Genomic DNA, 144,179 nt, shown 5'->3' on the forward strand with positions numbered 1-144,179 from the left:
TTTGTTTTAGCAAAAAATATGAAACAATTGTTTTTTTGTATATTGATTCAAGCAGACAAATAGGATTATTCGCCTACTGCATTTATACTGTAATTATACATGGTGTTTAAAGGACTTTCAAGACTAATCCTCTAACGATATCGACCGAGATTGAACTTTGAAAAGAAAGGTTGAATGTATTTTAAAGCTCTATGCCAGTGTAAGTAAACTGATCATAGATACCAGGATTAAAATTTTGTACGCCAGACGCGCGTTTCTTCTACAAAAGACTCATTAGTGACGATCGAATCAAAAAAGTTAAAAAGGCCAATTACAGTACGAAGTTGAAGAATATAGTCCAAAAGGTTTTTTAAAATAAAGCAAACTTAATCTATTTCTGGGTAGAAAATCCGTTGTATTTCGAAAAAAAATCAGGGAAAAAGAGAGGCGAAAGATACAAAAGGAATAAACAAACTCATCATTCGATAACAAACTGTCAATGACATGGCAAAAACGATAAACGACGAAAAGACAAACAACAGCACACAAAACACAACATAGAAAACTAAAGACTGTAAACATGTTCATATCCCCTGCACATTTGCTTTTATATGAAGGAACTACGTTTGAGAAAGACACGAACTTAATAACTCAGGTAAAAATTAAACTTAAAAAGGTCATAGCGCGGTAAACAGCAATAGAAAACAGTCCAATTAATAAAGGTAAATGAAGTTTGTGTGTAAAGGGTTATTTATATAAGAGTGTGGATACTCAACGGTTTGACTGCGGTAGATCGCCTTCTAGTCATTCAGGCATGAAAAGGGATTATTTCCCTTACAACATGCTTGTAATCAGACAACAACTAGATAATATAAGCTGTTTTATTTGCAATAAATAAATATCCTAAATGATAACACTATTTACAATGATTATACTATAATTATAATTTATGCAAAACACACTCCAAACCATTCTGTACATCTTAATACTGTTCCCGGTAAAAGCATGGTGAATCTGCAACTCTGCAGATTCGATCCATACTCAATTTGATTGGTCACACACACTCAAAATGATGTATTAATACCACTCATGTGCATGCATAACCTAAACTATTGTGAATTATTTACAACGCTTTAAATTAAATACAACAATTAATAAATAATAAAATTCTTGAAAAAGAACAAAATAACTACAAATACAATTAAGATAAGACTAGACAAAAAGTGTAAATAGAAACTTAACAGTACAAGTTTTAGAAAGCCATCTTGGATGGTCTAATGATTGCACCAATGAAAACTAATGAAAGAAATAACATACAAAAGCTTCAACAATTATTCATCATACAGGCAGCAAAATTATACAATTCTATTTTATTTATTTTTTGTTCTTACCATTTCAGTATCATCGTTTACAGATGTGCATGATGAAATACTATTCATCCTTTTGAAATTTAAAAGGCTTGTGTTGCTCTAAAAAAAACATTTTGCATTCAGCTTTTTGAATCAATACTCTACATCAAATTTGTATATAGTAGTAATTTCTGTAGCTCACTTCTCGAAAAACGAAATTATGAAATGCTGAACTTCGGCGACTGGTCCGAAGTAGATTTTGAATCATTTATTTTCATTACAAATCTTCTTTTTAGAAGACAAATCAACATAGGTATTTGATATGTGTCTTTTTATAACTTTGCAAAACGAGAATAAAACAAAAAGTATCTGCGTCACACTGACACTCTCCATACATACTGTTCAATAAACTAGAAGAAAATGGACGGATTATTTGAAAGACTTTTGTGGTTAAACACCATATTGGTACTTCTTAGTATATACATAATTTATAAACACGCATTGAGCATTTTTTGCCTTCTCATACATGGCAGTTTGGTACATGATTGTTGATATTTTAAATAAGACCTAATTTGCATAGTTTTATGCAGTTACCAGTAGCAATTTTAATATCACTATTATTGTTTTGTACTTCTGAAAAATTCTAAAATATCTGATACGTTAATTTAAAAAAATATCTTTACTTTTCAACAAATTTAGTGTTTCCCGGAAGGACAATATGCCTACACTTTGGAAAATGCCCTTAAAGTAAATGATAATTTGATAAGTTTTGGTACTTAGCTCTACAAAAATGCAGTTTTACAACAATATTTAATTAGGCATGATAACTAAGAGTCGTATAAAAACAGTGGTTTTTGATTTTGCAATAAATTATTGATTAACGTTCTAAATTTCATGCGGAGTTCCATAACGTAGTCCATTTCTTGAGTTTCCATTCTTTTTTGCAGCAAAAAGCTTTCGTTTCCCCGATCGCTCAGAAACCCAATCAGGGTGTATTATAAAGTGGCCTGTACATGATGGCTGTGTAGTCTAAAATAAGTTATGTATTTAATATTAGTAAAACATGAGTAATAATTCAGACTATACATCATATAACAAACCTTAAGTTCAGTTATCATATAACAAACCTAAACATCAGTTGTATGAAAGTTATAAAAATGTTTCCTAATTCGATAGTTTTGATTGGATCATGATTAATGGTATTTTTCCCAATCATTTTGGTATATTTTTTACATATATATAAACTCATCAAAGATACCAGGCATATAACTTTTTACGCCAGACGCACATTTCGTCTACACAAGACTCATCAGTGACGCTCGAATAAAAACAAAGTTTAAATGTCAAATCGAGTACGAAGATGAAGAGCATTGAGGGTCTAAAACTTCCGGAGGGTTTTGCCAAATACAGCTAATGTAATCTATTCCTAGTGGTAGAAAATTCTTATTTTTTCGAACAATTCAAAGTTTTGTAAATTGTTTTTTTTTTATAAATATGACCATAAGTATAAACAATGTGATTTGGATATTTTATGACGGTTGTATTATTCTGTTTTCTTAAGAACAAGTAAGTGATACCTTTGTTTTCATTTATACAAGACTATGTTATATGCATATATAAATAAAAAGACGTACTGTGAGCTTACTAATTATACCTCCACAGTTGTTGAGACTATTTTGTAGTAAATAAGGGATAAGGACAGGTGGACGTACGGATGGACAGGGGTAAACTAGTATACCTTTCTTTTCAAGAGTATAATTACTAAATAATTGTCATAGAATAGTTTATTTCTTACCATAAACATGCTTCTTTCGTGAACATAATCCTCCCCACTTGGATAACGTATTGTTCTACGTTGTCTTGGTTGAAGGTCAGTTTTACTTCTCTGTAATCCTGGTATCTGAGGGAACTGTGGAACACTAAAAGACAATTATAGAAACCATTATTATCTTTGTAAATTCGTCTTTGCTGTATGAGCGAGATACGCAAAACCATAATTAAACTGAATGGTTCCCTGTTCAGATTTATTTGAACACTACTAAAATTCTCAATATGAGTGAAAGGATGTGTTGGAGGAAACTTAAATAACACAACACCCAATGATACCAACAAATACGACATCTAGAGGTCAGTGGCCAATAATGATCGAAAGACACAAATATTATATTTTTTTTTATTTTTTTTTTATGGTATACGAAATGTAATTTTGTAATTATCAAAACAAACACTTTCTTGAATGATCAGCCAAACAATTTAGTGTATAACAAGATCGCTGTATGGAACCTACAACGGTATACGCAAGTTTTGATCGTCTCAACATGTAGGGCCAAGGTAAAGACGGTTAAACATCACACAAGTTCACTGTATGCAACGACTTACATGTTTGGATTGATTCAACATGTCTGCGCCAAGGTCAAGACAGTTCACAATCACTGATATTAACATTTCTCATAGGGCGTAGATATGGCGGATAGATCGAAACATACGTATACCGGTGTGGATTCCATACAGTAACAATGGATATATATTTTTTTCTGGTATTATGGATACTATTGTTGGTTTGGTTGTGTTGTTATACCTCTTTCTGATAGCAGATTGGCCGATATGTGGAATTCCCTGTATTCGTACCTTGCTGGCAAAAGGAAATTATTCCTCCAAAAAGAATTTCGTATAAAAATCGTTGGAAAATGTTTGTACTTAAAGTATCTTTACTTACATTTCATGTCTGCTTGGTGGTCCTCTTCTGTCTTCATATACAGGTCGCCAACTTTGAGAATAATGTATCAAAGGATCTGGCATAGAATTGTACATGGCGTTATTTGATCTTCGTCCGCCATATGAAAATGTCATCTGTCTCTTTGGTCGGAGAGCTTCGGCTGGCAGTGGTGGGGCGAGACTAGAATACATAGTATTCATTATATTCTGAGCGATGTCTTTATCTGTAATTAAAACAAATGAATAACTCACTACACAAGTCTTTGTATGGAATACACAATTAAAGATCAATTTGTTTTGCGATTTACATTTAAAACTGTTACATGTTACTAATCCGATTCGATCAAAGATTAGTATTACTCCATAGCAATTGTACTTAACTACTACTAAGTATAATAAAGGGATTGCTTAAATAGGAAAACAAAAACTTTCATTTGCTTGCAATGCATTTTTTAAATTTCAATTTAAAAAGATAATTATAAACGTCCGAATTTTAACAATTTGTGAAATGATTTGCAGCCAATTGAAATTTAGAAAGTTGTTTCTACAAAACTAATGTTAACAGTGTGGCGTAAATAATAGAAAGATATGTGTGTTCTCTATCGTTACGTCCTTGATCCATGTTACCGATTAAAGGACGTATGAATTGATACAAAATGAAACTAGAGTCTCCATACAGCTAGTGTTGCTCACCTGCATCTTCAACAATGGCCACATTTGAGTAAAAATCAGCATTAAAAGGGAACAATTCTATTAAGAGTTTTAAACTGACAAATTCAGTAATGTTGATATATTTGTAGATCTTATCCTGCTGATATATTCCTTTTTAAAGTTTCTAATTATCTATTATAGTTTTCAAGATAATAGGCAAAAACTGCAAAAAAAGTGTTAAAAATTATCATTAAAGGGCAATAAGTCCAAAACGAGTCAACTGAAGATTTTGGCCATTTTTAGATCTTGTCTTGTTGACCATTTGTGCTATTTAAAGTTTCTATCTATCTATCACAGTTTTCAAGATAAAAGGCATTAATAGGAAAAATCATCATTAAAGGACAGCTTGTATTGTTTTTACCTATCTATTAAAGTTAAGTTATTATGCAAAAACGCAAAAATAAATGGTAAAAAACGTCATTAAAGGACAATAAGTCTAATAAAGAGTCGTCTTACGATTTTGATCCTGTTAAATTTATTTATAGATCTTGTCTTGCTGATCATTTTTGCTTTTTTAAAGTTTCTCTCTATCTATCAAAGTTTTCAAAATAAAAGGCGAAAATTTTTTAAAATAGTAAAATTCGTCATTTAAGGGCAATAACTCCTATAAGAAGTCGTCTGACAGTTTTGACTTTAATAGACAAAAGGTAGAGCTCAACATTCTGAAGATTTTTGCCCTGTCAGATTTTCTCTATATATAGCGGTTTTCAAAATAATAGGCAAAACTTGCATTTTATCCCTGTGTTCTACTTTTAGCCACGTCGGCCATCTTGGTTGGCAAGCAGGGTCATCGAACACATATTTAAAACTAAATACCCTATTGATGAGTGTGGCCAAGTTTGGTTAGATTTGGCCCAGTAGTTTCAGGAGAATATATTAGTAAATGTTAACAGACGACGACGGACGACGACGACGGACGACGACTACGACGGACGACGTACGCAAAGTGATAAGAAAAACTCACTGGGACTTATGGCCAGGTGAGCTAAAAAGTATATGATTTAAAGTTTCTGGTAATGAAATTACAAAAATTGAGAAGGATAACAAATTCACTAAAGATCAATCAACTATCTGAAATTCAAATAACTATCTATCAAAACACTTTCAAAATTCCGTCTTGAACATTTTGTTAAATTTCAAATGGATACCTCCAACGTTAACAAGTTAAAATTATTAGTTCTCCTTATTTCTGTTCGTTCATTTACTTATCAATCAGTTCTTCAATTTCTAATACAATGTCTTTATGCACTGCCATTTAACTAGACATTAAGAAAAACGTAGTGCACCAGCCGTATTGAAAAACAATGTGCTGCAGAAGAGTTTTTTTTTATACCATTTTCCAATAGAAATATGTAAAAATACCACACAGAACATTTTCCAATAGAGATAAGTGGAAATACTTCAACAAAATAATACTTTGATATAATGATTTTGTAAACAGAAGAAGTGCGTAGACTAAAGTGAAACAAAAATGTGTAACCACCAACAACAATGCTCATATTTTTACCTAGATCTATACCTAAATTTACAAAAGAAAATAATTTAAAATCTTTGGTTTTCTATGTTGTGTTTTGTGAACTGTTGTTTGTCTGTTTGTCTGTTTGTCTGTTTCTTTTTAGCCGTGGCATTGTCAGTTTATTTTCGACTTATGAGTTTGAATGTACCTTTGGTATCCTTCGCCTCTCTTTTAAAACAAAGAAATCCAATGAAACATGCGATATCATCAAGACGGAGAATTGAATGAGACCAAAATAATACATATATAACACATATATCTTTCTAGTAAAGTCAGGTATTCTTGTTTAAATATAGACAGTGTTTCTAGAAATTATATAATCAAGAGTCGAAAATCTTTGTCCTCAATTAATAATATCATGATGGTTAATGAATAAATTATTTAAAGAAATGGGATATATATTTTCTTTTTAAATTCGAAATGAAAGTTAAAGTTTAAGATTGAATTTGTCAGTTAATAGGTTGTAAACTTCAATGTTTAATTATCCGTAAAGTTGCAGATACTATTATTCATCAACAAAACACTACTAGAATTGTGATACAGTTGTTAATCCCTCAAGTAATAATATGGAAAATTTCTGATCATATTTGAACGATTAAGAAGTAGCTTTATGAACATTTACATGTTATATTCTATTTTCAATAAAGTTGAAAGAAAAGAAAGACAAAAATATATTCTTTATCACAGTTTTCATGGAATGATTTCATAAATATTGCATAATGCTGAAGTATTGTAACTTGCTTTCGTTGAATATCAATATTTGTAGGATTTAATTGCAGCTTGATTAACTAATAAAAACTAATAAGAGACTAAGTTTCCAATTACATCAGACAAAGTTTACCTTGACTGAATTTGGCTATTCAGTTAAGTTACCCTTTGGTCATATAACTAAGCTTCTAACTTTTTAAAGTTTTTATACATTCTGTTTTTCACATGTTTTGTTTGAGCGTTCCTGATGACGGTTAATCCAAAAAAAAAAACGATTAGGGCGCACGAAATTTATTTAATATTATTTTCAATTTCTTGTTTACTAGAAAAGAAAGTAAAAACTGTATTCACTATCATGAGTTCAAGGAACGATTTCAAAAATATTCCATATGGCTGATGTATTGTAATTTGCCTTCTAATTGAATATTAAATATCCCGTTTTTGTAAAGCATTGCGGTGTCATATACTAGTATTCTGTATTCGTATGTAAACGCTGCTGAATAAATGATTGAAATTATCCGACCCGACAGTTGTCAGACTACAGAAAATCATAACAAAATATTACTGAATATTACGAAAATGTTTACTTCATATCAATATTTGTATTTGATTGTTATGTATGCATAGGAATTGTAGCACATTTCATTTAGAAATCTGTCGAACATAACAGTGATAAATTTTTGTATCAACAGCCAATTAAAACGAGACCTACCATTTAAGCGTTTACACAATTTTGATGACATTCCTTTTACGAAGGAAGCGAAAGGTATAACTAACGTTTTGCTGTTCTCTTGGCAACGTCAGAATTAAAAAGGTACTGTCATCTCGACTGATATCAAATGAAATCTGGCAAAAGTGAGTCAAAGAGAAAACTAACACAAGAAAAGCACTGCAATAACGGAGAGAAATGACAGATAGAAAATCGTGCTTCCGAAGCGCTTTTCTTGGTTTACCCTCATCAGGTACACTCAACCACAAGACTCTAAAAGCCAAGGGTGTATAAAAACAGTTAACACACGAAGAACTTTACGACCAAAGTTAGGAACTGTAACAACAGTGCGACATGGATCATATCAAAACCTCCAATGTCCACATTTTGAAGAAATAGAAGTGGGTTATTTCATTATGAATTTCCGACTTATTGAAATAAAAGTATAATTAATAAAGACTAAAATATTAAAGGTGAATGTAAAATATATTCTAATGAAATGATGCTGATTCAAATGGGACAGCCCGAAAATCATTACAGAATTAAATCTATTTTTCAAGATTTTGAAGTCTATTTATAGCAAACATTTTACTTACCGTATTCGTTTGAAGAATTAACCCAAGATTTTAACTCAGGAACATATGTCATAGGAGGTCCACGTGTTATGTCCTACAAAAGATTAATAGAAAGGCATCAACTATCGAACAGTTACGTATCTATCTTTATAATTGAGTATCACATCTTACTGGAACAAAAATCAAGTCTTGTTGACAGTTAATTGGCAATTTCAAACATGAACCTCAATATACTTTCATAAGTTTATGAGTAAAATGATTAGTTAGTACGTCTTCTTAATTAATGATGAATTATCAGAATCACTTCGAATACCGTTTTGAGCTATACCAATGAAAAACATTCTAAAAGTATTTTCACCAAATCATATTCCTCGTACTTAAATCATGAACAGAAAATGATTTTGTTTAATATAAACTAGATGCATTTTGTGTTCTTCCATGTTTGCTATCTTAATAAAAAAAAAGTGTTTTCACTGCTTAAATTAATATTGTGCAGTAAAATCTTTCTGTAGTTCGACAGAATGAAATAAATAGTCTTTTATATAAAAACAAATCGACACTGAAATATGAAAGAAAAGAAAATCATCTTTCTTTTCGGCAAATTGCGTTCTAAAAATTGACAAAAATTGAATTTAATGAAATGAAATAGCTGGTTTTTTCTCCTGAATTGTTTCCCAAATTAATTTCCAAGGGTCTACCGAATCTGCAACTCCAATATTTCATACAGATACGAAGAAGTACACATGCACATGTATTATCTTTTGTATCCAAAATCTAAAAAATACTATTAATTTAAATGTGGGACTGACCCAACATTGAAACATTTGAAAGAAATATATAGTTATTATTTTTCCCTCTGTAGCCTAATAACGCCTAGGCTATTCTTCAATTGCGGATATGTAAATTGAGGCAACATAAATTTACCGATGTTCAAATCTCATAAATCGAATCAGAAAATATAAATCAAGGCTGCAAACAAACAGACTTAAAAATGAAACGTTTATTATATTGGTTAATTGAATCAATTAGATGGTAAATAGTATACAAAGCAAGTCACACGAGTTAATTTTCAGTTTCCCACTATCAACTTTAAATTGATGATTTAACAAAACCGATATCATTCATTAACCTACCGTTAGCATAAATGGCTCATCTCCAGTACTTATTATACCGTCATCCATGTCAAAAAATTATGAAAAATATTCCCTTTTAAGAAATATTTTATCATGCATCTTAAGTAGGTAGACTTGATTAAATGCACAGTTCTTTATATCCACCGTAGTTCACAAATGTGATATTCCATTCAATCTCATTTAAGCGTTTGTTATTTAGGTCTTGAACAATTGATACGATAACCCTTTAAAAGGACCTTTGTCTTCCGGGTCATCGGAGATATAGTAATTTAATTATCCTGACGAGCTTAGTACAATGATCTCGTTCATAGTGACATAAAGAATATATCTATCAATATTATAAAAATCCGACTTATTTTCGTTCAATTATTCTTGTACTTTTAATTTTGTATTGTAACTGAAATTTGAGCGCATAGATACGAGCCTTACAATGAAAAATTCAAACTTCACCTATTTTTCTTATCATAACCGGAAACACGTGCAATAAAACTTAAATGCAAATCCCTCCATGTTGAACTCCAAGGTCGGAAATGAATGATGACGAGTTATAACACACATATGTAAATCAAACCAGTCTCAGTCTCAGAACGACTGAAAACGACACTACACAAGTTTAAAGGTAACCATTATTGGTTCACCGATACGACGTATCTGTGTCTCAACCCACGATATACATATTTTCGCGGTCTTAGATCTATCGATACCAGAAAAGTCGTCTGATTTGTAAATTTACCAATTGTAACTTATTTATAAAGATTGAGTTTGCATAATTTGACGGGAGTAAGACACCCAGAGTTAATATAATATAACTATAATCTTTAAAACAAAAATTAGCGATGGAATTTATGTCGTTTGGACACGTCTCGTTCTACATATTAATATACTGTGCATGGAATTAAATGGTTGCCAAATATCGTATATCAACTTCTAAACATCGTAATGTACAAAAAACAGACTAATATGCAAAACTGTATGCGAGATGTAAATAATTTAAGATAAAACAATGCTTCTCAATTACTGATAAATAAATAAGAACTCGTGGCAATCAATGTTATCGTTAATCATTTATTACATTATACAGTAATGAACAGTATAAATCTGAGTTAAGGTACACTTAAATTATTCAACTAGTTGTATATTATATTTTAGAAATAATATCTTTAAACTTTATTCAGGCTTGAAATTTGATCCGGCCAATTATGACAATTTGATGAAAAAACAATAAAAGGTCATATCAATATACATTTTAAGATATTTCTGTATATTGGTCACCATGTTTTATCCACATTCTGCCATAATGTCTTATGGAAACTTGATAAGAACTAAGGTAGGAACTCTCTATTATTTTGATTTAATAGTTTTGAAAATGGTTAGTTTATTTTGTTTTTATTTTGTTTTTATTTTCATTTTTTTCTGTTTTGATTATTGAAAACTTTACTTTTATGTATATCTATCTACCTCCATATATACTGTGAAACTTTATTTCACATTTTAAAAGAGTAATGAGTTGTAGTTAAAACAAATGTGTATAATTCAAGCTTTTCACGTGTATAGTTCGTGATGCGCTTCAAAAATGCTGTCTGGTAAACATATTGAGCAGTAACATAAAGTTTCATCAATTTACATTTTTTATTCCTAATCAGTCATGTTAGTTGTATTTGGCGTTTTTATATCATTATCTGTCAATGTTGTTGCAACCACATACATACGACATGATCTTGAATGTATCCCACACATTTCGTTCAAAAAATGGATCTATATGTATGATTCTAATGATTTTTATAATCTTTTATAATCTAATATGAAAAGTAAAACGAAAACGTACAGCCGTGTCATAAGTTCCATGCTCATGATGAATTTTAAGTCGCAATCATGACTTGGCTGACGGTTACTGCCACTAAACAACAAACGTTCATTCTATCGTACTTCTTTCCCCATTGACCAGTGTTCTTCATTTTAAATCATTAGCATGCTAATTTCTATTACCCGTTTACCCTTTAAGTGATTGATGTATAAAAGGAGCCGCTTACCCTGTAGACTCACCCGGTCTCGCTCCTTTTAGAGTCCAGGTGATTCCCTCAGTTTCTGTTTGTTACCTTGATTTGTCTCTTCCTAATGGATTTACGAGATTTTAACATCGGAAAACTACTGTCGCCTCAATTTAACCAGTATTTTTTTTGGACATTTTCTTTAGAAAACTTTGTCCTTTGTCTCATATTACTTTTATTTCAATATATACAAATGAATTTAAAACCGATGCAGTGCAATTTCTATAAGGACATTTGAAAAGTATATACTTTTAATGCTGCACACGGTTATAAAGCGTTATTGATGTTTATGAAATAGTTTTGTTTTAAAGGAAGCGTACTAAGTGACAATGAAATACATCCCTTACAGAACAGCAAATAAAACTGTAATTTTTACATCTGTTCCAGTAGGATTTACATAAACCTATAACATAAATTATATGTATTCTTTGTATAGGCTCTATGCACATCAGAAAATGGCCAATTGAAGGAAAAAGACTGCATATTGTATATAGATAAAGTACTTGATTTTTAGACATTGCTGATAGTTGATATCAGAACGTGACTATATCGGTTTTAATATCCCGTCCATCATTGATAAAAATATATATTTTCTCACAACTGACATTGAGTAATTGTGAGTTTCTTTTCAGTATTATATAAAATAATGACACGTTTATATAGTATTTAGTGCATGTCTTTGAAATCCGATTACATAATAGGTTTCAAATCCGTTTCAATATCTGATATTTGATTTGATAAAGTACTGGCAATCACCCCTTATGACATTGATACAGATTTACTGTCGATTGTAACCACTTACGTTGTACATTTTCCAGAACATATGCTTATCCATTTGCAACACGTCTAGACATCAGTCGGTGATTCGGTAAAAGTATTCATAAAAGTATGCTCCTCTCAATTTTTTAAATGAGTGCAGCAGTTCAAAAAGTGCAATACGTGTTGGTTGTGATTTTTCAAAATATCTGTTAATTAATAATTGCTTAGGCAATGCAGAAGTCCTTTGTTAGTAAATGTTTTGTTGATTTACTTAAATGGTTTGTGTATGTTGAATCAAAAACTTTTGGCGCCTGGGGTTCTTGAAGGAAATTATATTACATGTTTTATTGATATTGGCAAAATCATCACTAAAATGTTTTAATTGTTTTGGTAAAATGAACTGGACAGTTAAGTTTTTTTCTAGAAACAAGAGATAAACCTATCCTTCTCTTTTGTGCACACCTTAATTGAAGGGAATTAAATAAGAAAAAAAAATTCTTTCTTGAAATACAACTGAAAGAGTTTTACAATATTGTAATAACGGGTACAATCACAACTATCTCTACCCTCTATATAATTCTTTTTTTTAATGTTTCGTGTCCTACAGTCGTTTCAATTAAATGGGTTAAAGTGTTATGAGATATTTGCTATATAGGTCAGTTAATTATTTCCTTTTTACTGAAATCTGAGTTTTCACGAAGCATTGATCTCAACTACACGATGACTAGAGCTATATCAATTATTCAAAATATATAGTTACAAGTTTAATCAGTTTCCTCCGCTAAATCAGACAGACTACAGTAATTGCCGGTAAATGATTTCTGTGAACGATTGAAAACTAAATTACCTTTCAATATGTGTTGTCATTAAAATATCTATTTTCCTTAATATTTCTATGGGATCATTTTTATCTTATCATTTGTTCCTATCTCAATGTTGACATTTATTTATGATGACATTTATATAGAAATCTAATTTTCAGACAATAAAAAAATGTTGTAATGTACTTTTGTTTTGCTTGTTTTGTTTTTTTTTTCAAACTTGATTTACGTGATTTCAACGTTTGTAATCTACTGATGCCTTTTAATTCTATTTGTAATTTCAAAAGATGCGCATTTGTTTATGCCTGTACATGCAAGTTATAAAAATCTGCAACTATGATAATAAAATTAGTTTGCAGAATGCATTTTATTTATCCAAAATATCTTATAAAATACAGACATTATTTCGATCTTGAAATTACTGATTAATATTTCCAACGCATGTTTTTTTCATATACATGTATTAATACATGTACTTGTTTGAACAGATTATTACCAAAACATGTGACAGAAAGGATTTGATTCTGTTACAATAAAATGTATTAAAGTACTCATAAAACGGATAATTAACTTGACATATGCAACAATTGCTTGTTCCTTTGGTGTTCCCAACTCTTTTTTTAAATATTTTATAATGTAAGTAATAAAAGTGGGGTATCAAAGTCTTACTGGAATTCATACATATGATATAACGTGTGTCCCTCGATACATGAAATGAAGTTAAAACATTTAATATATTTACATCGACCTGATGTGGAAGTACATGTACCTTCCATGGGAAATCTTATAGAAAAAAAGTCATCAAAGATACCTGCAGAATAAATTTATGATTACCAAAGCGTTCGTTTCGTCTACACAAGTCTCGTCAGTATCGCTTATATAAAAACAGTTAAAAGGCCGAATCCGTATCAAAATAGAAGAGCAACGAACACATACAATTCCAAAACGATGTGCCAACTCTATCTTAGTGCATCTGTGTCTGGGGGTAGAAAACCCTTTATGTTTCAAAAGATTCAATTAACATTAAATTTAGTGAAAACAACCGCATCAATGGTATTTCATTTCGGTTCCTTGCTGACTAATGGGCTGATATAGAAAATAATCTATTGAGCGAGAACGTATGTGTGAACGTTTTCTATGAATATTATGCTCCCTCGGTATTTTTCCCTTGATTTGTATCTGCTTAATCGATTTATAAATGAGATTTGAACATCGGTAAACTACTGTTGTCTAAATTAAAGAGCTTACCTCGTTGTCTCCAAAAGCATAACCCGGAATGGTACTACTAGGTCGATCTTCTATATCGTCACCTGGTACTCCACCGTAAGGTGTCAGAGCTCTATGTATACCCAGTGATGTATGGGGTCTTTGCGGTGGTTCCTCCTTTGGTTTAGGCTCTGGCCAACACAACCAATGGTAATCCTTAGGCTTGTCAGTTATTGCGTCTGGTACTGGTGTAGCTACCGTTGGTATTTCGTCTGGAAAATAAAAATGATATTTAAGGATTACTTCTTTAATATAAATATTCAGCTTGCGTCTTAATAGTGTTGTAAGCAAGAATCACTTCGCAATCCAATCTTGCTGGGAAATTTATAAATTGTTCTTCCACTAGCTCGAAGTATCGAATAACAGCATGGTACAGATTGACTTTGAGTTGTCGCATGGGGTTTTTGTACCATCTCTATCAAGGTATTCGACGTATTTGCAATAGTTCTTAGAAAGATTATATCAAAGTGTTTGCATTTTGATTTACATTGGTAGTAGATATTAAATCAATTTATTTCTAAAATTGTGGTGACAAGCAAGGTTCGTCAATTTAACCTCATTTCATATGGATATAGACTCATGATATTTAGCTGTCAAACTATTTTTGCGCAAACATAGTCTTTCAAATCTATTTTACGCGATGAGTGGACTAAATAAAATACTTCAAAGTATGGTTTAAATTTCTTATTGTTTGACAGGTGTGAGATATTAACAATTACAGGGGATAATAAGATTTTTGAAAGGTATATTCGTTGCATAGAACATCACAAACAAGACATTTAAACAGTATTAACCACTACTTTGGTAAAAAAAAGATTTTAGATAAAATGATTTAAAAGGTTAAAAAGTGATTAAAAGATTTACCCGATGAATTTTATACAAATATTTAAAATTGAAAGGCAATTAAACTGCAATGAATTTAACGTTATTCCAATCACTGTTCAATCATCTAGGGAGAATAAGATCATTTTGATCCATTGTTAAATGCGTTTCCATTTAAAAAAAAACACACGTCCTTTATTTCAAGATTCATTGAGGTTATTTTGATACAAATCTCTTTCTGTATACTCCACTATAAGGAATGCAAGCATCCATGTATCTTTTTAAAATGATTGAATATTGAGTATCTGGTTTCTCAGTGATAAACCATAAAAAATGCTCATAGTAGAAAGTTCTTTTAAACATGCCAATATTTTGAATACCAGGACAACCGTAGGTAGCTTTATGTCAGACTTTATTAATGAACAACTGCAGTTAGTCCTTATACATTTTCCTGTGTTAAATAATAAACAATTAAACATGAGCATCTGACTGTATTGTAATTATAACAATTTTAAATAAATTTTCTTCGTGTATTTCTGAATATATTAGATGAAACAGGTCAATTTCGTTATCACTCTAATTGGCGTGTTTTGTTAATTTTTTCTAAACTCTGAAGTCGATTTTATATATTAATTCGTGTAGGAAAGGTACTAATTCTGACTCGGTGTATAAACAATATGTTATCAAATGAGTACAAAAGGTGAAAGTATTCAATGAAGGTTTGTTTTTTAGAAACATGTGCTGTGGGGACTGAAATCGATAAAGTATGTTTACATATTGTAGAGATTTCATATACTAGCATTGTCGCACAAGTTGACTGCCATAATCTTCATTTTATACAGATATTATATCTTTACACATTGATAGATTTTACTAATCCTGACTTAGTATAGATATAATGTTTGTGACTTAGGTAAACTCTGATAATCCGGACTTGTCTAAGACATTATATCTTGTCACATTGGGATATTGTTATAATCCTGACTTGGTGCAGATATCATTTTTGTAACTAAGGTAGACTGTCATAATCTTTGTACAGACATATTAATCTTGTCACATATAACTATTCATGGTCGATCATTACTTAATATTTCTTTAGATAGAACTTTCTTATACTTTGTCAACATGTAGATATTACCTTTTTTTCAAATACCATTCATTAAAACACACTTTTTTATGAATAGAAAGAAATCTATCGTGTAGAATTTTGAAATAAAATATGAGAAGATATATTGTGTTATATGATTTAAAAAAATAAAATAAAAGATGGTGTCACCGAATTTGTTTTCTGTCTACAAGAAAAAAAATGAAAATTAACAATGATCTATAAAAAAAGTATAAGAGTTATCTCCCTTTATATGGATAAGTTGAAAAATAAAAAATCGAACATAAAAATATATTTTGTATTTGCAAAAATAGTCTTAATCATACGATAAATCACTTAGTATTTATTCCTTATTCACATAAACATTCGATTTCAGAATTTGCAGATTCCAGCAACGACTTAGACCGATTGTGTACTGCTATTTTACAATCCAAGACGGCGATATACAATTAATCTACCTTAAATGTTGTATCATTTATTCCTTCAATATACACCTTTTCAATATGGTAGGATTCATTATCAGTGTAAAAATTTAAATAGTAGCGATACTGGACTAAATCTAAAACGCACATTTTTACATTTGAAGAATATAAAGAAGGTAAAACCGAAAATATGAATGTACACTATATTGCAAATACAAAATTATCCTAAGTGAAACTCTCGAAACCATCTTCTGTTATCTATCATTTAAACTGTTCCATATAGTAGTATAAAAATGTAGTTCCATGAAATATATTCTACACTAAATGTATCGACTTATTCGTCCGTGTACACACATGGTATGAAATGTATAGGAACAATAAAAAGTCGAGAAGATGAAACATCTGGCAAAAATCATCAACACTTTAAATTTTGATTTCTATTTCGGTGAGTGGTCCCAGGACTTTAATTCAAAGGTGTATTTCAAACGGGAAAGTTGGCTTCAATTTGCTAAAAAGTACCCAATTTCTCTATGGCAAATTTTGAGAAACTTAATACTTTTATTACCCAATAGAGGGCTCATATGGGGCATACAACATAGCTGATAGTGCATGTATAAACACGATTACAGTAAACAATACAAACAGAAACTTTATGATATTCTTGTAAAGTAGTTTCAACAATGACCACATGAATAGAGAAATAAATGTCCAGCTTGTCAATGAGCAGCACACACCAAGTATAGATATTTAATAGGCCAACGTCATACAAGCAGTGATTCCGGATAAACTCTTACTTATTCGTTCTTAAAACAAATAGGTTAATTTAGCTTTGCATAATAGTTTAAATCTTAATAGACTTAACATTAAGTACTAATCACCATCAAATAGTTTAACATTGAACATTCCTTACATAGAATTCTATTCTGTTTAGAAAAAAATCTTTTTGATATATTTACTGTTATAAAAATCAATTGTAAGCATTTGCAGTTTTAGAAGTCTTTTGTTTCAAAAATTGATTTTATGTACACAAATAAAATGTAAGCAGAAAATGTCTGAAATATTCTATAATACTATTCAAGTGGTAAAGAATGATCAACATTAGTTGTCGGCTCATTTAAAATTCATTGATTGGTTAAGGTTTTTAAGTTCAAGTTTTAATACTGAGAGAAACAATTTGCAATTTAAAATATAGTTGTTATTCCTGGAACAAATAAAAAAAAATATTAAAGGTACAATTCTTTTGAAAGATTATACTTTTATCTGCATCGAAAACGATCTAGATTAGCGATCAAAATTTATCAGATCAATTTTCGCACAGGTCAATGTGAACTTAATGAGAAAAAAAAATCAAAAAAAATTGAAAAGTAGGTCAATTGTTTTTTTTTTCATATATTTCACCAAAGTTACATCCTGCAATATTGAAAAAAAGAATGAGGTTTATCGATGTCAGTTGAAATATCGTAAAGATTATCGATGTCAGTTCTAATACTGGTTTCATGCTTCAACAGATAGACTCGAAGTAAAAAGTAAAATTAGTTATATACAGACAAATATGGGAGTGATAAAACATGAATTGTGTTGACTCTAAACGGATTAAGGCCAAGTTTGTCAACAACAACATTCGCACATTTGATTGCATCACCAGGGGCGGTCTCAGGTGCTCAGAAAGAGTAACAATAGTGGACATGTGTTACTCTATGACATAGTCTATATCTAATACGTTGAGAAACTAAGTGCCATTTAATAACGGTTTTTATAGAATTTTTGAAATGATAAGTTTAGTTGTTCGTCGTCTTAACGGTGTTGAGTTGAGAGTATACATATATGATGATAATAACCCCATACTTCCAACATGTGGTATCAACTGAAAGGAGTGTATGTCTAAGGCTTAGGTAGATGGTATGTTCCTATTGTCAATGGGAAGTTGACGATAGTGATGGTGAAACAATCACGTCTTTCATCGATCTACAGATAGGTATGACATACAACTTTATTTTTTGATGTATGTGAAGCATGAGTAAAAAGCAATTATCCTTAAGGAACTGTTTTTATTAGGTATTTTCGTTTCGCTTTCGTTGAAAAAGTTTTGACCTAAGAATTGCTGCTATTTTGCCTCAAATCATTTGTTCAAAATTTGTGTTTTTGTTCAAAATCAGAGTAGGTTGAAATTTGCATTTTAAACGTTTAAATGGCCAGTGTGGTTCATTGATATGATCGTTAAAGCAATAAAAAGATTCAAAATTCTTGATATGATCAGAAAAAAAGATATTTGATGTGCAATCAGTAGTTAAAGCTTAATCACAGACCATAAAACCATAAATGACAAGTTGAAGTGAATTACCTGATAAATTCTATATGTGTAAGGGATGTTAAAATTAACTATGTTTTCATAATCTTATAGACTAAATTACATTTTTTTTTTATTTTATTTTTTTTCCATATGTGTTAATGAGTTATCATTTAATATGTACTGAGACATAATTTCGTTTGTTTAGCCATGATTGTGATCCATGGCATTTATAATTTACCTTCAATATTGTTTTGTGTCATCCATATAAACTGATAAACACATTCTTGATAAAAAAAAACAATGACCAAAAGCATTATACAAAAATGGACACAGACAACTTCAAACGACCTTTAGTAAGCAATCCCATATAACCCGCACCCCTTTCAAAGTGGAACAGTTTATAGTGTGACATGATGGCATAGTTTTTTTCTGATTACTTTCAGGTATGATTTATCTTTAATGATGAAAGATAATAATATTGTCTTACACAAATCCTTTTTTAAACCAAAGTGATTTTAAAAATCAATGGGGACTTTCCTCTTAAATATCCAAGTATGGTTGCAAAGGCATAATATTTAACATTTGATAAAGCATTCGGGAAAGCACATGTTTCTGTCTATTTTTATCAACTTTGTACTTTATCTATGAAATAGTGACAAAAATTGAAATAGCTCCCTCGCGTTATACGTTACAATATATATTTACTGACCGACAGGTCCAAAACTATATACTCCACGCTACTTCGATCGTAACATTACAAATTACAACATCTGGGTGATTGTTGCTGCTGGTGGACCGTCAGTCCCCTTAGGCGTAGATATCATCAGGCTTGTAGCCAGTGCTTTAGTACTGGCATCGTTGGTATTATGAACTTTCAAGTTTTAGTTCATAAATACCATGTTATGGTCTTAAAAAATGAGGTTGCCTCTACCTCAGGAAACGTTGACAAGTTCTGTTTGGATTTGATGCTTTTAATATTTGATGTAATTTGTTTTTTCTATATTTTGGTCACTGGTGTGAATAGAACAAACCAAAATCAAAAACGAACTCCAAGAAATATTTAAAAAAGGTAAGTCCATAAAACATGACAAAATCAAACGTTAGACTATATCAGACAACGTGTATTTGATGAAGTTTATTCAAGTGCAAGTATCCAACGCACTGAAAACGGTATCATACGTTTTAAAAGACTAGCACGCCTATAAAACACTACTCAGTAGATTAAAGATTAAACATGGACCACATAAAATAACAGGAATGAACTTAGGTACTACTGAAGGTTACATATATGTAAATAGGATGAAAATGAGAACCATGGAGTTAACAAATATTTTCAGTATTCAAAGAAACAGTGTTTATTTTATGCTATTTTTAAACAGTTTTGTTTTCAATTTGGATCTTTGTCCTGTTTTGTTTTTCTTATATAAGTATTCCAGACAACTGCATTTATCTTGCCCTATATTTTTCTGGTGTCATTTGTATATCTCCTGATCTAGTTGTTCAAAGCATTTTAGGAACCTGAGAAAATGCATTGTCTTTAACTATATATTATCCGAGTGCTGATTGCATTGACCCACGTCTTGCTTGGTACTACTTCGTGACCTCGTAATACCATATATATTTCGTTTTTGGAAAATAATTCAAAAGATATTTTGCAATGAATATTTAATGGATGTTTCTTAATTTAAGTGACTACTTGTGTAGTTTCTATTTTTGTTGCCATCATCAAAAAAATTAAATTAATATATACGAATGAAAAATCATTGAAAATTATTTCATGATAAACATACCTGTTTATTTGTTAAGTGCTACATGAACAATGAGGCACAGTTTTAACAATCCTTAGTTACTTGTCTGGAATTAGTAACTGCACGATGGGTTTGTCTGAATCGCTGACCCTAACCCAGCGGGTGAAAGTGGGATAAACTATGTGTGCAGGTAATATAAAATCGATTTCCAGTCATTTATATGTAAATCTTTCACAGATTTTTTTTATTGTTATGTGAATTGAATGGTATATTAAGTTTCTTTTTGATTGCTTTATTGTTACATTTAATCAGGTAACAGATTGGGCATAGGGTCACGATAGGGGCGCAAGTACGTTTTATTTTATGCTTTCGACATTAAACAAATACACAACCAATTTTAGCGTGTAGGCAAGTTTTAGAGAAGATATCTGAACAAGTATAGAAATCGAGACTGAAGGAAAATAAAACATCTTCGTTTGACATCGTAAAACATTTTACTCTGTCTTAAGAGAAATTGGGAAAATATATAATTATTTTCCCTACAGGCACTCAACGAAAGGGTGTTTGAATTAATAATTCACCAGACACAATACAATACTGGTTTCCCTTCTAATGAAACTAACAAACATTATAAATGTTTGATTATTAATGGTTAATACTTTATATTGATACAGTTCTTTGTACGAAAAACGTCAAACTTCGTGTGGGCCAGAATTATATGGAGAATTTTAAAGTTTATAAGTGTGGATGTCTGATAACATCAAAATTTCAATTGCAAACTTTTATATAATCGAGATCTATTCTATCAGCTAACCTAATTCTTATTCAATTTTTAAAAGTAAAATTTAATTTGATATTACTCCACTCTCTTCATCGTATAATAATAGGTGAAGTACTTTAACAGTGGTTCACGGCCGAGTTCTTTTTGCTTAATTTTGAGGATCTCAAGTAAGATAAGCTGTATAACAAATTTTGTTATTCTCTATAAATAAAGATTTTTTTTACTTTTATTCTTATTTATATTTATTTACACTGGAAACGCAAAAACGCATGAGTTACGTTGGTCTATTGTGATAAGCATTATTTGGTAATTCAGGCCAGGCAAAACAAAAGAAAGATAGAAATGTCTAAATTAGTCAATTAACATTGAATTAGCAGTTAAATAAATATGTGACATCAGAAGGTATGTCTTGATTAACTATTATCGCAACCCATACTACCTTAACGCATTTGCTTGTATTCATATTACTCTGTCCAGCAATCCCGTACTGCGACTTTGTGACGTCTAAAAAGATTTGACATGGAGGTATCAACGACGTTCGAATGTTTTAAACCGACATTTTTTTTTTATGAAGAAGAACTTATATTAATACGATGAATATATATTATCAATTTTCAGCAAACAGACATTTTAAAATGTCAGTCTCTAAACTGAATTGTAAAAAACGTTCAAGTTTAATTGGCGGCTGATATTTGACATTATTTTACCTCCTATGCATTTCTAGGAATATGATTGGTTAAAAGCGACCGCGTAGACACCCTGTATATTTCATATGGGGTTATTAGGCGTGGTTCATTTTATTTCTTTCCATTAACAATCCAAACTTTTCTAAATTGATTTCAATTAATATATCCTCCAGAACTAGATATTAAAGAAACAACAGACACGGCTTCATCCGCCTCATTTTTAGTCTTATACCTCGAATTTGACATAAGTAGTCATCTCAGTACCAGAATCTATGACAAACGAGACGATTTTAATTTTGAAATTATCAATTTCCCCCACCTTAGCAGCAATATACCATCTTCACCTGCATATGGGATATACATTTCCCAACTCATTCGGTATTCAAGAGCTGTCAGCTGCTACCCAGACTTTATAAAACGTCACCAGTGTCTGAGCAGAAAGTTGATGAACCAGGGTTATGTCAAAGAACGTCTCGTCATTTTTCTAAAAAAAAAGTTCATCGGAAGATACCAAGACCTTGTTGATAAATATTCCATATCAACTTCACAAATAATACATGATGGTCTTGAATTATAGATTCAATGTACTGATGTTGTTTATCATCTTAATTACGTGTTATAGTGTTCTTTTCTTTGACTTTGTAAATTATTAACCTTTACTGTTTAGTCCATTTTTGGTGATGTCCTTTTGGCATGGCTCGGTACTTGTGCATCCCGCCAGTGTGTTGTTGTGCTGTGGTCGTTTTTTGTATTCTTGTCTTTCGTTTTTGCTTATGTGCTTTGTCTATATGACATTTTGTTTTTCTTTGTTGACATATTTGTTTGTCTTTATAGTGATTAAGATTATAACACATGGTTGATTGCTGTACCCCTATTTGACATTTTTTATCTATTATGTCTGTTTGTTTTGCTCACACATTGTTGTCAATATAATGGAATTCTATGCGACTGCCATGCAAGTGAGAGGTTTCGCAAGCTATAAAACCAGGTTTAATCCACTATTTTCTACATAAGGAAATGCCTGTACCAAGTCAGGAATATAACAGTTGTTTTCCATTCGTTTGATGTGTTTGAGCTTTTGATTTTGCCATTTGAAGGGGACTTTCCGATTTGAATTTTTCTTTGAGTTCGGTATTTTTGTTATTTTACTTTTTAATACACGGTTAGTAGTGGTGTTACGTCCCTTTGTAAAAACAACACGGCGTTGAGGAAAAATCTGAAACGTTTCACCCGGACAACAGATGAAAAAATTGGTGATGAATGATTGAAATAAATCCATAAAACACATTAAAAGCTAACAAATTGTTATTGTTGGTATTTGTTTTTGTATAGACTTATGGAAGTAAGTTCTTTATATTGAAAACTTCATCACTTTGATAGGTCACTTGTCTAACTGCCACATGTTAAAATAATCGTTAAGATAAATTCGTTTAACTAATAATATTATACTATATGCAAATTTCTAATCTGGTAATTTCTAATAAAAATAATAACTATTGATATAAAAAGTTTTTAGCTTAACAAAAGTTTAATGGAATGAAAAGATTTGAAAAAAAACAACTTTACACATTACGCGCTGATAAATTTGTCTTTCCGCTAGCTCTTTGGCGCAGGACGTTTGCGCTTTTTTGTCTGTAAAACAAAAGAGGACACTTGCGCTCAAACAATATGGACATTTGCGCTTTAAACGTTCATACATCTGAAACAAATTGACCGGACATTTGCGTTTTTTACCTTTATCAGTTTGCCTGTAATCTAAACCAGATTTACCAAAGTCAAAGGATGGCAAATATGGGAACTATGTTCATTCTAGAGAGTGGAAAGTCCGAGGAACTCCTCCACCATAGTTTCTCTGAGATTGTTTCAATTTGTGGAGACCGAATTTTCTTTTTTAACAACCTGCTGTTCATGTTGACTTTGAAGAAACATAAGCATATATCTCTAATAAAGAGAACCAATTATATGTATCTTTGTGAATACTCAAAATTTATCTCTTTTTTTGGAAAATAGTGATATCAAAATGTTTTAAAGTGCGATGGTTATATGTTACACAGTAGATTATTTTTATTTCACAAAATAAACTTACTTGATTTTTTTCAAATAAAAGATATTATTTTTTTTTCTTTTCACTTACTAAATAATATGTAATTTTCAAAATTCTCATGGACTTATTGAAATTAATTTTCCACAAAAAATAGAAGAATCATGTGGGGTATTAGTCTGTGGAAAAGTAACCAAACAACTTAAGAAAGAAAAGGACAATTTTAAGCTGTAATTAAATAAATGAATGTGCTCTTCTGTAGATATTAAATGATTTTAAAGCTTTTAACCATGATAACTGAAATGTTATGTTTATAAAGCTCAAATGTCCTGTAAAAAAGCGCAAATGTTTTTCTTTTTTCAAAAATCGCAAATGTCCGTTAAAAAAGAGCAAATGTCAATTTAAAAAAGCGCAAATGTCCTATCAAATAGTGCAAACGTCCTGCGCCGTAGCTCTTATTGTCAATGAAAATTTAAAACCGTCTTGAGGGGAAACAACTTAAAATATGGAGCCCTAATTACAGGGTCAACTAAGGAATAGGCAATTAAAATATTGCAATCTTTGCAGTTTTGAAAAATCTTAAAAATATTTCAGCCGAACGTTAAGAAAAGTAATATCCTAAACGGAAAATCTTGTTCATAATATCATGCGTAAAAGGAACAGAAGACAAATGCGGTAAAGAAATTATTGCACGTGACGCAATGTTGCACAAACTCATCTCAAAGATACAAGGCTTATAATTTAGTACATGTAATTCACAAACATAACCATTGTTTTAATTCTGTACTTATTTCAATGTAACAATATAAGTAAGATTTAAAAAACAAATATTGTTTTAATTTAGGGCAACAGAAGTTTACCGATGTTGAAATCTCAATAATTACATAAGATGTATGTTTCATTATTATACGTTATTTTGATTGGCTAACAGCAATCTCGCGTCATTCTTCATTTCAAAATGAATTTCATGAATTGTAACATACATGATGACACACGTTTCCACAATAAAGTGCACAGGTAAATAAAAGAAAAAAATGATAGTAATCGTGTTTTCATGATCATAGCGAAAAAATGTAATTATAAGTATTGAATGCTTCTTTTGGTAAAATGGCTTCCGCGCTTCATACAAAATGTATTTCGGTCAACGCTTTTACACCCCAATGAATTTACAAAAAGAAGCATTCAATTCTTAATGAATTGATTCGAAATGTTAAAATCAGGAATAGGACACAATCGTTATAATTACAGACTAGACGACCATTCTGGTATCTAAAGATCTAAAACTACACTCAACGTTCTCTGTTATTACTGTCCTTGTTTTGGTAATAAAAAAGATGCCGTGGTACTGTCTTTACACCAAAAACAAATATTAATCACAATATAAAGTGGATATTTGCACACAACTGCATCTAACAGATAGATTTTCAAAAAATTCCCCATGATATATATACTATATTTATCAACCGAAGAGACATTAATTGTCAAAATGAGCATCAGATGCAGTAAAATTGGTACCATTTAATGGGACGTTATAATTAATTATGAATTATTAACTTCATGGTGATTAAAACAATTTAGTTTAGCATATTAATACTTCCATGGTTTTAGTTAATAATCACTGCGATGACGGGATAAGAGGGACATTTACATTTAACACATAACGCATAACAAACTTTTTCCAAATTTTATAAAAAAACAAGGATCATATAACTTGTTTTAATATATCGGGGATACGTTGAATATATCATGAAATTTACATGTAAGCTAACAATAAATATATATGTCACCATAAAGACCTCAGGTGATCAAGAAAAAATTGAAAGGTAATTAATATGAATATTGCACATTGATTTAAGTATCCACAAAGTAAAACAATTTTCAAATTTTCAAAAGATTTTTTCTCGATAGAGTTACAATAGTCGTATTTTTCTTCAAATAGACAAGAGCATTTTTCGGATATGATAAAAAAGGGCATTAACAAAAATATATAACTTCAAGAAAAATTACAAAAAGTGAGAAGTCCATAAAACCTGACAAAATTGACTATACCAACCAAAACTTGACACATAAGTGGAATTTAACAAACAAAATAAATGATTTGAACTCATATATTGTTAATATGCATAGCAACAACCAAGTGATTGCTGTATATTGTGTTTACAAGTATTAGTTGACATGCATCTCTAGAGGATTTGTTTCATATCGGGATTTCTACTGATGGCTGATGTTGACAATGAAGTTACCTAGACACCGAGGAAAATGTCAAATGTGAAACTTTTCCTTCAAAGGCTTACAGCTACAGACCATCTGTGAGTTGTTTTAACACGATATGTCGAATCAGACTCCCATTTCGCTTGCATTGTGCATGACATCATGACACTGACCCCGGTAAACCAAATGTTATATCATTGTTTAAAAAAGTTTAGATAAACTGATCTAGCATTCCTGAGATTAAAAGGAGGAAGGTTGAGTAGTTCAACCCCGTGGCATATTCATATGAAAATAAAAAGATGTGGTATGCTTGCCAACGAGACAACTCTCCACAAGAGAACAAATGACATAGAAGTTAACAACTATAGGTCACCGTACGTCCTTCAATAATAAGCAAAACCATACCGCATAGTCAGCTTTAAAAGGCCCCGAAATGAAAAAAAGTAAAATAATTCGGCAAACGAGAAAACTAACGGCCTGACTTGTGTACAAGGTAATGAACGATAGACAAATATGATATACAGCAACAAACGACAACCACTGAATTACAGGCTCCTGACTTGGGACAGGCACATACAGAATGTGGCCTAGTTAGGGACATTTAATTGTACTTCTTGTCTTTCTTATGCCATATTCAAACACACACAAACCAACAGGTATTTTTCAGACTATTCAGTGAACTTTCCAGAACCTTGTGCATATTCAATAAATCGGGTCTTTAAAAAAATAATGAGAAGGGATATGATTGCCAATTACTAAGTAGACACCTATCCATTTAAGACCAATATATTTGAATTAGAATTTCTACTTAACTACTGTTCAGTGTATAGCCTTCAATAATGGACAAAGCCCAATATTGTGAGATTAGTTATTATAAAAAGTAAACAAATGCTTAAATGTCAAGAGAGAACCAACGCAATTTCCCAGTTGGTTAGATAAAACGAAAACAATGAAGAAATGATAACACAGGACTACATGCTCATGAATTAATTGATATATAAAGTATGAAATGCTGTTAAAAAAGGGAATCTAAAAAAAAAGCAATGACAAACTCAAGATAATTTTTTTTCGCCTACTACGGGAACGGATGACTCATTAGTAGATATACATTTTTCCACTTAGACGTCAAAGATTACTTAATATATTCTTAAAGATTATTATCTTGTACGTAAGATTTTCAGCAACACAGTTGTTTAATCTCATTAAATAGGCTGAAACAACCAATCATTCGAATACCATATATGACAAAATAAATAAAGGTTAAAGAAGACTTCATTTTAATTCAAATATCTAGACGATAATGAGTAGGTGTATACTATAATACACGTCTGGATGATAATGCCACATTTCATTGTATATTTGATGAATCCATAACAATTTTATCATTTATTTAATGGATTTTTTCAAGTGACAAATATATATTGCTTATGTATAATTGCTAACAATACCATTAAATACTTATATAGTTTGATATACTCTTGTACCTATAGTGGGGTCTTCATTTGAATTACGCTATATGTAGAAATGCAAAATAAGGTTAAATATATCACTCCACGATTTTTGGTTTACTTCATATCTCATTTGAACTTAAAAAAATTATGCATATTATACATATTTTATATAGCCGATGACGAGATAAAAAACATGAATGGTCGCCCAGAAATAGATCTACATTGCAAAATACTTTAGAATTTGAATTGGTGAATACAGTGATAAAAGGTTTTCCCTACCTTAATGTAGCTCGGTGGCAAATTGATATCAATTGATATAAAGACATGTTATGATATTAAAATAATCACCGGCACTTATAGATTTTAAAAATTTTAATGCATTCTAATTGGTTCAAGTCACTGACATGAAGATAATGTATTTTCCATTTTTCCTGTTGAAAGTTCAAATCAATAGGATGAAAATTGCTAGAATTATAATAATTATCTAATTTAATGTTATATCTTTGTCCGTTATGTGTTATCTTAAAATATTGAAATCTTGATAACTGGTCTATAAATTATGCAATAAAAATAATTGTAAAATACTTGTTTTTGCACACACAAAAAATAAGCATATGTAGACCAAGGAATAGCATGCATGTTTAGTCATCAACTGATGTAGTATTAATTTCTTATCTTTTAATTGATCTTCAAACAATTAATCACTATTTCATTGTTAGAAAACATTTAAACGAGATGCCTCCATCAAGTATTTAATGTGATCTAAATATATTTTTCAGTTAGTTATTATATTAAAATAAAATGCAGCGGTTGTCGAGGAATACGGAGAATAACGCTGTATAGATTCTTAAACCTGTTAAAGCATACGTTTCTAGATCTTAAGACGTGAGGCGAAGTATTAGTAAAACCTTTTTAAACAAACATACTCACGAACTTGTGACAAGCACCTTTCTTTAATTTGTCTCGTTTAAAGCCCTTTGGTTGATGCTTTGATAAATTTTATTAGTTTGGTTTCAAAAACCTTTTGGCCTTGGTGACAAGGGTTATTATTCTAGAGACACGTTGTGCTTACGAAAAATCGGTATATAATTGCTTAGCTTTGTGATTAGCGCCCCTTGTTTTTAATTTATGTTATTTCACACAAACAAAGGCTGTAATTCGCGTGGAAAAGTTCACTTTTGGTTTTATGCTTTTAAAAAGACGGAGAAGATGCCACGGGGCAATCAAAATTAATTGAGGGAAATTGGTATCATTGTTCTGTTAATGTTACGTACTTTATGCTTATAAGTAAGTAAGTAACTAAATTGTTTATTATAGTGACATGTGTAAATCTTATATTACTTACTCTGATTCGGAACTACTCATGATGGACTATCAGTCCAAGACAACCAGTGCTTTGATCTAGCATGTTTTAATGAATACTTTTTTATTCAAATTTATGGATAATGAATTGTGTAATTTGAATTAAACTCCTTCTGACATACTGACTTAATGTCAGTCGACTTTGCTTGTTCGGTACTTTTTGTTTTCATGCTCTTTAATATTCAGTGTTTTGACTATATATTATCTTACCTATCAAAAACTAAGTTTCGGAGTGAAGATATATAAGTAATCAAAATTTTGTCAAAGTCTTATTTCTCAAGAATTATATTTGAGCGGAGAACGGTCAGGTTTTTCCAGAATAACAAATGACGCTCTCAGAAATTCATTTATAAATTTCACCATTAAAATGAACCTATATTTGGATAATAATTCAAATATTCTCCCTGTTGAAAAGTATTACAATGAATCTTCTCATAATGTCCACTTTTAAAACTCCAGAAGATAGAATAATTTTCATGAACATCGTCAAGCCAAATGGGATGCTTAATGAAGTCCCTCCTTTAGTATTAATTTCATGTTTTCGCCAGTTGTTTTTGTGCATCTATAGTTTCTTTTAATCTTTTCTGTCTTTTGTTGTAGGTAATATGAGTGTATCTGCTATTTCACCTATTCTTACAACTGAATACTCCTGATTAAACGTTGACAGTTATTACGTTAACGGTTATTTTGTATGTAATATAGGTTTTCACCAGTTGTACTGTAGTAATTTTACTTTTTCGGATTAAAAATTTATATTCTTGGAATAAAGTCGTGCCTTGTATAATTTTTATACTACTGAAATGACCGGTTATCAAGAAAGTCTACTGATTAAATTATATAAAAAAGAATAAAAATCTAAAGTTTGCCACGGACTACTTTCTTCCAGAAAAGTGTAAATAAATCGTGAAGCGTAAAAAATAATAAAATATAAAATGGTATTTTTTTTCTGTATATATCAGCTCATGAGACTGAAAAGAGGGAAATAAGACGTGTCAAATAATTTCATTATTTAAATTATGAATAAATGTATGACCCTTTATGCATCATTTTCCAAGTGCTATAAGCAATATTATCTTTTTCGTCAGGTATTATTTGTTGAGTAACAATTTCTGAATTTTAAATTTTATTTTTAAGTCTTTACCTGGTTTTACAAATATGTATCTAAATATTTTCTTAGCAGGTTAAAAGATTATAGATAGTTATGAAATGAGTACAATTCCGTTGTTACAATGACAAGCAAAATATTTCCCGTATTAGATTATTTTTTTGTCGTAAACCAGGCCGTTGGTTTTCTCGTTTAAATTGTTTCGCATTTTGTCATTTCTTTGGAGCTTTTTTAACTTACTATAAGATATGGGTTATGCTCATTGTTGAAGCCCGTACGATGGATGACCTACCTAAGATTTACCCTTCAAATCAAATTATTTAAAAGTCATTAAACGGCTAGTTAACATTAACGTTACCAATTTTACTGCATCAGATGCGCATTTCGACAACAAATGTCTCTTCAGTGATGCTGGGGGCAAAAATATTTGAAATCCAAAACCTAATTTAAACGTTGCAGACTGTTTTCCTCTGCATTGAACTGTACTGTTCTGAGATTCTCTAAACATAAAGAGGTCTTCATATTCAAAATGTTTTTTTTTTCAAATTCCCTTTCTACATGCAAATAAAGGTCGCTTTATGACTTTAAATTTTAGCTGTAACAATTTTGCTCTGTGTATGTTTCGACATGCATGCTTGTACCTTCATAACAGTAAAATAGACTATTGCCTTAAATTTTAAAGTAAAAAATATGGGACATGTTTAATGGTGTCAATTTAAACTAATCACTGGCAATTTTGTCTGAAAATTGCGTCACCACTGACATATAAAAAAAGATAATTTCAAATGCTCGAATAAATCAATAAATTATACAATTGGCACTTTAATTTAATTTGTTTAAAATTCGAAGCCATTGACGGGAAACCTATTGATGTTGGGATAGTTAACCAGATGTACGTTATGTTGAATTGAAATTGAAGATTCGAATGAATAAACTCATATTATAGAGTTATAATAATAAGAAATTAGCTGGAAATGATGATTGAAATCCTCCACAGGGGTATCAACAAATTGAATATATTGTATACATTATAGCGCGTCTGGCATACCAAATTATATGCCTGGTCTTTTTCTTTACATCATTTTAGCGTTAAAATAATTTGCTGATTTCAAGGGCATACCTTCAAATTTTACCATGTAGAAAGGGAATTTGGAAATAGACATTTTACGGACTTGGTAATAAACATTTTATGGATTCAGCTTATTATCCATGTAACATTTGAGTCATGAACAATATTTAGCTACTACATGTAAAATGTTGGAATTAAAATGGTGAAATGCCTTGTTCAATATAAAAATAAGGAGATGTGGTGTGATCGCCAATGATACAATTATCCCCCAAAGTTCAAATGAACTGGATGTAAGCAATTATAGGCAACCGTGCGTCCTCCAACAATGAGAAAAACCCATACCTTATGGTCAATTATAAAAGACCCCGACATGACAAATATGAAACAATTCAATTGAAAAAAAACTAACGGCTTAATTCATAACAAAACAATTTTCGAAAAACAAATATGACAGACATGAACCAACGACTACCACTGAACTACAAGCTCCTGACTTGGGACAGGCACATGAAGAATAGTGCTCAACCCTTCCCCCCCCCCCCCCCAAAAAAAAAAACAAAACAAAAAACCTGGAACAGTACACAGTACAACATAAGAACAAACTATATAAATCAGTTGAAAACTTGTTATAACAAATAAAATTGTTCCCATTGCTAACAAATTAACAGATGCAATACTGAAAGTTGCAAGTTATACATGAAATGGATATACTAAATAATTTAATGAAAAATCAAGTACAACACAATAATACTATGGAAATTGTAGAATTTAAAATACAATTGTCAGTGTTGCATATTTTGTTGTTGTGCTTTTTATGATTTCATCTTGACTCATTTTATTTATGCCTTTCAGATTTCAACGGATTCAGCATGTTATCAATGTAACATTTGAGTCATGAACAATATTTAGCTGTTACATGTCCTTGTCATATATGGTAAACTTTGAAGGTATGCCCTTGAAAATAGGTGCAAAAATATGTTTTACACACTCTGTATGAGCGTGTCCTAAGTCAGGAGCCTGTAAATCAGAGGTTATGGCTGGTTGCTGTCTATCATATTTATTTTCGTTTATTGCTAGCACATAAATCAGGCTGTCTTAATTGTTTTTATTTTTTTTATTTTTTTTGTTTCAGTTGTTTTACATTTTTTCATGTCGGAGACATTTATATCTTACATAAAGTGTGGGTCTTGCTCATTGATGAAGGCCGTACTTTGGCCTATAGTTGCGTAGATCACGTCTTTGGTCTCTGGTGAATAGTTGACACATTGGCAATCATACCACATCCTCTTATTTTTATATTTACAAGTAGTTGTGTATTATAAGAAAGAGTACTCGTCTCATTGTGGTCTAGGTAAATCAAAAATACAAAGATAATATATATATAGACAGGAGTAGGTAGTTAAATCTGAGTGATAAAAGTATATTTTAAATATACATGGTTTCATGAGAATTACGACAATGTATAAAATTGTGTACTTACAAAGTTCGGTTAGTACAGGATAATAAACGTCTGGATCTTGGCGCTTAAGAATAGATTTTCTGTTCGGTTTGTCTGGAATCCTTACCGGGTGAATATGCATAATGTCCACTACCTAGCAGACGTTCATTATAAAGACGTCATACTGTCGTCTGCAGAATTGCAAACAATGTTGCTTAGTTCCATGATAACTCCAAAGTACCAAATTCTATTGCAGAAGTTTAGAAACTGTTCAACCTAGGGCTAATTTACAAAATCTTAATAAAAGAGCCCGTTTATGTGTATTGACTAGTCCAATGTAGACATTACATATCTCTTGTGTGCATTTTATCAATTATCAACACAACCAAACTTGAGCAATTCTTTTTTTCACACTGTGGTATTGAAGAATAACAATTTCACTGAGTACTTTATCAATAAGTCATTCTTTCAAGTTGTCAAAGTATGTCAATAATTCACCAAGACCCCTTACGACCTTACAAATAAATAAATTTAGATCCTTTCATTAGGGCCATACAAATATTTTCGTGTATAGAAATTAAAAGAAAGTTGATAAAATTAATGCTATGTCGGTTTATATTATTTTTCTTACGTATAAAATTCTATTAAATGTTTTGGCGACTCAATCTTTTGTGTCTCGTAGTTCTTTATTTACAATTGACTTGTATATACTGGTTTCAACGGATCAACAAGTTTTTTTTAGTCCTATCAAATGATCAATACAATTGAATATCATTTCAATCGAATTATAAATGTAATTTTATTAAGCTGGTATAACAAATTATGTTTAAGAAAATAAAGAAACATTATTGCTTTTAAGCTGTCTTATTCAATGTTTTGAACTGAAGAACAGTTGGAATTTATTCTATTTGATATTAAATGTAGCTAACTATTTTTGTGATAAAGTAGAAATAAGAGGAATTAAGCAGATGTTTTTTACATTATTATAAAGGATACACGTATTATTGGCTTTGTGTTTGTTGTATTTAATACTTCATATAAGAACCATATATTTTCATATACAAATGTTTTGGTGACAAAATTTGTATAAGTTTATCAATATATGAAAAGTAAAACAAATAGAATCCTTAGATATCCTACAGCTCAGTTGGAACATGTAGAATTAGCCTTTTTTAACACAGTCATAGTGGTATTGTCCAATTGAAATTAGTTGTAATCAAACTGTGATATAAATCTCCTTATACTGTTTACGACGTTGTTGTATAAAATCTACTCCGAAGTACTGCAGCCAATATTATATTGTTGAACGATGTTTTATCACATCAGCCAGTAAACTATTTTTTAAGTCACTGCAATGATTCTTCATACGGTATTTTGATTAACGGTTCGTTATTTATTTTACCAGCATAGGGTAAATCACTGATCTGATTTTTATTGTAAATTGTCTATTTACATTTTGTTATTTCAGTTATCTAGATTAATAGGGGAGGGTTTTTCCAGTTATCTAGATTGATAGGGGTGGGTTTGTGTTTGAATAGAAGTTCTTTTAAAACACAAAGTTCCAAAATGGACTAAATATCCTGGATGATTATTGCCTTTGGAAGAGATGTAGTAGCTTTTGTTCCTTAAGGAACAAAGGTTATAGAATATTTGTTCTGTCTATCTATTTGGCCTTGATTATAATAAAAGTTCTAGAAGAACTTCTGTTATGACGAACAAATATATGTTCTTAAAAGCTAGTTTAAGGCTAATCATTAGCCTGCCTACGGAATCACGTTGGTCTCATTCAGATAAAGAGTTGTGGTTTTTAAAGTCAAGCGCTGACTATAAATCTACACTGCTAGACTTTACATCTCCAGCGCTTGACTGTAAAAACCAAAACTCTTTATCTGAATGAGACTAACAGGGCTCCGTAGTCTGTCCCCCATATAGTTACCTCGTCAGTTGTTGGCATATAGAAAATTTCTTTATTCTCTAACTTGCATCGTAACTGCAATCATTATTTCATTTTTCCCTTTCAACATTGTAACATGTCAATTGGTGATCATTTAAAACAAAGCATCAAACACTTGATCATATTGATTTCCATTCACATTTCCTTTTTCAAAGATTACCATGGCCGGAATATGATCAAACACTTAAACATCTGTGATATGATTAAATAACTCACATAGTAAAAAAGAAATGCTGTTCAAAATACATATTCATTTGGATCTATCGACTTTAGAATATGGTTTATAGACTAATTAAAAACAAAATCTACAATACGCTTCCAGCTATTGAACCAAATATTTCAAGTTGAAGTCATCCCTTAGAGAGGTTTACGGACGCCATCACGAGTTGTCGGATATGATTCAATAGTCGTAATCATAAACCCGTGCTCTGTTCCTCGATTTATGACATCACCGAATGAAACTTATTAACTAATTTGTTTTTTTACCATGAGAAACTTGACGGGTGCTACTATAAGCTTTCAGCTTACCCTTTCGAAGCACCTGATATCACCTCCCCCTTTTCTCAGTCGTTTTGTGATTAGTTTTGTGTTGTTCAGTCTTTAGTTTTCTATGTAATGCACAGTATTTTTTTTAATTATGTTAAGTTTTTGTTTTGCCCTAGCGTTGCCAGTTTCTCTTCAACTTGAGTTTTCAATGTCCCCGTGGTATCTTCCGCTTCTTTTCTACGAAACATATTATTAAGGCATTTGAATGGTACTTTTCATTTACCTTTTCTTTTTGAAACATTTCGTTAATTTCCGAGGTCCTTCCCCCCATTATAAAGCCAGAAAACGTAGAGGTGTACAGGATGCAAATATTTCCCGCTTTCATTCCCTATCATTATTATGTCCCTCTTCTTTATCCCTAATCACTCTCCTGCGTTCCCGTTTCCCCTTTTAAACCCCTTTTGAACGCTGGTAACCATTTATTGCACTTATATTCTTCAGGTTTTTCTAAGCTAAAGTATGATATATCATTATGCTTTCAAATGGTTAGATGAAAGTTTTGTTCTTTTAATATTAGACTGCGGTCTTTTTATTCCCTTCCCAAGTAATGATAATTTTCAACATATGCTTACTTCATGTCCTAATTTCAAATAACAACATTTGCATATTTTTTATAACTAACGTCATCAAATGAATACGCATATATAAAGAATCTTTAAATGATGATATTATAACAATTTTTTGTAAATATGCATCAATTAACTTGTTTAAATCTCGTTACAAACATTTGATGTTTCTTTAGATTTTGGTTAAAATTTCGTTTTAACTTATTCAGATAGTAAAGGGGGAATAACTCTAATCAACTTTTTTATACTCGTTTCTATTCTTCTTTTTATTAATTTAAGTTCTTGATAATAAAAATTTGTCGTCCATTTGTTGAAAGTTATAATAGAGTAGCAATTGATTGAAATGCATACTTATCACTCAAATTGACGGAATTTACCCAAGACTATGATCAAATTTAAACATATTGCAGTCATAAAATATTAATACATACAAATACTTCGACCCAATAACTATATGAAAATGGATTATTAGTATGATTTTTCTTTACAAATGCGAAAGCATTTACTAAATTATTCTATTCTGACATACACAAAAACTATGTCATTGTGTTCTTGTATACTCATAGTTAAATCGAGGAAATGAAATAGAATACAACGAATGAAAATTTTATAACCAGCTTACTAATATCAATAGCAGGCATTTTAAAATGGGTGTTCTAGGGAATACTAAGCTACTTTTCTCCCACTCGTTTTTACGTAGTCTATAAAATAAATCCATAAAAAGTTAGTTTCAACCCCAGCAGATCCCACCCTTTCTAGGTCCGCTAATAAGAGATTATATCACCAGAAAACAAATGCTTTTTTAAGCATACTCAAAAGAGATATAAATACCGTTGCCATTATATCGATGCGAGAGTAGTGTAGAGCAGCCGATAACTTTTTTTTATGACGGAGTAACCCGTAACCAAGTTCTTTATTGTTCGCCTTAAGTTTTGACCTCTACCCCGTCGACCGGTTAATTTCATTTCTAGTTGCCAAATTTGTGTTGAAATTCTGACACACACATTTGTGCAAACGCTGCGCAGGAATTGAGACATGATGCGCAGGAATTGAGACAGACGTTATATATCAAACTAATATTTTATTCATGGTGATGGCGCATTGATGAAAATTTGGAACATAGGTCGACCTTTTAATTTCACTGACTGCATAAGGAGTTAACCAATTGAATAGAATAACCATAACATGTATAGTTTCTCTTTTATGAATGAGTTCTTCTTACATTGGAATGGAAATTTATCTATACTATCAGTTGAAAAATATAACGACAAGTAGATGTTAATTATCAATTCAATTTCTTAATTAAATATTATATCTAGCATTTGAGGATTGTTATGGTGTTATAAAAGCTAATCGTATTCTTATAGATTGCTTACGTAAAGGTGTAAGAACTGGCTTAAAGTTTTTAAATCCTTACGAAAAAAATTTCGATAAAAAATCTAACGTGAGGGTACCCAAATTGCACCTATTTTGATAGTTTTTTCACCTACGTTTGTTTATGATCTAGACAAAAGTTTCCATTCTGTGTTTATTTTGTAGATGTATCATTATTTACTATATGGTTCCACCAATTTAATTTTGAATCCATATTGAATCATAGAAAAATGGGTTTGAACAGACCTCCAAACGATCAATGATTCTGTAGTGAGGAGTACCCAAATTGCATCCATGCTTATATTCAATCCTTAAAAGTCTAATGACAGATCTTTTGTTTTAGTTCTTTAAATATTTTGAACAATTTGACATTAGTCCATGCTTACTATTCACTTTTTAAGAAATGAATGCTTGTAACACATTTTATTTGCTAATTTTTAAATGATGACTTTTTGTGGACGTCGCACGGCGACGTTTCCGTACATTTTACTTTTTCCAGTGAACACTTCATCTGTTTATATATACTGTGAACGTTTTGTGTATATTTAAATATATTTACCTATGTTAAAAGACGTGCATAGTTTCAAATCATAAAAATACAAATTGTTTAGTCTCTAGGAAAACTTGTAAGATTTCCTCTGCTATTTTTGCTAAATAGGTGCAATTTGGGTACTCAGTGCAATTTGGGTACCGTGACGTTAGACAGAAATTTAAGACAAGAAATGGATGTACAATGAACAACAAATGAGGCATTTCATTTATCAGCCACACCATTTTGTCAGTTTTTTTTTAGCTGTTTAGGTTTCTTAAATTCTGTGAAGTGTGTGATACATTGCAGTCACGGACAGAGGTGACTCCAGCTTGGTATCTTGTTAAAAAACACTTTTTATTAAAGAAAGTGTCAGGATTTGATGATGTTTAAGGTTATTTTTCTAAAGGCAACACTGGTGACTCCAGCCTGTTATCTTGAGTTTAACCAAATTGCAATTTAAAATGATAGCACTCAAAGATATGATCAGCTTATTGTACGAATCACGTGAAAAGGAGAGTTTCTTCATCACCATTTTATAGTTTAAAGTCAGATAATATAAATGTGTTTATGTTCTACAGTCAATTATTTCCAATATATTCCAATGCAGTATTCTTTCAATTTTTCTTACCTTAAAGAATTTCAAAGGTAACTGAAATAACAACTGATTCCTTCAGAGAAAAGTAGAATGGCTTTCCATACTGTATTACAAACTTTACGATAGCAGTACACATGTGTCTAAACGAGTCTGTAGATTTGTCTTTTCAAAAAATATGTAGCATTCCGATAAGCCCAAATCTATCAAATCTCAACTTAATTACAAATTTGGATGAAAGCCTCAACTACATGTAATGTTAGATTGTCTTTTACGGTATATTTTGTCTTTCAAGCCTCTATACACACCTTTAAATGGACTACTTTTGAGTCCCTGTATCTTCTATTAAGGACAAGACATAAATGTGTTTGTTCATCCGAATATATCACTATACATACTGCACCATTCAATCTTTTCAATTCTTCATTTAAACCATGTTTATCGCATGTGTTGTTAATTTGTTTGTTATTGTCTATAACTTCAAACCTTACAGATATTTTAATTTATTGCAACTACTGATAAATGTATACAAATATGGTTTATGTAAGAGTTCATCCTTGGTCAACCTTGTATTGGGGGTAATAGTTAATATATATTACCAAGGACGTCTATGTTAGTGATGAAGTGATAAAAATGTACTTTACTTAGCACCTCTATGGTATTTTAACTGCTTAAATGCATTACATTATTTATAACACTCTATTGTTCGTTGAGGTTTATTCTAATCTGGGTGTTCATCACTCTACTTGACTGCACACTTCTCCTAAGCGAGTAAAGTGATTTACATGAAAGTCTAAGACACTGTCATTATGCACCTTCTATTTGACAATAGTATCCCAATAATATTTGTATTTTCTTATTCCTATAAATGGACTTAAACATTTTTGAAATATGGGTTGTCACACTCATCTACAAAAATTTCTAAACAATAAATACACTCATCGTAGATACCTGGCTTAAAATTGTGTTGTCCAGACGCGCTTTTCGTCTAAAAAAAAGACTCGCCAGTGACACTCGAATAAAAAAAGTAAAAAAGGCCAAACAAAGTTGAAGAGCATTGAGGACCCAAAATTCCGAAAGGTTTTGCCAAATACAGCTAAGGTAATCTCAAATGGGTGGAATTTCCTTGAAACTCTTACTGAGAGTTCATACCATAAAAAAAATTTAACATCATTCTGTTTATTTGTAATCATGTTAAGGGAATACTATAGGAATGATCAAAATGGTCAACTCCAACTTTACATGAGGGAGGAAAAGAAACACTAGATTTTGTAAAAGTTACAATGTTAATCAACTAAGAATTTTTTCCGACTACATGTTTACAAATAATCAATGTATTGACTAATCTGTGGATATATCCCCTATTGGAGTAACATTAAGTTCAGAGCAGTTTAAAAAAAAAACCTAAAATATATCGAATTGCTCGTCTATGCTTCTCTCGATTAACATTCATGAGGAAACTTCAGGGTCAAAAGCAGATGTATAAATACACGGGAGATTAACTAACGGGGTGCAGAACGGAATGGTAAGAACGGACAGTTAACTTTTTCAGATTTATATGAAACCTTATTTTTGACAATTGTCAAAATGGATATATCAGTAAACAACAAAAAAAGCCACTTAGAAAAGAACATTTTCCCGAAAGGACCTTAAAGAAAAGTCTAAACTATCAAAGGCCATAACCTGGACTCTAGTTCTGTAATATTTCAAAATTTATCAACAAAATATTTACCAAAACGTGTGAATTGATATTAAAATGAGAGAAGATGTGGTATGATTGCCAATGACACAAATATCCACTAGAGTTATAATGAAGTGGTAGTAAACAATTACAGGACCCCTACGGCCTTCAACAATGAGAAATAACCCATGCCGTATATAGCACCTAACTAGGTGGATGATAATTTATTGAAGAAGATTCCACCAGCAGTCTTTTCCACCAATCAAAGAAATTGAGACCAAATTTGACAAATTTGAAGCCCTTTTATAAGTTGATATTCATTAGCAACGCTCAAGTGTATACACCATGTGTAAATCAGCATTAACTCGAAAAGTGCATCATCGTCATCATTATATTTCTTTTAAAAAACGAACTGATTTGCATGTGTTAATGTTTACTTCTTCTGTAAGGTTTGAATCAACTCTGATTTACGAGAGTAGAACACAAGATGACAAAAACTTTTCATACATAGAAAATAAAGGAATGCTGTCCTTGTTCAAATTTTGAATCAAATTTCATAATTATGAAAATTATTGTGTTTTACAATTTATTTTTTTAAAGAACAAACAATATTCAACTCGTTATTTGTAATTGTCTTCTAAAATTAAACTGTTTTGATAAAATATGAATTGATAACTGGAAATGATGACAGCTAATTCTTTGGATTTGTTGAATAAACTTGCGACTTGAATTTACATCATGCTTTTGAAAATTACTATTGCCGTACAGACTTCCGGGGATACATAAAGAGTTAGAGTTATCTTTCTTAAAAGTAAATATCATCCAGTTTGCTTTCATGGTCAAGAAAAGTCGACTTCATTCACTAGTAGCATGTAAATGTTATTGCAAGTTCCTACCGCGGATAGTTTAATCAACCAGATACTTAATTTTGTTGTACGGCCATGTCGTATAAATTGTGCTTTGGTCTCTGCTTGCAGGTATCGGGTATATGATATGCACTATTTCTAACGTAATGTACCTTTTAATTACTTTGTTATCATTAGTTTTATTAATACAGTGTAAAATCTCGTTTGTTATAGAAATTCCTGATCAACGATTCTTTACAATTTGATGATAAGAGACATATACTTGTTGGTAGGCTGCGTAGCACTCGGATTGTATCACTTACCTTGTTTATCGACATTTTCTATATTTTCTTCCTCTTCATCATTCTTTTTCTCTTCTTCTTCTTCTTCCTTCTTTTCGTGATTTAAGTCAGTTTTCGGGAGACTATCAGCTGCATCTAGGATCGGTTGCATATAATGGTTTTTATTTTCTCCTACAAATTTATACAGTTTTACAGTTAGCTTGTGTTGGTGTCAATAAGACCTTTATGTTTTGTTTGTCTTTGGTTTCTCTTTTTTTTATGAAAATCAAACTGCTGTAGAAAATTACTATTTTCCTTTTCTTTGTTTAGGAGTCAGGTTTACTTTGCCATAAAAAATAACAATTTTGTTTCTATTGTTTTGAACTGTCACGTGAAAAAATGTTTATGTAGCTACTGTCATTCTTCTTATCTTTATAGTTTTATTTGTACGTTTTGGTCAAAACAACTTTCTGTTTACCTATTTCAAAGATATTACAAGACTTCATGCAATTAATTTAAAACAGTTATAGTTATGACAACCAAGAGCAAAGGAAACGCCATATTGTTTTAAAACTAACTTTTTTCAATTATCTTTATTCCTTTATAACAAAAAAGTTGTTTACAAGAGTGTGGCAGGTGTTATTTAAATTTTAATATCATCCATTTTAATTAAAACATTGACATTAATTTTACAAAACAAATTTACTTGAGGGGAATTTTATCTCGGTTATTAAACATTGTATTGTCGCTGACATTACATGCAACAAAGAACAAAGGTGTTCAATATACCATCTATTTATTTGAATGTTTCAAATAAAGAATTTTATTGCAGTTATGGTTTCCTAGTGAAATTTTAGTGTTCGATCAAATGAAATCATACCTGTGCATTGTGTATTATTTATTATGTCAATAAATCAAATGTGCCTTTCATTTCGCGTTTAGGTAATCTTGAAATAACGAGCAAAGGCAGCTTTTTTTTTTATTAAAATTGTACATCATACACAAGCCCAATGTGTCAACAAGATAACTCCTAGGTTTTTGAGCGGTAAAATAATTTTCTGGGCTCAGGTCTTGTCGTTAAACCATTTCTCATCCTTTTCTTATTAAAATTTCGTGTTATGTCAATTTTGTAGATTATAGCTCAATTTTTGTACATATTATTATGTTGAGTAAATTTTGAAGATTTATGTATTTTTTGGAACAATTGTTTATTTATGTAACTTACTCTCTGATAGTTGCACATTTGTTCCTTGTACTGCAATATTGACTTCTGGAGGACAGCTATATGGATGAACAACGTATCCATTACTATCGAATCTTAGCTTCGTAAATTGTTTATTAAATTCATCAAATGATACAACAGGTTTAGTTTTTTCGTTGTAAGAAGTCTTTTGCTCTTGTACTACTGAAGCTGTTTTTGGACGAGCTGGTGTTTTCGGTCGTGCTAAAAATTCCTGAAATGAGAAAAATACTGTTTACTTTTTATCCATACTTATAAAAATTATACGTTCAATGTCATTTAACTTCACGGAACGGGCAATAATTTATTTTAACAAATGTCCATTGTAACTGGAAAACGAATTTTACTGGAGAAAAAACTTTGTAAGATTCATAAAAAGATCAAAAGAGTAAAAAAGGCGGGTTTCGTAAATTGTTTCTTAAACAATGGAGAATGGTCTATACCGAACATTTTAATTCTTGGAAATATTAATTGAGAAGATGGAAAAAAAATTTGACATCTCCATAATAGAAGATGCACAACCTCAAAGGGTTTGAAATTCTTTCTGTGAAGTTCCAAAGATCTGGGTTCGAAACAAAAAAATGATACTATGCTGTAAAAATGATTAAGTTACCAATTGCGACCAAAAGATGAAAACTTCAATTTATTTGTTAGATTTTTTTTGTTTGTCGCGTGTAATATATACCGATATTATTTAGTTAAGTGGCAACATGTACTTCGGCTGATATTTTACGTTTTTCTCCGCACCTTTTGTGTTCCACTAAAAATAAAAAAATAAAAATATGATTTGATTGATTAGTCAGTAGCAAATATTTCTAGTTAATTTAAGACGATAATAATTTGACAATTGAAAGCCGTCAACGATGTTACCAAAATTCTAATAGAAAGGTTATGCAATGTTAGCCGACCGGGGATGAGAAGAAAAATGATAGACTGCTCCTAGAAAATAGGGAGAAGATTACAATTTTTTAAAGAAATAGACAAAAAGTAGACCTTTGTATTCCTGTCTACTGTAGTCTAGGCGTTATTTAAAACAGATATATATATATATGGTATGGTTGCTTCTTTCTCATTGAAGCATGTTTACCTCTCTTTTATAGTCTCGGCGTTATTTAAAACTGAGATATATATGTTATGGTTGCTTCTTTATCATTGAAGCATACATATATTTTTGGTCTATTGCATTGCCATATTCACAGACATCTGTTGACACCTATTTATAAACTGATATGAATGAAACTTAGCATATTGAAAGAGCCGTGAATGTAAACACCAAATACAGGAGCTTAACGTTGAGATAATTGTGTTTGAAAAAGAGAAATTAATATTACATGCTTAAATAAGTTCTTATAAATTTCGGTACATGTTTGTTTATTCCTAAGGTAAAATGAACTAATATTTATTCTTAAAGACATGAATAATCGCGTGAGGCTTAATTTTATAGCTTTTTGTAAAATTAATTGAATTAAACGAGTTACAAGCCGCAACACAAACAGGAAAATGAATCGCAATAGAAAGTTTAATTAATTTTCAACTACATTTTGTATTTGCTCTAATTTTCAAATAAGTGGATTAAATTTTAATTTTGAAAGAACATTAATATGCTACGTTTTATTTGATTTTAACTGATAAACAAATGTAATTTTCGATTAAATTGTATATATGTATTCTTATACTGCACGCTTCAGTTGTTTATTTAATACATAAAAAAGAGGATTAATTGTGAGAACAATTATTTGTAAAAGGCAATGCAATTATTTGATACGGTGATAAAAACAATCAGCGTTTTATTAGAATCATACATGACTTAAAACAAAAAGCTGTTGTAGTAGCCTTAAGTTAGTAGTGACTTTTAACATAATCGCATACAGTATAATTATATATTGACTATAAATTCAAAGTTGCTCAGTTCGTACATCTTTTCTTAATTCATACGAGTTGAACTTTGTTTTTCAACTTATTTTCACGCGTGTTGAGGAACGGCTGTTTAGATATGCATGATGCATAAATACACAGCCACGTCTAGACGAAATAGACGTTATCTCCAATAACCCACGTTCTATACACGTCAGAAATCTAGTGGATCTTTAAGGAGTTCGCCATTGCAAGGCAAAATTCTGTCCAACTTTACCCTTTTTGCAACTTGCAGTCTAAATTTCAGGACCTACTTAACTGATATGTTGATAGAAAAACAAAGGATATGGGGTATCTATCCATGACACAAAATCAGTACATGCACAGCAAAAAAAAAACGCACACAGAAAGCAAAGGAACAGCACTTTTATTGCTGTTCTTCATAACAAAGTCACAGTGAGGCCTTCAACACGGAGCAAAACACAAAAAAAAGTCTCTCCTCACTGCAAGTTTAAGACGACCCCTAGCACAGGCTTGAGCGGAATTCTTTGCAAAAATAATCTGGATAGACTTTGTAAGATGTAACACCACCTAATCGGGCCCGATAAAAAAAGAACATACTGGAAACATACTGATATGTTTGAACTTTTACATGAAATATTTGTAATTTAAAGTTAAATAAGCAACAATCGATTTATCATCCAAAAGTTTCTTGGACGCCCCTTCGTGTGTCTTCTTAAATGACGAGTGTCTGAATTGATAACACACATGTTACATTTAACGTGGTAAACATTACTTATATTTATAAGAATCTTACTTAAACTCATATTTTAAAAGTATATATATAAACGTATGATAACGATAAGCGTATGATAATGCTAATTGTAATACTGGAATAATCTTCATCAGGTATAAAAAAAGACTGAATGTTTGGAAAGCTTAATGCAGGGAAAATATTAAAACAAAAAAGGACTAGCCAAATCCAATCGAGGTCAACTTTCAATTGCCATGGGAACTTGATCATGAGTTTTATATCAATTGCATGATGTATAGAGAGGAATCGAGGACTAACATCGGATTCGATCTAGATATAATTATAAACGTGGTATTAAGAACAAATAATCCTTGAAAAAACTCAAAAGAGTATAAGTACAAAAGGACATAACCAGGACCGCCAAAACATTATCTGTTGTCTCATTGGTAATCCAAATACATCTTCTTATTATAGTGGATCGACTTGAATTGAGCGAGTTTCAACCATAGTTGTATCACGATTGTATTATTTATAACTTAAAGTCTTAGATACATGATTTCTTTTATAAGTTGCTATTGGCTTTGAACTAGCTGTCAGTAATTGCGAGTACTCTCAGATCTGTACTTGTCTATTTTGTTGTTAGGGATGTATAAATACCCTACCACGTCCGGTCTGTGTTTTTTTTAGATGTTTTTCTGATCTGATGAGTTAAGCCCTTTCAACTGATATTTATAGTTTGTTTTTGTGTTGTGTTGTAACACCACTGTCCCAGGTAAGGGGAGGGTTGAGCGCTCACAAACATGTTTAACCCCGCCACATTCTTTATGTGCCTTTCCCAAGTCACGAGCCCGTAGTTCAGTGGTTGTTGTTGGTTCATGTCTATCACATTTGTTTTTCGTTCATTGTTTTGTTATAAATTACTGGGCCGTTAGTTTTCTCAATTGAATTGTCTCATATTTTTCATGTCGGGGCCTTTTATAGCCGACTATACGGTATGGGTTTTTCTCATTGTTGGAGGCCGTACAGTTGCCTATAATTGCTTACATCCACTTCATTTGAATTTTGGTGGATATTAGTCTCATTGGCAATCATACCACATTTCCTTACTTTTATTATTATTATTCACAATTGTCAGTGCTTCGGTACTGACATGATTTATAACATTTCTTTCTTAAATTTTCCATTGACAAATTAATAAATAATTAAGAAACTTTGGTTCCACCTCCCTCAGGTAATGTTTTAGCCTTCGGTAGATTCTGCTATATTTGAAGTCCTTTCTGTTCAAATAGCTCAAGTATAGATACATCTATGGCTTTCAGGTTTTGTGGGGTGCAGGTTAATCCAGAAAAGCGATTCAAATATATTAATGGATACTTTCACGACAAACTGAATATATCATTTTAATCATACCTATTAAATATTACTGCTAACTGTTTGAAGTGCAATTTTTTTGCAGTGTACAAATGAAATTAAATATATAGCAGGTACACATCTTAATTATTTAAAATGATCTATAGAACCCATCTACTTTGGGAAACCTCGGGCTTTTCCATGAGCAAATTTAGCTTTAATGTGTATTTTATTATACCTTTATTTTGCCATAAAGACTTTATCCACCAAACCATTTCAAACGATATAGATTATTATAAATGGTTTACCGGATGGATGAATTTAACATTACATTATATGTCAATATTCCCATTGATTAAAGGCCATTTAAATTTGATTTTCGTAACACAAAAACCAATTACCGACACATCTATTGAATACGTAAATGTTTATACCATAAAAAAATGTGATAATCAGTATCTACAAGAGAAACAGAAAGATAGATACCAATTATAATGTGTTCTGCATACTGACATGGGAATAATGGACACCATAGGGTAATCAAAATCCACAGACAGAAGACAGACAAACAACACCATTACCAAAAAGAAACAAATAGTCAAATAACAGTCATTATTGAGTTAAAAAAAATATCAAACACCCGAAACGATCTCAAATTCTTCGGAAGGGTTAGCAGTTTCCGTGCCACCCGTCCGTCGGTCTGGTCATTTAAAGTAAACATCAGGCATTAATCTGAATCGCCTTTTGTGATGTCATAAATGAGGAAATGCCACGACAAGTGGAACATATCCGCGGTAATAATAATTATAAATGTATGCCATAACGCTTAAACAACTCATGATGAAACGTTCGTGAAAATGACTTCAATTTTCTCAATAAAACACTGGTCTAATTGCTTCCTTGAACGCAGCAATCCTCTATCAAAGAACCGGGCCCTCACTCGAGACCAAAATGTTTGGTAACCAAAAATACAATTTAAACGTTGAAAGCATAAAAGCCAAACGGACCTTAATAAAACAATAAGAACCGTTTACAATCAAGATAACCCTAGGAGTCCTAACCCTAGTTTTAGTGCAACTACATAAGTTTGGAACTTGGAATTTACAGGTAAATGTGTTATTTCAATTATGTCAGTATCGTAGCTTTGGCTACTAGCTATAGGTAGGACAAACAAATGCATGATTATTAGGATATACTTATTTTAGTTGAGCTCCAACATGTCCCATGTTATAATTCATTCAGTTTCAAAGGTATCAACTAAAAGGCGGTTTAAACGAATATGTATAGCTTTTTAATGCATATAGGAAGCCCTATGGTATATTAAGGCAATTTAAATTAAATCAAACACAAAGTTTAAAACTTAAACTTATAAAAAAATTCAAGCACTGAAGCGAAATCTTCAGATATGTCAAATATTGATAAAATCCTATTATTATTTAGTTATTGAATTTAAGGGGGAATGCATTTGTAAGGTGTTGTTAACTTTTATATTTCATGGTATTGTTAACTAAACTGACTTTTAAAAAATATGCTGCAAGCACGGAATCAAATTATTCATAATATTTCAATTATTTAATTAGTTCCTATTATTACAAAACAACTGAATTGAAGAAGTGTTGCTGTTTGGTACGTGTTGCTAACCATTATTTTTAGGTTATACATATGAAAATAAGGAGATGTAGTATGATTGATCATGATTGCCAATTATACAACTATCCATCAAAGTTCAGATGAAGTGGATGTAAGCAATTATAGGCAACCATACGGTTTTAGGTTATACATGTTTATACTTTATATGGCATGGCATTAAGTTGAATGTCCTAAGTATTTCAAGTGTTTACTGTTAATTACAATTTAAATATAAGTTGTATATAGTAACAGCTTGGAATAACAATGGTCTATAGTTAATACTTGTACGAAAATAAAATAGGCTTAAAGTATTATGTAAAATATATGAATGAATTGCATTATCTTACCAAGCGTTCTGATATAGGTTTTCTCTTTGGCGTGTTGAACCTTGAAGATCCAGTGAATTTCCTTGAATACTTCCTGTCCTTATTGTAACTATCCATATAGTTCGTGATCCACATTTTTTCTCCTAAAGGCGGCATTTTGTATGCTTTGCGTGTGTATGTTGAACTAACTAATTGAAATTGAACTTAACTTCCAATACGTGTATATATATACGTTATTTATGAAACCTTCAGAATTTAAATTACACTCGATTCATACTATATATTTAAAAATCGAAATAGGAAAATACTTTTGATATTGTTAAGTATGTAAATTAAGCATATCACATTTATTCAGCTGAGGGGATATTATATCGACGCGAATCATAGTGTAATTGCACGCAATATATACAAACAATATGTACACTGAACACTTTTGGAATTCTTTTTCAACCTATCCTTAATATTAATCCGATAGTGAAAAACTTACATTTCCCAAACAAAATATTTTCACAAGCTTTGATATCCTTTTCAAAAAGCAATATATGTTTTTGAAAGTATTATATAAATTTTATCCTTCAAGCTACTTGTAAAGAACTCTGGAATCCTTTTGTGTCATTTTGATCCCATTGTGAATGGAATTATCTATCGAGTACACAATGCCAGTAAATAAAGATTGAAATGGATTAGACAGTATTGATTTTAAATATTGTCAAATTAATGCAGTAGAAAAGGAGTTTACACAGGTATTTGGTTAAACATTTGACATAAATAGAGTTTATTGTCCTTGTCACGTCCGGTATTATGGAATTCAATGTTACTTTTCGGTATTGAACTGTACCAGAGAATGTCGATATGCCGTATTACCAAATGTGTGACTGTTACATATGGACGTTGATAGAGTGTTGTCATTTTCAGTCAAACAATGAATTATTGACTGGTTCAAGGTTTCAATGATTTTTATGTTATGTTCTAATTAGACATTAACGGGCATTAGCGCAATTTGTTTTTACATTTATATACATACATAGATTAATGAAAGATTAATATAATCCCTAATGGACCGGATTTTGTAGTTACTGCCATATATGAAAATCGTTGACAAATACAATTCAATATTGTAATTATATCAAATAATCATAATAATAATCAACAGCCACTGAAGCAAATTGTAATTACTATTCATGTAATCATTATGATAAGTACACATTTCAAAAGTAAATGAGTTTCCGTGCCGAGTTGCAAACCTGACGAAACAAAGTCCAAAACATGGATATTTATCAAAACAAAGATAACAATTGAAATTCTATTATAAAATAATTTTTGAATATTCTAACTGTGTTATGTAATTCTAGAGACTTGAGAATGCATGTCTTTATTGTCCTTGTCCCGTTCGGTATTAGGGAATTCAATGTTACTTTTTGGTGTTGCGGTATTGAACTGTACCAGAAAATATAGCATGGGATCCTGTTCAAACGTCTTCTTCGTGTCGCCTTCGTGTACCTTGATACCACAGCTCGAGAACTGAGCCAGGGTCATAGGCTACAGAGAAATTTTTATATGCCGTCTTACCAAATGGGTTAATGTTATATGTGGACGTTGATAGAGTGTTTCATTTAGAAGTCCCGATGGACCTCACTTTTAAGAGTGGAGCGGTTATACAGCTTTTTAGTCTCCTCCCTTCCGATGGAACAAATCGATCTAGTATTTTGTATTAACATTGGTAAATGTTTTAATCGCATGTTTTCATTTACTAATGACTAAATTTACCTATATCGTATGACGTCAACACTTTTCTACTAGCAATCTGTTCCGTAATCTGTAATAGATGCTGATTATTTGAAAATTATCGCATATCGATTTTGGAGGTCATAAATTCGAGGAAGTCCATTAGCACGTGGCTAGTGCTTTCATCATAAATTATGACAATGGCAGAATTAAAATTTCAGTCTTTTTGATCTGCATGTTTGACTGTCACGGTTCGTGTTTTGATGTAATTTGACGTCAAAAACAAAACTCCCTCTTTATGTTTAAGTTCCAATAATATTGTACCGAAGCAATGATCTCGGGAAATCATTGGAAAGGATAAATTAGCCTTTCTACGCTTGAAGACGAAAGAATAAAACTATGTGTTACCCCTACTACTTCCAAGGAGGAAATGTAAAAGGAGATGTGGTATGATTGCCAAAGGGACAACCATCTTAAGACCAAATTACGTTTATGTTAGCAGCCCTATAGGTCATCGTATGGCATTCAAGTGTATATTTACTTAGCTATTAACCTAAACCTTTTTGTGATTGAAGGGCTCATCAAAATATTTGGCCTTTAAAAAAATCTTGACCCAAAATTAAAAAGTATGTCCCGCCGCCACTGCATAAACTTACATGATTTTCTCGCCGATGGTATGTATATGAACATATTATGCCTTAAAGAAATTATCAGGCGCAAACAAAATTATTAAAAACAATAAATTAACACTAAATAACGATGAAACGAATACTTGGAAACGGTACTTTTTATTGTAATTGTGTAGCTTTCCCTTCGTGTACCCCTCCCCCGCACCAAATGGAAATACAAATACTTTATCTTCTGGAATACTGAAAAACAGCTTTAATAATATGATGCAATAATCAATTGTTTTCTTCCAATTATTTTTTTCGTGCAAATTGTACAATTTCAAAGCACACCCTCCTAGAAATAACAAACTTTCACCAGGCTCTCACTGGTTTGCAGCGAACATTGCTGTAAGTGCAGTCTTACCGGAGACCTTATGGAGATGTACGGAAAACGGAAAACACGGTTCCTTTTTCACAAATTAGGACTATCATTGTGTGTCAGTAATACATAATCTAGAGAAAACCTGTTCATCGCTAAAGACCATATGGTATGTAATTGGCTGTCTGTCTATTTTCACTTTTGTGTTGACATGAAATATCATTGATATGTTCATATTCTGTGAATTTACTTTTGGGTTGCATGTTGAATGTTGAATTATTTGAAACACTTAGGTTTACGGAATAGATTTCCTAAGTCGTTTTTGGCACAACTCTTCGGAACTTTCAATTTTTAATGCTTATAAAACTTCGTATTTGATTTGGCTTTCTAGTTGTTTTTGATTCAAGCGACATTGATGAGTCTTTTGTTGACGAAACGCGCGTCTGGCGTACCAAACTATAAGCCTGATATCTTTGATGAGTTTCTGGCATTTATGCTTACGTATCATATAAGTTATTTACAGAGCACTCAGAAACATATAGCTTGCCAAATTTATGAAAAAAGTTATTTATAAATCATAAATCTCTGATGCACTAAAGCTGTCTTCAATCTACCTAGCTGCGTTTTACGTAATTTAGCTATATGTACGAACTGTCTCAAGTATACACCTACGATACATCTACTTGTCTATCTTAAGTAGTAAGCAAATATCATTATATGATATTTACATTCAAATATAATTTTGTATTGAAAAAGAAATTTATAACTATTATATATAAAGATTAAAGAAAACATACAAACTGGGCGTCTAAACAATATTAATGGTTCCTTTATTAGGATATTTTGAGCAAATATTTTAAATTGTTAGTTTTGTTTTTAATGAGAGTTTAATGTTGAACTAGATTCATCATGGTCTCAGTGGAGGTATTCTGTGTCATTAAGCATGGTTAAAGTCCACTTGAACTCCCTTTAGATGATAAGTAATTAGTCTATAACATTTAAAATATGAAATAGAGTATTAGTTTCATTGCTTATTTATTGTCTGTCTTCAATACCAATTGCACGGATGCCAACCAAGTAGAAACGCATCAATGTAAGTCTTTCCAAGGATTTATATAGTATATAAATCCTTGTTCTATAAATCCTTGGTCTTTCCAAATTGCATATTCCTATAATGATTACCAACAAGGCTCGAGTGTGTCTAGAGATGTCTAAAATAAAAAACAAATTGAAAAATTGAAAAAATTAAACAACATTAAATTAAATTCAAACAAAATTCAAACAAAATTGAATTAATTTTTTTAATTTAAAAAGATGTAAATACGAAACTGATGACTGTGAAGATTTATTACTTGTAAGAATTATGTTATGAAAAATCTGAGGATACCAAATCGGTAATCAGCTGGTGACAGTAAACATAACAGACAACACTATCACCAAATGAATTACAACATATGATTCATTAATGTTGAATATCTAGAAAACATAAAGGTTGATAATATAAACCAACTGAAAACTGGAGTGAGTTAATATGCTTCCAGGAGATAACCAGTCATTTCTGCTTACATTGTATACTACACCCGTCAGGCTACCTATTGCAAATATTCAATAAAATTTGATGAAAAACGAGGGAAATACATTACGACAAAACAAGATATTAACATGGTTTCAAAGATATTTCGTAATGTTCATCTAGTTATTATATCCTTAAATTTGGTCCAGTAGCTTATTGGTTAGCAGAAACTCTCTATCAAATGTCCCAGTTCGGGAAAGGCTAACTAATATGGTATTAAGTAACGCAAATGTAATGCTGTATGTATTAAAATGGAAGTTTACGATAAGAGATTTAAGTCATATCTCTTGTCGTAAGATTGTCGTAAGATTTTATTAAATCACATCCTTACTTCCAAATTCTAGGTGTTCGTAAAGTATGAAACATACTTAATACACGGAATTTGTAAATTATAGTTCAATAAAAATCAATTGAATAAATGTGAAATAAACCTGATACGAGTCACAAAGACTGCATTAGAGCGACTCTGATATTCGCTTCATCGTTGAAATGAAGCTTTAAATAAATAATATAGAAACTCAAGTTATTTCAAGAGTAGTAAATTTATGGTTTTCTGAAGGTCAACACTTCAGTTATCAATATGAAATTAATTAGAAAGTTTACATTGTACCACATGCCTCCAAAATAAATATAAAATGCATGGTTTTCTGTATGTCAAAACTTCAGTGATCAATAAATTAATTAAATAAATGTCTCCAAAATTAGAAACACCAATTGTGTTATTTTGCATTTTTTGGGTTAATTATGCATTTGTTGCAGTTGCTAAAAAAATACTTCTCCTCTTCAGAATAAAGTGTAACTAACTGTGCTTTGCAATTTCCTCGAAGTGTCATTTAACATTAACAACGGTTGATGTATAAATGCATAATAAAATTAAAGGAGCCAACGCCATTTAGTGAACAGAAGAAAGTCAAACAGACAATAAACATTTCGCATAAAACTTCACAGAAAGCCAAAGAACCGGAGACAAACGCAGGTTCCTTAAAACATTAAACATTGGATGCTATCGAAGTTGGATATCTTATCGCAGATTAGAAAAAAATGAATGTTCCATTAAAATCTCATTTCTTACAAATCATGTTGCACAAGATTACAAATAGCAATATCAGCACTATTTTGTCATTTGGAGACAGTCTCTAAAAATATTTCCATGACATATCAAAGTATGTACACGATGATTTCGTTGCATGCGACTCTAATACAATTGTAATAATTTTTGTCTTTAATCGAACCAATCCTCGATTATCGTTATGAGCGGAATTTAAGGACTGGATTACTTTGTGGTTTCATACAAAAAAAAGTTTGATACTGACGTCCGTTTATACTGAAATAGTCTTTTAGTAAGCCTAATTGTTCGAATCGTGTTTGAGGAATACGTTGAGTTTTAAAATCTCATCATAATAGATAAAGGACAGACAGACCAGATAAATGCATTACATGAGCCACAAAGGGACTCTTAGACCAATAAAAAGTCTAAATGTAGATTTTTCTTTTGAGGGTGGAAGGTAGTCAACTGTAAGATATATTGTCAATATAATATTCAACATGACCAGTTTATGTATGAGTGACATATATAAAGCATTCACTTTTAGTTTAGTTAAGGTTTGACTTGTCCTTTTAGACATTAGCTAACTACTTAAAACGTTGATCAGTTATGTCATTGAAAGTTCTAAGTAATTAGTATATGACGGTCTCGAGCGCATCTGACGAAGTTTACTCCAGAAACACGTGTCATCTGCTCTTAAATTAGTATTATATGTTTTTTTTAATAAAACACAGTGTACTTGCTGCTTAGGTATTGCTGGTAGCAATATTGACGAATTTGTTGTTTCACTTTTTCATTGATTAAAATTGGTTATTATTCATATTTTGCTCTTACATAACATTTTGACTTACTCTCAATTTTATGACTTGTTAATACAAAATTGTATGATTACCCCGTGGAATTCCAACATGATAAACACCCACCTATTATGGTTGAAGCTTTGTTAATAACATGTAGTGCCTTTATGATATAACTTTGTTCTTCATTAAAAGTATTATATTCAAATTGCAATATTATACACTTGAAAGATTCAGTCTCCGATTTCACGTTCATTCTATCTATCTTCAGCTATTAAAAATTGTCGGTTATAACGGTTGGACAGCCAGTATAATTCCTTTAGCAAACACTTTCATGATAATCTTATAGAGTTGTCTTTCTTGGCGTATCAATTTTGTGTTGCAAGCGGTAGATTTGGATATATGTCGGCCTGTTGAAAAAAGATACATGTACATGATACGAGTACAGCAAAGTTGCCGAAATTGACTCATCTAGAAATGTGACGCGGCGGGTACATTTTAAACAAATGATCTTTTTAACACGAAACAATTAAATTGGTTAAAAGTTATGTGTAGACATCTGCTAGAGCTGTTTTCATGACAAGAAACTTGTTTGCTTGGTCTTTATGCAACAGTTTTCAATTTAGGTTAAGGTTGGAAATTTGGAACCTTGAAATTCTCTCTGAAAGACTAATTTTGTAACTTGGGAGGTTAGGTATTTCTGAATTTGAATAAATTATCAATCCATGTCATTACACAAAATTTTGCCGATGTATCTTATCCAGAACATTATTAAATCCAGCGAGTGCGTCAAATTAGCCTACTTTCTGACATTGAAAATAACAGAGAGGGTAACATTCCAGTGATCTTTTTTTTAATATTGGTATAATCATTTAAACATATGTACATCTGATTTAATGTAGAATTTGCTAATAAAGGTACAGATGCTAACAATACTATCAATATTTTCCAACAAAATTATGTACGGAAAATAATATCTGATTACTGGAAAGATAAAACTAAACCTGTCATTTCATATACCTATATCTAACCTATTGCATTCAAGATTTTGTACCACAAGATACACCATTAGCTATTAAACCAAGAGTTACAAGTTGTTAAGTTGAAATGATCCCTTCGTAGATTTTACGGACGTCATCACGAGTTTATTGATCGTTATGGAATATCTGTTTCACAGATGACGACGGATATGTTTCAGTTATCGTAACTACAATCCCGTTAGCTTTTTTCCCGAATGTGACCTTCCGAATTAGACTTATAACCCGGATTTTACTACCATGAGCAACACATGTTGAACAGGATATGCTTACCCTTTCGGAGCACCTGAGATCATCCCTAGTTATTGGTGGGGGTCGTGTTGCTCAGTCCTAGTTTTCTATGTTGTGTTTTGTGTACTGTTGTTTGTCTTTTTCTATTTTAGCCATGGCGTTGTCAGTTTATTTTCGACTTATGAGTTTGAATGTCCCTTTGATATCTTTCGCCTCTCTTATACACCTATACCATACCTATAGCATCCACGACTTTGTACCATAAGATAAACCTATACCTAACCTATTGTATTAAATTCATTGACCAAAGAATAAAAAATTCAAACCTCCCCATTGCTCTTGTTCATCGCCCCAAAATATAGTCCCGCCGGTAATGTTAATACTGGAGATTTGGCATTGTTAACAATGAACAACTTAGATGGTTGTTATCCAAAGCCCCGAAACATCGAATCCGCAGCCCATTAACTGGAAGAAGATCTTCAGGTACTGATGGATATAGTTAAGGTCTATACCATATAATGGATGAAGTGCGAGCCTGATGAATAGACCAAAACTGTTCGGTCATACATTCAAAAGCGCATTCAAAATCTACGACGTACAATGGACATATGCGTTTCAAACCCCTTTCAAGGAAACCGAGGTTGTGGATGATTTATTCTCTATCCACGGCAAATATGCTGTTGTTCCAGCAGAAAAAAGCCTCTAACGATATTGTTTAAGTATGCAAAAATCATTATTTGGATTGTCTAACTACAGGACTCTGAATTCAAAGCAATTTTGGGAATCCCACATATACCGCTACATCATTCACGAAAGTTTTAATTCTTTTTTGGTATAAAATGTTAAAAAAAAGGACTAAGAAAATGCCCCGTGTTTATACTGGATACCTAAACTTCACATGATTTCGACTAAACATCTTTCTAAAATTTTCAACATTCTCTCTACAGTAAAATCTGGCTTTCAGACATATTTTGATGAGGTATATCAAACTAGCTATGTCTATCAGATGTGTATTGTTAAAATTATAAAATCTTCAATCATTATCTCTATAATTTTGCAGAAACATCAAATCTTTTGATTTTTCTATGCTCTACACTACTATTCCCCATGCTCAACTGAAAGGTCGAATATATCTCATGAAAAATATCACTTTCTGCAAAGATGGGCATCGTAGATACACATTTCTTGTTTTAGGTCATGGAAAATTTTAAACAGCACTGAATCCAAAAACAAATATACCAAGGATAAATAAAGGCAACAGTAGCATACCGCTGTTCGAAATTCATAAATCGATTGAGAAAAAAACAAATCCGGGTTACAAACTAAAACTGAGGGAAACACATCAAATAAAAGAGGAGAAATATGACACAACAGAAACACAACATTAAAATGTAACACACACAGAAACGAACTATAATATTACAATGGCCATTTTCCTGACTTGGTACAGGACATTTTAAGAAAAAATGGTGGGTTGAACCCGGTTTTGTGGCTAGCCAAACCTCCCGCTTTTATGGCAATGTTAAATATAACATTAAAATGACAACATTACATGACAGGACTACAATACAAATAAATGGGAGAACATATTGGACAGAGAAACATACGAATAATAGCTAACAAAAGGTACCAGGTTTAAAATTTAATACGCAAGACGCGCGTTTCGTCCAAACAAGACTAACCAGTGACGCTCAGATTAAAAAAAAGGTACGAAAGCCAAAACAAGTACAAAGTTGAAGATCATTGAGAACCAAAAGTTCCAAAAAGTTGTGCCAAATACGGCTAAGGTTATATGTCTGGGATAAGAAAATCCTTAGTATTTAGAATAATTCATACTTATGCAAACAGTAAATTTATAAAAATGACTATATAATAGATATGCATGATAACACCGAAGTGGTGACTAACTACAGAATAAAAACGGATAAAAATATCCAATGCTGGACATTTGGATGCACATCATATTTGTTGAGTTTGATGGATTAATAGTCCAATTAGACAGTCTGTATACAAATGGGCAATAAAAGTACACCATTCTAGACCGATTTTGTTTTGTAGTCATGTGTAGGGAATCCTTGGATTTCAAATGTTTGTCTTAGAGCGTTCAAGATGAAGGTAAATACAGAAAAGCGCTTCGGGCGCATTTGATGTCATGTCCCCCAATAACCCTCATTTAAATGATTACTTGCAGCTCATATATCCAAGTCACTATCGAAAGTGGAAGGTCTGCTTCAAATCTTTTTATATTTTTCGATATTGACATAGGTAGACGACTTCAAACTAAAATCTATGACAAACTTGATGATTTCAACTTTCCAATTACCCATTTCACAGCAGTAACATACCGTTTGACTTATCGTATGGCGTTTACATATCTCAATTGATACGTCTCACTCGTGATATGTTCACACTGTACGGACTTCACTAGCAGGCTAGGGATGTGTCCTTTACACAAAACGCTGCTCCAACTCAGTGAAATAAAAAATACAAAACTTTACGATAACATTAAGTCTTCTTATTCGATCGGTGAGATTTGAACATCGATAAATTACTGCTCCTTTATTAATTTTTTAAAGAAGTCTAATGATTCTTGCATAGCGTAACATAACTGAAATCGTATGTATTACGTGTTAGGAACATGATTGTTTTGGATGTTCTTTTTGGCATAGGCGGTCTCAAAGAGGACGTTGACTTGGCAATGTTATTAGCAAAAGCGGAAGTTTTAGACGCTAATACATTTTACTTTAAGTAATACTTTATAAACGAGACCATAAGAAATGGAATCCATAGAAAAGAGTACTTTTTTTAAAAACTGGTATTTGAATGAAAAATTATTTTCTATCAATATATAGTTGTCAGTCACATTTTGACTTAAAGAACGTAGTTGCAAAGTAATGTTGAATTTCAAAACTTTTCAACACACAAACGCAAAAATATAGTTTCATACTTTTTCATTAAGAATTACACCAAAAATTTGAAAAGAAATTTTATTTAATTTTCATTTAATAATCATTCACATTTAAACAAAAATATATACTATTTTTACGTTAATAGCGAGGATCTTGATTTCATTATTTTTTTGTTCTTATTTTGCCATTTTTCTGTATTTATTTTTATAAATGCTTATTCTGTAAAAACTTTATGTTCGTGTCTTTATTTTGAGAACTATGATCAATCATTAGATTTATGTACTGAAAGCAACCGATTTCGTTATTCTGTGAATCATTTATTTCTGTCATCAGTAATTTTTACCTTTTTTTTTAATTTTCACACAACTACTAGTATTCTTTTTATTTCAGCTTACCATCATTATCTATTCTTTATATGTTTAAAATTGAAAATGGAAATGGGTAATGTATCAAAGAGACAAAAACCCGACCAAAGAGCAAAAACAGCCCAAGGCCGCCAATGTTTGTCCATTTTCGCTATTCTTTTTCCCCACATTTTCTCCAGTGCGTCAACCGTATTCATACCCTCACTCATTGGTGTGCTATTGTTAACTGAAATTGGTACCACACAGTTCAAAGAAACCTTTCAAAAAGTAAAAATTGAGTCGTTTCTCTTTGTGTGTTACACTATTCTGTTCTGTTTTTGTCAGCATTTTTACTGGTTATTTAACACCAAATACGATGATTTGAACCTTTTACCACGTCACAACTTTTAAAATGTTGAAATTCACATAACAACAGTGCTGTACTTCGTTACTGTCAAAAGTATGTTAAGGCATGCATGCATGCAGCATGTATAATTTGTTTTTAATAAATTACTGACTCCTTCAAAGAAAGATTTCTACAAGAGAAATCACTGACTCGTGTATATTTTATCATTTATCATTTCTAACATGATATAAATAAAGGTTTATATTAAATTTTTATAAAAGCTAACAATAAAGCTAGTTATTGGACCATTTTAGAATTTGTATTGCATTATATTGGAACATAAATGGTTTTGTTATTAATGATATGCCGAGGCGTTGTTTACGACCTTGAGACTGGGAAACCTCATTTACTATTCCACTTACCGTAACCACAGTATCATCCTCTGTTTGTCTATTGTGACAAACCCGAATGCGACCTATCACCAGATTTTTACTGCCATGTTCAACACGATGGGTATCACTAGTGGGGTAGAAAATTGTGACCCTTCTAGCGCTCATGAGTTCACCCCTAGTTTTGTTTTAAAGGATTGACTTTGCTTTAGTTATTGTTGGTTTTTTGTGTTTTTTTATTTTTAATGTCTGCCTTGTTTCTACTTGTAGCAGTCAATTCTTTGTCGTGGAATTCATTGATATCTTTCATATATTTATAAGTTTAACGGTTAAATAATTCACATGACCGATAGTTTCTAGATTTTGTGAATTCTTAGTCTTAAAGGTGTAAATTGTTAGGTAAATCAACTGTCAGAAAGACAAAAAAAATGCCATAGACGATACAGGACGCTGTATAAGCAAGTACAATCATTTATTTTAGTATTAGTATATGCCTTTACTAAATGGTTATGCTAACATTTACACCTTAAACTCCGAACTTTATATGTATAATTACTTCTCTTTCACAAGATGTACATCCTTGATAAAACTTTTGCGATCAATGTTGAATTAGTTCTGAATAAATACGTAATATTTGACATTGAACAATTTGTCCAGCAATTAAATCACCGAAATAAGAGAAATAAGAATTCCTTATAGAAAGTGAAAATGATTTGGTTTGTGGAGTCCTTTTCTTGAGATAAAAAGGCAACTAGTTTAGACGCGTATTAAGTACGATATTGCCATGTCTTATTGTTTAACTAACATTAATATTAGACACGACATATTCATCTGTTTACACAAAGAGAAAAAAAGAGACGGAAGATACCAAAGAATCAAAGTCGAAGACAAACAGACAATACCAGGATGAAAGAGAAAACGACGAAAAGACAAATAACAGTCTACAAAACACCATACAAAACTTAGGACAGAGAAACGAGAACCTCACAAAAAATATTGGTGCCCTGAAGGGTAAACAGATAATGTCCCTCTATAGTTGCATCAGTCATGTTGCTCATGGCAATTCGCTGATTAGTCTTATTCAGTAATTCATAATTGAAGAAAAGAGGACGGAATTATGACTACGCAAATTAAAACATATTCGTGGTCATCTCTGATACATATATTCCATAACGAAATGAGGATGGCGTCCATGAAACTTTTCGAGGGGGTAACTTCAAATTCACATTTACGAACCCTTGGTTCTATGGCATTTGGTCTTTGGTCGTTAAGGTGTAATACCACCATTGATTTTCCCCTATTAGTCTTTGTTAAATTTGCACTTTTCAAAAAATTGTGCAGACTTTATCTTTGTTTCAAATAAAGAAATACTTGGCATGAGTAAAGTTTTATCCTGTCCAGTACTATAGAAAAAAATTCACATAACATTTCATTGCATATAAGAAAATAACCATCACTGGAAGTTAACCAATCAAATTTTCCCCCTTTTTTAACCTGTGTACAAGCTTTAGTAACCATGTAACCTCAAGTTTCCAAAATATTCTATAGAAACCCCAAATAAATAAATAATGGTGCTTTGAAATACCCAAGATATATGTTTATGACCCAGAAATGTTTTACTGCAATGAAATGTAGGATCAATTACCTACAACTGTCAAATGCAAGGGAATATTTTTTTTCGACCTATTTTCGTATGATTTGGTGGTATTACACCTTAAGTCAACTTCTCAATCGACCCTCATTGTCAATTTCTAGATGAAAGTTAAATTATGAAACATATTTATCTGTGTCTGTGTTACTCTTTATTTTAAGTCGGAATGGAATTTGCGTTAAACATAACCACCAAACTTATCCTGTCATATGTCAGGAACCTCTAGTCTTTGTTTGTCTTGTGTGTTATCAATTTTGGTTCATTTATATGTTTCGGAGTTTAGTGTGGCGTCCATTTTGCTGAACTAGTATACATTATTATTTAGGGGACAGCTAAAGCCCGCCTCCGGTTGTGGGATTTTCTCGCTGCGTTGAAGACCCGTTGGTGACCTTAGGCTGTTTTCTGCTCTTTGGTCGGGTTGTTGTCTCTTTGACACTTTCCCCGTTTCCATTCTCAATTCTATTTGAATTATTTAGTGATATAAAGCGGAACGTGAAGTTGAAGGATAATGCTTCAATTTATTTTTACTAAAAAGCTCATGTATGAAGCATGCTACATGGGAATAAAGAAACAAGTCTACAAGAAGAGGAGTACAGTTTTATGCATATATACAGACTGTTTCCAACGTCATCCAGACATTACAATTATGTTGTCACTAAAAAAAGCATTTTATTACGCTTTTGCTAAGTAAACTGTCATAATAAAATGAAGTCTCAGTTATTTCTAAATTCAACCGTGTATTAAGATAATGCTATGTCATTGCCTTGGCTTTTGATTGTTCCCAATAATGGTTTTGGTTTCCCTACTAAACAGTTTATATAGTACTGTGGAACAAATAACACTTTGGAATTTGCTTCACTTTTTTCTTTTAATATTTTAAATTTTGATACTAATTCATCGCGTTGCCTTTTTATATTATCAAAATGCACACCAAAATTTAAACCGTTATCAATTTTTTCTAGTTCAGTCTTTTTTTTTTTCCACTTCACCCTTAAGTGTCCCTATGTGTTCATCTTCAGAATTGTCTTCTATATATGGCACATTTTCAAGTACTCTTTCCATTTGATCAATTTCATCCAAAGCATTTTGGTAAAAAAATCCGAAGTTCAACTTTTTAGTTTCCTCAAAACTTTCCTTATGAATTTTCCTTTTATGTGAACATGATACAACTTCATCCATTTCTTTTATCTGATTCAAAAGTTCCTGTCTCATTCTCTCAAGTTGATCTTTTTTCTTATCGAAACTCTCCTTTAAAGCTACAATATCACAATTTTGATTTCGATGATTCTCAAGTAAGCAGTGAGAACACTAAAGTAAATGGTCCGTAAAACAATAGAATTCCATTGGTCGTTTGCCGTGAATCTCGCAGGTCAATTCAGGCGATTCATACTGGTTTACTGTTTGGTGTATAGCTTCCAAGAAAATGTACTGACGGGAAATGTTTCCGCCACTTTGTCACTGTCCATTTTATGGTCAATTTCAATTTTGTTTTTACATGTTGGGCACATAAATGAATTAAAAGTTCCATCTCTTTTACGTGCTTCTGATATGTATTTAGTCAAACATTCCAGACATAAGGTGTGTTCGCAAGGCAATATCCGTGGGTTTTCATATGGATCCAAGCAAATGGGACGCTTCAATACGTCTTCTTTCTCATTTTTAATTGCTCGGTGAGCCATATTAAAGCAATTAGAGTGTCCAGTTGTATGTCCACTAAAATTTTTGATCAGTGTTAAATATGTGGTGCAATACAAAAGAAGTTGCACAACGAACTTACTTCCTTGTTTCACGAATGACTTAAAGAACAGTTTTAATATACAGAAAGTGCGAATCGAGAAAAGGATAATTGGTGAAAGCAGACTATAAAACAGTTTAACGTAAATATTGGCCAACCCATTTAACATTTTAATGCTTTTTATTAAGGGCACACAAATTATTCGTTTTATCGGATATCAAATAAAAGCAAGGAATCGCTTTATCCGTTTGCATACACCAACCAGTAAGCAATTTATCGGTTTACGCTTTCCGTACACGAGTCAGGTGTTACCTTTGTTACAGCAAATTAACGTAAATATTGATCATTTGAGTGAATGAAATTGGTTTAAATGAATTTGAAATACATTAAATTATCCGAATTATGGACTAATTTAATGCATTATGTAAAATGTTCCACGTTATAGATGTAATTTTAATAAAGTTTCGAGTTCTCTTAATGCATATATTTAAAAGAATTATTTGTATACTTTTAATATGATAGCATATTGATAAGTTAAACTATGCACATCTTATATTACTTAATACACAAAAGATAAGACTTAGTTAGGCCATTTTTGTCCCATCGAATTCAGGAATAAAAAAGTACTATAAATTTGTCAAATAACATCTGTGAGATGTTCACAAAATATTATTTTATCAGATGTCCGTTTTTTATTATCTTATTTTGCCATTTGCTTTATGGCTTCTTCATTTTGCATTTCATGCAAACTTTCAAATTGTAAAAAATAGTCTTATTATTGGATTTAGATTCCAAGTGTTTAGCAAAATGATATTCTGTTACAAGATGTCTTTTATAAAGATGATAACGTAGGAGGAAGTATCTGTTTAGGTAAGTATTAGATTTCAATACATTACGACTTCAGACTGACATCAACATTGTCTTTCCTACACTGGAGTGTTCAGAGTGTATCACTTAAGTATCAGTTGAACTGACAGAATGTTGAAAGAATTAACAAATTAATTAAGAATTATAGTTTGAAGGCCACAGGGAAGATAAGCTTTATTGTTGCTAAAGCTTCGGATTCGATTGCGATGCTACTAGCAACGAGATGTGCCGCGACCAGATTGCAATGCAATTCGACTAACATGCGAAGCGATACATCTTTATCGCAATGTGTGCATAATTTTTTACTTCGCCTTCCATTTGATGAAAGCATGGTCATAGTCAGCGCCGCTTGCGACAGCCTACGACTGCTCTAGCGACGATGTTTTTCGCTAGCGAAAATGTAGTGAAATTACCAGGGATATCACAGACTCAACGCATCGATGTCGCATTATAAACCCACCTTAACTGTTTTACCTCTTTAAATAAAGTATTTACATCCTTACTTACTTACGAACTTTACTATTTTTGTAATTGCCGAGGCCAAATATTTGTTCTTATCATACCTCCTTAACAATTTATTCAAAAGTCATTTTTATTTTTGTTACATATGATTTATTTGGTACACTTTCAAAAAAAGTTTAATCATGACAAGCTAACTATTTTAACATAGCTTTGTGGGAAACGTAATTGGAACTAAAATGATCAAAATCAGGCATAAATCTTGAATACTAGTATCTAGATAGGCAACAATTTGGCATAATGGCTATAGAAGCGTATATTAACAGAGATTGGCAACTGTATTAAATAACCATATTATCTATCGAAATACACGAATCCCTCATTATTAGCTCACCTGGCCCAAAGGGCCAAGTGAGCTTTTCTCATCACTTGGCGTCCGTCGTCCGTCGTCCGTCGTCCGTCGTCGTCCGTCGTCCGTCGTTAGTTAACTTTTACAAAAATCTTCTCCTCTTAAACCAAAAAATCTTAACCTTTTTTCGTAAATTTTTGTAATCTTTTACAAAAATCTTCTCCTCTGAAACTACTAAGACAAATTTTACCAAACTTGTCCACAATCATTATTAGGGTATCTAGTTTAAAAAATGTGTCCGATGACCCACCCGCCAACCAAGATGGCCGACATGGCTAAAAAATATAACATAGGGTAAAATGCAGTTTTTTGGCTCATATCTCTGAAACCAAAGCTTTTAGAGCAAATCTTACCGAAATAAAATTGTTCATTAGGTCAAGATCTATCTGCCCTGAAATTTTCAGACAAATCAGGCAACACGTTGTTGGGTTGCTGTCCCTGAATTGGTAATTTTAAGAAAATTTTGCAGCTTTTGGTTATTATCTTGAATATTATTATAGATAGAGATAAACTGTAAACAGCAATAATGTACAGCAAAGTAAGATCTTCAAATAAGTCAACATGACCAAAATTGTCAATTGACCCCTTAAGGAGTGATTGCCCTTTATAGTCAATTTTTTACAATTTTCATAAATTTTGTAAATTTTTGTAAATTTTTATTTTTCAGTAAAGTAAGATCTACAAACACATCACCATCACCAAAACACAATTTTGTCATGAATCCATCTGTGTCTTTTGTTTAATATGCACATGGACCAAGGTGAGCGACACAGGCTCTTTAGAGCCTCTATTTTTTTAAACTAACACTTCACGTACTGACATATTTTATTTTTTCAAATATTTTTTTTCATTCATTTAAAATGTGATTTGAAAAGTTTGAAAAACGTGTTTTAATTTAAAATAATATTTTATGAACAACGACAGTCAAAAATTGACATCGATATTGAAAATCCAAAGAACAGAAAGAGCAGCAGTTGATACTTCTCTTTTTGTCTTTGGTAGTACAATAAGAATAAAACAAGAATTAAGAATTTAGGGTATTTATTTAAATTTTTTTGTGATTTTGTTTTTTTTTTGTTTTTATATGTTAATTGTTTTATTTGTTCTTTTGTATTTTCAATGAACTCTCGCCGGGGCCGAGTTATATTACGTTGCTGCTAATCTGTGGTTTTATTCATATCTCATGACTTATATTGTATCGTGGTTCTCATTCAGTTGAGACTGATCTTAAGATTTTATAATGTTTTATTAAACTACATTCGACATACAGTTTAGATAAGATGGTAAATACCATAGTTATTTATTTACTGAATGTACTCTCTATTTGACATTATGTTACTTCATTAGTGGTAAAACGGTGGCCTAATGGTCAAATGGTTTTCTCCTGGTATGATATGATAACTTTATTAACCAAAACGTTTACGTTTACAGCTATGAATCATCGACATAATTCATGTAAGACAGTTTTTACATTTAGTTTACATTTTTTTTTTCTTTTTTTAAGACTCATTTTAATGATATTCGTCAGCTATACCAAGCGATCCATAGTTACGACACAATCTGTCGTTTCTTGACAGATTATGTCATCTCCCTGTCCATTGGCAAAATGTGACTACCATATTTAAATTTACGAACGTACAATAAAACCAGGTTTAACTCACTATTTTCATCGGGAAATGCCTATACCAAGTCATGACAGTTGTTTTCTCTTCATTCCCTTGGTTAGTATAGTCGACCGATTGATTTTGTCAGGTTTTATGGACTACCCACTTTTTGAATTTACCTTGGAAATACGGTAATTTTGTCAATGCTTTTATACATAGAATTCAATGGAAAAAAGATCTTATTATGTCTTTCAAATTTGAAATTTGTTTTAAATATGGTAAAACATATGCTTTTAGAGGTAGAATTATTATTTTCGATCCATTCCTCTGTAAAATAGTTCTTCCAATTACTTTTATACGGTTTGGTAAATCTATAAAGTATAAAATACTATATTGATTCAAAATATTCGCCATTCCACAAATATGTTTTGTGTTTTTGAATACTTTCGAATTTATAATTATTCGAATAAATAAACAATTAATCACATAAAAGAATAGGGAGTTTACATATTTGTCTACTAGTATTTATAAGGCGACACAAATAAAATGTATAAGACTACCATTACATGGATTAAAATGAAATAACTACCCGCCTCTCCGTAGATCATATAATTTAAGGTCGATTGTTTTAAATGTAATGTTTCCAGTATCGTAACTGAACTCTTTTAATTAACTTCAAATTATCAAGACCCCAAATTTCACATCTTTGTAAAAGTATGGGTAAAATTGTTTTGTCGAACATATCTTCTTTGCATTCGATAAAAATTTGCAATTTTTTACGTTTTTGTAGCAACTTATACATTACTTTTTGGCTTATTCTGGTAAATATATCATGTCTTTATAAAAAAGAGTCACGTTTTGAAAATACAAGTCCACGATATTAATAGTCATTTTCTATCTCGATTTTATTTTCATTTATACAATTTTGGGAGCTACATCTTATCTCATCGCCATCTGATAAACGCACATAGGTATCCCTTTGTAATTTCTTTCTTCCTTATTGAACTAAAAATATCGACAAAATAAAACCAATAAGCCAACACTAACACCCCTCTCAGCAAATACAAACTGTTGTATAAGCAGTTTATTTTGTACTTAGGATTCAACTTAAATGTATAAATCAGGCGTCAAATCTTTAACCTAAATAGCTTATGCGACCTTGTACTTGATATTTCAATCATAACCTACATGGGAAACCCAAGCAGTTAAACAAGTTCCCTATTTTTAACATTCATATATTTCCTCTGGTGCATATAGTACGTTTTTATTATCAATAGCTTATTTATATAGATACCAAATCTGATCAATAAAGCATTTCTATATTTTGTTTTATATTTCTAAGATAATAAACAACCAATTGATACAAATGATCGTCCTGAACATGCATTTAATTTGTCAATGGACGTTAAACAGCCACCAATTCACGTTACAAATGAAACATTGTTCTTTAATGAGCAATGTTGTTAAACCAGGTTTAATACACCATTTTCTACATAAGAATATGTCTGTACCAAGTCAGGAATATTACAGTTGTGTTTGATTCGTTTGAGCTTTTGATTTTGCCATTTGATAAAGGATATTCCGTTATGAACTTTCCTTGGAGTTCGGTATTTTTGTTATTTTACTTTTCGTTGTTCTGTTGTATAGTCATAAACAGGATCAGTTTATTCAGCTTACACAGGTTTCTAGTTTACCTTTTTTTGCCACTTCAATAGGACAGAATATTACAAAATACAAATAGTGCACTTCAGTACATGAGTGTTTACATACTGTTACTGTGTTATGTTTCTTTGACATCTCAAGTATGTGGACTTGTAACTGTTGAATCTTTCGTTTTACGTATTGAATTCCAGTTGCAATAAATTTAAAATACAATGTTGTGATATACAGAAACTGTTTGAATAACATGCAATGTGAGTTTGGTAGGTCATTTCATTTCTATTAATTATTATTTTAACTAAGCATATAATAATCGATATAAGACTTGAAAGCTCATATTCGATTTGTATTCATGCTCTCAAAATTTGTAATAATTTGGTATTTTAAAGTTTTTGGATGACAGTTTACAGAAGAAACTTTAACACATAAAAAGTTTCTATTCTCATTCTCATTTATTTTGGATACATCTGGCTTAAAAAGGAGTATATTACTATAATTCAAACAGATTCACATATGAGCAAAAACAACATAAAGCCTTCAACTTAATGTTTCTATTAATGGGGTTAAGCCTGTTCTGTGTTCGTCCGTTTTGTTTTGATGATCAAATTGTTTCTGTATTTTTTTTAACTTTTCATGAAAGTGCCGAGTGCACTGAAACTTATATTTTTTTTTTTTTTCATTTTCTATTATAATTGATGTTCAAAATGAATCTGCCAGTCTTTGTTCACAAGATACAAGTCTACCAGATAGCAATAATACTATAAATATTTTTTTTTCTAACAGAATTACTGTTGGTCTGCAAAATTGTGCATTTCAGAAAAAATCAAGTAAAGCTGCTGTTATTGTTTGGTTAAAAGATAAATTTAGCAACACTAGTGAATCGAAGATAAAATCTCATTAAAAAATATTCCGATGATTCAAAGCAAGGTAAAAACCCTAAACTTAGGGATTCACTTGAACTCCAAAATGGGCGATTTTAGGTGCGTCGATAAGGAAAGCGGCTTCTGCTGTGCATGCAATTCACACTCAGTCAAAATGTAACAATCGGGAATAGGACGCAATCGGTTTTATATAACAGACTACTAATATAAGGAAAGCGGCTTCTGCTGTGCATGCAATTCACACTCAGTCAAAATGTAACAATCGGGAATAGGACGCAATCGGTTTTATATAACAGACTACTTTTCTGGTGAAGATCAAATAATTATATCGTTAGTTAGTTAAGACACAGACACATCATATCGGTTAACTCATTTCTGATATTGACCTTAAAACTTATGTGGTGTCAATTTCAGTCGTTCTTGCTGTGGAATTAGTATTTAGCTCATCTGACCGAAAGACCAAATGAGCTTTTCTCATCACTTGGCGTCAGTCATCCGTCGTCGTCGTCGTCCGTTAACTTTAGGAAAAATCTTCTCCTTTGAAACTACTGGGCAAATTTCACCAAACGTGTCCACAATCACTGTAAGGGTATCTAGTTTAAAATATGTGTTCGATGACCCAGCTTGTCAACCAAGATGGCCGACATGGCTAAAAAAAACATAGGGGTAAAATGCAAGTTTTGTCTATTATCTTGAATGAAGATTTCCACCTGTTAGCCTTATATCTTAAAAACTTTTAAAAAAAAACAATAGATAGAAAGAAACTTTTAATAGCAAAACTGATCAACAAGTCAAGATTTACAAATAAGCTAACATGACCGAAATCTTCAGTTGACTCCTTATTGAATTTATTTCACTTTAATAACGATTTTTTTGGCTTTTATTTTCAAAACTAAAATAGTTATATAGAAACTTAATACAGCAAAAGTTATCAGCAAAACAAGATCTACTAATATGTCAACATGTCTGAAATTGTTCGTTAACTGTTTTATAGTTATTGCCCTTTCATGAAGTTTTTACCAAAAAATGGCTATTGTTAAAGATGCAGTGAGCGACACAGGCTCTTTAGAGCCTCTAGTTTTGTGTAAGGAGCATACTCCTGTTCATGGAGTCTGTATAGTGTGAAAATGCACGAGCATAACGTATTAAACGCTCATATAAATATTAGTTACGGAAAGGTTTCTCAAAATTGATGTATTTTGAAATCTTTTTATTATGTTGTTCGTATTCAAAATTACCTAAAACTATGCATAAATTGACCCATTTTGTTAAAATTGCATTTTGTTATATTTATGAGTCATTGTGTAATCGGAATTGACAATATTAAGTGGACAGATTATCATTTAATAATTGTTTTATATTTTGGAGCCATATAATTGCTCTGGTCGCACCCCTCCACAAAAAACCCGAAGTAAGTCAACTTCGGAATTTTTTTAGTCAAAATTGAAAGTCTCAAATTGTTATCGAAATATGTCGAGCGCTTCAATAACAACCTAACTACATGCATCAGGTAACTGGTAGGCACCTCTCAGTTCATTAATACCTGTTTTGGTGCATGTAGTACATTATTTTTATTCATTGAACTCAGTGATGCTCAACCATAAACCATAAAAAATTCCTAAAACTTAAATTATTTTACCATAAATAATAAAAATGTCATGTCTTTTAATAATATTTAGATGATTTAAACTAACATATCAGTTTTGAAATATACACGTCATTATAACTGGAAAATCCTCTCAGATCTATCAGTGAACTAAAACCCAATAATACAATGAAGATTGCCACCCACAAAAGACTACTGGATAAAAATGTTAACATCCTAGGTCACCGAGCGACATTAAATATTTCGCAACTATGCCTGACACACTTAAAGCCCTAAGTTGTCTCTTTCTAACCTATTAAAAGGAAATAAATAACAAAACAATTTCATTAAAAACCATGAACTCCGAATATGAAGATAATGGCATGCATTGGACTGCGATGAAATGCTTAGGATAGATAAAAAGTGAGTGTATAGTAAAAGCCGCAGGGGTATGGCAGTATTAACTTTGAACCACTATCAAAATTAGGTAACAAAAATAGAAAGGATGTCATTATAGCTGCTTATAGAACATTATAGAGTAAAAATGAAACCAAGGAAAAGACAATAAAAACCACAAGAGCCTTTGCAAATAACAGAAGCTAGTCAATGTACATTAAAGCTACTATATATTTTAAGGGTATGCCAGGGAGTTTGTTTATACCAAAACAAAAAGTGATATTTAGTACTCCTACATAACACTTCGTTAAAAAATCCGAAACCAGGGCGAAGGATTTTCCTTTAATGCTTGTAGCCAATTAAGTATGTTAAATGTATTCTGTAAATATTACACAAGTAAATTAATAGATAATGATTGTCCTGAGTATGTTCAGACTGAGATATACACATCCGTCTAAACATTGGTTTTAATTGAAAACAGTATCTAGGAATATTTAGTTACACCGATCTGCCTTCAAATATGGAAGTGAACATTCGAAATCCCATAGTCTCCAAACGGAGTCAGCCCAGGTACATCCACAAGGTAAGTTCATTTGCTATGCATGTATCGTCCATTTCTGGTGGTATATAATACTACAAAACCGGTAATAATATCTAATGAAGGAAAATGGGTTTATGACAGAGATTCCATCTCATCTAGTAAGTTAAGATACTAGGATACTGGTATCTTTAATGAGTTTATACAATACACAATAAACTTAATCAACCGGAGCACCTGATAGTACCCCTAGTTTTAGGTGCGATTCGTGTTGCTCGGTCTTTAGTTTTCTATGTTGTGTTTTGTAGGCTGTTGTTTGTCTTTTTGTCGTTTTTAGTTTTATTACTATGGCATTGTAAATTCGTTTTCGACTTATTTACAATCAACCAATGCATAATGACAACTACTGAATTTGTGCTGAGTTATTTCAGTTGTTCTTTCACCAAATGGATTGCATATTTGTTTGTAAATACCGTTATAGTGACACATTACTTCCGTAGATCGTGTCCGCAAATTTGATACGCATATTCGATAGGCTGAGACAGAATATTAATGTTAACAAATATATCCCGAACTAATCATGATTTCCCCGTAAATATAATCGCGATAGAACAGTAGATTTTAGAATCCCAATTCATGGCAAAGCTGCATTAATACCCTACACAAACACCACTTGATAGCACCCCTGGGTTTATATGTTTAACAATACCTGCATATATTTAGATGATATATTCTCTGTAAACAGATTTTACTGAAAATAAACAAATGAAATTGATCAACATGAACTCATTCTAACTAAATCAAACATTAAAAGTAACAGACAACCTTTTAAGACCTTTATATTAAAAGTTCACGTGGTACTAGTAATATCCATGCCAAAATTTATGAAAGACGGGATGACTTGGAATATGACAGTTGATCTTCACTCGTTCCGTTGTTGATAACTTTTGATTTTGTCAGTTTTTATGGACTTCCCCATTTTGAATTTACCTTGGCGTTCGATATTTTTTTGTTATCCTTTTTTCATACCCTATTTTCTTTCCTTTGTGTTTTTGTTTCGTTTGTTCCTTCTGATGGGGTGTATATTTCTCAGTTAAATTGACACGCGAATGTTTGCAATGATGTGTCGGATTTAAGAGAAGAAACTAATATTTTCAATTACTAAAAAAACGTCCACAACTGTAATATATATGCTATGAATTGGTCAAAACGTTTACTAAATTATATCAGATTTCTTGGAGAATTATAAATTTAATAAAAAGTAGTATTTCGCATCAAAATGTTTATGGAAATGTTGTTTATAAAATTAACCAATATTTAGGAATTTTCCTTCAAATATGTGTTAGGTTGGCATGATAGACTTATTGATGAAGGTAATAACTACACTGATGTTCTCACGGTGTCTCATACTTTGGGGGATAATATCAGTTTGCTAATTTAAAGTCAGAAGCAATACTAAAACATGTCTTTTGCGATTCTGTATAGTTTGCTTTGAGCATTGCCCAACATCATATACTGTCTCTGATGTTGCTATACGGAATATTCTATAAAGTAGCGCAATCAGGATTTCTAATCGGCAGGGGATTGCTTTCAGTACATACGAGCATTATTTAATACGGTTTAATTCGTTATTTATTTGTGATTTTGTCACTTATTGTACAGTTGTTTTAAATTAAGGCGACAGTAGTTTACTGATGTACAAATCTCGTCAAACGATTAAAAAACACGAATCAATTTAACAAACATAAGCTGAAGGAACCACATGAACTCTAAATATATACAAAATATTTAATAGCCTTTCCCGTACTGGTTGTTATTGTATAATCTTCTATGGACGTGTTGTTGAAAGTACAGATTGAGATTAAAAAGAGAATACAATTGAGAATGGAAACGGGGAATGTGTCAGAGACAACAACCTGACCAAAGAGCAGAAAACAGTTCAAGGCCACCAATGGGTCTTCAACACATCGAGAAATCCCGCCCCCGGAGTCAGGCTTCAGCTGGCCCCTAAACAATAATGTATACTAGTTCAGAAACGGATCAATAGTAGTTTTTATCATGTCTTACTACATGTTCGGCATATCTGTGGCTGATCCTGTTAAGGATTATGTACCCTTGTCTTGATTCAATGCTAAACATATGGAAATTTTATAGAAAATCCCCTTTTTCTATTAAATGCAATGAAACAATAAATAATGATGCTTTGCATGAAGTTTCCACTTGGTATATGTACAAAATGGCCCATCTCTATTATTCATTATTTTTTGTTGTTTTGATACTATTGCAGTTTGAAAATTTCATAACTCACATTGCTACAGAAGGGGTCATAAACCTTAAGTTTATTTACAACTTTGATACACCCGGTACGATTTAGAGCTTGAAAATTTGTAGAGTCACGTGTTTATTATTGAAGACTGTGTGGTACCATCTTTATTTCTTTTGTTTATGTTTGTCATTTGGCTGTTGTCTCATTGACGTACATCCCATATCTCATTTTACTCACACTGACCATTGACACTGGTCTTATTCCATGTAATTGTGTTCGACAGAAAATCATTCTTTTCCGGTAAAAGAAATTATGTGTCCTGATATATTACTGATTTGTCCACATTTCTTCGATGGCCAAATCAGAGGCTACTAACACATAGTTATCCTCCACAATTCAGATCTTATGTTCTTGTCCTAAAATTGTTTGTACATTTATTCATTAGACATGATGTAGATCGAAAAAATTAAGTTATAGTTCAAATATTTAAAATTGGTAAAATATCATTGTATTTTATTTCCACCTTTACCTGTTTCTCTAGTTTATACTATAAATGTAATCAATGGGAGGAAACTCTACAATTTCATGCCTAACTTTCGGAATATTTTCTTGATTGGTTGTTTGCTTTTAAGGGCATACGATACAGTTACAGGGGAGGTAATGACGTTGCTAACGTAAAATGTTATTTTTCGCGACCGTCAAACTGCAACATATTGGGAAACGATGCATGTTTCGAGTGATTTTAGTCATTAGTTTAAAAACGAGTACATGGACCCCTCTTTTTTAAAATGACATTTGAATTGATACTGTATAAAGATTATTTGTTCCAATTGTCATGAAAAAATCACCGATGAATTTTTTTTAAATGAGATAAATGTGCTACGAAAAAATGCCGTTTTTTCTAAAATCATGAGAATTTATTAAGAATGAATAATTTACAAAGGGTTGTTACACAAATTAGTAAAGAAGATATTTCTGGTCTTTTTACAAAAATCCGCATGTGTTTATCTTTGGAAACAAAAATGTTAGGTATGTCTGTCCAAAGGAAAGAAATGTCCAAGAAACCGAAATTTTAAGTAAATGTCTAAAATTTCGACCCCATTTATCTCTAAATTTAGCACATGGAGGTATATTTTTATTACATATTTAAATTGACTAATTGAAAAATAGCTTGTATGCAAATTTTCGTAAAAAAATCACCGTGGGATCAAAACTGTGTCGTATGCCGTTAATCTCCAAAAATTAACATTTCAAGCATATTAAGGACGATTACAAATTAAACGATAAATCTATTGGATAGGCAGGTAAAAGGCGTTAAGCTGAAATGTCATTGGAACAAGAGAAATGATTGGTAAGAGCAGTAGTTTTGACTTTGCAACATTTAAAACACAAAAAAGCTAAGATAGCAGGTAGCTACAGTCGGCATTACATATGCATGATGCTACCCTGCAAACATTTTCACAAGATGGACCTTCGGGGGATGGAATGTTCTTGGCAACTATCGATTATTTTAATAAAACTGAAACTGTCCACGAAGCTGGACTAATACTACCGTATCGTGGATCGACGTTTTAAAATACTAGCGAGTCAAGGAAGTTGATAATAAAAATTTTGACTTTTTTCTTGTGTTTTATTGGATGTGGTCTCAGATGCGTGTTCCCCTTTAACTATCTTTCGAAGTCTGAATGGCAGTGTTTCGATGCAAATAATAAGGCATAACTAATAAAACTCATTGGACTAAAACATTCTACTTACATGCCACCTGCGTATTAGGATCTAACAATATACTAAGTTTTTTTGTAGATAAGATAAATCATCTAGGAGAAGTTGCGATGACAAGATCGGTTTTGCCAAAATTTCTAATTTCAAATGGGCATAACTAAAAGAAACTCAATGGACCGAAACATCCTATCCACATGAACATCTGTATATCATGATTTAACATAGTAGTAATTTTCCAGCGCTTAAGGTGAAAGTCGCATAATTCTGGATAAACGAAACATGTTTAACCCCGCACATATTCTGTTTGTGCCTGTCCCAAGTCAGGAGTCAGGAGTGGTTGTCGTTTGTTTGCTGTATATCATATTTATTTTTGATTTATTGTTTTGTACATAAATCAGGCCGTTAGTTTTCGCGTTTGAACTGTTTTACATTTGTCATTTCGGTGCCTTTTATAGGTTTTTATGCGGTACGGGTTTTGCTAATGGTTGAAGGCCGTACGGTGACTTATAGTTTTTAACTTCTCTGTCATTTTGGTCTCTGGTGGAGAGTTGTCTCGTTGGCATCCATACCACATATCTCATTCTTATATTATAATAAAATTCCTGCACATGGTAATGTTTGTGTATCCTGTTCTTTTATTCTACAAAGATTGAAATGAATCAAACAAAGGATAAATAAGTTGGTCCGAACAAACAGACAAGACGGACTGATTCCTATATACCCCCCACCACCACCACCAAAAAAAATGAAAAACGAAAATGATTTGCGGGGTTAAAATTACTTTTTTTATGTATTTTTAATATGGTTGTGCCATTTATCATCCTCTAATCTCCAAGGAAATGAGCAAGTCTATGTTTTGTCACAAGACACTTTTTAATACGTAACTTCAGGGCTCGACAATAACGCTTGTCCGATTGTCCGGAACAAGAGGAAAAAAAGGTCGGGCAAGTAAAAGCCATATCGAGCTTGTCCGATGGGACAAGAAAAATCATTCTGTAGAAAATAAATTAAATCCAATTTTGATGATCAAAGTCATAAACAAAAAACAAGAAAGGAAGATAAAAACAAATATTGATTTGACATGTTGACTTGAAACTTGAAAACTGGTTCTTTGTGAGATAAATTATAACACTTGTCAGATAAAACGCAGTATACTTTTCTCGGAAACCAGTCTTACCGATCGGAATCAGCGATGCGGCCGTGTAGATAAGGTAACCAGACAGTTCGGCACTGGCACAGAAACGAATCGAATCGGCTTCATGTTGATAGACGGAGACATTTCGGGACCAAGACAAACCAGTAACTCGTTTCCCTACCTTATTCTGTTTCTTTATAACAAATATGATAAATCTTAATGAAAAAAAACAATTTATAAATAAAAATGAAGAAATTATTGACCATAAAATTCATAAAATCGTATTTGGTCATATGTAGACAAAGCAATACTTGATTGCGTTTGAATAAACATTTTAATATATTAAAACAAAGCTAATTGTAGTAAGGCATTAATCATAAAAGACCAGGATACAAACCAAATAAGTGTAGACTGACAGGCTTGAACAGACTGTGCCTCATGTGCAGAGTCTAATGAGACTTTGGCATTAATGAAAACTAGAACCTAAGTCATGTGACGTGACTAGATTCAGTTGTTCTCCGACTCATATTTTTGAAAATTATAACAAGAGATATAAATCAAATTCTGTTCTATTGTTTTAATTCATTTTGTTCATTGAATCAACTAAAAATACAAGTTACAATTCCATTCTGACAAGTTAGTTTTGGTATGTACTTGTCCTATTGGGCAAGTTTAAAAAAAAGTTATTGTAGAGGCCTGAATTTAGTACTGATCATGAATGATTATATGATGTCTAGTACTCTGTAAAGTTGAATCATTCCTGAAATTAGTATTTGGATGGAAATTCACCGAACATAGGTATTTCGCTCGTATCAGAAAATTTTTGCACAATATCTTACTTTCTCGTCAAAATTTTATTACATAATCAAGTAAGAAATAGCTCTAACTGCTTTGAACTATACGTCTAGGTGTATACCTGTCTACAAACCTTTTAAAGTCGACTACGTTGAATAATTAGTAAACGAGATCGCTCGATTAAAACTATTTGTCATGTTAAAATTGTATTTCTTAATTTTCAGAACACTTTAGCTGAAAATGCTAATTAAACTTCTAAATATTTGTATATCAAATAAGACATGTCCCCATAAATATAAACATCGAAATGGATTTTAAATGAATAAGTTTCAACAAAGGAACTTCTAACGGTTATATTCCTAATCAATATCCAAACTTTTATGTTATAAAAGAACGTTTTGTTGGACGTAATACTTGCAATATACATGTACAAACTTTCTTTATTTATCACATGAAATATTGATTTCGTTCTTTGAATGTAATCTTAATTTTTCGAGACTGTCATTGTCTTGTAAATATGGATGGTTGTGTTGAGATGTCTTTTCCGCCTCTGTTATGCAGGGACAGATATTCAAAATGGCTTGAACAATTGAAAGTGGTAAGTTAATTAATTTTATTCTTTTTATTCCATTAGCGAGACAAATACTTACTGTCTTTTGCAGTGCATCTATCAAAATGGCCCAACCCAATTGAATTCACAGAGAAAGGATACAAGTGGCACCACGCTAGGCAATAACACTAAAACACTAAAGGATTATCTGTTATTTTTCATCATTTTCCAAATGTTCAAACAGTACTATTTTCGTAAACTCTCTGACAGTACTTTGGTTTCCCGAGAATTAAAAAAAAAAGTATACCCTTTCATTGGAAAATTACAAATTGCATCTTGTTTCTGACATTTTTATCTTTATTTATGATAAAATCTTGTTTAAATAATTGTTATATATATAATCAGGGTAAACAGTATAGGATCAGGTTACCGTGATGCTAAACTTACATAGGGAAAAAAGAACTGAGAAAAATGCCCATGGATCATTTTGAAATTATAAACACATTTATCTTAATTTAATGACAGTTTTGTTTGGAGTATCTAAGTCCAATCCCCAAAGAGTTTAGTACAAAAGGATGACAGTATCTAAAAAATGAACTACCTTCATTTTCAAATGCGTGCTAATTGTTATCTTGTACCTGTAGTTGTAATTCTATTCGGTTCTAACATTTATGAAAGTTTGGTTTTAAAATTTAAACCCAAACCTTGAATCATAGAATGTTATTTGCGTATTTAGTCTCTGTCGATGTACTTCTGTGTTGTTTTCGCTTTCTGGCGTTGTCTTGATTTTTCGTCTCAAATATCCCCTACGTATGTCGTTTCAATTTTCTCCTACGTATGTCGTTTTAAATATCCCCTTCGTATAATAGAGTACAAAAAGTCATGTATATGTACATGTATTTAAATTATAAATTAATGTTTCCATAAAAAAATTGCTTTAGACGTCTTTCAGTTCTTATTAAAAGCTATCTGTTAAATTACTCGGGATATCATAGTATTTTTTCTGCAATTATTGATTATAAATAGACTAAAGTATTAAATATATCAAATTAATGTTCTAATCAAAAGGATATACGTCAGACGCCTTTCAAATTTTGTTAATCAGACTATTGACGAAAAGCTTAAAAAATGTAATAAAAAAGATAAATCGTCTCATCTTCCTTTATTTTTAAATAAATCCATTAGGTATAAAAGGTAAACATAGTTTTAGGCGTCAGAATAGTAGCCCCATGCGTATGAGTTCCGTAGACATGTGGATTTGGTAGTTCTATCCTTTGCGAAATTAAGAAAAACTTTCGAAAAATGAAGAACAGTTTAATTTTGTTTATTCGACATGCAATACACAATAGACTTCTACATTAATGTTAGCAGTTCAGCGGTTGTAATGCCAAATTTTAAGTATGCAAGTGAAAAACAACACATTGGTGAAAAGATGTACAAAAACGGTTAATACCTTGAATTTGTTAAACTTTGATTCACAACTTATTTACCTGTGAATTTATAGCACAGATTGTTCTTTCGTATATATTTATTATATTGTTATCGAATGAATCGTTTCTGTTTCATATTTCAGTAAGAACAAGAGGTAATCTCCCAAATTTTGATTAACTCGGTCTATTTTCAAAAACTTGTTCCAAAATTTGACCCTTTCATATCTTCCGCCTTTTTAATGCAAAATCATACAATAAAACATGAATTGTGTAGTATCGTAAACACAATTGTTTTAAACAGCATTGGGTAGATATGTGTAAATTTTGGAAAACTGTAGGCAAATTATCTAGATTCTTTAATTTTCAAATTCCACCCTATTTCAACAACTTTCCGATTTTGAATATTTTATTGAGGTACTAGTATGTACAGAGAAAATTGTCAATTGTTCCTATACCCATGGTATATATAACCTGCTCCCAATGACAGATTGTGAAAGTAATAGCAAGATACACTGAAATGATAGCTTGACTTGGTTGAACCATGTTATCAATATAATACTTCCATGGTTGAACATTTTATTGAAGATACTAAGAAAATTGCTCCATTCCACTTGGCTATGGCGACAATCACCGATTATTTTATCGTGAAAGGACGTTTCAAAAAACCGTCTAGATATTTTTTCTGGATTAAATATTAAATATTTCCATTGAAAAACTTCATTTATATTCACTTTAATAGAACTAACATAAATCCTTATTATTAACATATTTGGTAAATATAAAGAGAGTATTTTGATATGATTACCACCCCTCCGAAGTTGGACGGACACGATCGTAAACCTTTTGTCAAAAAAAGGTTTCATCATTGTGACACTTTTCATATGCCAATGGAAAACATAGCATTTATTTAAAACGTATGCTCAAAACATATAATTATTACAATAGAGGTTCAATATGTAGCAAGCTGGCACATTCAGCAAAGACAGTTCATTAAATACAAAACTTGACGATCGACTAAAATGGTGAATTAAAATTTAATCAGTATTTTGCTCCTCACTGTTAATATGGAATTTAGTGTTCTCAACACTAACCAGGTATATTTCTTATCAGTTTCGAATTGATAACGATACTATGTGTTACATTCAAATCTGGGTTTTTTTAATTTGTTCGTTTCAAATGAACAAAAAAACTAACAGTTGTGTTGAACATACAATTAGAAATTTGAGTTGAAATGACAAAGATGAAAAAAACGTGTCTATAAGAACATATCATCAATATTTCTGATATTTTTACCAAGCCTGCTAATAGAATTTGATAATAATTTTATACCATGTACTGTAATAACTCTAGATGTGGTTTTATGAGATCTAACGTGAACCTTTGTGTAATTATCATTCATGTTTGGTTAGTTTCAAAATTGTTGCTGGAGATCTCTTAGGTACTTGATACACAACAGATAAAAGCATCAACAACTCACATTTTAAAAAAGTTGTTAGCAAAGAATATCTTTGAATGAAATAAATAAATCTGTATCTTTAAGACAATAAGAAGCTTTACTTCAAACATAATTTAGGTTTAAAGTAGGAAAGAAACTTTTACATTTTTTGTAATAAATACTAAAAATTTGCTAGAATCTACCCAAATGTAGTTTACAGTTTAGAGCTGTGCTTTGTCTATAAATTGAACATTTGTTTAGAAATTTGTCCTTCTGTCCCAGTATTTATCCGCAACTGCTGCTAAATTGCATGGCAGAAGTTTGTGAAAATTTCAAAGAATCATACTCAAAAATGTTTTTTTTTGTACCTCCTTTTTCATTTCTTAATCTGAATGATTTTTGGGATGACATAGACTTCATTTCAGCACACTATAGTACACACTGAGCGACTCGTATTGACTTCTCCTCTTAAATCCCGAATCATAATTTAATGTAACCATTTTAGAACCTCAACCATGTAATGCCATTGTGCATCTTTTATTCTGTTTTGGTCCAAATTATTTTTTGAATATCCTTTTGCAATTCATGGACTTTAAAAGGGGCTGCGATGTCATTTTGTGAGCTTTGATCATAATACCTATTAAAAGCTCATGACAAGTAGACTTTTATCATTGAGATGGTGTGTATTCATTAATTATGTGTGAAATGGAATATATACTGCGTCTAAAATTTAGCCCAAACAATGTTAAATCTTTTGAAAACAGCTCTTCAGTGGCACATCAAAGCTACAACTGCGTCCTCATTTAAGTGGTTAATTACATTTAATAAACTAGAGTTTATCTGACAACTCTTTCGGTGGTACAAATGATTTAAATTTTAATCATTTTCAAACTTTAAGCAAGAACGCGGTTACATGATATTTGAGATTTTAAAAACACATATCCACTCGGAATCGTTACATTTATTTACTTTGTCAACATGTAAAATAACCAAAATACCGAACTGTAAGGAAAATTCAAAACGGAAAGTCCCTTATCAAATGACAAATTCAGAAGCTCAAGCACATCAAACGAATGGAAAACGATTGTCATATTCCGGACTTGGTACAGGCATTTCCGTATGTAGAAAATGGAGGATTAAACCTGGTTTTATAGCTAGCTGTTAGAGCTTATCTCCAGTGATAAATTTGATTAGCACATCTCCGTTCATTTCCCTAAATGTGACATAACCAAATTTGTACTTACAATGAGAAGCACGACTTGTGCAACTAGTAGTGAAGGATCTGCTCACCCTTCTGGAGCACATGAGATCAGCCCTACTTTGGTAGGGTTCGTGTTATTCCGTCTTTAGTTTTCTATGTAGTGTTTTGTGGACTGTTTGACTTTTCGTCGTCTTTCGTTTATTTGCCATGGCTTTGCCAGTTTATCTCGACTTATGAGTTTTGAATGTTCCCTTTATATCTCCCGTCTCTTCTTTTGTAGTGTTAAAACCCGAGAGATTTGGTCTTATTTCACCGTGGTCATCTGATTGAACAGTTAATTGTTGTGCTGTAGAAATTATGTAATAATATGTAGGAATATAGGAATGAAAAACTCGAATATTGTGCAAATGAACGTTCCCTATAGGGTCACAGGTATTTAATTACATTGTATGTTGATGTATCCATCTTCTCTTATCAGAGATTATCGTAGGGACCAATGTAACTTTGGCAACAGTTTATACATGATTAACGGCTTTATAAGGCCTATAATTTTTTTTTACTAAAATTGATGCATATATATGTATATCTTTAAACGAGTGTAAAGTGAACTTTCGCACTTACTTAGATAATTCACCATATGATAAAGCAGTTGCAAATATATCAGAACTAAAACTATATATATATATATATATATTGCAGTATATTAATCAATATTCTTGTGTTTTGAATTTTCAACATCTTTAGGTGGTCCAAAGTATATTTTTTAATGAGTTTCAAGCTTTGAACGAAAACAAGGTCACATGAAATTTGAGGTTTGAATAATGAATGGCATTTATATTTTTACACTCTTATAGTACAAAAGTTTCAAGTGACTTTTAATAACACAAATATTGGTCAGAGTGTTGTGAAATTAGATATATAGAAAATGAAATATTAGTTTAATCTGAAATCATACCTTTTAAAAAAACTGAAAGATTTGAAGTTGTCAAAGTGTTATCTTTAAAGTAATTTTCTGCTAAGGAAACGCGATAAAAATCAGTAATTGTTTGAAATGCTAATTATTTTTCATTTATCAAAAGTACTGATGTTGTTTTGATAACCTAGTAAACATATATAGTCATTCTCCCATTTTCCTTTAGAGAATGTCAAAACCATGTCAGGAACATGACATTTTTTTAATTCTTTAGTGATTTTCTCGATATTGTCAAAGTTGTTCGCTTTTTAATATTTGATTATGACCTTTGTTATTTTCTCTCTTATAGGAACTTAAACGTTGTTTTTCTTGCCCGTTTTTCAAGAACTCACATAACTGATATTTTTATATTTGCCGCATCAATTAAAAAAATATGGACAAGTGCTAAAATAAAATTGTTAAAAAAGTATATTTTCCACAAAAATTGGTTTGCTGAACTTCCAGTGGCAAATATTGCAAGCATCGACGACGAAAACAAATCAAATAATTACTCAATAAGGTGGGTTTTACAAAATGGTTTGACTGGAAAGAAGGATCGGAAATTTGGACTGCCACATATGGTATAGATATTTTTTAATCAAATCCCTTGCTGGTTTGCAATTAATAAAATAAGGTAATGATCAATGATTGACAGATGAATGTGTGGAAAAGTATAGATAAGTGGTTGTTGAACATAATAGTAACATGAAATTGTTAAAAGCAAATCTAGGCCTATTAAGTTATTAAGGGTAGAAATTTTGCTTTACAGCAGGTCATTTTGGACCCATTAAATAGTTGTAGGTATTATGTAACATGCAGAGAGCGTTGAACTCTTGCAACACGGGACATCGAATCTATTTCTTCCCATTCCAAATACATGTGGCTGTGTATTTATACATCATGAACAGCAAATTATGCTCTTTTTTAATCCAGATTGTCTACCAGACGGGAATTGTACAACTGACCAGTTCTAATGCCTGCTTCGAAAAAAAGCCGACTAGTTTAACAAGTTCTTTTGACAAAGCGTTTACTAATTCAATATCTTTTTTGGAAGTGACATAAATTCATTTTTCCAGCCTTTTTTTTTTTATCTAATCTTAATTTCTTATTCATATAACACTTTAAGAGGAAATGATTCTGGTTTTCAAGACTATGACATAGTTTGCAAAGTCTATCATCTGTAGAAATTCTAAAATGTCTACCATTTATAATTTCGTGGTTGTGGTCACTTTCTTATAATAAATTTTGAGTGGTTTAACTTCTTTCAAATTTTCTATTTTGTGAAATAGTTGGCTACCAAGTCCAGGCAGAATACCTTTGGCATATGTATACTAAGAATATGTTCCGGTGTTGTCAAGAGATTTTGGCAGCATACAAGCCTCTTTTAGAGAGTTTATGTTTTCAGTGTAAATTCTTGCTAAGTAAATCAAAGGCTGAATCAAAAAGAAATGACAATATCCCAAGTTTAGATCGTGTATAGAAGACTTTTTATGATGAGAGATTATTTTCATAAATAGACGATTATAAAATTTCGCGTCAGTAACTTCAATAAAGAAACAGAAAGATTAGAAAAAATTAAATGGGAACAAGATTATGTAATAGTCATAATGACGTTAAACATGAATAGCATTTTTTTTTCATTGTAACCCTTGTGAAAAATTGTGAGATAATTTATTTAAAGAACTTGAATTTTAAAACAAATTATCCTTATATACCAATGCATGAAATTCTAAACCGTAAATTTATCTGTGACTGCTCGATCAAAATTTACAATAGTATGCATATATGTTAAGAGCGTACATAAAAGAAAACTCTTATAAGCTCTAGCTTTTGACAAATATGTCGGTACTGGGTATGAGTATGTTTTTAGCACGTAGTCATTCCGACTGGACGTGGCTACGTATTAATATCTCGATATAAGAATGAAGACCGCACGTGTCTCGGTATTCTCAAATGCTTTTAGATATGATTATGGCCACTGTCCCTTAAAGTTACAGCAGCTCTTGCTTCAACTTCTTATTTGCTTTGGACTAGCTTTGGACCTGATATGATTCGAGCGTCATGGAGGAGTCTTATGTAGACGTAACACGCGTCTGGCATGCAAACTTATAGGCTGGTATCTTTGGTTAGTTTTTTGCCTAAATGTATTTTTTTCTGTCCATCCTTCTCTGACCTTGATGGAGATTAAGTCCACAAATGCACTTCAATCGCAACAAAATGGATACGTTTGATTTTAAATGATATTGAATTGTGCTAATTCTAATGATTTCAATTGTCGGAAAAGATAGAATAAGCCAGATCGAATACTTATGATTTTCTGTTCATTTCTTCTCTTTTTTTCCTAAGATATTAAAAAATAGCAAACATAGCTTTGAAATAGAAAACAAAATGGATTAAAATAAATATCTAGTCTTAAAAGAATATCACATTGTAATTTGTTTTGACGCCAATTTCCCTCCGGTTGATAGATTGATTGCTTTTCGCTTAAAACTAAGTGGCAAATATATTTCATGCATATTCAGCACAAGAACAATTCAACAATTGTTTCAATAAGTAGGTTCTATAAAATGAGTTAACAGGGATAAAATGCGGGGAATTAACACTCAATGAGAAACGAGGGTATTTCAGACAGGGGGTGGGGGGTAAATTTTGCATTACAACTGGCAATGCATCTACGAACCCCTTAAAAAGTTGATACAAGATCTTTTCCCGTACGGGAAACGTGGTACTCTCCCTACATTAGGCTTTAGATCTAACACTCTCAATCCACTTAGGTGTTGCTTCGTATTTATACATTCCGCACAGCGCCAGACAAACGCTCTTCTATAAAGTGGGTTGTTCTGTCGGGGTAGAAAAGAGACCACATTTCCTTACCATTACAGTCGACCCTTATGTTCTCTCCGGTTGAACCAGGAACATCAAATAGATAACGAAAAGTTTGCATTGTGCATGTTGAATTAAATGAAAAATCTTGAGAGGTCGTTTTAGAGAGACAGAAAATTTCTTCTAACTTATCAGTAAGCCCTTGTTATTTTTTGGGTTATATATTCTCTATCCAGTTTCCTTGCCAATTAAATTTTTTTCAACTGTACTAAGTGATATTTTGTTTGACGTTCTTGATATTCAATATACATTTAATTGTTCCTGCTGTTTGTCATAGAGACCATTAATTAAAACCGTTGCTTATGTCCTTCTCGTAAAACACAATGCATAAGCGAGATCGTCGACGGGTTGCACTACAATAGTTTTATACACGATAAAAATAACTATTTATAGCTTCAAATTGACAAAAGCTTCTGAAACAATTTTGTACTTTAAACATCCGCCGTCTATCCATCCTCGATTTCCAATGTGATCGAATACCGCAGGAACAAAGTTTTCGTCCAAATATGGTTCAAATTAGATGTTTCATTAATCAATCACTGGTGGCTATTTCCAGAAAAGTTATCCAATCAAGCATTTTAAATGTACCCTAGCGTAACTTTACAATCCGTTTCAACATGATTAACTCCTTCACTAGATCTTGACGACAAATTTTGATTAATTTTCGACTCTTTAATCTTACAGAAAATTAATATATATCTGTAAACACAACCGAATCGATTTGTTATGTGAAGGGCGTTTTGTCATCGGTAAAAGTTTCTATCTTATTTTGATAATCTCTCAAAACTGAACCATGCGTAATGACGTTTTAAGTTATATACATTTTGTGTCAATACGGTGATTTAAAATCAAAATCAAATGAATAAGTCTATACGAAATTCGTTTTGAATCCTAAAATAAATAGGATATACTGTAATTAGTATTCTGGATGGATATACATAAAATTTAACATGCTTTGAAAAAGAAATACATTTTAACATATATTTGAAAATGGTTTTTAAACATGCAATGCAATTGGAGCAGTTTGACTTATTTGTTGATTTCTGAATTGCATTGACGTTTTGAAGTATTACAACAGTAAATAATCATCCGTCTGTTTGTTGGATTATTTAAAACACAAAGAAGGAGAAGGAAGTATATAAAAAATATAAAATTTGGAAAATTAATCAAAATATGATGTCAGTGTATCGTCTAGCAGAGGAATACCGAGATGTGGAGGTAAGAAGCATATAATTAAGACAAAAGAGGCGGAATTTACTAAGGTGACATTTGAATCTCATAAGCGTCTTTTTCTGTTTTTATTACATTTTGTGTTTAAGTGTATATGATTGTATTTTCTCTTAGATTTCGACGAGTCTGCATGGTACTTTCCTATTAATCCTGTTGGCCATTTGAGGTTTCACTGACCATCAATGAACTTCTAGTAATCGAAATTTTATCAAGTAACAACTACTGGGTACTATTTTTACTGGTTTGTGTCTTTCCATACCGTCTTTTTCAGTTAAAATGTTATCAATAGAAAAAGTATAAACCAACTCAATGCTTATTTTCGTTTGTACTTTCGAAAGCAACATAAGACAACATAAACATGCTTAATATAATAGTGACTACTGGATAACTTTTAGGATCAGATTTCAATTGCATTATGGATTATTCTGTCAGATTGCAAAAATCATTGGTCATGATGCAGGAACTTCAAGAGTAGATGAGCTAGAGAAACATCGTTGTTTTGACTGCATGTTTCCGTCCTGAATGAACGTCCACGGATGTGTAGCGTGTATAAATACGCAGCCAATGTCTATTATTCTGAGTGTCATCTTAGTTTCACAAACTCTGGTAATGAGAACGTTTACTGCTATCTGAACATACACGAATCTTTATAACAAACTCATTCGGTGGAGTGGGTAGGCGATTCTTTAAAGGCTCTGTCTCCGTCATTTTTTAGTTCTTCAAGTCCCACGTCATCGTAGTCAACCAAGATCTAGAATCATTGCGTAAGCGTATTATACTAGGCAAGCATATAAGGACCTCCCGTAGCAAGTTTTTTTATGGTAGCTTGTTTATCTTGTTGTGCTGAACAAGTTTAACTCGAAACTGGCCTTTTCATTTAACTCCGGTATTGAATGGAAATGTAAAATAAAAAAGACCTAAGTTTTTCTCTAACCATTTACAACCTTTTTTTTTATTAAAAATCAAAAGTTAACAATGTTGGAAGCTGCATGGGGGTTATTTTTTTTCTAACATGTAACAATGTTATATACCTCTTTGTAATGTAAGTAAATGTTAAGGTTTAGAAATCAATAGCAGAGTATCTTAAAATATACAAAAGTTCAATATCAACACAGTTTTACCTGATAAAATCTTTAATACCTAGATGTAAGGAATTATATTCTGCAAATAACTTCACAAGTTGTCCTCGTATATTTCCCAATATTAAATGAAATCTCCACAACTAGATCCCCAATCAATATACTATTTGATCAGGTATCTGTTTTATTTGGTATTCTTCTTTGAAAAGTTAATACTAAAACTAACACTTCCTGCCAGTTCAAATATTACTGTGCAACAAACACAGCATACTTAACGCGGTTTTATAGGTCGTCTTTTTATGACTTTTTCAGTTTAAAGTGTTGATTTTTTTGTATACGTTTATGACACCATTTAAAAGATATGTTAGATCTCAATTCAAGACGCTTCGAAAATAATCCTTGCTACTGGTCATTTTGGTGGTTATGTAAACACAGCTGGGAGACCAAAACTTCCTTGTTTGTGTTGTAAAGGTTTAGTGCTCGATGAGAACCATGGATTTGCATAACTCCTGTTAGTCTGCATGGAGCTGCATCAATTCTGTCAATCAGTCTTTCGTGCGATCCTTCTTATTCGCGTGACTTAACGGCATCTATTAATTAGGATGTTCGAATATACTAAATTCATCTCCACCAATTTATTTCTTAAACAGCCATTACAATGTAACATATAACATTTGGTGATGGTGGGTTTGTGTTTAATGTCCCTTGGTAATTATTACAGGCCTATCATGGTTTACTTTTATAAATTTTGACTTGGATGGAGAGTTGTCTCATTGGCACTCATACCACATATTCTTATATCTATCAGGATGAGAATACATTAATGCGTTATGAATATGAACCCTTCTTTGTCGAGAATATGTTAATTCGTAATGAAAACCAACCCTGCTTTGACGAGAACGTACCCTCTGCGTTACTTCAAAAGATTGTGATTTTATAGGAGGCTAGACTATTTTGCAAAATCCGTAACGGTGTGTTGTGACATTCGTAGTGAGTATATCGAAGGTAGAAAATAATCATGTGTTTTAAGTAAGGTCTGGGATTTTCCAATAGATTATTGCGACATCTCTATAACATTTAAGCTTCAAACCAAATTTTATATAATTAGCTTCTTTATTCAAGTTGAGCAATGATTTTAATTTTGAAGGTTTAAATCAGAATCTCGTCGTCAAATTTATAAGCATCCAATTAAAATTCTGAAGTTGAAAGTGTCCTCCGAATTACGACATACATAATTGCCTATAGTTTACACATGCACTACATATTTATATATTGTTAATATAAATATGTTCTATACGATAATAAAATAGTCATTTGATAAATGAACACAAGCTAACGTTAAGCTCATATGATTTGTCTCATATTAAAAGAAACAGAAATGACTTACGATAAGTACTTTAAAAATAAGTGTCTAAGCAGCAAGCTTTTTTGTTGTGGTAAAATTGAAATAAAAAGACTTCGATTCATTTCCCTAATCAATAGTATATTTAATTTCATATCAAGTTCATTTGCTATTCTTTGTCAACTTAATGCCAAAATTAATACTCCGAAACAATGTGATTTATTCAATATACATTCAATTTGAAAAACGTACACACACGTATATAATATGATAAGTTAATAATGATAAACTTTTATTCCACAAATGTTTCATTTTGATGTATATAAATGGCACGACGTCTTAATAATCTCTGTCTATTATATCAGTATTATTAGCTTATCTTATATACAAAAGAAATTACATCCCTTAAAAAAATCAAAGAAATCATTATGATAATGCAGTTTATTTTCAAAAGCGGCTAGTTATTCTGTTGTGAAACTATGTTTAATATGTCGATTTTTAAGCAATTCTAGAACACACGCAAACACACAAAAAGAATGAACAAAACAGAAAAGATGCTTAAAGGGTAAAATATTCTATTGTCGTCAACTTTCCAGTTCTAAATCGTCCCAAAACTAGTCAAGTTGTGGATAAATTGAACAGTATCTTACAACTCCAAATTTTAAAAATTGTATTGTTAGCATCATTTTTTTTAAATATATATGTATAACTGCGCCAGTGGCGTATCCAGAAATTTTCATAAGAGGGGCCCACTGACTGCATAAGATGGGGCCCGCTCCAGTCATGCTTCAGTGATTCCCTATATAATCAACCAAATTTTTTCCCACAAAAAGGGGGGGGGCCCTGCCCCCCAAACACCCCCAACCCCCACCCCACCCCTCCTAAATCCGCCTCTGCGCGCAAAATTCGATGTTTGACTCATTGACTTTTTATTATTAACTATTAATGAAAACTCTTGTTAACGAAAGTCGTCAAATAACATGGCACTCTAGATTGATTTGTAGATTCAAGATGTACATTTCATAGCCTGAAACGAACAGATGGCTGAAAGAAATCTATGCACGTAGCAATTCGTACCTAATCTTTGGCCATCTGATGCTGGGGTTAAAATATAACCACGATTCTTAATTACCTGAGATAAGCCCTGGAATTTACAATACCTACGAGATAGCAGGTACAATGGAAATTTTCACCAGTGTGTTTAATTATTAAAATCTTGTAATTAATAGCCACTCGTGTTTGTTCTTTGCCAAGTTTCTTTGCACTTGAAGGGCTGAATCAACAAATTATAGTCATTCACAAAGTGGTGTTTTCTACATGTACCTTTGGATGTTATTTAAATGTTTATTTTAACAATATTGTGATTTAAAACAGTTTGATTATCGTATTTAACACGAAATGATGGTTTATCCATCTTATGATTGTTGGTCACACTGGGGGAAACGATTGCCAAAGAAATGGGTAAGTTCTTTTCTATTCGGTTTTTCTACTTTTCAGCAGAATTTTATTTTTATTGTCTTTTCTTTCATTGCGTTTTCTTGATTTTCATTTTATAAATAAAGACGCGACGATAACTGGTGATATCAATGAAAAATACCGAACTTTTTGCGAATCTGCATACAAAACGCCAATGTTTTACTTCAATGTTGCATATTGATCTAAAAATTCTAAGAAATTTGTACATAAATTAAAATTTGGAGAAACGGATTCTGCAACTGCATAACAGGAGATAAGTAATTGTCAAATAAACAATATTTATAAAAAAAAAAACAAGCCTGAGTTTAAAACTTACAATGTTGAATACAGAAATATTGTTTCTTACTGAATTCATTAGTAGAATCTATATCGATACATTTCCATCGAGTGTTTAATGTGTTTAAATGCATAGAATGTTGTGTTTTTAGATTAGTACTATCTTAAAAAATTATCGAAAGATTTTACAGTAAAACAAAAATTGATTTTGGTCATCCAAAACTATGGAAGTCTAAATTCACGGATAACCATAGAAACCTAACTTCGGTCGGGATTTATGGATTTTAAAAATTACATCTCAGCTGATATATTTGGTAACCTAAGAAAGTTCAAGCTAGGTTGCAACCCCACTAATCATATCAGACTTATAAAACGGTGCAAAATTGGCAAACAAGCTTCGACAATGCGATCCCCAAAAAAATAGAAAATTTTTTATGCTATTTTAGGATTAGTTTATCTTGGCCCTATGCATCATTATTCATCTATATGGTTAGTTAATCTTGACCCTATAAAATGTTATTGCACATTTACAGGAAGTTGCGCGCACTGTTGTGCTAAGCATACCCGCAAATTGAATTCAAAGTATCGACAAAGAGGATGTCGGTGTGTATAAGATCACACGTTACAAATCATCACTGTCAAGCTAGGGCCAAATATGAAGTAATTTTTGTTCAGTTGTTCATGAGAAACATATGACGAAAGTATGTGTTTTCATTCAACATATTGAAAAAATCAAAGTATCGACAAACAAAAGTAAATGTCTGTTATAACCCATCAATGTCAAGCTTTAAGCCAAATATTTTTTCATTCTGTTCCTGAGTGTGGTGCATATGTCAATGTTATGTGGTGATTTGCATAACTGTTATGCCATAAAAATTATTTCCGTATGAAAAAAAAACTCTGTTATGACATAAAAATTATTTCCGTATTAACATCGACTCGTGAACTCCCCAACGGCTAGTTAAACAAAAACAGAAGGTTGTACACAAAAGTACAAAACTTGAAGAAAAGGTGTTGCAATACTCATTCCAATTATATATCATATTCATTTTTATCTTATATTTAACTTGCACTGATAAATATAATTGACACAAATGCATTATGTACTGTTGTAACCAAGGGCACACATTATTATTATTTGGGTATATTATAAGATGTCGATCTTCGCGAGGCATAACTAGTGTTTAGTTCCCCCAAAACCTACTCAAATATATATACTTCGTGATGAAATCCAATTTTATTACTTATTTACGATCCTTCAATTGTAATGTTGAAAATAGCTCTGTAATTTAAATGAAAATTTGAACAGGTACATTTATTTCATGTTATACTCCTTAATGTTTTAAAGGTCGATGTATATTGGCTAACCTCGGTATTTGATTATTAAAAATAACCGAAATCTACCTTTGATAAAGTTAAAAAGCCTACTCCTGGTGATTAAGACATGTCAGTTGTTCTTATACAGAAAACATTAATGTAAAAATGGAAATCAAAATATGTACTATTGCTCTGTCTCTCTCTCTCTCACGATTGATTGATTGATTGATTGATTGATTGATTGATTGATTGATTGATTGATTGATTGATTGATTGATTGATTGATTGATTGATTGTTTGATCGATTGAAGAAATTTTTTACGTCCCAGCATATTTTAAGCATGAGTTTAAGTTTAGCAAAGGATCTAGTTTATAATCTCTCGTGTTTACAAACTGAACGATTGGTCGATGCCCACTACATGTCCAGCGGCAAGTATTACATTTATATCAGGAACGATAACATGTTATTGATATATAATTATAGTTCCCTGCTTTGTACTAGAAAGACTTTTAGAGTCGGAATTTAATGTTCTAGCTCACAAGGTAACAGTCTGCAAAATGACACATTTCCAAACTGGCTACATAATTCTGACTTCGAGCTGGCTAGTCTGTTCTCTTCCTCCTAAATGCTCGATTGAAATACAGCAAATGTTAATTTTGAAATCTTTTGTTTGACTCAGGCAGCTCGGGATCGAACCCACGACCTCAAGAAAAAATTGGCATGGCCATCGGGCATACTACCACGACGCAACACGAAGGCGATGTTAACCAAACGCACACCCTATTTCCGGCTATCACTAGGGCAGATACAATAGAATCTGTGTTTCCGATTGTCGTTCAAAACAATTGTTTTTGTTGGTTATTGCGATTGCCATTGCAATACAATGGATTTGACAATTGTCTCCTGCAGAATTTGATCTGTGTTACTATGCATTTGCAGTACTGATATCCTGTAATAAATAGGGTATGAGTATATGATGAAGTTAGTATTCAGTATGAGAGATCAAAGGTTGGATCAACCAGCGAATGTTTTATTAAGTCTTGAAAATTAGAATTGTTTCTGACATAGAAGAATTTGAATATACGAAGAAGGTAATAATTATTCATAGATAAATGAAGGACAGACCTACAGCACAATGGACAAAAGAAAAAAGAAAGATATTCAATGGTTCACAATTATCCTAAACAGTGTTACTACACCACGGTGAACTGGATTTTTCACAGATAATTCGATGGAGAGAGTGAGAAATAATTGTTTAATGGGCAGCCGATTTAATCTCTAAACCCCTACAAAACAATTCTGTTCAACTTTAAACAATATGCAAAACTGCATTTTCATCGTGGGAATTTGAAATCTTCTTAATTTTCTTCACTGTAATTTTGCTGAATATTCGCATTATTCAAATCTAACCAAGGGGTCTCTATATTTACAAACTGTCTGATATGTATGTATATTTATTTACTTGGTCTATGTTTTATCATATGATTATGCTAATTTGTCAACGTTCTAATTTTAATCGCATTTAAAAACCAAATTAATAACCCTCACGTTACCATGAAATGTACATTATTAATCCTTTTGCATCGTAAATCAAGTTATTAATTGAATGCATACCACATCTATTTATTTCTTGTAATCAATTACTATTGTGTTCTGTGTATTAAGCCTTTCTTTAGGAATTTAAGCGAACCGAATTATATCAGTTTTAACTGTTTTGCGAAGAATTGGAAAGAATCCGAGCAAATATTTGATTGTGCGCGGACTATTTATATTGATATCGACACTCATAGTTATATAAGTTGAAATCTTTTTAAAATCAAGATTTGCACTTCATGCTTAAGTTTGAAGTATTGAAATAACAAGCCTACTCAAAACCTTATTTCAATATGACATTGTTCAAACTAGTATTTTAAAGGAATGTATGTAATTCAAAGCGAATTAATAATTTTGATGATCTATGTGCGTGATGTTTTAATGATACAGACATGTTTTGAAACCGTGTACTTTTGTTCGTTGAAGTTTTCAGTAGTGGGACTAAGAGATTTGGAAGGAATTCGTCTAACACCACAAAGTGGAATGAGGTTATTTTTATACAGACCAACTTCATATTTATTTATGTTATCTATAAGCACGAAAATTTCGAATTTCATAATACATTTCAGTCCGGTACTTTTGACTTGTTCCAGTACCCATTTTTGCCTTGAATTTAAAGGGCTGAAGTGACCGTCTCTTTATTTGAATTTAAGACAAGAGCTGCCAATGCCTGAAATTAAAGAATTCAACATAGAAATCAAAGATATCATGAATTTGTTTTTTTTTTTCTCTTTAGCAGACAACAATAAATCAATGTTATAACCATTTATTCCATAACTTTATTGATACTACAGACATTTTCAGGTAAAAGGTTTAACATTCTACGGTAATCTTCTCGATTCGTTAGTATTTGAACCTGGTTATAGAGTCAATTGACATATTGTCTTTTTATGAATAAACAGTGAAGGTGTGTGAAATGGCGATGATCTTCGGAATTATTATCGAGTAAGATGGTAAGTGTCGTTTGATGTGGTTTTTGTTGGTTGCTGAGTTTATGACATTGCGACATATCTTCAATGGTAATGTACGCAATGATTTAAGTTCATTTTTCGTATGGTAGGTTTAAAAACTTTTCCTTTTTGAAATTAACTAACATTACATTTTCTTTTTTAGACCCCCGATGGTCTTCAGATTGGACCAATTCGAATACCAGTAGCCCATACCTATGGTACGTATTTTTAAAGAAAAAAAATGGTAAAAAGAGTAATATTCGGACAAAATTATGAAAATTACCAACAAGGGGTTCGAAACTTACATTAGCTTAACATTTTGTTTTAAAGGAGGATGACTTCTATAAATGTATTGGTTTTTTTTTAAATTACCACAATAGTAAGATGTTGTGTTTTCTTTTCATTTTTTTTTTATTATCATGCTTTATAATAAAGTGCATAAGCCATTTAATTATTCAAACCTATAGAAACTACTAGTATTGAAATTTCATATTAATTCATTAAGTTCTGTCCAAAGACAAAACAAAGTACCTTTTCCTATATTTAGGTCCAATACGAGGTGTAGAAGGAATCAAACTGTGCTCTCCTTCAAAAGAATTGATGACATATGATAATCGAGAACCGCCACCGTCTCCGCCAAATAGTCTCGGTAACAGTCTTGCCTTTCAAGCTCGCCTATAAAACTTTAAACAAGCTTGCTTCTTAATGATAACGAATTGCTGTTTTTACCATGCATGCTAGACTAGATAACCTAACCTTGTGCATTAGATATTTAATAGTAGCGTTTTTTAATTGCCGAAATGTTATTTTTAACTACTATTTTGGGGTCGCTCCTGGAAATCTTTAAAATACCAACTTTTCTGTAACCCGTGGTCTGTTTCAGACACATATCGAAATTAACGTTTAATTAATTGTATCATTGAACTGACGCGCTAAGCTTTGGCCTCAAACATTTATGACATTTATAGCTATATTGTTTTTTCTTCAACTTTCTTAAAAATGTCCATGATATATATGGGTGGTTTTTGCCCATCACAATGGGCCAACTTTCGGCATAAAGTGTTTTTGGTTATCAAAGATATTAGGTTTTTGATTTAGTGCGCCAGACGCGCGTTTCGTATAAAACAAATTGGACATCTGGTGTAATCCAAACAAGAAGTTCTCAAAAAATAAATCGGATAGTTTTTGATAATTGATAGTTTTTGACATGTATATTTCAGGCTAACCTTATAATTTTCACAATATACTGAAAAACAGTATTCCGGGATTAACTCATACAGTGATAATAAAAGCTGATTAAAAGAAATCCTTTAGTTTTCTGATATTATATTAAAACTAAAGCATAAGTAGCCTACCAATGTGTTCCCATTTTTTAATCGGTCTTTTGTAATTGAACAATAATTATTAGTTAATTTACATTTCGGGAAAAGTGGCAAAATGAAATTCATACAAATAATAACAAATATCCATTACCAGGATTCCGCCCGCCTGTTGTGTGCTTTCTAAAAATAATAATAACCAGTGTCTAGAAAGTCATTTCGAGAGCTTGTAATAGTGATTCAGATAGTCATTCAGATTCTCAAGCAATGTCTTTCAAATGACCATAAGTTATAGAAATCAGATAGAAACTCATTACAGATTTTCAACTAATCAGATTGTACATAGCAGTAAAAAATGTCGATATCCACATCAAAACACGCCATAAGACGTTAAATTATGATGATGTGATCGGTTGTAATGGATTTTCTCTTATTATCGATTTGTTCCTTACCAAACTGTCATGGCTGCCTTGTCGCAGACGATAAAGTAGAAAGCGTTCTATACTGGTAAGTCTGTATTATAAAATAATATATAATTGCAGATTTGGACAATGAACATGATTATATTATGAACAAAGCTCTCAGATCCTACAAACTCCATAGAGATAAGGAAAAGGCGGAAAATAGGCAAAGGCATTTAAGATCTGCCTGCTTGAAACGATGGAAGACCCCTGAGCCACCAAGAAATATTCAGTCTGCAGGATCAGAAAGGACGAGACCAGTCCTTGTACCAAAAGATGCTATAAATGAAGTTAGGGATGCAAATATATCTGAAGAAGATATGAAGTATGTCTATATTTATTCTAAACTAATGTATTTAGTTTCAGGTATAGTAATATGAATTAATATAATTCTGTATAATTCTATGTAAACTGCAATTCTTTTTATGACAGGTTTATGTAATTAACAGTTTAGAATGTGATGAAGCAGAAAATGTAACGAATTAATTTGATGTATTCTAATATTACTGATGTTGTATCGATCTATTGTATACTTGAACCAGTCTGAGCTACGGTGTGTTGCAGTATAAGTCAGATGCAGATTCAGGATTTTGAAAAAGGATGTCCCGGGGGTCCGGTAAAAGGTCTTCGTTAACTATAAATGTAGCTCCATAAGGGTGCCGGGCACCCTCACCCCCTAAATCCGCCTTTGTAAGTGGAACATATAAAAACAAAATAAAATGTACCGTTTTGGAACAGTTTTGAAGACGGACTGACATAATTTCATTAACATACAGCAAAACCAAAAGATAAGGTGAAACACACAAGAACGTACGATCAAAGTGATTCGTGCAGCGGTTTATTTGCACTGTTTTTTCGCTGTAAAGTCGACACCATTTGATTTTCCAAGTTGAGCCGGAGGATTCGACAATCCTGTCCTGAAAATAAATAAACTTTCAAGAGGAATATTACGTTCCACATTATGTTAAGCAGGGGGAAATGGTGTATAAAATCGAAAATAAATTAAAAAAAATGAAAACAACACTTTATAAATGTGATGCGTCCGAAGCGCTTTTCTGGATTTACCTTCATCAGGAACGCTCAAAGCCGAATATTTGAAAGTCAAGGATGTATAAGCCAGCCTAGCAAATGTGAAAAAAAAACCCACTCTGCTTAATTTGAATACCAAATGGTTGTCCCATTACAAAGATTTAGATCAACGGTAAAGATTTAAACTTAATATTCATGTATTAATATTAAATAATTCTTTTTTAGGGTGAAAAACAAGAAGTCACTTGACTTAAACAAAGTAAACGTTGGGAGAGTATTTGAATTGAATCGGATAACTGTAGGAGTTTCTAGAATGGCCGACCAATCCCCGTCACCAACAAAAAGTGCCTCCTTTCAAAGACGTAATAAAACGAGCCAACAATGGTATAGTCAAAGTGTTCCGAATACAAGCTACATCAACAATCACATGAGACTTTACAATGGGCAGGGGAACAGTGGGCATCAAAGTAGACATTCCCATAATTCCAAAGTGCCTAGGTCGGCCTCAACAGCACGCAGTGACACTTCGAGTAGACCGGAATCTGCCACTCATTTTAATTCAAATGACGGAGGAATATTTCTACCAAATAGACCAAAACATGATTATTTTGTAATTGATCCTGAATGGGTTTCTGAATCATTGACAATACAGAAACTTAGTTTAAGTGAACGAAAACCCACCTATGCCACTAGGACAATGACATGGCCTGGCAGACGATGCAAAAGTGCCCCGCCATCTAAATGCAGGAATCCAATCACTTGGAATGTTGTAGATTCGGAGTCATAGTAACATCTAAAATAGAAAGAATAATATTATACAAGTAAGATTGCAGGAATTCATGAAAAATCCTGGTATCTTACATTGTTCTGCGTTTAATAAAATACCGTGGATGAACGAGAATGAAACATGAGATATGAACGTGCATGTCCGACATATTTGTGTGTGCCTAGAAACAGTTATATCCGGCGAAACATATAATTTGCTATTTAAATATTCAAATGGCGAAGAATACCACAAAGCTGATGATTATTCTCTTCATGAAAATGCCGGCTTTGTATGTAATAACACGGGCGAACTTTTTATTTGGTGCAACGTAAATATTCACTTTGCAATGCAATTCATAAGTATTTAATCTAAAGCTACATCATATATTCACGCAAGACTGTTGTGCTATGTATAAACCATACATTTGAAAACCCTAGGATCAACCATTCTATAGGGAATGTGACATTCATTTATATGCACATAGAATTGTCACACACAATTATTCTTCAATTTGCAACCATAAAAATAAAATATTGATTCCAACACGCTTGTTTTTTTAATATTAGTGATCTTTTCTGCCATTAGCAAATAATCCTACAGTGTTTATAAAAATGTGAAAAATAAATTTTCTGATGAAGCTAACGTAATTTTGTATAAAAATAAGGCGATGTGGTATGATTGCCAATGAGACCACTATCCACCAGATAACAAAGGGCTTTAGATTTATGATTGCTTCATTTTAGGTATCTGAACACATCGATATTTCAAATACATTTTGTGGTTATAGCTCTTCAACAGCAATTCGACACTGTGCATTTCAAATATTTTAGAATAAGCAAAAAATAATAAATTTAACAATTTCACCAAAAAATTAATGCCATCTTATTTCTAAATATGGAGTGTATCTTTCGAAATTCAAGATATTTCAACAAAATGTTTCTTTTGGAAGAAGCTTTATTGCCAAATAATATTTGTGTTGTCAGAGTTTGTGCTGTTAACTAATTCCACCAAAAATGTATTTGCCCAAAAATTTTCAATTTTCCATGACCTTTGACCTTTTGATGACTAAAATGAACCTCTAAACATCAGAAAGGAGCACACATTTAGACAGTTTTTAAAATCCCCAATAATAGATATTGACCACTCGACTTTTTTAGGCTTCGGGCCTATCTGGAGAGACATTCTATCTAAATTATCTGTATAAACAATTTTTTTTTCACATTTCCATTAACCCATTTTTGGTGCAAGATTATTTGTCGCCAAATCCGTATGCTTCTTAAATTTGGATTCTGGCATAACTTCATTTCGGAGTAATTGTGAAAATACATATCTAACTCATCTACGTTGGTATCAGCTAGTTAATGTTTTAGCTGCATCTTGTTGCACTCTTGTATTCACTAAATCAAGTACACAGAAATGTGCACAAGAAGAATGCGAAATATCTATCTTAAATCAAGTACTGGAAAAGTAGGAGCAGATACAAGGCAAGGTTAGTACTACTTAGAACCTCAAAGAAACCCAATATTCCGAAACGAATTAGGTCAAAATTCAAATACGAGGTGCACGTTTTGGAAGCCAGAAAATGAAAGAGAGAACAAATTAGAATAATAAAATTATAGAAGTATTTTTTGTAATAAATGTACGAAAGAGAATTAAAGATAGTTGGTTAAATTCTTTCAGAGATTGGATAAAATATAAATGAACAGATACAAGAGTGGCAATCTCTTTTTCTTCTTCATGTACACGGCATATCTTTCAACTTTCGGTATGAATAAAATGATGTCCAGGACAACTCAACGGCACAAAGTAGTATAAGACTTAGGGCAACATAGTCCTCGACAATAGACATGTGTTTATACAATATGTCAATCTCTAAATTGTCCGGAGTCTAAATATTCTTGTCAAAGCCAGACAACACATAGACCAAAAGAAAGCAACAATCTACAGAACACTTCAGACAAAACTACAGTGTGATGCACCAATCCAAAAGAGGGTGCACTCAGTGTTCCAACAGGGTGACAGACCTTGATCAACTAGTGACATCTCTCCTGTTACCAGTAAAAGTCTGGTGATCGGTAGCGTTCAGTGATATTCACAAACGTCGAAAGGACAGGACTGTTACAATTACAGTCACCAAGTCATGATGGCGATGACAACAACTTCATGATTAAGATTACCTTTGTTCAGTAGCTATCTGAAGGCCCTTCTAGAATGTTACTCCCTAATTATGAAATTTCACAATGGGGAAATTGAATTCTCAACTGACCATCACCAGTGTAAAAGAAGAATTGAGAGAAGATAGATAAAACAAAATATGTCCATGTGACATAGATGCCCTAACTTTATAATGTGGATAGTTGCATCACTAATTTCTATGAACCAAACATAAGGCTATATTTTGTTTTATAAAGGAAATAAAATTTAAGGCGGCAAAAGTAAAATCAGTCAAATTCGAACTGAATCTGTACTTCATGGCTCCTAAAATTATCAAATTTCAAAGGATTTGAATGGCTTCTCAAGTAATTATGGAAAAACCAAAAATTTTCCACTTCATTAAGGGTATTATTATTTTAGAAAGACAAATCGATCAAATTTGAACTTGATCTCTATTTAGTGGTCCTAAACAACATTTTGAAATTTCAAATGATTTGGTGAAGGTTTTCATGAGTAAACAAAAGTAAACCAATTTTGAAACGCACTTATGCCCAAGAGTAAACAATATAGTTAACCTTTGTGAAAGTGGGCTGTGGGCTAATGATTTTTAAAGGTTTTTGTATTCAAAAATGCTAAATCCATTAGTAAAACTTTTTTTTTCAAAATTTGGAAAATAATACAATTGAAGTTTTCTGTTAAATTTTCCATTTTCTCAATTTAAATTAAGAGTGGTTATGGATTTGGTCATCAACCATAATTTTTAGAGGAGATTATTAGTAGGTATGTTATTCCCAAAAATTCTGATTGAAAGCTTTTTCTGTTTTATTTCAGTAAATGTGGTCACCATTTCTGAAAGTTTTCAATTACTGTTAGTCAAATGGGCTCAGATAAGATCATATTTATTGCAAGTTTATAACCAACTTGAATGTATAATGGATGCCAAGTGATGGTAACAGCTCACACTTAAATTTTCTTTTGACAATTTCTTGGAATATAAAAGATATAAATAACATTCAATATTTTATTCACAAAAATGATTGTATAAATAAATGTTTATGTTAAGTACAAAATCTGGTTATCTTCAGGTTTTATAACAAATATTTGTTCTAGTACAACTTCATGCAGGACAGATAAAAACTGAATAAATACCAAATTTTAAGGATGCTGACCAAGTCTTAGTTGTGTTCAATTCTGTAAATCTGAGTTCTCATGTGGGTGTATTTTTCTCACACTAAAGCATCAAAATCACTGATTTTTGTCTGCTGCAATTTCATGCTATTAAAATCTAATTGCTTTACTTTTAAACTTTCATTACTATTCACTATATTAACCATGAGTTGAGAAGCCAAAGACAGTTACCTAATCATGAACTTAAAATTGTGATCTTATCAAAACCTTTACATGATTTGTTTTTCAACTTTCAAAGCTTCCTACAATGGTCCTTGATTATGCACACCTCTTTCAGAAAAAAGTTTAGCCATAGCTCATATTGAGATAAATATGTTGGTCTTTTTTTTAAAAACATACTGTCTTTGGAAAATTTTCTCTTATAATTGTTCACAAAAGACTAAACAATGACCCAGTTTTCTTCTTTTTCACTTTCAAAACAAACACATTCGCTGTTACACAGAAAGGGGAGCTTTCTCATTTACAACAGAAATTGTAACTTAACATTTGGAAATGACATTTTGACTTTTAACTCTACAAAAGTCCAATATATCTGGTATCAGTATAATGCCTTCAGACTACTTTTTTCTTTCTTCTTAAATTGACCTTTATCAAAAATGTCAAAATCAAGAAAAAAACATTTAAAATCATATTTGTAAGATATTCATTATGTTTGGTTATTTTTTAGTTGTTTTATAAAACTTTTATCTGGTTTTGTTTAAAAATAAAAAAAATATTATTAATTTCTGTTTTAGAGGGAAGAATTTCAACACTGATCCATCTGGTATTAAAAAAAAAACACTTTCAGAACTACTTTTTCATCCAATCAAAAGAAATTTGGGACTGAGTATAAAGATAGTTTTTTCATTCTTTCTTTTTTAATAATTTCTTCTTATCAAAATTGCAGTTAATAAAAGCAAAAAAAGATAAAAATTAAATTGTAATTTAATTGAAAATCTGCTATTAACTTACACTTGCAGTTTTCCTGTTTATATGGTAATTGTATTATCATGTATGTAAAACTTATGGAACATGGATTTCATTCTGCATTTAAAAAACACACATACATATCTATAAATACATATATAGTATAAATGGTACCATCCATATTTCACAGAATATTCTACAAATGTTCATAAAAATTTGCTTCTTTACTTGTAATCTCATATTCTGCAGAAATCAATTTTGCAACTTTCGTAGAAACATAACATACAGACGTCTTTCTTTAAAATGCCAACTGTAGTACACAACTTAAACTACACAAAACTCAGTAGAAAAATTTACAAGACACACATTCCTTCCTGATATATAAAATATAAATAAACAGATTTAACATTTTTACAACAAAATGCACCAAGACCATAGAAATTTGTTCAGTTATTGCATAATATTCACAAAATATGAGCTTCTTTTGGGAACAAACAACAATTCTTTGGAATTCACAACACATTAATGTGTTTCTTAATGTAGTATTCTGTAAATCTTTTTCAACATCACTGCAAAAGAAAATACAAATTTTAATAGATATGTAACCACAACTGTTTTTTCTCTAATATGTCAATTATAACACATGTATGAAATTACATTAGATGTCAGAGTGGTTAAAACTCTCTTCATCATAAACACCATTATTAAACCTTTCAGCATGCCATATTCAAGATGCAATTCCCAGTTGAGGAAATGAAAAAAAAAATGGGCAAGAGATTCATATCTAATAATATTCACCAAAATATTGAGGTTAACTGTTTCAGGAAGGTCTAAAAATGTCTGCCACACATACCACCTAGACTGAATCTTAATTTAAATTTAATTTAGTATTGGACCGTTAATATTTAAGGAAACCTGAAAATTTCAAAAGTGTGAGTCTTCTGTTCTTGATAAGTTGTGTCACCCATGTGAACTCACAAGTGTCAAATATAAGACATTTTTTACTAGTTCAGGAATAAATATGTGGAAAATTCTACTTACAACAAATCATTTCTCATTGCACTTTGGTTTTTCTTGGAATTGAGAACTTCTGTAAGATGAGGTATACATAGCTGAAATTCTGAAATAAATTTGTATCAAATGTTATACTGTAAGCAAGTCATCAATCTATAAAACAAATGTCACATGCACAGTCATATAATACAAAGTACTCTAAGATCTGGTATTACAACTGATCATTTTTTTAAAGATGGTGCTTATAAAATATTAATTTAGCTGCTGAAAAAAATGCTACCAATTATACAGATATGTATATATGTTTGTATGTATGCACTGTAAACTTAACGAGTTGCACAAAATTATACTGGTTTTAAAATTTTTCAAACTTCTTTCATGTAGTCTCCAAATATATTTAAGGTTGGTTTGAGAAAACCATGAGTGGTGGTGCTAGAATTTCAGGAGCATTATCCTTAAATTGCCTGTGGCAACAACCCCTGCTAGCATATTATAAATTGTTAATTTTCTGATAGCACTATAGCTTTTAGCTTTTCAGAAGTATGGTAAATTCATTTCCAAATTTCAGTATGATATTGACAATTTTTAGTTAAAGGATCCCATAAAAATTCTGAGATTTGCATCTCTAAACTATAATTCACATATACTGTATCAACATCAAACTGAGGATGCTTCATTGAAATAAATGCAAACTCACACTAAAAACTTAAATGTTTACATATAATGAAAACTACAATTAAATAAACGTTATCATGAAACTATGGACTTAATGTCAACATCAAATTGAAGTCTTGTTTAATTTTAATTTTTCCATCTGGTGGTATCCCAAAGTATAAAGGAAAGTAATGTTACACATTTTTAACTCATTTTATAAAATCCAATTAAAATCCAATTTGAATGCCATTTCATCACCATTGAAAAAATTATCAACATTAACCTTGGTGAACTGTGGTGATGTTCAAAAGAAAATCTTAAAAACCCTTAAGAGTTCTGTTAAAACAGAAACTGACAAAAACCACTCAACAAGCAAAATACACACCTGTACAACAAGATAAACCATTCCTAAGTAAGCTACGATTCCTGCTGCTAAGAATAAATCAAATATTGCTGGTTTTACACTGAAATATAAATATAATGCCATAATTACACATTTCTCTAAATCTGCTTGTAACATTATGACATTTTTTTGCATTGATATAAACCCATTGGGTTATGCCTCAGTCTGAAAATACCGACAACAACAAAACAGCTATAATATTAGATTTTGTGCTCTTGTTTCTAAATAATAATAAATATTATAAAACTGTTAAAAATTTGCTTTTAAACATTTTTTTTAAAAACCCTTTCCAGCTTACCATATTGTGTAAGGCATTACTCATTATTGGAGACAGAAGAGATCTTTAACTATAAATTTTGTTCCAATTATGTTTTGTATAGCTGTCTCATTTACAATTACACACCTACATGTAATTATTTAGTTTTATATCAATTAAGGTATGCATGAAATATTTGCCACTGGACATAAAGCAATCAATATTCAATCAATCATTTTTACATATATAGATGAAAGTATGAACAGTTTATTTGGTTGCTGTCCTATGAGTCTGAAAATGTTAATATGTCAGTGTCAAGATTTATTGGTACTTGTTTTGAAATGAGATAATGTGCATTCCAAAAACTAAATATACATGTAGTAGTGATGTAGTTTATTTTTTATGTATTAGAGAGGGTTAATATTCTATTTTACTTATTTTCAAACACCATCTGGTATGGAGTATAGTTGTTTAATCATTTATTTTAATGTAATATATCTTAAAATTTATTATATAATTAATACTACATATATATATATGTATATGCTTGGAAACGGGCCCTTTAATTGGATTCAATAAATATTCTTATTATATTCATTTTAGCCATTGTTTCTAGGCCTAGAGAGTTCATACACATCAACAATATAATATCACTTTATCAAATTAGCCTTCTCAAAACTTCAGAATTTTTAGTTTTTTTCATTAATTGCACTACTAAAAGAAAATAAAGTTACACCATTGGTTGGTAATACATTGCTGAGGACTTTGTCAACCAATCATGTATGGTCTATCCTTTTGAAAATATTACCCAGAATGCATTAAGATTCTAAAATAGCAAATTCTAAAGCTGAAAGTTTGTTAGAGCCAGTCCTTTAATGTATATCTTTGAAATCTGAAATCTAATACAAACTTACTTATAGGCACTCATGACATACTGAGATCCATCATAGAATATAAACTCTGGGTCCCTGTAAAAGACAAATACTACATGACCAGATTCAGTTTGTATTAAAATAACATAGTAACAGTCGTAATACTTTTGAAATTCATAATTTAAAAAAAATAATATTCTTTCGAAAATTTGTGAAATGTGAAAATTGTCTATGTCAGGAGAGGAATGAGATCTTTCATTTTAAGAGAGAATAATAAGGCAGTAAAAAAATATTCTTTTCAAGTATAATGTCACAAATTTATAAAATGACATCCAAATTATTTTTCTTGGTTCTACATGATTAAAACAATTTTTATTCAGAAGGAGCAATGTCAGTTATCATTATATTAAGATTTGATTTTGATTTTTGGTGTTTTAACGCCACTTTTAAGCACCTCTTTTGGGCTATTTCGTGGCAGCCAGTTTTTATTGGTGGAGGAAGCCGGAGTGCCCGGAGAAAACCACCGACCTTCGATAGGAAAACTGACAATCCTAGTCAATTAAGATTGCAGTCGAGTGCACCCGCACGAGCGGGGTTCGAACTCACAACCTCAGTGTTGACTGGCTAGTGATTACAGTAGTAACTACTTAGGCCACTCGGCCACCGAGGCCCCATTATATTAAGAGTAACACACACATGGCAGAGTATCTTTTCAAACAGCTGTCTAAATAAAATCATAAGTTAGTTACATTACAGCAATATGAATAAATTTCGTAACTATTTAGCTTTTTAAAATCTATGATAAAATATATATTTGTGGAGTTAAACATTTCAACAAATTTTCAAAGACAATGTGATAGTGAGAAAAATTAATAAGATTCCAAAAAGGCAATCAAAACGGCATATCAAAAAAGACAGATAATATCATGGCAAAAAGAACCCCTAAAACACTACATATAAAACAAACCAGAGGCAATCAAAATGACAGCAAACCAGGTTTCATACAATGAAGGGCCATAACTACTGAATGGCAAAAGTTAAAATCTTCAATCTTGAAACTTGACCTCAATTTTGTCATTAGGAACAACATATAAAATTTGAAGAGCATTGGTTGAACAGTTTTCAAGTTATTCCTTGGAAAATAGTCAAAATGGCAGTTTTACATCAATTACTGCCCATTGCTCATGTTAGAGCCACTAATAGAAAAACTTACAAAAAAGATTCACCAGTAACAACATATTAAAGTAAGAAAAGCATTAGGTTGAACAAGTCTCAAGTTATTGCACAGAATTGACATAAAGTGCTAAAATTGGTAGAAGTAAAAATCATCAAATTTGAATTTGACCTCGATTTTTAAATTCAGCAACATATGAACATTTGAAAAGCAATGATTGGAGGGATCATAAAGTTACTGCACAGAGAAACAACTGGAGCTGCCTGCCAACCTGCAGTACAAAGCAAAATCAATAATCAGATTTCCGTCATAAAAACCTGTTTAAAAATCAAGCAACATGAACTTTGATTTTAAGTTTTAAAATAGTTTAGGTGACAAATGTCATGAAATTATTTCAACAAAATGCATATTTTTATCAAAATCAAATGGGACAATACTGGAAAATCTGTGTATTTTTTTTTGGCCTCATGGATGTACCTTTTATCTGCTTTCAGTGTAGATCTTTTAACATCCTTGAGATATCTATTCATGGTTTCCTCTAGTGTGCTCAATAAATGATGATCTTTGTGTAGTAACTGTGTGGCTCTTGACTTAGCTGTGAGCTGATTTAACCACGCAGACACCAAGTCTGTCTGTACCTCCTTCCAATAAAATATGTGTATCATTAGTATGTAAATAGCCATTGAATAAATTTTTTTTCTCTTTTTGTTTATTGTTGGGGGGGTTAGTGAATAAGGTTGTTAATTTTGCTGACAATTTGTGCTAATGAACATGCCTAAATTTCAGTCAACTAGTTGTCGCTGTGACCTTGGTCTTTGAACCAGTGACCCCATAATCGACAGGGGTCCTATTCACTTAAAGGTATATTATCCTGAAATATTGATGTCTAAACACAACTCATCATAAAACAAAACGTTCAACTTAAAATGGCAACACTGATAAATATATGGTTTTATATAGAAGTATATATTCATAGCAACAAATGATGTCTTATTTCCAAATTCCATAAATTATTTGAATAATTTCCTACAATTTCCATGGTTTAAGAACTATATACAATGTTGAGTTATATAAATTTATAACTTAACCTTGACATGTAAAAAATTTGAAAAAAGTAAACATTTCTGTGGTAGGACTTTATTTTTTACATTTTACTCACCAATCCTTCTGAGAAGAGACGAAGGTTTCCCTGACTAGTTAAGTTATATACATGTTTAGCTAATGCTTCTGCTAGGATCTGTATGTTTCTGGTTAACTTTGAAACTTCTACTGAATCTCTATAAAAAAAAAGACCACAAAAAATGATCATTATTGGAAATTGATAATGGAATTAATCATATTTTAATACTACAAGAAACAATATAATTGTATTTGGAAACCCAGTAAAACTTACTTGTGGGAAAAAATTGTGATAAACTTTTTTGTCTTTGTACTGTAGTTTTTGTTTGTTTGATATCATTTTTTGTTTATTTTGTGGGTATAGGTAAAACCACGTTTAAAGTTTTCATCAAAGTACAAATTTCCTAAAGGTCTGTATGCAGACGTTGACAAAACCACAATATCAAGTATCCACTAAAATACAATTTTCCTTCAATTGTCAAAAAAATGGTGTCAACAAAAACAAATGAATCCACAACATATATTTTTTCATTATTTGAATGTTGTGTCATAAAATCTGTGTTATAAATTTCACTACCTTCGTTGTAGCTTTAAATTTCACTATATAATAAAACAGATAGTCATATTTTGTATTTTTGAGGTAAATGTTCTTGTTTTTATAATTTGTTTGCATAAAAATTATGCATATGATCAGCAAGTAGTTATAAAACAATACTGACTATAGATTTCAAATATCCAATAAGAAATTTTAACCATTTTCAATAAAGATATCAAAAAAGGGATAATATCTTAAGACTTTAACATTTATAATATCAATGGGTATTTTTTTAAGGCCAACACACAGAAAGAAGCAATAGTATACAGGGTTAAAGCTCACTATTAATGACATCACCAAGATGCACAAAGACAAGGCTGGCAAAACAACAGTAATACTTCTAGAATGACGGCAGTAACATTGACATAGAGAGTCTAGAATGATGGCAGTAACATTGACACAAACAGTCTAGCATGATGGCAGTAACATTGACAGACAGTCTAGAATGATGGATGTAACGTTGACACAGTCAGTCTAGAATGATGGCAGTCACATTGAAATAGACAGTTTAGAATGATGGCATTAACATTGACATAGACAGTCTAGAATGATGGCATAAACATTGACAAAAACAGTCTTGTTTACCTTTTGTCTAATATAGATGTTCGGTCTGGGTTTTTATGTGACTCAAGACTTGACATAGTGAAGGCAGGTAACCTCTTGATACTAAATCTCTCATGCTCCCAAGCTAACATGTCCTCGGCAAGGTTGATCTTCTTGTGGTTCATCTTGAATTTAACTTCTTCAAAGAATGACTTGCTGACATCTTCTATGTTCTGAAATAAATTTGATCACATTCTTTAAAAAAAAGTTTATTTGACATCCTCTTAGTTCCCTGATAAATTTTGAACATCATGATTACACATACTAGCTGAGTCTTTTAAATTATAAAATAATTTATGAATGGCATGTTTATACAGCATTCAACTAGATAATTTACAAAGCCTGTTTGACAACATACCCCATATGAAAATCCATTGCATTGTTTTTTTCTTTGCCTTGGACTTAAAAAAGTAACTATAAATCATGTAACCCCACATTGACAAACGTTAATTTTTCAGGCCTCTGTAACAATATAAGACCTTAAAATTTACATCCAACTCAACTTTGGAATTTCCCTGGAAACTGCAAAAGCAGTGTTTAATAAGAATATATTCAGCAGAATGTCTGTTAATATATTGCACCGGCTTAATGTCTTTCATTAGCAGTTTTCCCTAATAGCAACACTGTTTTTCAATATGGTTTGGATATCTCAATTTCTAACAATTGTACCTGTAGTAAAGTATGTCCTGCTGTTCCTTCTTTAGGTGGTTTTGATACATGTAGGAAGAGATTGTCTGATTTACCAAGGCTATCCAAACACAAAACATAAGCTACATCTGTCAACAGACTCGACTCTGTAAAAGATATAAATACAAACTATTCCCAATTTTTATGTTGTTGCAAGATGATTTTTGTATTTTTTAAGAGGCTATTTCTGTACAATTGTTTGATTCTTAAGAAAATGCAGGTTATTTGATATTTCTCGACGGCTTCGTTGTACAAGGAACTTGTATTGTTTAAGGCAATACAGTAATCATACAATGCTCTATCCCTATATTTTTTAAATGTATAAAACATTGTCTCATTTATCTTTCATTTCAAATTTTTCATTACATGTATGACTATTATAACATGATTTTATTGGCTTAGAGCAAACTGTAAGATTAAACTGTTTCACAAGCTTTTAACACTGTTTGATTTTGGGATTTGTTTTTGTTTTTTGAAATCTATTTCATTTTTAGTGGTTGTGTTGGGTGGTGATGGAGTGGTTAACCTTTTAATAGAGATTTTTGCTTAATTTTGTTGAAGGTTTAGTGGCATCTTGCAGGTGCTTACTTTCTTGCTTGGCAATTACTTTCACCTAACAACAGGCAAGAGAAGCCACTAGGGGTTTTCATTAATCCAGAATGGATCATCAGATTTAATAATTTCTTATTATGGTTTAATTCCTATTGTAATCAAGTGTTACCCTTTTTAATCTTTTTCTGTAGTATAATAACTTGTTTCATTTAGTAGAATACAATTGCTTTTAATCTAAATCGATCCTATTGTACATACACTTACCTTGATTTTCAATATTATCCTCAATCCACCTCTTTGTACCTTGGTAGTTAAATTTACCTCCACCAGACAGCAGGAAAATGAGGTTGTATCTTATACAAGTTAAAGAAGTAATAATAAGTGTGTAATTATTTGTCTAATAGACATAATAATGTTAATTCATATCCATGATTTACAGCATCTTTTAACTAATTTATCTTTATTTGTGTCAACTTTTTTCAATCTTTCAATGAACTAATTTTATCATCTCTATCATAATTTGAAGCAAGGATACTTTGCATGAGTTCTGGAGTTTGTGTAAAGTTTAGAAAACAGTCTAGCTAACTCCAACAAAGCTATTACACCACTGCCATTTGAATCTGCACCAACTGACATACCCTAAAATAAAAATTGACTGACTTACAACATCTAAAACAGAATACGTAACTCCTATGCAGAAATATATATACTAGTATGTGTGTGAAAATGCAATTTGCATAATTGTTTTTGGAATAAATGACATCTAAATGTTGCATAACTTTTACATCATAAATCATACGTTTGTTATAAAACCTGTTTGCCTGATAATTACCAAAATAGCTTTTGATAAAATTAAGACTGAACTGGCAAGTTATTTCTTATATAACTGATATACAATATTTTCCACAAAGGCAGTTTATCATATGTTTGAAGTAAAATCAAGAGCACCCTTAAATATGGATCTTTCAATAGTAATTTTGTACAATCACATTTTTGTTGTCTTGCTCAAATTTTTTTTTTCTTTTGAGGTTTCTCAGTTTTAATGAATTGATGCCTCTTATTGAATTCTTTGTATATCTAACAATATTCTAAACTCACAGGAGCAACACCAAATGCGTCATAGTGAGCCACTACAGCTATTGTAGGTAACTGTTCTTCTATTCCAAACCCTGACAGATGGCCCTGAAATATTAAATTTATGGATATAGGGATTATGGAATAGAATCAGACAACAATTAAAACATATGGTGTTTGTCCTCTCCAGACCCTACTTTTTTTCTCTCGATACAAATGTGTACTATTGTGTGCAGATATGGCTCCAGTCCATGTCACCCTAAAGTAAACCCTTAAAATCTTTCAGATAAGAAATGAAAAAGGAGGTGCAAAATGTGAGTAATAATCTGTATAACGTGTGTATCTAAAATACAGAGGAAGTTTAGGATACAAAATTAGGCAAGAAGGAAGAACAAATCAATGGATGGACAAACTCCCCAATAACTATATACTGCCTGCTTTAGAAAGCATATGTTATGTGTTAAGTTTTGGTATAAAATGTCGGAATCTCTTAAATTTTTTCTTTGACCTTTTTCTCTGCATTATACTTGATTTTAAGAACTTTGTCTTTTTGTTGTTTTTCGTTTTTTCAAATAATTCGGTTGGTCTCTCTCATACTTATGAGTTTTGAATCCCCCTTTGGTATCTTCCACCCCCTTTTTTTTTATCTGTATTGAATAAAGCTTATAAATATTATTTTACCTGTATATTGGTTATCTGGAAATCTGGTAGGCTTTTTGACTGAGGTCCGCCTACTACCATCTGAAAACCATTAGCACTAGCTCCACTCATCAAGGCTGAAATTTATATTTAAAATAATAACCATATAATCATTTTATTCATCCAATACTGAATATGGATGTGGACACAGTAATAATACAAAGAAATAACTTTAAGGACTTTATAATTCATTTTTACTCCATTTTAAAAGGAAATGAACTTATTCCAAGCTGAAAATCAGTTTTATTTTCTTTCAGAGAACTTACTTGCAGTATGCAGACAATACTTCTGAGTGCAAATTTCAGTCTTAAATTCAGCAAGAAGTTTATTATCACTTTTAAAACAATGTGATTGATTTTAATTTTCTGGTATCACTTTTGATTATTGTAACATTAAGGTTTAAAAAAAAATGAAAATGGTGTTCAAACACACACCTGGTATCCTGTCAGATCTGAATCCCCAGGAGCAATTAATGAAAAGTTTGTAGTAATGGGTATATATAATCTGGATTCCATTCCCACATAGGAATGATGCTCCGTGGGAATTGCAATTAGATTTTAAGTAACCACAGTAAAAAACTCTTAATTTCTCCTCGGGATTCAGATCCCTTTGTGAATTTCAAATCGGGATACCTCGTGTGTGAAACAACAAAGTTAAATTTTTGTGCACTGAATAAATCCTCAAGTAATTATATACGTTAGCTGTAATCTGAGCAATTATTTCAAGTTAACTAAATCAACCTGTGTACGTATAATATACATGAAATAACAGTCAAGTTTTACCTTCCAAAGCCGATGCTGCTTGATCTCCAGTATTACCAAGCTGTATAGCATCATAAATCTGTAGTAGCTCATCTGTTTCTTCAGCAAAGTAAACAGGGATACTTATGCTTCCTTCCTCTGCTAAATCTTTCTCTACTGTCTGTAAGTGCTAGAATTACAAATATCAATAAGTAATATAAATAATGAATGTTCACATAAATGATCTCCTGATTCATTTATGCAATATAGTTTAAATTTATTCTAAGCATTTAGATGTGTACTTATTCATTCAGTTTTAGTATGATCAAATCCAAAGAACATTGACCACATGCATTTAAACCACCATTTTTTGTTTGATATGATGTATATCTAACTAATATACTTCCTTTTCAAACAAAATAATTTTAGTTGAAGAGTGAGCACAATGTTTTTTTTTTCCAGAATCTTACAAAAGCATTTAAACATAATATGTGACAAAACAATTGGTATAATATCATAATTTTGAAGCTGCCAACATTGTCTTAAACAAACAGTAAACAGAAAAACATCTACTTTATCCTACTTTGCTTATTGTAGATCTTAATTATTTTATTTTCAAATTTTAATTTTGTTGATCAAATTAAATGCAAGTCACCTGTCTGTCATCTTCTGATAGTGCAGTGAGATTTCTTGGAAGTATTATGAGTAATGCACCAGCATTTTCCTGAATCAAGTCACGATACTTTGCCATTGTAAACTCTTTCATTTTAGTGACAATGCATCTTCTTGTGATCATTTTTGCATCAATTGGCCTGGCTTCCATGTTCACCTGTGCTGCTTGACACCCTGCAAAATTAAAGACACATAATAATGGATAAAGATTAAAAATTATAACAGTGCAACATTTTTTCCCCAGCACCCAATATAAAGTCATAAAAAATTTTTTAAGTTGTACAATGCTATGTACTTTCATGTCAACGGACAGAGGCACCCTAGTGGGTCACGGACAATTAATTTGTCAGGACTATAAAATATTTTCACAGGCACCTTACTAGAATATTCGTCATTGTTCAGGATTAAAGCCAAGGTCTTCTTGATTTAACTTTGGTGTAAGAAAATCATTCATACAGTATTACCAGGTATATTGTTTGTGATGTCGAAGAACTTTTGATTTTAACCTGGTGAATGGAAAGTTTAAACACAAAAAAAAAGCCAATGACAAAAGGAAATTCCAGTGGTCTCCTCATTTCATTAACTTGTGTCATGCAGGATGAGACTGGATTCAACTAGCTGAGTCCTATCTCCATAAATTCAACCTTTAGCTCGCAAAAAGTAATCCAGCACTCCCGACTTTTTTCGTTCCCAGGAGCTGCAGTCTTTAACCAACAGATGTGGCTGACACAGATACCTTTGCTAGCTTGGTAAATTATTCCTATTTTAAAAGATACTATACAACCAAGTAGCCACCGAAATGCCACAGTATTATCTTGTTAACAATTGAAAAACACAACATAGTCATTATCATGCAACACTTCTGAAAATGAACACAGCTTCTATCAAAGAATAATCTGAAACTGGAACCAAGTTCCAGGAAACACAGATGACACAGACTCGGACACCTTTAAAGAAAACCTCTTCATCACACTTCCATAATGAGACCAGAGACACAGTAATGCTGTTCCTATGCTGATAATGAAAGAAGAGAAGTGTTTCTGGGTAATATCAATTCGGCCACACAAAAAAATATGTGTTAATGGTCACCCTACCGACCCTCATTTTATCGCCGCGACCCTAACTTTTTTATCTGCAATTTTCTGAAATTTTCTCTGTATGTAGCTACTTGTGTCAAGAAACTACATTGAACCCTTCTCCCCCTAAAAAAAATCGACCTACCGACCCTATTTTTTTTCAGCATGTGACAGTCAATTCACATTTTTTTTGCCTCAGTTTGGGATACTCAACCCCAAGTATGCCTATCTCCTAACTTAACACCAAGACTAATCCTAGAAAAAACCATGACCCGACCCTTAATAAACCCCAACCTAGAGACCCCTAAAGTAAATGAAGACCTTACTGCAGGGTTCGACACTAACGCTAGTCCTCTAGCCCGAGGCTAGTAAAAATTAGGGAGGGCTAGTAAAGTTTTCATCACAGTAGTCTGACGGGCTAGTCAAAATTTTGTTTTAAACTAGAAATTTCACAAAATTTTAATTGTCAACAAATCCCAGATTTTTTGCTGACCTTTGCTGACTTTATTGTACAGTTTATTCACGTATATTTTGATTGTCAGACATTTTTAACATGAAAGGTATTTTTTGGGGAGGGGAAAGAAACGGAAACAATGATGGTACTTAATACATTGAATTAACCACGTGTGTTACAAATGCCGTGATGATTCTAAACCGAAAACCTCGATCTCAAAAGTGCTTTCCAGTGTTTTCCCTAGGCTATTCAAGCATTGCGGTACCGCTACGCATAAATTTCGACCGCCATGCTTTCATCATTGCCGCAATGCATCCCGCTATGTGTGAAAATTATAACTGTGTAAAATATTTATTATCGATATTTTGAAAGTGAAGTGACAAGTAACAACACTCCACAGGAGGTATTTTAAGCTCATCTGACTGATAATTGGATGCATCACGTCGCGCGTGCCGGGATTTTACAACCTTCTTGATTAGTTGGTTAATATACATTTGTACATCGAGACTTCGGTTACATAATAGAAGTTGCCAGTGAGCTGATAAATAAATAGTAAGATTAATCTCCAATGCATATCTTTCTGTGCTCAATAAAATGTTTAACCTTTTCCAGTATAAAATTCACCAAAAAACGGACCGGTGTTTGACATCGTTATTTTACTGTGATCTTTAAAAAGTAAATTTAAAAATTTGGTATAGTCTCTGGTATTATAAAACAAAACTAACGTAATTTCACCAAGAATGGAAAAATCTTCTTTTTTTTTTTAAAGTTTCGCAGTTTTTTCATCAGCTATATCCATATTTACATCGATGCATTATTTTTTGATTGGTCACAACATTCAGTTATTTTTAGATTAGTCGCGGTTGATTGATTATATCAAAGAATACACATCACCGCAACGGGGCCGAGAAAAAGACGTGTCTTATGAAATATTTAAAACATTTGATGGAAAAACTTTCAAAACATACGTAGTTATTTACGGAAATATTGTTTTTAATAAACTAGTGTTGTTCTATCGTTAATTCAATGGGTCACATAGCGGATTCATTTGCCGTTTTTTACACAAGTGAGGCTAAATTTCTTTCACTTAGACCAAGGATTTGTATAGTGAGCTATACAAATCCTTGCTTAGACTAGATAGGATTTTTACAATTATGAAGCGTTATAAATAAATCGGACAGGAATGTATTTAAAAAAAAATAGTTAATTGTCATGAAATAAAATGTCAGCTTAGCTTCCAAACAGGTAATTGCCAAATATGTCGGGTATTCTTCATCGACGACTTCTGTAATTAACGCAAATAAACTTTTTTTTTATTGTTTCCTGTAAAATCTCTGTGAAGCAATGATGACATTCGAAGTTTTATTTAACAACTTGCTGTTGCTGCTGAAACCATTCTATCAGCAAAGTGAGGACACTGTTAGTGAAAGAATGTAAAGACATAGCATTTAGGCAGACAATGAACAAATTAAAGTTGCCAGTCTTGGAACTTTGTATCCTTGTCTGTCTAAATAGCAGCAATGGGTCTTGTTTTGCCAGTTTCAAAAGCTGAATGTGAAAGGTGTTTTTCATGTTTAAACAGAGTTAAAACACCTTTGAGAAACAGACTATGCCAAAATGTGCTGAATTGCTTAATGCATATATCAATTGAAGGACCAAAGGAGGAAGATTTTGATTTTTGAAAAATGTGTGGGGACCTTTGGAAAGTTGAAACAGAGGAAGATATCAACAAAATAATGTGTACATGACATTTTAAATTTGTAAATAACTTGTGCAGACTGGATTATTTTTATTATTGTTTATAAGGTCTTTCATTAATTCCTCTCATCTGTAATAAATACTTTAAAGTTCCATGACTTACCTATAATAAAACAATTAGATTGGTATATGGCTATATACATATAAATTATGTAGTGTAACTAATTCTGAAAAAGAATCATCGTGCGCCGCGTTGCAAATCCACCATGAACCCACCATGCATGAAAAATTTTCTAGGGAAGACACTGCTTTCATAATATCAAAATAATAACATAAATACAAAATTTACATACATTACTACCGATACCATCACTGTTTGGGAAAAATGTACAACTTATTGGGAGGAATTTTAAGCCAGTTTTTTAGTAATTGGGAATTTTCTCTAGGGGAAAAAGCTGTATTTCGAATGTAATTTGAGGCAAACAATATCACTGAATTATTGTCATAAAAACAAAATTATAGGTCTCTGCAAGGATTTGTATACTATACAATTCCTTGGTCTCTGGTAAAAATATACAGATTTTTAGGAATAAAATCTTGTCCTGCAAAAAAATAATAAACTGAAACAACAAGGGAAAAGAAGGAGTCCATGAAGAATTATGACAAAAAACAGCAAGGGCAAAGCTTTCCTCTTTTGTGGGTGTATTTTTAAATCCCTAACTTATCCATCTTCATTAAAGACACTAGTAATAATGATAAGTAAAATGAGGATAATGATCTAAAGGGGTCTTCAAAATAAGTCAAACACATTCTTAATAGATTTTTTTTTTTGGTATTTTTTATAAGCAAATCAGTGAAATTTCATGAAACAAAACATGTTCAAAACCCTCTGGAAATGCTCCTAAACACAGGATTTAGCTTCATTTGTATCAAAATTTTCTGGGGGGGCATGCCCCCCCGACCCTCCTAGATAAGGTTGTGCCGGTGGCACAAAAGTTCGGCACTTGGAGGACTAGTAAATTGACAAGAGGACTAGTAGAATAATAATTTCACTAGCACTGCAGGCTAGTACATACATTTAGTTAGTGTCAAACCCTGTACTGTTTTATTTCTAAGCAAGCATAATTTTGATGAAAAATAATTTACATCCTACAGCTCAAACCTAGTATTCCATTTAATGATTTTCCTACTCGAATCAAATAAATAGAACGTCTGGTTCCTGAAAACAAATCCAAAAACAATAGTAAGTCTGTGGGTGAAACAGAATTTATATGAATTTGTTTACCATGATGCGAGCCATGAAGATCGTACTGCTGCATCCGAAACGCTGAGAACTCATGTGCTGTGTTTACAGGTGAAATCAATACAAGAATCGGGATAAAAAATAAAAAAGAAAGAGGAAAACTGTGCTTGAACATCTCTAACAACTCTCCCATCTCTTCTAGCACCATGATTGCTAGAGGTTTTGGAATTATTTGTAAAACAAGTGGTAAAGAACCGGCGTCACTTGGCTGTCCAAACGTGATTCGTGAAATCGAGGCAATAATCAAAAGAGTTCAACAAGGGGAAGTAATTAAAAACTTTAAAAAAGCAATACGCGAATCCCTTAAACAACTTGGTACCAATAAAAGAATTGTCACAGTTTTATTTGCTTATTTGGTTGTATTTTTGTTGTGGAGAAATTTCGTTTTCTGAGGACATAAACACTTGTATTATTTTTTGTTTATAGATTTGCTATATATTTCCAAAGATTTATAACTAAACATCCTTGATATTTTTCAACCAAAGTAATCAGGAGAAAACAAAAAAAACAAATGAAGAAAATACTATGTGCAAATAAAACAAATTTACTTTCAACAATTCTGCATCTTTTAACACCTGATTTGTAAAAATCCAACCATAAAGGCCTTTGAAGTATTTAAAAAAAAATGTGTTTTTATATGAAATATATAGCCAAAAAAAATGTAGGTGACAAATACTTTTGGCCATGCATGCACTGTATATGAAATGAGGTACTATATATTGATATAATAACAACTTAATTGAAAGTTATTTATTGGAAACATTGCTTGGTTTAAAGTCATTAAACCAGAGACATAATATCTCTGATTAAACTGTGTAGATTCTTTCAGTCAATTAAAAGACTGGACTTTAGTTTTTTAGTTATTAAAAGCTGAGGGGGAGATCTCCCTCTTTGAAGGTTTCAGAGGTTGGCAGGTATGAAAGTGCATACAGATATCATTAAATTACTCTTTGTGTAAACATAGGCAAGGATTCATTCAAGGTCAAACCAGGCATGGGCCCACCTAAAAACAGAAAAAATGTACTTTATAGGTAAAATTAGTCAATTTTTGGTCAAAATATGGTCCTCTAACTCTTAAGTTTCAGGAGCGCCCCCTAACATCAAATCCTGGATCCACGCCTGTAATACTTTAAATACTGATCCCAGATGTCCCTTAGGGAGCTACCATTTGATTTTTATGGGGGGGGGCTAGGATGAAATTTGAAAAAAATCGGAAGGACAGGAGTTTTGAGTAAAAAAAAAGGCAGGATGAGACACTTCGCAAAAAAAAAAGGCAAGATGACAATTTATGTAAAAAAAAGTCAGGATAAACTAAAAAAAAAAAAAGGCAGGACCGAATAGAGTGAAAAATAAAAAGGCAGGACAGAGATTACAACTAAAAAAAAATGCAGGACAAAATTTTTCATCCTAGCCCCCCCCCCATAAAAATCAAATGGCAGCTCCCTTATTATGAGGGGTACATAAATTCTGTTTTCTTTTATTTTTTAGGCCATTTTTGTTGTTTTTTTTATATTTTTGGCAAATTATTCTCTACACTTTTCTTTATATTTAAGAACCCTATTGTTCTCTTTTCTGTATTTTTCTGGCCTAATATCTATTCTGTAAACCCAATCCACTCTCAATTCTCAACAAGTATTAATTTTTGAATAATAGGTTGTACCTTGACCTATAATGGTTTACTTTTATAACTTGTTACTTGGATGGAGAGTTGTCTCATTGGCACTTATACCACATCTTCCTATATCTATATAAAGAGTGTCTTCCAAATGCTGATCCACTATTTTGAAAAAGGGTGGCCTACCAAGGCAGCATTAAAATTGGGATTTGTAAAAAGTCTATGCATTTACTAATATGTAGCTCCATAAGGAAGGGTGCCCCTTAATCTGCCTTTGTTTTTAAATGGTAATTTATTGATAAAACTATCTGTTAAGCAGTTACCTAGAAGAAATATTTACAGGTATTTCTTTAAAGGTTCAGTATGGAACCATGTTTTACTGTAGCAGCCCAATAATTACCGTTATTAATGAAGAATCAAAATTGCATCATCTCATTGATGTATAATATAAGCCCAGTCTGCAAAGTAACTTTTTACATGTTGTTCTAATGAATTTCATGTACAACCCTATGTCCTGTTTTCAGTCATAATAGCTATGCTGGGTGGTTGGTAAGGAAAATATGTTAGCAAGTTATGTACCATCAGTACCCTACATCCCCTTAAAATGATTCTGTTTGCCTAAAGAACAAGAGGCACACCTGTGCTTGTATTGTTACCCTGATGAAAAAACATGAGTTTACTAAATAGGACTTTAATATGCACATGCAATTGTATTCTTGCTGATCTTTTTTGAAAATAATATGTTTAACTTAGCTCCCATAAGTTTTGAGGTAACTGCCATAACTGTAAAAAACAACACTGCATGGCAATTACTCATAAAGGATTTTTGTCAAAAATATCACAGTAGATAGAGCTTGTCATTCTGATCATTTTTGCAGTATACCTTTTTAACCTAGCTCATATAGTCTTCAATATAACAGCAATGGGGGAGTGAGCAAAAAAAATCAATAAATTGGAAAAATGTATATTTCAGGCCTTGCAGTCATAAAAATTTTGAGTACGATTATGGTACTCAGACTTAGAGATGAACCAATCAAAAATACTGGATTTGGTGTTTCAAGCAAAGTTTTATGACCAAGACCCCAGGGGCAATAACTCAAAAACTGGATGACAGATTTTTCTGAAATTTTTAGGGTTTGCTGATAATTTTTTTTAATTCATTTTTATAACCTAGCTCCTATATTTTTAATGATAACAGCCAAAAACTGGAAAAATTATTATTTAAGTGGCAACAACTCCAAAACTGGTCTCCAATTATAAGGATAGATACATCTTGTTGTGCTGAAAATCAATACTTATGGGGCAATAACCCAGAAACAAGGTCTAGAATTTTTCTTTAATTTTCAGTGTGAGGATACATCTGTTCATGCTGATAACATTTCAAAGGAAATGCCAAAATTGTAAAAAATCAACATTTCAGAGGAAATAACTCCATAACATGTGGACAGATTTTTCAAAAAATTTCAAGGTACTTTGAACTTGTTGTGCAGGCCATTTTCACCCATCAATTAATCCTCTATTGCTAAAGTTTAAGAGATATAAGCCAAAACTGTAGTTTGATCCCTATGTTTTAACTTAAGACATAGCTGCAATGTTGGTTAATAAAGCTGGACGAAAATCACATTTTTTATAGTTTACATCTTATAGATAAAGTAGACAAACTTCAGTTTCAATTCATTGTGCAGTTTCAGAGAAGATTTTAAAAGAAAAGTGTACAGAAGACAGATAAAATATGCAAAGCGATAGCAAAAAAATCATATGACCCTTTGGGCCAGGTGATCTAAAACTAAAAATGAGCTGACAGTTTGTAACCACAAGATATAAGTTTGTAAGGTATTTAGCTGTAACTTACTATCGAATCGTAAAATGAATAATGTATGCAAAGTAGGAGATGCCTATCCAGCTAAATAATGTATTCAAACTTCTTTTAGCAATTCCAATTTTCTCCCAAATGTGTGCGTGTTTGTATGTGGACATACAAAAGGACCCGTTTGTCTATTGAATTCTGTCACCATCAAATATAGGCCATATTATCCTTCATGTAACATTTTTAATATTTTCACTGACAATATCTCACATTTACAGCCGATGCAAATAGAATAAAACATGAGGCAAACAAGATTCTTACTCCATTTATAAGTGGCACTGTTCAAAGTTGTTTTTATTCTATTGGCAAAGCTGCATTTCCTCAAACTTGTTTTTAATCTTAGATGAAAAATTTTATTACTATTCATTTTATACCATATTTCTGGTCAGTGTTTAATATATGGGCCCATATTAAACTAGTATAATCTAAATCTGTCTACACTAAAGTCTTGTACAATGGAGGCAAAGTTAGTAAAAGATGTGACAATGCATCTCACTTTACAAATATTCCATTTAAATTTGCTGTTATAAAATTTCCAAATCATTTTAAATTAAGGAATGTGTCTCCGTTGTGCATAGCTCTAATTCCTTGTTCAGGTTTGGTTTGACTTGCTGTCCTATTTGGTTTATCAGGTCTTCAGTGTTTGTATTAGGTTGCGGACTTCATTTATTTTGGCTTCAATCATCACTGAAGAGACATTAAATTTTGAAATGTGCATCTGGTAAAATAAAATTGTTACCGTTGTATTATTACTACTTATCACTTACCATTAACAGCTCAATGTCATTTTCCAAATTAAAGAACCTTTGTGAGCACGCTCACATAACCCACACCCCAAAATTGTCATTGAGTAGACAAAATCTCCCCAGATTACCAAGTTCAAAGACTTATAACGCCTACAAAAGTCAACTGATAAAAATTTCTTGTGGAAATACAACATATTATGTCCTTATTATTTACAAAGTTTCATAAAATTCTGTTGTGTAGTTTCAGAGGAGTTACGATGAAAAACTGTTGTAGTAGTATATTTAGACCAAAATTCTAAGTACAAAGTGGCTTAACTCCTGGAAAAAAAATGAATCATAATTTTCTGTCCATATGCGCATCTACATAGTATGTCCTAATTAACTACAAAGTTTCATGAAATTCTGTTGTGTGGATTTAGAGAAGTTGCAATGACAACTGTTGCAGTAGTATATTTAGGCCAAAATTCTAAGTTCTAAGGGGCTCATCTCCTAGAAACAAGTTGAATCATAATTCCCTGTCAATATTCACATCTACATGGTATGTCCTTATAATCTACAAAGTTTCATGAAATTCTGTTGTGTGGTTTAAAAGTATTCGGGATGACAAGAACAGGACTGACAGACAAAAAGACAAAAGGACTGACAGGTTCAAAAACATTATACCCTACAGAAGTTTGTTCCGTGGGGCTTCCGTTGGGTATGATTGCAATTAATGGTTGTTGAAAATTTTACCACAAAATTATAATGGAGTGATTGATAATGGAAAGGAGGCAAAGATTATCATCATCAGTTCGAAAAAAGAAGTTTCAGTACTAGGAGTAAATGGAATCATAACAAATCAAACATTTCAAATAGTTTATTCAATCCTAAAACTGCAGCACTTACTTGCATATAATTTCATAATAAATGAAATATTAAAATGAATTCATAAATTTCTCACAAAAAAATATATATTTCATGTAATCTTTTTAAAATCTTCAATGAGAGAATGCAAAAATAAAATATCTAGGAGAATGCTTATTTTTCATACCCATAAGAGCCAGTTTACATGCAGGAACATATCCCTAATCACTTGTAATGCTTTTAGGTAAAATTGATTCAAAATGAAAAAAGAAAATGTAAGAAGTCCAAACAAGGATATTGTTATCCACTGTAGATTGATTAAAGCAGAAAACATTCAACTGACCAAAATATTTGGTTGTTCCTGTTAGTAATACCTTTTAATGTTTTATTTGTTAACAATTTTTCAGCAGATGACTTATCCAACGTACTTAGTTAGTTAGACTGTTTCCATTTTCATGGAATCAGGAAACTACAAATGTAAAAGGATGACTTTGAATAGAGAGGTTTCAAATGACATAATTTGAGTTTGAGTTACTTCCCTTGGTCGCCATTATGGAAAGGTTGATTTTCATATTTGACTAACCAAATTGAAACATGAGAAACACACAAGTCTGAAAGTCTGATAAGAGATCCTTACTAGATCATTGTGATGAATTGAGCAAGGCTTAAAATAAAAATTTGTTCAGAAAAATCCTTTTTCTAAAGGCTAGTAGTCAGTATAATGCTTTGATTTTTTTATTTATGAAGGAATTTGTGCACTTAAACCTTCAACATGGAAACAAAAGGGAAATCACTTTTGCTCAAATTGTGTCAATCAAAATCTATCTATAGAGCAAGGATCTGAATTTCTTAAGTTAAAATCTGAATGTAAAGCTGTTACAAATTGCAAAAAAATGTGAGTCTTTCAAAGGAGACATGTGTCACCTTCAATCTGCAAATAATACAAGCAGAATGGCAAAGTCCTGGTTTTGGTAAAAGAACCCCAAAAATAGCTCAGATCAAATATTAAATAGCTGGTGAACAATTTCAAGTCTTGTATAAAAATCTGTACAAGTTTGGTGGAATTCTGTTAACCCATTATCTAGGACTTGCAGATTAACAAAGTGTGACAGAGACGAGGCAAGACAACAGAAATGACCCCTATGTGTCGTTATAGTTTTGCTGTTCGGCAACATAAAAAAGTTTGAAATAAGAAAAAGCACAATCTGGTTTAAATATGTTTTAAATACATACAACTTCACCTACTGATAATTATTACACACTGTATATGTTTCATTATTTGCAATGTACAAACAATCATTAATGTTTCAAATAAATATCTTTTTGTTTATAATACATAAACACTTAACAAATGGCCTAACATACACTTACAACAATAAACTTATCATAACATACTGTACTAAAATAAAAAATATATCGTATGTATTTATTAGTGCAAATATTAGACAACCAAAGACAATGCAAGATATGTATTTCAATTCTGGAACAAGTTTTAGAAGAATTTCATTAGCAAAACTTGAAAAGCTAGTGTTAATTATTGAAAATTTCATCTCATTGCATTTTCTTCATTCATAAAAACATCCCTTTAATTTCTGAATTTACAGTTAATATCCTCAAGTTGACCCTATTTTACAATGCATCTGCATAAAACTCTTTCACATTATAATAATTAGTTAATTGTCCTCTGTAAGATACTTTTTGTGAATTAATATCTTATACATGTATCTATGATTCATCAACTATATACGGTATCTTTCTTTGTTCAATTTCAAAAACATAATTGGCATCCATTTTATTTAAACAGTAGCTCACTGAATTTACTTGTGTCATATATATATCAGCAATACAAGGAAACAGTTATATAGTATATTATATAATTTAAGAAATTTGATGTAGAATCATATAATTCCTGATCTATGTCGAGCAAATTAAAAAATGAAAACAACGCGTTATAAATTTAATGTGTCCAAAGCACTTTTCTGGATTTACCTTCATCAGGAACACTCAAAGCTGAATATTTGAAAGCCAAGGATGTATAAGAACCGAAACAGTTGAAGAGCTATATGACCAAAAGTACCTTAAAAATAGCCAAATCCATCTAAGGTCAACTTTGCCTGAGGGAGTTGAAACCTCAGTTTCTTTATAATTTCAAAATCTATAAATGGACAATTTTAGAAAGGTTTGTTATAAATCATGTCAGTACCGAAGTACTGACTACTGATCCGATAAAAAGTCAGTACTATTTTATCTCCATTTTGTATTATCTGATAACTATTGAAATTTTCAAGGTTGAAAGAAACATGCACAAAATAAATGTATTACAAAATGTGTAAAGCAGCAGGTCGGTTAAATACATTACTGTTTTAAAGGATTCAAACACCTGAGGAATGTAATTTTTGTAAGTCAGCAAAATGTTTTTAACAATTTTAGAAAATTATTGAGACAACCAAAGTCTTAAAAAAAAAAGGAATCTAGTGGCTCAGTAAAAAAAAATTTACAGATAAGATTTATATTATGATGGTTTACAGTGATAAAAATTTGCACCTTGATAAATCTTATCGGGTTTGTACTTACATGAGCAACATCACAGGTGCAACATGTGAAGCAGGGTCTACCTACCCTTCCAGAACACCTGAGATCACCCCTGGTATTTGGTTGTGTTCGTGTTGCTCAGTTTTTCATTTTCTATGTTTAGTTTTGTGTACTATTGTTTGTCTTTTCGTCGTTTTTCATTTTCTGCGATGGCATTGTCAGTTTGGTTTTGAATTATTAGTTTGAATATCCCTACAGTATCTTTTGCCTCTCTTTTGATAGATCATTATGGAAAATGATTGCTTTTCTTTACATGAGTTGAATCAATTTCACTAAAATATGAAAACGACACATGGGCATTTTGAACAAGTTTCTTTGGGGGCAGGTTGGCATGGGTTAGAGCAAGACATACTATTCTTAAAATAGACACCACTGCAGTCTCCTTTAATAGCAAATAAGATACACTGAAGTACTATAACTATACAACCTACTATAACAAGAGTACCAGGTAATGAATTTTAATATATTAGGAAGACAATTACTTGTGCTAAAGACTATTTAAAAAAACATTATTTTTCTTCCCAAATTTACTCTATTGATGTTGTATTTATACTATTATGCACGTATTTATCATTTTAAACACTGTTAAAAAAGGGGTCATTACAATAAATTAAAGAATTCATTCAGGCTTAAAAATAATTTAATACTGTGAGACAGGTTATACATTAAAATCTGAACTAATTTTCTTGGCAACCTCTTTAAGTTGTTGCATTCTAGTTCGTATATCGTTACTATTGTTTGTTGGTACTTCGTTTACATTCTGAAGTGACCTAGATTTCAAAGGTGTTCCACCTTCAACTAAAACACCACCTTTCACAGGTACAAACGAATCGTCTAAATTATCAATTAAATCAGAATCATCTTTTGAGTCAGGATTCAGAAACTCATTCGAACTGATTTCCAGTAACTTTCCTTCAAGTTCACCAATAGATTTTTCTAACTGCTTTAAATGTGTCTTATTCTCTGTAAGCTGTTGCTTCGTCTCTGCTTGACGAATATTTTCCACCCTTAATGGAAGACTTTGACTAAATATTTCATCTAGATCATGTTTTGCCTCCTTTAATTTTCTCGCATCATAAGTTTGAAATAAATTTACTTCTGACTTTGGCGTTGTGAAGGAAATCAAATCAAGACCTACACTTTCACGATTAATAGCTTTGTTCGAATAATTTGAAGTGTTGTTGGGGATTCCTGCACCATAATTTTCACCAAAAGAATCTTCTAATGGCATATCAGGCATTTCTATGTCTTCCAAACCAATTCCATCACCTGCTCCTTGCAAATCAAAGCTATTACCTTTAAATAGAGTAAATAAATATACAATTAATAATAAAAACAATATAAACTGTAATTGCACATGATGTAATGCAAAGTACACCTCTAACTCATTATCAGACATTGACAAAAATTCAATGCTCAGCGAGTATAATAAAAATTCAGAGTATTGTCAAACAGAGACTGACAGACATGCAGGTCTGAAAATCTTTTACGCAATACAAATAAACATTTATAAGTTCGACTCAACATCATAAAAGTTCCAGACTAAAACACATTCCTTAATGCTGAATCTGAGTAATATGTAAATAAAAAATCTATGCTCAGTGGGTATAATATAAATTTGTAAAGAGTTCTACAGATCCTGTGTCTTGCCTCAATTGCTGTTGACATTGTACTTTGTAGTTTTGACCATTTATCAGACATTGACAAAAATTCCATGCTCGATGAGCACAATAAAAGTTCAAAGTTGTGCCAAACAGGAAGTCACAGCCATGCAGGTCTGAAAATCACTTAACTACACAGTACAACATAAAATTATAAGTTCCTCTTATCATCATAAAGTCCCAGAACAAATACCTTTCCTAAATACAGAATATGAGTAATATGATGAGAGAAAAATTCCATAATCGGGGCATACAGTAAAAATTGTAAAGGGTTCTACTAAACCGTGTGCCTCAGTTGTGATAAGTGTAATGTTGACTGACAAATACAAAGTTTTGTAATACATTGCATGGAGGTTAATCAAGTGAAACTGTGAGCTACTGTTCACTGATGATACCCCCGCCGCAAGTGGATAATTTTAATAGTGTAAAAATATGTAAGTGTTCTGTAAACAGGAAGTTGTTGAGTGATGAATCTGAAAACGCATCACACGGTTAAAGCTGACTTATATAAACCCTGAAACCAAATTTCAGAAATCCTTGTAATGTAGTTCCTGAGAAAGATGCGACAAAAAATATTTATGGGTTGGAAGGACGGACTCAAGGACTGATGGATGGATGGACGGACGGACGGACAGACAGAAGTAAAACAGTATACCCCCACTTTTTTAAAGCGGGGGTATAAAAAAGTTATTGATGTCTATTAGTACAATACTGTTGATTCATTTCTTTCCTTGGTACCGGTTTCATGGATTGAGGAAACAATGCATCTTAATGGATATTTGATAACATGGATTTTCCAAAAAGTGCAAACAAGACTGTAGCATATTTATACTTTATTAAACATTTAAATTCATGGTTAAGCTTTGCCAACAAATGTTAAAGATTCAGACAGACATGTAAACCTTCAAAGGATCCCATATGCCAAATATAGTCATAATAAGCGACAAATTCATGAGCCTGCCCAAAGTCAAGAACCTTGTCAAAAGTAGTATCTTAATGTTTTTCATTATATGGATAATTGGGTGTAAACAACAGTTTTTTTTACTGTTTCTGTTAAATTTATTCACAATTTTTATTGAATGGTACAATTTATAACTTGACATAGTCTATTGTTGAAGACTATGTGTTGCTTCCAGATGGTTTTGGTTATTTTTTCGTTGGATTGCTGTCTTATTGTTATATCACCCCATCTCCTTTTTTTCATACTTATCTGACAATTTGGTGATATATATATATAAATCAGTAATGAAAAATTCACGGTTATTTATTTTTTTTGTGCTAGAGAAACAAATATACCTGCTTGCAAGGCATTACAACTATCATCAATACCTGCTGCTCTCCCTTTACTGTGATTTGACCTTGAAAAACTATCTGAGTGAGGCCTATTACTACCTAAAACAATAGAACAATATGTCAATATTCAACATACAGGAAAGGTCTTATATGGCAATTTTTCACAAAAATTAAATTTTTTTACTGCCTCAAATCCAATAAAACTTCAATTAGCATTCAACTAACATCAACAGAATTTTCTTCATATAAAATCTGCATATGTATCTATTTGATCGAAATCCAACAAAATCGTTAGGCAAGGTTTATCATATAAAAATCAAATTTTGACACACATTTCTAATCAAGGAAATGCACATAAAATATTCAATTTCAAAATTCAAAAAAACATAGGTTTTCTAAGTAAATCTCTTTTAAAAATAACATGTCAAAAATTGTAAGGGAGAGAGCACTTACAAGGAAATTTTTCATCTAATCTATATTTCCAAGGAGTGTTTAATATTCCAACAAAAATTGCCTAACTAGTTTTTGACCTATATCAAGATCAAGGATCCGGAAATTTTTCCAGACAATTTCGGTCATTTTGAGATGTTTGAAAAGTTGGTGCCCGTTTTCAAATTGTCGATATCAACTTGACTATATTCATAGCATCAATGAACATGACGAACTTGTATTGCTGTTTCATCGCATTTACTAAGTAAATGTCTTACCATTACCATGAAGGACAGTTAAGGGAAGGCAACAGTCTAAAATTAAAATGATTTTAATGACTCAAAATGGTTAATTTCTCAGACATTGCTTACGTTTCTTTTCGATTTGACAAAGTTAAAACCGGAAGTTTGCAATATTTTAAAGTACAAATAATTCCGGATTCATTTCCGGGTTTTGTTTTGTTTATCAAATTGACAGGAAATCACTGGCTTTTTAAGGCTTTTTTTATTTTATTACCTTTAAAAGTGTTTGAATATAACAGATAATGGTTGCAATCGTTTAATTTAGCATGAAATCAATTTGCATTTAACGATTATTAAAATATTAAATTTGCTGAAGACAATTTCACGCATGCGTATTACATAGTAAATAAAGCACATGTGTTACTCATGAAAAAAATACTTTTTTCTACGTAAATTTCGATTTAATTTTTAAATCAGAATTGTTGACTGTCTTTGATGAAAGTAAATAAATAATGAATATACTTGTCAGGGAACTTTAATGTTTTTTAAAAAGATATTATTCTGAGCTTGTGATCACTGTCAGGTGTGAATTAAAACCACAGGTAAAAAGTGATTAGCGATCATTAGCCAATGTTTCCCGGAGGCATTGATAAAGATATTAGGAGGGCCCTCAGGATTATCAAACTTCTGTAGTGGCAGTTTTATTACAGGAAAGGGATTATAAACAAAAACAAGTGATCACAAGTGCAAAATGGCGATTAAGAAATCCGATTTCAAACACTGAGTCAAAGAAATGACCGAAATTACTTCTGTAAAAAAATAAAATTTGTCCTAAATCCCAATTACTCGTTTAGGACAAATAGTTTCATCTTAGGACATGACTGGCAAATATGACCGTTTCCGGACCCTTGATCAAGATATTATTGATATAAATTGGAATTTTGGGTCCTCAATGCTCTTCAACTTTGTACTTGTTTTGGCTTTCTAACTATTTTGATATGAGCATCACTGATGAGTCTTATGTAGATGAAACGCGTGTCTGGCCTATCAAATTATAAGACTGGTACCTTTGATAATTATTCCCATTGAAATTACCATCAAGAAGTGTAAGGGTGAGATGTCTAGTGCTCCACGTTTTATACTAAATAATCTATTACCTTTATTTCTAGTATTGGTAAGTGTGTCATTACAATGTTTTCGTGTAGATTATGTATTTATTATTTCAACAAAGATCTTCTGATCTTTATAAAGAAAACCTAGAAATAAATTACTTAGTTGAATTAAGGTAGCAGGTAGGTTATGGTAAATGTGTGATTTCACAGACCCATGCAACTAGAGAACCAGTAACTGCATATGAAGAACTTTTACAGTTTCAGAGTTAAAGCAAACCGAATATTCTCTGGAATGAAGTATAAATGAATGTATCTAAATATCACAGAAAATATTGAATAATTATAAGTTAAAATTCCTTTTCTCAAAAACCTGTCAAAAGAACTCCCTTGAAAATGTTATGTTATTGCCACTGAAACTTTTATTTTATTGATATAGCATTAGAAGGGGTCACCAAAAGCATTTTTGCAATATAAAGTCATTATGTGTTTCTGATATATCTTAAAAACATTGATCAATTAGATTTTGAAACATAATGCAGTCACAATGTCATACTTTCTTCGGACTTTTCAGTTTTTTTTTGCATGCTGTGCAAAAGATTCAACTACTGATATTAAAAAACAAATTTGGTGACTCCCTATAAGTTTTATATCAGTACAACGGAAATATCAGTGGCAATAAGATACCATTCTCAAAGAAAATTTATTGGACAGGTAAATTATTCAGTTCACATATCACAGAAGAGTTTATAGTGTGCTTGGTTGTATTGAAAATATTACCAGATTCCACAAACATAATAATAATAATTACTTTTATGTAAAGGTGAATCCTCTACATCAGACATTGCTTCTTTGAACATCCGTCTTATTTCATCCTTCAGAGGGCTTCTTGGAATGACCTCTTTTGTAATGAAAGCCTTTTGTTCTGTAATGTAAAATATAAATTTAATCATATATAGCAATATTCGGATGTACTGTAAAAGTACTATTATTTGTGTGGTACTAATTTTCATGGTTTTCGTGGATGGTTTTTTCCACAAATTTAAGTGTCCAACGAAATATAACAACTGTTGGTAAAATCAAGACATGGAAAAATCCCTATGTAGGTTTGACTAAAACATACATGGATACAGGCGTATTATCTAGAGAATACATCGAATATCAGCAAACACACTTTAACACACATATATATATGTATATATATATATATACAACTTCAGACAGGATTTTACCATTTTATTCTTTTAAAAACCTAAACTGTATAACTTTTAACCTTTTAATTCTCATGAAAAATTAGTTTTGATCGATGAAAGTCAGACTTCTGGTGATGATATGCAATGATGACACCTTTTCAATTAAAAAAAAAAAATCTTTGCAACTCAACCTTCAACAGGTGTTATCCCTAGCATAAGGTCATGTTTCATCTACTGAAAGGATTTCTTCAAAAGACAGAAAACAGTCCTAAATTAAAAAAAAAAGAGTAAATGTATTTCACTCAGCAACCCTACATCATTCTCATAGCAGCAGCTACTACAAGATACACAGTATATTTTCATATAATTGCATGGAATGAACCAAAAAAATTATACCACACACAAAGATAAATTACCTTCAAACTTTTTGGATAAGGTTTCATATTGTGTGTCCTCCTCTGCCTCTGAGGAGAGTAAACCTTCAGGTTGTTCTAAATAGAAATCATCCTCTTCGTCTTTCAGAGAAACTTCCTCCTCCAATATTTTGTCTGAATCCTCGTTTCCAGAATCAAAACTTTCCAATAACTCAGCCACAGGAGACGGCGGTCTTTGTATTTTAAAACTGTTTTCTTTTGACTTAAATTTAGATGTTGTAGAATTATCTTCAGGGTCAGTTTCAATAGAGTCTAAAGTTTCTCCTACAGGAGATTTTGGACGATTTTCTTCCAAATATTTGTCTTTTTGCAATTGTAAACTACTTAACAGTTCTAATTCTTGACCATTACTTATTTTTCCTTCATTATAAGGTGAATTGTTCATGGCATCACTTGACAGCATCTCATCATTCTGAGATGGTTCAACTGCCATTTGGTTGGAACTTGAAATTGTATTTTTGGATCTATTTAAAGTTTTTGAAAAATTCTGATAACCAAAGGTTGGATTGTCCTTTTGAATGTATAAGCCATGATCACTCATGTTGAAACTATGTTCAGCTGACTTTTGACTTCTAGAAGACCTTGACCTGTCAGACTGGGGACTGCTTTCATTCGACATTGCCTCTCTAAACATCATTTTAACCTCAACACTTATAGGACTTCTAGGGATTTCTGCTTTTGTTCGAAATGCTTCAGCACCTGAAAAGTAAGATATTCACAGTACTATCAGCATACACAAACTTATTCTTAAATAAACTGAGTTGAAGATTTATAAATTCCTATTTTCTCACATAAAGGCAAATATTAATCATATAAAACAGATTAAGCATACAGAGCATTCCATAACAGCTAGGGAAACTGTCGTCAAATTGACTGTATGCTTTAATTTCCTGGTCAAGTATGCAAACCCTCATAGACCCCCTCCCTTCTACTATGTGATATTCACCTGCTACTTCAAAATAATTGGAAAGCCCTGAGCATAAACAAATAACTAATAATGTAATATGAAGATGTTGCTAATTGCTTATTCATAGTTCAATTATTCTATTGTACACCACAACAAAGATTATGTTGCTTTCCTTTTTCCCTTTTTTTTAAATGAAAACAAGTAGTCTTAGATGCATGATTTTTTATTAGTTGTTATTGCCTTTGAACTATCTGTCAGTAACTGTGAGTATTCTCAGATCTGTACTTAGCGTCTTTTTTGTTGTAGGGATGTAAATGTACCATGCCATGTCCTGTCTGTGTTTTTGTCAGATGTATTTCTGCTTTGTATCCATCTGATGAGTCAAGCCTTTTTAGTTTGTTCTTATGTTGTACTGTTACACCACTGTCCCAGATTAAGGAGAGGGTTGGCGCCTTCAAACTAGTTTAACCCTGCCACATTCTGCATGTGCCTGTCCCAAGTCAGGAGCCTGTAATTCAGTGGTTGCCGTTTGTTGCTGTATATCATATTTGTTTTTCGTTCATTATTTTGTACATAAATCAGGTCGTTAATTTTCTCGTTTGAATTGTTTTACATTTGTCATTTTGATGCCTTTTATAACTGACTATGCAGTATTGGTTTTGCTCATTATTGAAGGCCGTACCGTGACTATAGTTGCTAATTTTTATGTCATTTGGTCTCTTGTGGAGAGCTGTCTCATTAGCAATCATACCAAATCTTCTTATTTCTAAATCAGTAAATCTATTCTTTAAATTATCATTCCCCTTCATTTCTCTCCTTTTCAAAATATTAAAAAAACAATCAAGTATTCCATTTTTATAGAAAACAATTTATAAAATCGATTATTTCTTGAATTGTCCTACTGAAATGAAAACTAACATTTCATAATGATTAAAAATCCATAACCATTCAATAATTTGTAAAAGAAACTCTAAATTTTAAAATGTATAAATAAACATCTCACACAATTGAAATGCATTAATTAATTTACCTGACATCCCAGGAGACATAACCATTCCAAATCCCATAACTTCATCTACTATCATGTCTGAGGGTGACCTATGACCTTGTCTTGGTGTGACCTCTGCTGACCTTTGTCCTTGTCTTGGTGAAATAAATGGCGAGTTGTAACTTTTGTTCCTAGGAGTTACAGGCCCTGTGTCAGATCGTGGAGACAGTTTAGGAGTTATGGTTCCTGATGTTTGAGTTATATTACTCTTGTTCGTGTTTCTGTCGCTGTGAAAAGATTGCTCACTGTGGGGTGGTGAATTTTTAAGCTGTGATATTAATGTCTCTGGCTGTTGTATGATTCCATCCCAATCTAAATGACAATGAAAATTTGCAAACCATCAATACTTAATGAGTTTCTTATAATAAAAGCACATAATGGCTATCATTATTATAAACCGAAAATCACTAGAGAATCAGGAAAAAAATATCAATAAAAAGGCTTATGAATGGTAGGGTCTGCATCCTCCCACAATTTCTTTTATTTCATGCATCACTCTAATTTCTCTTTTTTCAGCAACAACAAAACTCCAATTTTCACCTTGATTTATAAGAACAATATTTCATGATTTTCAATTCATATTACTGTGGATTCATTTTTATTCGTGGTATACCAATTTTTGTGGGTTTCGTTGGTCACAGAGAACCACGAATTTAAGAATTCAACGAAGAATAATCCCAAAAATGTGTATGGAGTCGGATGTTTATTTCCGGTTATGTTATGCAGTTCTAGTACAGTGTTGACTAACTATAAACATTGTAACATAACACGTGTTTTTATTGAAAGAAGATACAAGTATTTTGATTAAATCAATAATAAATATATCGAATATCAGTGATAATTTACTTTTTAAAATTGATTAAAACTGTTCATGGAAAATAACTGCAAGTTGTTAATTACCGTGTCATAGTTTGGTTTACTGGTGATTAAAAATCAATAGGATTAAGTACAGGGATATTGCCCGTAGGTAATATTGTTTTTGACAGGAACATTTATTTTCACACCTTTTACTTATATGACTGTTTATTATATCGTGAATAGGGAAATGAGCTTTCAATCATAGAGTTTTGAATGCCTTATAAAATTCCGACAAGAATTTATAAATTGTAAAACAAACAAATAATTAGTTGTCTCTGTCCATTATTGTAATAGAAGTTTTCAATGAACACTTTAACCTAGAATGACCAAGCGAGGATTTTGACAATTCAAAACTTTTTCAATGAATTCCTTCTTTTTTGTTTTTTTTATTATTGATCAAACTAAGGAGGTTATATGATCTCCTAAATCAAAAAGAAATCACCGAATTACGAATCTGAATTTATTTTTTTTTTGTAATCAGCGATCCACAAATTTACGTATACCACGAAACGTCTTTTTTTCTCTATCCACGAAAATTGATACCCACGAAAATAAATGAATCCACAGTAAGTTATTATTTGCTTTGTTGCTCCTTTCCTTACTGAAAGTTTGGTACAAAAGACATACTAACTATCAGACCTTTCATCACTTACATTTCTCTGGCTGGAATATTTTTATTTTTTTCTTCAATGAAATTAAAAAATAAATATATCAATACTGTGAAATAAAGGGATTGGTTACAGACATTACTGTGTTATCAGAATAATTATATTTTTTTTCATTTCATTTTTTCATCACAATTACAGAATTTAATATTTCCATACCATGATTATTTACTGTTGGTCTAGCAGCTCGTGTTGGTGTAGAATGCAACTGACCTCTAACATCTACTGACCTAGAATTTGAACTTTCTGTTTTTGTTTTCTTTGGTAATTTTGAATTGACCCTACAAAAGATTTGATTTCATATAGTTACATATATACAAAAATTTATAGTATTTTCCTTCTGGTTTCTGATTCATTTGTTACTAACACTTTCTAAGAAATAAAATTCTGGTTGCCTTTAATGAATGCAAACACCGTTAAGGTAAATTCTGAAATAAAGTAGCCATTTGAGTACAGTATATCAAAACTTGGGTGTTCAAATTTTTCTGTGGCCAAGGATATGGCATTCACAACACTGTATAAAAACGCATGAATTTAAATGTTTCTTCATTTAATATTCTTATTTTAAAATAAATTTGGACCTGTAAAAAAACCCTCTCGATTACTAGCAATATGAATAAATACTTATACAAATAAATATCACACTGTTTCCTACATAAACCTTCAAACATGCATGATATATTTAAATTTTTGGGGGTCTTACACTCTGGCATTCAGAGATTAGATTGTAACAAACAGCATAAGCAATGCCATATTCATTTTCAGTATGATAACACCCCTCTCATTTTAGTGAAGAACTGTTCGTTCTCTTCCTTGTTTAGTTTACACTTCTTCTCTATTGAAAAGCCTCAATAGCAGCAGCTTGAATGCCTGCACAAACGATATGTTTAAGTTATCAAAGTCAGTAAGATGTTTTAAATTGTGTTGGATATTAAAATGAGATCAAGTTTTAACATGTTCTTGTAAATGCTTTTATAATGAAGCAAATTCTTCTTGTACTGGTACTAGTAGTTTATACCTTTCTGTTTTTCTTGCATCCTGTTTTACAGATCCAGCATAAACAGGGGTACCTTGGAAAAGATTATTTGGACCCTTTCTTACAGTCCCAGTAACATTATCTGCAATTCTAGACACTGCCTCTGGTGTGGTCACTGTAATATATTTCAAATTATCAGTTTTAGTATAAAGTATCAAATTTAAACCAAAATTGTCATGAATCAAGTCATTTTCATGTAAGCTTTTGAAAATATTACTGAGAATGCCTTTTAGTCTGAAAATTCAAATTGGATTCATGGTCTGAATAGTTTCTATGTTTTACAATCCAAAGTATGTTTTTGATTAATTTGAATATCTTTATAACCACAAAATTACTCAAGTGTGATGATATGGTTTCAAACTATTCTCACTCAACCAATAATGTTAATATAATTATCTTTATATCTTAATTTCACTTCATGGTCTGGATTTTTGCGATTTTGGACCTTTTTTGTTTATGTTTAATTTTTTTCTAAGTATGTCAATACTTTTCTATATGATATTAATTTCCCTCCCCGATGGAGATGTATAATCATGTGACAACACCTTCCCAAACCACAAATTGCATTATTTTTAACATCACTGTGATAGCTCCTTTCCTGTCATATGTATCCTTCAATATAAATTCTAACTTTTTACTATATCCCTCATCCTCCTTTTCAATAACAGTTGTAACCAATTTTCATTAAAGCTTAAGATTTTGCTGAAATGCAATAATAATATGTCTACCTACATCCATTATCATTTCTTCACACAATAGATTTAAAAAATAAAAGAAGAATGTGTCTGAGGACACCAATGCTCCCGCTCAAGCTTGCTTTTCAAACTAAAATGGGACTGACGGACGGAAGAACGGACTGACAGACAGTCAAGGGTAACACTTAATGCCACCTTCACCTTGCGCAGGGGCATAAAAACACTGACAAAAGTCCACAAACCTTTTCTTTAATACCTTTGAACTGTCATGAAACTAACCAACACATTTCAAATCAAGATATTAAATGAACTTGACGTATAGTTTTTGGTTGCTGTTTCATTGACATTATCTAGTCTCCTTTTATTGCTTTTCTAATTTTATCTATATATAAATAAGGTCAAGAGTCCTTGGTGATCAAGATTGTATCTTTACTGCACATTTAGCTTTTAACAACATTAATATGTGTTCTACGTTTTGCTACAATGACTGTCAAAGATATACAGCTGCATGTTTTCCTCCTATCAATGTTCATACAAAACCAATACCGGGTCTAAACCTGTGTTGTTGCATGCAATTAATTAAGGTAACATGTATACTGAAGCATAACTGATCCTAAATTCATTCCCTCTCATAGAAGCCAAGAAACTTTTGACGAAGGTTTCCTACCCAAAGTCTTTCTGACAGAAGGACAGACAGATGAGAGGCTCGAGAGGCGACGTAGGTAAAAACAGGACACATTCACCTACTAATTTGTGATAGAGTACTCAGACAAATACTGAACATCTGTTCTTTCTCTCATCATTAAAAGTTTTTATGTACATACCATCATCAGGAGAAAGTTTAATTGCAGTGCCCTCTGGTGTGATTTCGGTTGTTTTTCTTGGTGTGAAAGATACAGGTGGAGAAGGTTCCATCAAACCCATACCTACAGACTAATAACAAATATAACATTCATTCAGAAATGACAATTGAGTGAAGATTTAATGTCTGAATTTATTGTCATTTCATGGCTGCTTCACCAATGTAAAGGAATATCTTATACAAATATAGCATCATAGATTCAATTCTACAAATTAGAGAAATTTCCAAAAACTGATTTTACAGACAATAAAAAAATGGATGTGGTATGATTGATTGCCAATGAGACAACTATCCACCAGAGTTCAAATCACATGGAAGTAAGCAATTATAGCCTGTCTATATAAATTATGTCCTGTTTTTGAATCAAATGATTACAAATGTTATAATACTAAAGTTTTGTAATAGGAAATATGAAAATCTATCATATGATTTTTGTTAATCATAATTCATCTTAAAAAAGTTAAATTGAAAAACTGATTTTACAGACAATAAAAAAATGGATGTGGTATGATTGATTGCCAATGAGACAACTATCCACCAGAGTTCAAATCACATGGAAGTAAGCAATTATAGCCTGTCTATATAAATTATGTCCTGTTTTTGAATCAAATGATTACAAATGTTATAATACTAAAGTTTTGTAATAGGAAATATGAAAATCTATCATATGATTTTTGTTAATCATAATTCATCTTAAAAAAGTTAAATCGAAAAACTGATTTTACAGACAATAAAAAAATGGATGTGGTATGATTGATTGCCAATGAGACAACTATCCACCAGAGTTCAAATCACATGGAAGTAAGCAATTATAGCCTGTCTATATAAATTATGTCCTGTTTTTGAATCAAATGATTACAAATGTTATAATACTATAGTTTTGTAATAGGAAATATGAAAATCTATCTTCATCTTAAAAAAGTTAAATCCATCCAAATAATAATTCTTAATAATAACTAATAGAAGATATAGAATTTCTTGTAAAACAAAATTGGGACTTCTGCTATTTGAAATATTTTGAATATAAAAAAGAAAACAGAAGCCAAAATTCTAAAATTTTATTTGCAAAAAAGTAAATAAATTTGTATAAATTGCACAAATCTAAAGAAATCCAAATTATTCAAAATTTACAAACATTTAAATTAAAAGAATTGCAGGAGCAGTGTCAATTTCGTCCTACCACAATCTGAACAATACTTTGATGACTTACAGTAGTCCGTAAACTCTGTGGAGTACTGGAAATAGTCACTTCCTTATCGATTTTATTCCTGAGATAGTCTATCGATTCCTTGAGCTCAGGCAAGATACTTGCTATTTGCTCCTTCAATGACTGTGTATTGAACAGATAAGCTGTACTTGTATGCACTTTATCTGTTATGGCTTTAACTTCCTCCTCAAATTTTGGAACACCAGCTGAAAAGGGAATGAAATTTTGGTCATACATAGAACCAATGATATAAAAATAACCCATTGTTTCATACAAACAAATATTCTTATGGAGAAAAAAAAAAAACGCTAGTCATACTTCATTGCCATTGATATGTTTTGCTAGAACCTGAATGTTTTGCTAGAACCTGAATGTTTTGCTACAAATAAGTGGCATTAATATTTTAATTACCAGTGAGAAAAAAGTTTAGCATGTTTAGTGCAGATATCATGTTCGTAAACAAAGTTCTGATATTTTTTTCGCTGTGAATTGATGATGATGATGATGGATGGCTGTTTAAAGTCAAGTGGCAAATAAATTTTTGGCACAATTTACATGTTTGGAAAAAATAGCTATTTTTCTGTTTTGGTAAAGGTGTTACTTATATCTAAATATTAATTCGCTTTTATTCAGAAAATTTAAGAAGGTATATCATAAGACATGGTTTAAAACAAAATTCAAACACATTACTTTCATCTGACAGACTTTTGGCAAACATACCCATTTACTCACCTTGATGTATTTTCTCTATATACAAATGAAGACATAAATTCCATAGTTGTATTATACTAACAAGGTTGAGCTTTCCATGGTGGAAATTACTGTCTACATGTCTCTGGAATATACAAAATACTTCTATCATTGCACAACATAAAGCATATATATACATCTAGAGGGTCAACTAAAAGACAAAGATTAACAGTGTTAGAAATAAATTAACAGCTGCGCCAGGAGTGGAAGATATGCCCATCTTCTGCATATTGTAATTGTTGCATAAATAAAATGGACTATTGTAGACGATATTCAATCAGAAGTAAGTACTATTTTTTATAGCGTTATGAGAATCACTGTGTGGCACTAAATTCATATTGTTTTATTGAACTTTAATTTTCAGCTTTTCTCATTTATTGGATACAAATGTTTTATAATAATCATATTCATACTTGCTGTTTAATACTAATCACTCTTTTTGTATTTTCATATTTTCATACATTTATAAGTTGTTTTTTTAACACACTCTTCATTTTACTGAAATGACCTCCCACATATTGATCGAAACAAACAGTATTCAGCCAACAGCTGTGTCTACATATAAGCTATTTTCCTGAAGTAGCGAGCACATTTTCCATTTATTATTAACATGTTCAAGTTAGTGATAATCCTGTTGGTAGCTGGACTGTGTCGGTTTTTACTGTGTGATTGTCTTTTTTGAAAAATGGTCTAGATAGGCAAAGGGGGTTTGGATTAATCCATTCACATTTCATGCCTGCACTAGGCCAGACTACCTGGACTGTATGTTGTTGGATCTTGTTTTGTTTTTGTTTGTGCATCTTTTTTTTTCAGAGGAGATGTCTGTTGGTGGTAAGGGAAGTTTGTAGTGTGGTAATTCCTGTTCTCCTTTTTTTATGTGATAAATACACTGTCTGGTTGTAGTCTTTAAATTATCAGTGTTCCATATTAATTTAGGATATTAAAATAAGGTGATCATGAAACAAAAGTAATATATACTGCAAAAGGCTCACAATGTAACATAATTTTCGCATCATTTTCTACACATGAATTATGTTTGTTATATGGAACCTAACCAATTGAAAGCAAATTGTTGTTTTTAAATTTTGAAAGCTTGTGCACCTTTTGACTTTTAACAATGTATGTAAAAAAATCAACATCAATTCTTAAATATATGAGACAGTTTGGATAAACTGACTACATAAAAAAAGAAAATAGTTAAAACGAAAAATATTAATTTTCCTATCCTTAATATTAGGTTAGACTGAGGTTAAAATGTTGAGGAAAGTATGCTACCTCAAAAGTGGGTGTAAAATAAATAATGTTTTTTTTTTAAGATAATGAAATGATTGACAATACCAAATCACTATGTAAAATTTTGTATGGGTTTATTTTTTTTTATCAAAATAGATTGTCATAGAGTTTATACAGTATCATATACAATAAATGGTAGTATTGTGGAATTAAAGTATATTTGTACCTTTCTTATTTCGTCTTCACATTCTGTCAGTAAAAGATCTGGAACTTTAATGTTGACACCAGAAGCATTTATTTTACATTTGTTCATTGTTTTATCTACTATAGATTCTATAACTTCCCTCTCTGAGGCCTCTCTAGTACAGAAATCATCAAACTGCTTCCATAAGTCACGGACCTATTCAAAATATATAAATCTTGTTTAATATTCCTTACAATTTAACTCTTCTTCATAAACAGTACTGAAATCACTAAAAAAACACCTGCTTTTTTATCCAAAGAGTAAATCATCAATATAAAAAGTTTATTTTAATGTATCCTAACATGAATTTTAAATTTACTTCTTGACATTTGAATCTGGAGAAAAGATTTGATATACTAACTAGTATGCATTTACTGTAAATAAAATTTCAAAATAGCAAATTAAAAAAAGTTACCTCTTGAACTCGCTGAGCTCGTTTTATTGACTGAGGATCAAAATCATATTCATATGCATTTGTTGAACGCCTTTTCCTTACCATGGGACTACAATAGAATTACATGAAAATAGTAAAAATGACTCTCACAAGAATACAACTTACTTCAAGGTTGAATAATAAACATATGTGTAGAATCATTTCTAATCATTAAACTCAAAACTGTTAAAATTTATAACAGATTTTATTGAGAGTATGTAAAGAAAACAGTGGTAAATAACTTGAACAAAAAGAAATAATAGAAGCTGGAAATGATTCAAATTCTATATTATCTGATGAAAAATTGTTCATAAAGAAGCCAGTTAATAAATCAAAGTGCTTGTGAGCAGTGAAGGGTAAGTATTGCATTCATTTTGTAATGGGAACTACAAATTAAACATTGCATTGTAATTTACAGGGTGCCTCTAACTATCTTTTCTTAAAAACATGAATTGAAAAAAATTGGAGTTATCTTCCTTTGTCCATATTTGTAGTTGATCAAACTGCAATTATGGACAAAGTAAGATATTCCCAATTCAAAATATTGCTTCAATTGCTAATACAATGCAAGGTTTAATTTGTAGTTCCCATTACAAAATGAATGCAATACTTACCCTTCTATTGTATCTAATAATAGTGATGAGGTCTGGAAAATATAACTATCAATTCAGTCCCACTTTCGTTTTGATTGCATGAAGTAATCTTTACCCTAAAATATCTATTTCCTGGTATTGAGAAAGAACAATTTCAGACTTAAAAGTACACAGATCTTTTATGGCAGTGTTTGTAAAATACAGAATGGTAAATAGCAATTACTACATACCTCCCTCTTTCTGCTCCTCTCTCTGTGGTTTTCTGTATTTCTTCCCTAATCTTGTGGTCTTTTTCTCTTGCCAATTTAGATAGCTTCCTATAATCTTTTACCAGCTCACTGAAAAAATAAAAAGATGTATTCATATCTTAATTAGATATAAGTGTCAATGAAAATCAATGTTTTCATAACAATTCATGTGGCAATATTCATGTAACACTACAAACTGCATAGAGACTCAATCAATCAAGCATGAGGTAAAGGCACCACAATTTGAAGGATGACTCAAATCAACTGCTATTTTGCTATCATTGATTCTGAATCACATTTTTAACCTTGGAAGGATGTCCAACAGTTCTTTAGGAGTATTAAATCAAAGAGCTGATTGCTCTGAGGTGGAAGAAGATGCATTAAAGGTTACTTGAATAACCACAAGAGCAGCCCCACCAAACCAGTCTGCTTTGTCCCATTATTGCTTTTGACGTATTTTTTTCTTCAAAAAATAGTTAGACTCATAACTCAACCAAAACTCACTATACTTAACATAAAAATCTGCAAATACTGTTGATTCAAATTAATCTTTCTATAACTAGATTCCATACATTCGTCTCGGAAAGGTCCACTTGATGCAATGCAAATTCGCCAAGCAATTATAACATTAATTGATTTGGTTTCACTTAAAAGTTTTCTGTCAAAGGTAGATAGTTGACCTTAAAAAAAAAACTGGCTACCAAGATTTTAGTCAAGTTTGTTTAAACTAGGGTTTTCATTATAAACAGATATTGAAAAATTCT

The 144,179-nt window shown here is 31.5% G+C and overlaps 4 protein-coding genes across 12 annotated transcripts in view; 1 reads left to right on the plus strand and 3 right to left on the minus strand.

Moving 5' to 3' along the window:
- Positions 1-846: 846 nt before the first annotated feature.
- Positions 847-48,627, minus strand: LOC127735059 (uncharacterized). The gene is made up of 8 exons (XM_052245149.1): positions 48,366-48,627; positions 42,417-42,645; positions 41,234-41,383; positions 14,272-14,501; positions 8,284-8,356; positions 4,045-4,267; positions 3,124-3,247; positions 847-2,357 (listed from the first exon to the last, which is right to left on the minus strand). The coding sequence occupies exons 1-8, from the start codon at positions 48,498-48,500 to the stop codon at positions 2,214-2,216; spliced, it is 1,308 nt and encodes a 435-aa protein (XP_052101109.1). The 5' UTR covers positions 48,501-48,627; the 3' UTR covers positions 847-2,213.
- Positions 10,662-99,262, plus strand: LOC127735060 (uncharacterized). 7 transcript variants are annotated; one of them, XM_052245152.1, is made up of 5 exons: positions 10,662-10,722; positions 95,308-95,362; positions 95,692-95,793; positions 97,006-97,249; positions 98,179-99,262. In XM_052245152.1, exons 1-5 carry the CDS (start codon positions 10,669-10,671, stop codon positions 98,738-98,740), a joined length of 1,017 nt encoding a protein of 338 aa, XP_052101112.1. In that variant the 5' UTR covers positions 10,662-10,668; the 3' UTR covers positions 98,741-99,262. The 7 variants fall into 7 exon arrangements, with proteins under 7 accessions (XP_052101112.1, XP_052101110.1, XP_052101115.1 ...); XM_052245150.1 differs by lacking the exon at positions 10,662-10,722 and adding an exon at positions 77,714-78,027; XM_052245153.1 differs by lacking the exon at positions 10,662-10,722 and adding an exon at positions 86,636-87,098.
- Positions 99,263-101,880: 2,618 nt separating this feature from the next.
- On the minus strand, positions 101,881-118,842 carry LOC127735069 (nicalin-1-like). The gene is made up of 15 exons (XM_052245160.1): positions 118,595-118,842; positions 114,065-114,255; positions 113,452-113,599; positions 112,652-112,746; positions 111,995-112,078; positions 111,432-111,535; positions 111,161-111,249; positions 110,327-110,451; positions 109,640-109,830; positions 108,500-108,617; positions 107,818-107,981; positions 106,209-106,262; positions 105,021-105,099; positions 104,009-104,087; positions 101,881-103,536 (listed from the first exon to the last, which is right to left on the minus strand). The coding sequence occupies exons 1-14, from the start codon at positions 118,758-118,760 to the stop codon at positions 104,022-104,024; spliced, it is 1,674 nt and encodes a 557-aa protein (XP_052101120.1). The 5' UTR covers positions 118,761-118,842; the 3' UTR covers positions 101,881-103,536; positions 104,009-104,021.
- A 4,839-nt stretch (positions 118,843-123,681) lies between these two features.
- The window catches only part of LOC127735070 (uncharacterized), a 30,648-nt gene continuing 10,150 nt past the window's right edge, over positions 123,682-144,179 (minus strand). For 2 of the 3 annotated variants that reach the window (XM_052245161.1, XM_052245162.1), the window contains exons 7-19: positions 143,398-143,505; positions 142,557-142,644; positions 142,124-142,297; positions 140,647-140,749; positions 139,918-140,120; positions 138,670-138,778; positions 137,133-137,265; positions 136,274-136,395; positions 134,574-134,903; positions 132,619-133,335; positions 131,821-131,934; positions 129,233-129,328; positions 123,682-127,571 (exon numbers count right to left, since the gene is read on the minus strand). In XM_052245161.1, the coding sequence (XP_052101121.1) occupies positions 126,934-127,571; positions 129,233-129,328; positions 131,821-131,934; positions 132,619-133,335; positions 134,574-134,903; positions 136,274-136,395; positions 137,133-137,265; positions 138,670-138,778; positions 139,918-140,120; positions 140,647-140,749; positions 142,124-142,297; positions 142,557-142,644; positions 143,398-143,505 (2,935 nt within the window). In that variant the 3' untranslated portion in view covers positions 123,682-126,933. The remainder of the gene's footprint in view (positions 127,572-129,232; positions 129,329-131,820; positions 131,935-132,618; positions 133,336-134,573; positions 134,904-136,273; positions 136,396-137,132; positions 137,266-138,669; positions 138,779-139,917; positions 140,121-140,646; positions 140,750-142,123; positions 142,298-142,556; positions 142,645-143,397; positions 143,506-144,179) is intronic. The other variant, XM_052245163.1, reaches the window with a different exon arrangement.

Source organism: Mytilus californianus, unplaced genomic scaffold (genome assembly GCF_021869535.1).
Source record: "Mytilus californianus isolate M0D057914Y unplaced genomic scaffold, xbMytCali1.0.p SCAF_3, whole genome shotgun sequence".
Classification (NCBI taxonomy): domain Eukaryota; kingdom Metazoa; phylum Mollusca; class Bivalvia; order Mytilida; family Mytilidae; genus Mytilus; species Mytilus californianus.

Excerpts from the sequence above, each read along its gene's own strand:
- LOC127735060 (XM_052245150.1), top strand. The coding sequence starts at position 77,947 with ATGGATGGTTGTGTTGAGATGTCTTTTCCGCCTCTGTTATGCAGGGAC. Across the intron at positions 78,028-95,307 it reads GGCTTGAACAATTGAAAGTG|ACCCCCGATGGTCTTCAGAT; the intron begins GTAAGTTAATTA and ends TTTCTTTTTTAG. Across the intron at positions 95,794-97,005 it reads GTCTCCGCCAAATAGTCTCG|ATTTGGACAATGAACATGAT; the intron begins GTAACAGTCTTG and ends ATATAATTGCAG.
- LOC127735069 (XM_052245160.1), bottom strand. The coding sequence starts at position 118,760 with ATGGTGCTAGAAGAGATGGGAGAGTTGTTAGAGATGTTCAAGCACAGT. Across the intron at positions 114,256-118,594 it reads TCTTCATGGCTCGCATCATG|GGTGTCAAGCAGCACAGGTG; the intron begins GTAAACAAATTC and ends TTAATTTTGCAG. Across the intron at positions 106,263-107,817 it reads ACACTGAAAGCAGATAAAAG|GGACCCAGAGTTTATATTCT; the intron begins GTACATCCATGA and ends TGTCTTTTACAG.
- LOC127735059 (XM_052245149.1), bottom strand. The coding sequence starts at position 48,500 with ATGCCGCCTTTAGGAGAAAAAATGTGGATCACGAACTATATGGATAGT. Across the intron at positions 42,646-48,365 it reads AACCTATATCAGAACGCTTG|GAATTTTTAGCACGACCGAA; the intron begins GTAAGATAATGC and ends TTCTCATTTCAG. Across the intron at positions 2,358-3,123 it reads ACGAAAGAAGCATGTTTATG|ACTACACAGCCATCATGTAC; the intron begins GTAAGAAATAAA and ends AACTTATTTTAG.